This window comes from Eleutherodactylus coqui, chromosome 2, assembly GCF_035609145.1.
Source record: "Eleutherodactylus coqui strain aEleCoq1 chromosome 2, aEleCoq1.hap1, whole genome shotgun sequence".
Taxonomy (NCBI): Eukaryota; Metazoa; Chordata; class Amphibia; order Anura; family Eleutherodactylidae; genus Eleutherodactylus; species Eleutherodactylus coqui.
The window spans coordinates 200836702-200980355 of record NC_089838.1 but is presented as its reverse complement, the minus strand read 5'-3'; the positions used below and the strand labels follow the sequence as shown (position 1 = coordinate 200980355).

Genomic DNA, 143654 nt, shown 5'->3' with positions numbered 1-143654 from the left:
AACATGTTATTTATTGCAGAAATGCAGCAGATTTTTACTGCAGAATTTTATTGTAATGAGTAAATTCTGCTGTAAGAATCTCCGCCAAAGTCTGCAGATTTGCGCAATGCGTGATCATGCCCTTTCTTGTAAAAGCCCTTTAACATGGTGAAGGTCCAACAGTCCATTGCCCCAGGACATGGTGATGGGAAGTTGGGCATGCTGGCAATTAACATTAGATTCTCTCACATGCTCCTTACTATCCAGGTTTTACAATGTAGTGAGTCCTATTAATCTGACGCTAGCTCAGTGTGTTTCTTCATAGGAAAGTACCAATGTACTGCTGGGGAAGCGCCCCCTAGCCGTGACATCTTGCAGCACACACACAAGCAGAGCCTGCAGGACCAGGGTGGGTCTCGCTATGGGTACTCCACAGGATGCTCGGTGTTGAGTGGGCTGCAGAGGGGCGCAGACACAAATCATGGAGCAACCCGAAAGCCCGAGAGGAGGCCGCCTGCCCTGGGAATGTTTCTCGGCCTGGCTGGATGGGGTGTGCGTGGTTACCTTCGATCTGGAGCTCGGGCAGGCCATGGAGGTAACATCGGGTGGGATCAGGGCAGCGGGCGTAATCTGTATTGTGCTTCTCTTGCACGGGCAGTGTTAGTGATTAGCACGATCAGCGGCTCCAGGCCGGCAGCAGGTAGGTGGCCGTAGCGGCCGGGCCTGTTCTGCACAGCAGCACATAATATATGAGATAGAGAAAGACACTGACTTGGGGGTCAGTATCCTTATAAGTAGTCTATAGATGTGAGATCCCTCACCAGCAGCTGCTGTGGAACTACATGTACAAGCAAGCCTGGCCAGCATATGGAGAGTCTGCTAATTGCTCACCTTGTGACATCATTTCTCTCTAATTTTCAGCTGGTGTATCCCCACAACAGCCGGATAACAGAAAAAGAGGTAATCTGTGCAAATAGTCACGGTCAGACATAGAGTACAAAGTCACAAGTATATATGGAAATGTTGGCAAAGGCTGCCTTAAAATCGAAGTATCCCACATAAAATAGTAGTCATTGGGCAGATGCTCACAAGACTTCCCATCAGTAAGGGCTCCCACACACTTGCGTTTTTTTTAATGCAAATGTCAATAGTACTTTCTGTTAAAAACGCATCGCAAGTTTGTGCTTTGCGATTTTTGTGCGATGCGTTTTTAACATTAGAAAGTTCCATTGACATTTGCGTTAAAAAAAAAACTGCAGTGTTAAAAAAACAAGTGTGTGGGAGCCCTAAGACCGCTTTCAGACAGGCTACAAAATCGAATGCCTTTCCCATGATGCTACAGCGCGAGAAATCGCATGTTTATGAAACTCATGCCTTCAAATAGGTATCTTCACTTTAGCGATGTTTTCACTGATGTGATGCTGTGGGGGGAAAAATTGCGTCTTGCTCTATATTTGAGCGCTTTTTTTTTTTTTTGTGTAGCCCGTGATTCCCTATGGAGCCTCCTTGTTTATCGCATCGCATGAACAAGCGATTTTCATTAGAGATGAGCGAACGTACTCGGTAAGGGCGATTTCGCAATCGAGCACCGAGATTTTCGAGTACTTCACTACTCGGGTGAAAAGTACTCGGGTGCGCTGTGGGGCGGGGGGTTGCAGAGGGGAGTGGGGGGTAGCAGCGGGGAACAGGGGGGAGCCCTCTCTCTCTCCCTCTCCCCCCCACTCCCCGCTGCAACCCCCCGCTCACCCACAGCGCACCCGAGCACTTTTCACCCGAGTAGTGAAGTACTCGAAAATCGCGGTGCTCGATTGCGAAATCACCCTTACCGAGTACGTTCGCTCATCTCTAATTTTCATGCTATATATTTTTAACATTCCCTGAAAATGAGTATTAAGGCAGCAGAAATGCAGTCCTAAGCTCTTGCTCATCAAGGGTGACTCAGCCTTCCATCCATCCGAGGTCGGTAAAATGAGTACCCAGCTTGGTAAATTATGTGGAGGTGGAATTTATTAATCAGCCAATCAATGGCTCAGCCAATTCACAAATCCCGCCTCCACAACACGCTGGCTGTTGATTAGTTTTTCAACCTCTGCTCAGTCAATCAATACAGCACTGGGTGAACCAATCACAGCCATCGCATTGGTTAATTGAGCGCTGCATTGATTGGCTGAGCCATCGCTTTCTGGGGCAGGATTTATGAATCCCGCAACCAGAAAGTGGGCGAACGAGGTCAGCGGAGCTCCTGACAGCAGCAGGAGGACCCTGACCGCGCCTGCTAGGTATGTATTCCTTTTTTCTTTTTCTTTCAGGGAATGCAGCTAATTAATGCGGCTAGGGCTTATTATCGGGCTTAACCGTCTCGCAAAAAAAATCACAAGAAAATGCATCACTGTCGCTTCAAAATCGAAGGAACAATGCAGCGATATCACAGCGATTTTGTAGCGGGGATATCGCTGGCGCCTGTGTGAAAGAGGCCTAATTCCCATCAATGTCTTTTAACAGGGAACTGATTTCATTCCATTTCAATTCTATATGGGATAATGCATTATAAATTGTATGAGTATTGAATGACTCCAAGAGCATATAAAAGAACAAGGCAGCGGACCTCGTGCATTTATTCTGCTCGCAAAACATTAACTTAATTTCTAGTATTCTATCAAATTTACACTCTTTTTTTTCAAGAAGGTCTCCAGCTTCTGGTGTGTATTATGCTATAATAGCCGATCACTGTAAAATACATGCCACAGCTGCTGAAGAACCTCAAGAGGTAGCACTGCATGCGAGGCAATCAGTGTGTGGCCTAAGAGTAGAGATGAGAGAGCATACTCACTAAGGGCAATTACTCGATCGAGCATTGCCCTTAGAGAGTACCTGCTCGCTCGGAAGAAAAGGTTTGGCTGCCGGCGGCGGGGGAGAGCGGGGAGGAACGGAGGGGAGATCTCCCCCCCCCCCCCCCTCCCCTGCTCACTGCCGCAACTCACCTGTCACCCGCGCCAGCAGCCAAACCTTTTCTTCCGAGCAGGGAGATACTCGCTAAGGACAATGCTCGCTCGAGTAATTGTCCTTAGCGAGTATGCTCGCTCATCTCTACCTAAGAGGAAGAACTTACTGCAATATTGGAAAGAGATAAAGAGACTGTCTATGTAGTGCCATTCAACTCCATGAAGTCATCATGTTTTGCATGCATTGTATATACATTAGATTTAGTAGACTGTTTACAATGTAAATTAGAATGAATAGAAGCCATAAGCCCCCATAGTGGAATCTTAAACTACATAGCGCTACCTTTTCTTGTGTGTTTCAGAAAACCAGCATCTGCTATCTGTCTTTCCCAGACTCATACTCAGGTAGGAAGGCCTCTTTTTAAGGAACAGTAAACAAGAGTTTTTTTGTCACCAAAAAAGTCTGTCAAAATACTTCATTTTGCATGTCAAGAATAATAGAAAAAATCAGAAATGATACTTTTCTCCAGCATTGGCCAGTTTATTTTGATATATAACATGCCAGGTGCGGAGACTACGGTTTTAGGTATGATTGGAAGGGATTATTTATTACAATATTATTTATTATCTTTATTTTCTATTATATTTATTAATTACTGTTACACGGTGTCCATCAGAAGGTCATACAAGTCCTTTTATGATTTTTTTTATACACTACATTTCTCTGCTATAACTCGCCATGGAAGCCTCAGTTACAGGAATAAAACAGCCCAGCCATTTAGAGCTGTGGTGGGTTACTGAGACCGGTCTTGGGTGATTCCTAGGATCAATTAAGGTAGCCTTTTCTTTCATTATATACACAGCTCTTATTTCAGCTCTGTGCATATAAACACTTGAGAAAGCAGAAAAGGCAAAATTCTGGTATCAGGTATCTGACATGTGGCTAGACAGGTGTATATTTAGGCCGTGTGTTGTCTGCACCACATAAAGCACATGGCCCTTTAATAGCCCATGAGGCTACTTACATGAACATTCTTTCACATGGACCAATGGTTTTTTACACATTACATCTAGATAGTGAAACATTTTCCAATCTGCCTGATTGTGGATTTTTTTAATTGTATTTTCTGCACATGACTATGGGGGCTGCTATTTTTTCTGAGCTGTGGTTTACAGTATTTAGGCTGGTTTCACACGGGCAAGAAAATCGTGCGATTTTCGCATGATACAAGGGTGAGTGAAAACGCAGAATTCTGAAACCAATGATTTTCAATGGTTTCCTTTGCATTTGCGATGTTCTCACTCATGCGATGTTGCGAGGTAAAAATTCTGGCATGTTCTATCTTTTTGTGATATCGCCTATTTTTTCTATTGGTGTCAGCAGCAGCAGCCTGGGCCCAATAAAAGCAATGGGAGAACTCCGCGATCCTGGGGGAATCCCTTCATCAGCGGCTAGGGGAATACCTTCATCCCCGCGGGGATGAAGGAATTCCCCATAATGATGCAAGGCTTTTTTCACATGATACCTCCCCTCATCCATGGGGCTTTCACATTGTGGAAAGTGCAATATCGGGCCGTAAATCATAGCCCGATATCTCCCTCGCCCATGTGAAACTAGCCTCAGAGATGCTTTACAGCAGAACTCATTGGTCATGGGTATATGGTATACTGTTCTAGACATGCTTTGTGACCTGTGCAGAGGTCATTGCGCATAGAGAGGGAGAAGGTAAACTGTTGACATCACCTATTGTGAATGGTGGATCCTATGTTATCTATATATAGATATTAACCTTTATTGTAAACCTGCCGATAATGTAATGCTAATTATAATATAATGACTGCTGAAAAGTTTTCTTTATACAACAGAAAGTGTCAGACTATTATTAGGCTAAGGCCGCCTGCAGACGGCCGGATCAGATCCGGCAGCGAGAATTCTCGCCGCGGGACCCGATCCAAGCACCTGCAGAGAGCAGCGCGTACTCACCCGCGCCCCGCAGCTCCGGGTCTTTCATGTGCCAGCTGCTGGGTTTGTTTGCCGCGGAATGTCCGCCCATCTGCAGGCGGCCTTAGTTGTGAGTGTGAAAACTGCAGGATAAGAAAAAAGGCAGCAAGTTCTACTTTCCATTTTTTTCATTTGCTTTACAACACTAATTACAGTATATTGGAGCAGTAATCAAAAATTCTTTGAATGTTATTATACCCCATTAAAATGTGTCTGTTAACCCCATTGTGATATCTGCTGTACATGTATGTGTTGTAAGTACAAAGAACTGCAGATGATTTTATTTCTCCAAGGACTTTCAGAGAATGAGGGGACATCCCTCACGTGTGGAAGAAAGGCAATTAAGACATCAATATAGGAAAAAGTTCTTTACAGTTAGAGTAGTCATATTATGGAATGCCCTACCCCAAGAGGTAGTAATGACAGATCCTACGTCAATGTTTAAAAATATCTAGATGCTTGTCTAATAACTAATGTCATTAAGGACTATAAATAATTTAAGATTAATTATGTTTAATTCATTAAAAAAGTTGAACTTGATGGACTTGTGTCTTTTTTTTAACCTGTGTAGCTATGTAAGATGCTACACTCACTTTTTATGACATTCCTGCAGGTTGTCTGGGTGACACACAGTTTACATTTCGTATGCGCCGCTCTGCAGGACATAGAAACTCCCTTCATGATGATGAGAAATATAATCGGGAAGCTCCTGTTACTCTGCAGGTGAGCTCAGTTATTGAATGTACCTAGGCAGGAATGTTATTTGTGCTTCCTGTAAGTATATACTGTATGTTGGTAAGGCTATATTTACACTGGTGGTGATGGTCAAGAAAAACAGAACGGTAAAACGGAATGCCGATGAACCCATTACAAGTCAATGAGATCCATTAGAAAGGTTACAAAACAAATCAAAACAGATCTATCATTTCTGACATGGATCCTGGAAAAAAAAGAAGTGTGATGCCAATGGGAACAGCGTCTAAGATTATACCGCCTCTCTCGAACTTCAGTAAATACTTTGTGTTAATTGTAAATTGCATGGTGAATTCTACAGTGAATATTAATCATGAAACCTTTTATGCATTTACAAAGACTAGTGGCATTGTCTTCACTTTATCCATGTACTAATAGACATACTGATTGCTTCTGCCCTTACAGAGGGATACTGCCCATTATTATGGGTACGTATATTTTCGACAGGTGAGAGACAGTTCTGTGAAGAGAGGATACTTTCAGAAGGTAAATGGTTCTCTTTTCTGTAAAGTCATTTGACAAATAGACATTAACAATATTGATATGTAATATGAACAGATATGATACAAGTTTAACTTTGTCAAATGAAGGAATTATGAAGCGTTCTTTATAGTCAATTATATGAGTAGTTTATTCAGATTCATCCTAAAGAAGAATCTGTGCTGGTGAATGAGCTCTTTAAAATAGGGAATTTATATTTTAGTTAGCATGCCTGGCTTATTGACTTAAGGCCTCTTGCACACGGGCGTCAGCGATATCGCCGCAAGAAAATCACAGCAATATCGCATCGGTGTTCCGTGCGATATTACTGCATTTTCCCGCTGCGATATCGCAATTCTGTGTCGCTAAATAATCGCATAACTTTATAGTGCTCTTTGGTGGGATTTTCAGAGGGGCTTGAAATATAAGCCCTACCACGAAAATAAGCCCTGGCTGCATAAAAAAAACATCACCTAAGTGGCAATGTCCGGCTCTGCCGCACGTCTTCTCAGGTCCCCGGCAGACTTGCTTGTAGTTTTCCCTCAACACTTCCTGGTCAGGAGTTTGAAAAACCCCACCTCCAGGAAGCTGGCTGTGATTGGTTCTCGAGCACCGAGGCTCAGCCAATCATAACCAGTGCTCGATGAACCAATCACAGCCATTCATCGATTGGTTCATCGAGTGCTGGTTGAATAGTTGTGATTTTTTTTTTTTTGTCTCGCAATGTAGCAGGCTACAAAACATCGTTAATGTAAAGGAACCCATTAGAAAGCATGGGCTTCACATACATGCGATTCGTAGCGCTGTCGCATTTCGATTTTGTCACCTCTGTGAAACCGGCCTAGAAGAGGGATAATATAGCTGCAGTGAAGGCATATTTTTTTGTCAAGGTGCTGTGGATGTGGCCATGTGATCGCTATCAGTGCTAATCATCTTAAAATGTGTACATTTCTGGAAATTAAAAGAGCTTTTCAGGCATTTACTATTGATCTATTGATGACTTATCCTCATGGTGTACCTGCTATATTGACTGACTACATATGCTTGATTTCTTTTCAGTCTCTAGTTCTTCTTTCCAGTTTACCCTACACCAACCTGTTTCACACACTCCTGCAGCTTATAGCACCTGAATATTTTAACAAATTGGAACCCTGTCTTGAAGCTGGTAAGAATGTGAATTGGGACATATCATGATCAACGATGCAGTTTATTTATTGGTCCTGCATATATTTATGTATCCATTTTTTATAACCTACTAGCTTATCCGTCGCGCGTTGCTGCGAAGACAGACAGACATACATTCATTCGTTTTTATATATCTAGATAACAACCAATCACAGCGCAGCTTTCATGTTACCTCAGTGGTATAATATATAACAACCAATCACAGCGCAGCTTTCATGTTACCTCAGCAGTAAGAGAAATAACAACCAATCACAGCGCAACTTTTATTCTGCCTCATCAATATAAAAAATAGCAACCAATCACAGCGCAGCTTTCATGTTACCTCTGCGGTATTATATATAGCAACCAATCACAGCGCAGCTTTCATGTTACCTTAGTGGTATAATATATAACAACGAATCACAGCACAGCTTTCATGCAACCTCAGTAGTATAAGAAGTAGCCACCAATCACAGCGCAGCTTTCATGTTACCTCAGCAGTATAAGAAATAGCAACCAATCACAGCACAGCTTTCATTTTACCTCAGCATTCTCAATATCCAGCAATTGTCTTGTGAAACGTTCGGCAGATGCATCATTTTCTGGTTGAACACGCATCCCGTTGCTCGTAATGCCTTTTGCTTTCGTGCTTGAGATGGAAATCAAACGATCTTTGTCTGGGGGCATAACTGTCGATGATGCTCACACGCGCGCCACCTATAGTTGGATAGATGTACTATGCCTATAATCTTCCCAGGAGTGTACTCAGCAACTTCCCAAAGTCTCATGGCAATTGGATGAATGGTGCAGTAATGCATAAAGGACAGACAGACAGACATACATTTATATATATCAGGAAGTGAGAGAATTAGATTCCGTACGTAAAATTTGGACGCTAATTCTTTGGCGCATAGAATTGAATAATTGAGTTGGGACCCATTAACTTTTCCTATTTATTACATAATCAATGCTTGTGCCAAATTTCAAGTTTCTATGACATTGGGAAGTGAGAGAATTAGTGGCAGTGATGGAAATCGAACGATCTACGTGGGGGGGGGGCATAACTGTCGACGATGCTCACACGCGCGCCATTTATCGTAGCATAAATGTACTATGCCTATAATCTTCCCCGGAGTGTACTCAACAATTTACCAAAGTTTCATGGCGATCGGATTAATGGTGTAGTAGCGCATAAAGGACAAACACACACAGACAGACAGACACACAGACATTCAATTTTATATATATAGATTTATGGAAATATTACAACTGTTGTTAAAGTGGAAAAAAGAAAGCTCTCATTGCAGGTTTATTTTAGAAAATCTTTTTTTCATCTATGTGTTATTCCTTTAGAGATGCTAATAATCCCGCACACTCAGACAATGGTATGATCAAAAGCACTCCACATTTATTGCGACAAAGGCATAATTTTATAGCCTTCTTTATCAGTACATCCTGTACTATGTTTGCACACGGAATGTAGGACTTTATATAACATTAGAATTTCCCATATCACGTAATTCACATTTGCAAGTTTTAATTGGCATTGTGGTTAAAAGGTCAGGAATTAACAATATGTAGTTAATTAGAACTTTCAAAAGCAGGAATTTAACAAAAAAACAAAGTATTACCTTTGCTAATCATGGACCCACATCATCATCGACATAAATCTGTCAAAACATCATATCAGTACATTTTGTTTCTTCGGGCTTTATGCTATTACATCATTAGCGAATTTGCTTAGCAAAAATAATTGTTACACAATTCTGTGTATTTCTGAGAAAATACGATATTCTAAGGGTTATTCATCAGGTGTATTCTTAACCCTTTGCAATCCAATTTTGGGTTCAGGGTTTCCTAGGGGGCTCTCTCTTTTGGCCATTATACAATCTGCTGGCTAGAGCCAGTACTGTGGTATGGGACATGCTGGAGAGGCCCCCCCCCGACAACAGAGCGGCCAGTAATATACAGTAAGAATACCCTGCCGGACATCTTCCGAGATCGGAGCTCTGCAACCTTCAATCAGAATGTCTTCAAACGACAGACAGTGGATTGGAAAGGGTTAACTATGCCTGAGCTTTTCACAAGTTTTCTATTTTTAATTAAAAATAGATCACATGAGTCCAGCAAAACATCCAAGCAAGTGCTCATTAGCAACTTCTGGGAATACTAGAAGTCAAACTTACGCTTAAAGGGGTTGTCCCGCGCCGAAACGTTTTTTTTTTTCAACCCCCCCCCCCCCCCCCCGTTCGGCGCGAGACAACCCCGATGCAGGGACGTACAGAAAGCTTACCGGAGCGCTTACCTTAATCCCGGCGCTCCGGTGACTTCTGTACTTACCTGTGAAGATGGCCACCGGAATCCTCTTCCTCCGTGGACCGCAGCTCTTCTGTGCGGTCCATTGCCGATTCCAGCCTCCTGATTGGCTGGAATCGGCACGTGACGGGGCGGAGCTACACGGAGCCTGCATTCTGCACGAACGGCTCCATTGAAGAGAGCAGAAGACCAGGACTGCGCAAGCGCGGCTAATTTGGCCATCGGAGGGCGAAACTTAGTCGGCACCATGGAGACGAGGACGCCAGCAACGGAGCAGGTAAGTAAAAAACTTTTTATAACTTCTGTATGGCTCATAATTAATGCACAATGTATATTACAAAGTGCATTATTATGGCCATACAGAAGTGTATAGACCCACTTGCTGCCGCGGGACAACCCCTTTAACAATTCTACACCAGTAGTCTTAAAATACATAGTATTGATCAGAATAACATACAGTTATAGAATACAAGTATTAATAGAATCAAGAAACAAATCACTCTGACATCAGTATAATATCACTTTACTTTTTGTGCTGAAAAGATTAAAAGGGTATTCCCAGAATTAGTACTTATCACCTATTCACGGAATAAGTGATTGATTGGTGGGGGTCAGAACTAGTGGGGACCCCCACCAATCACGGGGATGGGAGTCCCATGCCCCTCATTTAAATCAAGCTGCAGTCCTGCATGTGCACTGCAGCTCCATTCATCTCTATGGGACTGACTCAAATAGCTGAGTACAGCACTCATATTTCTCCGCTACTATGTTCGTTTGTATAAGTCAGGAAAATCTTCTTATATTTATGCCAAACATAGAACACATACAACTGTTTGACTTTCATTATAAAAAAAAAGTGCAACTCCTAGTATCTTCTTTTTTGCGAGGGTGACACAAAGCACCTGAGCATATGCCAATGAGACAATTGTTTTCCTTGCATCTGGTCAATTGACAGTTACTCAGCATATGCTGAACATGGTGTAAAGAGCTAATGTTAACGTAACTATTATATTTTTAAGATCACCTCCTTGAGAAGCCCCCTCCCTTATCCACCTTATCTAGACCAGCTTTGCTGTCACTGATTTTCAGTTACAGTATATATTATATATACTAGCCATGTTCTTTGAGAAGATCGCTACCTAGAAGACTGTTTTTAAATACAATTTTGGGTGGTTGTCTCAAAGAGGTCTCACTATTATTTCAGTGATACTGTATTTTCATCTGGTGCATGTTGTAGGACTATAGTCATTATTCTCAGTAATAGTAACTGACTGGGCTGAAAATGGAAAAAAAATTTTTTTAACATTCTATTGTATTCATATAGCATAATAGCAAAAAAAATGTTGTTCTTTTGTTCTAGTTTGTAATCAGATAGATCGATGGCCATTTCCTGAGCCAGGACTTTCGCTGTCATTGCCTATCATGGGACTTGTCTTGCAGGTACTATGTCAGATCGCTACCTATAACCCAACTGGAGTCTTCCACTATGATATGATCTAAATGTTTCATCCTGGTTGCCTTTGGGAACATCTTTCTCTTTAGTGAGGCTATGGGACGCATTTACTAATAGTGTCTAAAAGTCACATACATAGTCTTAAAATGTGCCAGTTCATAAGAGCGACTCTTATGCTGGATGGTAAATCTATTAAATTTTAAGACTGTTGTGCCAAAGTATATACCACCTAGTAGTAGCTGGCTTAGTTTACACTGAAAATAGTGCAAACATTTGGTACAGTGTACTGCAGTTTGGTCAAGTTTTTGGCGTTTAATGGTAAGGAATACATTTGAACGGGTACCCTGCTCATAGAGATTTACAGCATATTGATTAACAACTATATCTCTACTTATCCAGCCCCCTGCAACATTGCAGAGATGTGGCTGTGCATGAGCACTCATTCAATCATAGTGGGACTTACCGAGTGTGATCGGTCACCATTCTTGAGATTGAAGGGATTTCTTGTAGTCCGATTCTGACAGATCAGAAATTTAGGATATATCCTATTAACGTATAAGGAGTGCATCTACAGAACATTTCTCTGTACTTGAGATGATCTTAATTAAAGTACAATCGCATATGTATTTTCATGTATATTTTCTTATAGGTCAAAATTCCTAGTCAGACTGACCTAATGGAAACTAATGTTATTACTGATCACCCCAAGGTGAGTGATACATAACCATGGGTGTGGTTGGACTTTCCTTTACCTGGGGCAAAGATTCAGTTTGGTGCCCTCCCCTTCCATCTGAAACTCGCTACGCTTAGCACCAATTAATGTAATGTGGTAGTCATAGTGGTTCCAGCCAGATCACACTGCAGGGGCCACTAATGAAATCCCTTGATACATTTTATTAATTAAATGGATTAGACAGACACATACCGTAGATCTATAGAAAGAGGTTTCTTATTTATACAATATTATAAAAGTACCACATACTGTGCCCCTGCATATGTGTTCCATATTCAGGGAACACATTAATAGTGCCATACTGTGCCAGCTGAAATAGTGTGACACACAGTGCCCTCTTAAAATAATGGTGTCCCACTCCCACGATGTGCTGCTGAATACAATGCTGCTTCCCATAATGCATCCTGAATATAATGGTGTCCCATCCCACACTAGTGAGGTCTGCTGTGATACTTACCTTGTGTGGTGGCAGTTAAGGCCCATTTACACACAAAGATTATGTCCATTAGCAGCTTATCACCTTCATTGTAAATGAGCCTCCTGGAGCTGTATGCAGAGAACTGCAGGTGGTCTGTTCTCTGCATTCAGCTCCTTTGTTCTGCTGTGGGGCTGCAAGCTGAATACAATGTAATCATTGCTCCCATGGAGAATACAGCACCATGGACAGCAAATGCAGAATGCGGCCTGTGTTATCTTCTCTCCGGCTGAATGATAAATTTTATGCTCACCTAAAAATCATCGTTCAGCTGAAGAGTGGAAGATGGAAGCATTTACACACAACGATTATCACTCAAGCGATGGCTTTTGAGCGATAATCGTTGGAAGTAAATGGCCCTTTAGCCTAGTCAGTGCAAAGATGTGGATGCTGGAGGAGTCCCTATATTTGATTCTTGGTCACTTAGGCCCTCAACACACGGGCGGGATTTCCCATAGAATTTCCACACGTGAACGTTGCCATAGGATTGCATTAGAAAACGCAATCCTAGGCAGACGGACGCGATTTGTCTGTGTGAAATCACACGTGGAAAAGAAATCGCGGCATGTCCTATTTCTGTACGGGTCTCTCAGAGGCCCGCATAGAAATGTCACTCCCGATAGAGCAGAATCGGTTGGTAAAGTTTAAAAGTTTATTGTTATAACTGTTTAATTTAGTAACTCAAGAAATACAGTAACAAGATTGCATAGGTTTAACTATAATGGAATAAGTATATATGAACAAGGATGTAACTAACTTAAGTCTTCTTCTTCATTCTGTATTTTACAATGCTTTTTTCAAAATAAAACGAATTTTAAGAAATGTCACTCCCAGGCCGCCGGCTCTGCTCTGCACATGCCCCGGCTGGTAGGCAGCTAGCACATCTGAGAGCTGAAGCAGCAGGAGGAGGTGAGCGCCGCACTGGTCCCTGCAGGGGCGTGGGTCGCATCATCTTCTATTGTGAACGGTGTGAAAGCAACCTATTAATGACACCATAATAGTTCGTCAGGCTGCTCTGCACCTCAAAAAGTTGTTTTATTTTATATTTTCCTTTCTGTGATACATTTATGTTTAATCTCTTTTTATTAAGTTTTCAGAATATTTTACAAACATTAGGAATTATCAGTAAGAAAAAGAAAAGAAAAACAATAAAAAGGAAAATGGAAATAGGCCTCGCAGGGCCTATGGTTCATATTGTACAACAATTGGGCACATCTTCTTGTAAACAACAAATAAAACAGTCAATTCGTCTAGCCCATAGATGATCCTGTGATACATTTATATCAGTGTAGGGACTCACAAGAAGCAAGGAGCCTTGACGATCGGCTTGTAAGCTAAAGTTTTTGGCCAAAATCCAACTAATACCTCGCACTTACTACGTATCATTTACATGCAGTGCGGCTTTCAACGCCGGGGGAGCTTAGGGTGGCAGTACCAGCGTGGTCCACTTTTTGAGGTGCAGAGCAGCCCGCCGAACTATTATGGCGGCATTAATAAGTTGCTAGTCTGCATGGTGCACTACATGTATCAGAAGGTCTGGCACTTTGTATCTACTCTGTGTGGGAGTATACACCAAGCAGCCACAGCCCTCTATATTAAGAGGCGGTGTGAGTGGCTGTTTCATCGGTGTCCTACACAGGTGTAATTGGCTCCCTCATTTGGCAGTTTGCTACCTGCATGTTGAGGGGATGCAGCTGTCTGCCCTCTTGTATCAGTAAGGCCCAATGTCTATGGGCAAAATAGAATTTATTAATCCGCGTGGGTGTCTCACACGTGTGATCCACACCCATAGGGAATCATTGGTCACCCGCAGATAATGAAATACCTGCAGATGTCATTTTTCCCTGGTGCACGAATCGCACGTGCGGGAAAGGGCCCGCAGCATGCTCCATTTTGTGCGGGTCCCCCGCGGCTTCCATTGAAGCCTATGGAAGCCGTCCGGTCCTATGGCACACCCGCAGCTGTATTTGTGCAGTGACGCAGGAAAGCAGGAATTCAAAAGCGCAAAAAAAATGTGCACGGCGCATGTGCGTGGCAAGCTGACAGTGTGCCGAGCACATCCGCTGGGCCAAAGAAAGAAGATTCGGCTGCGATGGAGGGCAGATTCGCAGCGTCCAGACGGGTGAGTATTTCTGATTTTTTTTGGCCTCATGTCTGCGGGTCAGGGAGGGACCTGCTGCAGGATTCTGCATGGGGAACCCGTGCGGGCCCGAATTTCCCTGTAGTCATGAGGCCTAAGTATCTGGCCGATTTTGTTTTATTTACATTATGAAGCTATTCAAGCTGTTTAAATAGTTTAATACCCCCCCCCATCTTTATTCACCTTCCATACCATGTGCACTAGGTAACACTATTACATTGCTTTTCAGTTTTTTTATTTGTTCTTTTTTTTTCAATTCGATTTTTTTTTTTTTTTTTTTTTAAATTTATTTATTTATTTTTATTAACATATATATTGCGAAATACAGAATATAAATGAAAAGGAGAAACTTTGTTGAATACAGGGTATACATATGCATAGTTCGTTATAGGTAAATCAGTGCTATCTTATTACCGTATTTCTTGAATTACTTAAACAGTTTCAACAATAAACTTTTAACTTTTTTTATAAAACAATTCTGTTCTGTCTTATTCTGATTCCAGTAGAGATAAAGTGCAAGACTGTAGGCGCTTTTCATTAAGGGGGGAGAGTGAGAAAAAGAGAAGAAGGGGGGGGGGGGGAGAGATGGGGAGGATTGTGGTTGGTTGGGGGATGGTGGGGAAAGGTATACGAAGTGGGCCTCGAGGCTCATGCCATTGATAGGGTGGAGTGGGCGTCCAACCAGATCCCCCATATTTTGTGAAACTTGGCCGGGCAGCCTCGGTTCTGGTAGATAATTTTCTCAGAGGAGGTAACGGTGTTTACCAGCTGGATCCAGTGCGGGACTGAGGGGGCTTCTGTAGCCATCCATTTCATGGCTATTACCTTACGGGCTAGGAATAATGCTTTCTCAAGAAAGACACAGGTGTGGTGTGGCCACACCTCCTCCTCCAGCAGGCCAAACAGCGCCACCTTAGGGTCTAAGTCAATGGCTAATGGGGACGGGAGTAGTGAGTTTATGAGATCGGTTATATTTGACCAGTAATCGTTAACTGAAGGGCATTCCCATATTAGATGCCTAAAGTTCGCCTCTGGTTGGCGACATCTATGACAGGAGTTTGAGGATGTGTTGCCCATTTTGTGTAGACGACTGGGGGTGAGATAGGCTTGATGAGTTATGTATAACTGGATTAGTTTGTTGTTTATAGCCGGGGAAACTGACAGGTGGGATTCAGAGATGTCTTGCCACTCCTCGGGTGTGAGAGATGGGATGGCTTGTTTCCATTTGTCATATACTGGAGGTGGGTTGGGGTCTATTTTAGCCGTGAAAAGGTGCGTATATAGGGCAGAGATTAGCCCTTTAGGTCCCTGAGACTTGAAGATGCCGATTGTGGGGAACTTGGATATTCGGGTTGAGGTGGGCGGAAATTGGGAGTTCATTTTATTTGTTATTTTGTTTCTATTATATAATTGAGAGGGGGTTTTTCATGCCCAGTGTCCACCCTCGGTTTGCCATTAAGACAGCGCAGCATCTCTGCTTACTTATTATGCCTATTACAATCTTCTCCTAAAGTTTAAAAGGCTTGAACAGTCCATTCAAACGCAGTTTACTTTGGCGCGAGGCCCTCAAATTACATGCTTATATATTTTTTGCTCAAGAAACACATTTTTTAAAGGATAAATACCCTAATTGAATTCAATGAGAGCCGTGCCTGCAGTTACAATTGCTGGCCGCTACATAGGAGGTCGGCGCAGGGGCTTCCGCTCCAACCTTTGTGTATTTGGAGTGGAAGTCTCCACGCCAACCTCCCATGTAGTGGTTGGCACTGGTAACTGCAGGCATGGCTCTCATTGATTTCAATGAGTGGGGTTCCACTACTCAGGACCCCAACTGATTAGCTGTTCGCTAGGCCATTCTGCTTGTACACCGAGTTGATTTCTCAGGAAGTAAACAACTCCATTCCTACTATAGTGGCCAGGTGTGGTATTGCAAGTCATTCACTTCAAAGAGAACTTTGCCTGTAATACCAAGACTGACCCCCTGCAGTGGGAATGGAGCTTCCTGCTTAAATCAGCTCAGTGCACAAAGCACAGTGGCCCAGAAAGCAGATGATCGGTAGGGTTACTGGGTGGCAGACGCCTACGGATTTAGTATTGATGGCCTATCCTGTGGATAAGCCATCAATAGTTTTGCAATGGGATAACCCCTATAAGGCACGATAATATGCCTCATTGAGAACCACATATGGGAAACCCCTGTCTTTGAATTTAAAAAGGAGGTTAAGGAGCTACCAGAAAGGTTCACTCTATGAAGAGCAGTTTCTTTATATACTTAAATAACAGTCCTTTGGTATGCCCTTCTTCAAAATTAATGGTTGGCAACTATTCCTTTATAATAAACTACACTAAGGCCGGCTTCACACGAGCGTGACGGGCTCCGCTGCGAAGTATTCCGCAGTGAAGCCCGTCACGGCGCCCCCCAGAGACCCCATACTTACCAGCGGAAGATAGCGTGAAGACGCTTCCCCGCCCACCGCCGTCGCGTCATGTGACACGCCCACTGCGTCACATGAAGCGGCCGGCCGTGTCACGTGACGCGCCAGCCGCGTCATATGACGCGCGGCGGTAGGCGGGGAAGCGTTTTTTCACGCTATCTTCCGCTGGTTGCAGCGGGAGATAGCGTGAACGGACGGCTTCCATTGACTGCAATGGAAGCCGTCAGCGCGTACACCCGCGGCAAATAGAGCATGCCGCGGGTGAGAACGGGAGATTTCACGGTGCGTAATTCCGCGGTGAAATTACGCATCGTGAGCATTGTGCTATTAGGTTCAATAGAACCTAATAGCAGCGGGCAACGCAGCGGATTTTTGCCGCGAATTTACGCGGCGTAAATCCGTTCGTGGGAAGGAGGCCTAACTGTGTTTTTTTTCTGAAAACAGTTATTAATAGCTGACCATCATCCACTTCCAATATTTGCAAATCCAAAAATGCCATATGCCTTGTGCTAAATCCACTGTTGAAATGTAATCCTAAACTTTTGCAGTTTAAGGCCTCAAGAAAGGAGTTAAATTCAGTAAGTGAGGAAGTCCAAATGATCAAAATATCATCAAAACCACAGTGACATCGATGTAGTCCGTCAATGAAAACAGAAGCATTTTTCTGTAATATTGCAAAGTGTCTTATGTTCGCTTGTACTACTGATTTATGGAAAGTTGATTAAATTGGACGTAGACATTAAGATACAGTTCTAACATTTAGAGTTAAAATATGCTTGGGACCTGTTCTCTCTTCCACAAAAGTAGCTACATCTATCATGACATGAAATGCCTTTTTCCAACAATAGAGGAGGTGGACTAAACCTGAATTAGTAGCTTTATAAAGGTATGATCTTGTCTGATCTCATTGCATTGTATATGCTTGAAGTGTTGTAACTACATCTCTGCATAATACACAGGACCGACTTGACCCTCCATACCATGTCTCCAGCATCCATGACTTGGATCTCTTCAGGTGAGCTATGCAATTAATACATACAGTATGTAAGAAATATAGCAATTTCCTCTACAGTTAAAGCCTTACATTAGGGCTCACTCACGTATGTTTGCTTCATATTATAGACCTATCTTTTTTACGCGTGTAATATGCTGTACACGGTAAATGCAAATGTAACATGCATACTTATTGCATATTTTAAACACCCATAGCCTATAATCAGCTTATTGCTTACCAAAATGAGATCGGCAGCATTTTGGGTTTTTTTTTACTCGCGTGAGAAAAATGCAGGTCTGAATGGCCCGGTGTAACTAAATGGACTTTTAGCACTATGTATTATGCGCATACAAGATATGCATGTAATATGCAGCAAACATACACCTATGTGAGTGAGCCCTTACATGTTTTTCTAGTATCTGTGTGTATAAGTTCTGCTATTTTATTTCACTATGTAACACCGCCTATTCTCTGCATTTACCTAGGTCCCTGCAGTCTGTTCTGATGAACCTCCAGTTGCTTTGGGAGCTGGTTTTACTAGGAGAGCCATTAGTTGTTATGGCGCCTTCACCCACCATTTCATCTGAAATTGTTCTTGCACTGACTGGGTAATGATCATTTCAAATGCACTAGAGAATCACAAGTGTTTTCCATTGATTTCAATGGGACACATCACATCGCACAGCATGCAAGTGCCACGCAATGTCTTTTTTTAGTCCCATTGAAAACAATGGTTGATTCGTTCCGAGGGAACACCAAAAGATAGGATATGCATTTCTTTGAGGGGGGTGGGGGGGAATTGCTCATGCGAATAACTGATTCAAAAGATTACAGTTCATATTCGCAGCTTGCCACGCGTAAAACTCTCGCGAGATTCTTACTTGTAGCCTTACGGTGCCTTCACACTTGCGAGAAAATCACATGATTTTTGAGCGATGCGAAAGTGAGTAAAAAAAGAAGAATTATGAAACCGATGATTTTTAATAGTTTCACTCCCATTTGCAATGTTTTCACTCATGGTGTGAAAAAAAAATCACAGAATATCCTAACTTTCTGCGTTTTGCTTTTTTTATCTCCCATGTTTCCCTATGAAGCCTCCTTTTTATCGCTTTGCAACGCACAAACTGGCAATTTTCGTGCGATGCAATGCGCTTTTAACATTAGAAGCTCCTATTGGCTTTCGCACAATAAAATTGCTGGTGGCAGTGATGCGAGATTATTCTGAGGAAAAAGCATCGCTGACGCTCAAAAATTGTGTGAACATAGACGTGATTCTGCCGTGATTTTTACGCGGCGATATGGCAGTCGCCAGTGTGAAGGAGCCCTTACTCTGCACAGGGAGAAATCTGGCAGTCCGTATTAAATTAAATTGAGTTGTACTAAATAACAACATCATCATACGTAACTCACACACTATTCAAAACATGCCTGTCACTAATGCATGCTGCTCTCAGAAGGGGCAGCATGAAATTGCTGACAGGTTCCCTTTTAGAGATTGGCATCTTCCCTTGCTATAACCTGCTTGTGTTTGTATTTACAGATGCATTTCTCCTTTAAAGTTTTGCTCTGATTTCCGCCCATATTTCAGTATTCATGACAGTGAATTCAAAGAGTATACAACAAAAACACAAGCCCCGTGAGTAAATACTTATTCTACTATTCTAATTATTTTGAGTCTCAAGGAAATTCGTAAAAATCATATATTTGTTTAAATGAGCACTGCATAAGAATAATAAAATATAAGTAAGGTTTCATTAGTTCTGTTTCCCTCTGTTTCTGCAGCCCTAGCTTGTTACTTGGCGTTACCAATCCTTTCTTCATCAAGACTTTGCAGCACTGGCCTCATATTCTTCGTGTTGGGGAACCACGAGTGTCTGGTAAGAAAACACTAGTGATGGTGGAGCTTGTGTATTGTGGTAGTCAAGGGGTCTTCCAGGACTAGACAAAGGGTCTACTGTTTTTTCCAGAAAGAGTGCCTCATCTGTCCATGGGCTATTCCAGTTCAGCTCAATTCATTTGAACAGGGATGAGATGCAGTTCCAGATATAGCCCATGGAAAAATGTGGCACTGTTTCTGGAAAAATTGCAGACCGTTTTCTAGCCTTGGACAAACATCTTTAAAATATAACCATATCACACTGAATAAAGCTGAATGGTGTGCACTTGTTCTCCAACATGACACACATTTGTAAGGACCCATTCAGACAAATGTTTTTCTTGTCCGTATACTGTCTGTATTTCATGGACAGCATGTAAACCCATTATAGCCCATTAGGCTATTCACATGAGCGCTGCATGTCCTATTCTGGTCCGTATTATGGAAGAAAGTGGGACATGCAATGTCCACTGCCCCCACAATTCGAACAGCACATGTACAGATTTTGCATTGGGGCCTAGAAACTTCAATGTATGCCTCGGACTAGCAGGTAACAGGACTGAGTACTGTGTGACTTCTTTTCACTTGCAGGTGATTTGCCGAAACAAGTAAAGTTAAAGAAGATAACAAAGTTGAAGACGCTGGACACAAAAATGGGTAAGATTGAATACTTCAGATGACTAATATAACCTTATATCTGCAAATAATCTCATAAGTAGCTCTCAGTAAATTATACCCAGCTAAACTGCAGCAAATTTTGATGACATGGTAAGCCACACTACCTAAAAATTGAAACTATTACAGGAGTCTGTAAGTACAGTACATATAAGTCTTAGCAGGTGTTTTGTTGGTGTTCATCGAGCAATGCTCAGCCAATCAATGCAGTGCTCGAGAAACAGATCACAGCTGCTGCATTGTGGAGGCGGGATTTATGAATTGGCTGAGCCGCGGCATTGATTGGCCAATTCATAAGTCCCGCCTCCACAACGCGATGGCTGTGATTGGCTGAGCAGTGGTCAAAGAACCAATCAATACAACGCTAGATGAACCAATCACAGCCATCACATTGGTTCATAGAGCATTGCATTGATTGGTTCTTGAGCACTGCTCAGCCAATCAGAGCCATTGCTTCCTGGAGGTGGGATTTATGAATCCCGTAACCAGGAAGTAATCTTCTGTGGGCGAACTAGGACTGCAGGACACTTGGCCGAGCTCCAGAGAACATCTAGAGAACCCAAACCGAAACTGCTAGGTAAGTAAAATAAGACGTCCCCCGAAAAGAAGACCGAGTGCCTCTTTTAGTGCAAAAATTAATAAGACAGGGTCTTATTTTCAGGGAAACACCGTATATCTGCATGTAGACAGAAATGAATAGCAGTAAACTGTAAATATGTTTACGCAACTGAAAATATTTGTTTTTGCCTCTATTTTATTGTCTGTAGGGTTGTACACTTCCTACAAGCCATTTCTTCACAAAGACAAGGCCCTTGTTAAACAGTTAATAAAGGTAACTGCTGAGAGAAGAGGGGTTCTAAAAATGTACAGAAATTGGTTCAGTGTAAACTTACGCTAGACTTATAATTATACCTGCAATTATTGTGTTAGGCCTTTGCAGCCCTCAGCAAACACACCAGTGTTCACATATATTGTTACTGCCAGGTTTTCATTGCCCATGACAGCCAGAATAGTGAAGCATGAAAACTGTTCGTTTCAGTATAGAAAACTGACACCAAACAGAAACTTTATGGATTCACTATGTCAATTGAGACCTCCAGGATCTGTTGCAAAATGGATACATCTAAAAAGAAAAAAACATAACTATGCTAGCTATTTAATATTTTCTCACTATTTCACAATTCAGTCTAGAATAATATTGATGGAGAAATATCTTAGCATGAACAACAGTAAGAATAGCACATATAGTTTAAATATATGGACACTCTACATTTAATTTCTTGTTAATTGTATTCTTATGTCTAAAATTGAAAGGTTTGAAGGGCCAGACATGCATGTCAACTCTTTAACCTGTGGCTTACATAACTGGCAGTAGTGGGGTGTGAGGGAGCTGCAACACTATTTTACCTAAAAACCACTGCCAATAATGAGTGCACGCTGTTTTGCCGCACTCAGCAATAGATTGTTTTCTCTTGTGTAAAAGTTCTCAGAAAAGTTCTAAACACTTTTTAAAGGCAGGATAATGGGGGACAAAACAAAGATGAATGAAAGAAGGTAAGAAAGTAGATAGCAGCTCAACTGAATACACTCTGTTTTAATAAAAAAGAGGGTTACAAACTGCATTTAATAGGCTTATCCCTGGTAGAAAGAAGTCACACCATATTTTCCCAGACAGCAGATTCTGTCATAAGGTCCCATTAAATTCAACAACTTATCACACCACTGCTTAAGGCTGGCTTCAGCTGAGTGTAAGACAAAAATTCACACGCTAGCGCGACTTTTTGTGCAATGAAGGCCGCACTATTATGCGCGTATCTGCTCTATTTTTTTTTTGCATGTACAAATACACTCGTCTGAAGCCTCTGTGACAATTGATGATTTGCCTGGGATCTGATGGCTTTATCCATCAGTAGAACCTGTTGTGTCTTTTTGCAGTATCCCAGTGGAATCCTGGGACTAGATACTGGACCTTCAATCTTCCGTCTAAAGCCCTTTTCCACCAAGTGTATTGATAAAGATTTCACCCAATATTTATTCCCAACTTGAATTTGTTTTCCTCTTTTATTGGTTTATCCATAGCTTGTTGATTTTTGCTTATTCTTTTTTTTTTTTTAACAAAACAAACTTGGTCAGGGTCTTGGGGAGATACATCTTTCTCAAGGAAAGTAAATACTTTTCCTAATGTCAGCTTTTGCAAGAGGACTTGTCACATCCTTTCACAAGAAACTGGCTGTAGACTCTTACCGATGACTCCTCACAGATTCTAGCACTGCTTTTTTTTTCTCTTCTAGCCCCCGCCCCCACCCCACCCCCACCACCACAATTCACATTCGCCCACAATCAGTACTGTTAGATTTTGAGCCCAATACTTAAAAATTGCCATCTATGCATACCACAACATGTAGTCTCAATGAAATGTCACCCCAGCCAATTTACTAGTATTGGGCTCTGAAAATAACTGTGTGCAGATGGGAGAGGGGTATGTTGTAGCTAGAAGTAAAAAAACAAGGACACGCTTGAGTTAGTGAAGCCAGCTATAAAGCCATGCAACTGGTTTCACTTGTGAGAGAACAACATAGATCCACTTTAAAAGGGGTTGTCTCATTAGTACAACCTTGACCCATATGCCCTATTAATGCATATGGATGTCATAGCGAAAGGTATGCCAGTAGTAACCCCCCACCCATTACAACCTGTTTAATGTATGCTCCTAGTCCTCAATACTAAGCGGTGTAACAACCTGACTTTTATTAACACACCTGTATCAGGCTATTGGTTATAGTCAGTATGTAGGCATGTATATAGAAATGTAAAACCACTGATCTTCTCTTTTTCAGGGTCTGCAGAAGAAACTCCCTTCTTCCGCACTCAGCATACTACTACGGAAACATATGTTTGATTTAACCCAGAGCTTTATTCTTCCTCTGGTAAGAAACATCCTAATTTCGGATGCTGTTTTGAGGTTTTGCTCTGATGCTTACAACTCTGTATGTTTTAGGAGCGTTACATGGGAAGCCTAATGCCACATCATAGTGCCATTACTCCCTGGAAGGTAGGTCACTACACTATTTACTACTTACTGTACTAACCTAGAGAATATTTGACTTGTTTTCAGTCTGGCAACCACTTGAGAATTAAACATATTTTGATGTCATGATGATTATGGACTTCAAATGTATAAGCAGTAGGCTTGTAGTACCCAGCAGTAAAAACAGCCCAAACGTTAAATGTATTGGAGTAATCAAAACAATCATTTAAAAAGCATTTAAAACATACCTTTTTTTAAGGCGTTGCATCAATGAAAAAAAAATTGTATCGCCGTCCAATTTATTAAAATATTACATTATTCTTCCTCAACAAAAACAAATTAATTCCAGAATTGCATTTTTTTGAACACCCCATTTCCAAGAAAAAATTGAAAAGAGTGATCAAAAAGTAGTATGTACTCCATAATGTTACCAATAAAAACAACAGAAGCTCTCAAATTAGCCCATCAGTGGAAATATAAATAATGCGTTATATTTTATGTTATATGGTACCATTGAAAAACACAACCTATTCCACAAAAAACAAGCTCATATGATGCTATATCACTGGAAAAATAAAAAAGTTATGATTTGTTGAAAGTGAGGATAGAAATCTGAGAGCAATAAACAAAAAAAAGTTGCCGCGGGAAGGGGTGAAGGAAAAATTAAATATGTACAAGGTTAGCGAAATTAAACTTCTCCAACTCGGAGGCCTCTGGAGGGTGTTCTGCTGCTCCAAATGAGATGAAATGGGAACAATGACTACTTCAGACTATGCGCTTTTGTGATTTATTGAAAACAAAAAGGTTAGCAAAAAAGTTGCCAATAGGTGGTGCTGCAGTTATGCAAATCCCGCTATAAATGTTCAATAAGTTCCTTCTTGGTTTTCAACAACGCTCTTCATTTGCAAAACCATATTTTTTTACCACTGAATGCAGTGTGTCAGCATTAATTGCTACAAGATGTTGACAAATGCTATCCTTCAGAAATGGCAAGCGCATTGTCTGAAGTGGCTGTTGTATGGATTTCATTTCATTTGGGAGTCAAAGAATGCCCTCCAGAGGCCTCTGAGTTCAGGAAGTTTCATTTCACTAACCCTGGATATAGGCCCTTTTTAATCATCTTGATTGTTTTGTTTTTTTCCTTTTGCATCCTATACTCACTGTTTTACCAATGTGACTTTTGGTGCAATTTTTATTTATTTATTTTAAACATATCCAAAGCGCCCCATGTGAATACAGCCTAGGGCCGAATGCACACGGCCGGGTCGGATCCCGCAGTGGAATCCAACCCAATGCCTAGCCAATGACCCTGCAGACCCCCGCGTACCTGTCCGCAGTGTTCTTTACCTGTAATGTGGATGTGCCGGCCTGCGCACATGCGCAGTACAGAAGACGTGGCGCTGTCGCTAGGCAATGACCCAGATTCCACAGCCTGTCCGCAATGACTGCTTCCATTGATGGCTTCCATAGAACATGCTGCGATTTTTATTCCCCCCCCCCCCCTCAAGTGGAAAATCGCAACTGATTTCCGCTCGTGGACATGGAAAAGCTCCAGATTCCGCAGTGCACATATGCACGTGTGCACTGGGCCTTAGAATGCTTTCTTTCTAGGAAATTAAGGATGCATTTTCAGATTTTCAGCAGATCTCCTCAAATGGGGATGGTCTACCAATGATCAGCAGATATATATTGCATGTATTTGACCAGCTTTTTGAATTTCCAGGCTTATGTTGCATGCTTTTGAAGCATATGAGGTTGTATTATCCTAGTCAGAAACTGTCTTACATGTGAAAATGTGTCTCTCTATGCACAGAATCCACCGCAAGTATGGCCATTTCAGCAAGAAGAGCTAATGAAGATGTTAGAGCATACAGGTCCGCAGTATAGCTCTTCAATAAAGGGTGACTGGATTGGATTGTACAGGTGAGCCAGGCAGATCCTAGGATACAACAGATACAACAAGGAATTTAGTTATTTATCGTAGTGAACAATATGGTGATCAAAAGCAGCTCTACATCTTCTTAGAGCATTGAGTGTCTATGGAACCAGTTCCTTTTGTCTGGTCCAGTCTACAAACCAAACTAGTTTACTGGGCATCATCATTGCGACCTCCCATAGCAAATGAAGGCCACATAGATTAATATTATGCAGTGTTATAACAGTGTCCAGAACCAAATGCATTGCTTTTAAAATACATTTTTGACTTCTCTGACTGGTGGGACTGGTTGCTGAAACCTTTTCCACTAGACCAGGGGTCCCCAACTCCAGTCCTCAGGGAACACCAACAGGTCATGTTTTCAGGAAATCCTATGGTTAGAACACCTGTGGCAATGTCTGAGGACTGACAATAATTACATCACCTGTACAACACTGAGGAAAAACATGACCTGTTGGCGGTCCCTGAGGACTGGAGTTGGGGAACACTGCACTAGACGATGGACCTGTGTTTTGAGCATTCCTCATAGAGCTAAGTGCGGGCCATAGCCAGTGCCCATACTTGCCTCTTAAGGGAAGCCCAAAGAGAGTACTCAACAGAGAGTTGCAGCCTTTTTGTCCCATAGAAGAAGTGCAAAGATATATGGTAATTCTCATGAAATGATCCATGGAGGAAATTGTTCATATCATGAGGAGATGTCACTATTTGTATGCACCTTTTTCATAGCCTATCAGGCACTGCTCTTTCAAGCCAGTCATGTTGTCTTACTGTGTGTAGTATTGATTGAATACTTTTATTTCATAGAAAAGTAAAAATAATCAATATAAATGTAAAATTACAGTGGAAAATAACTATTAATAGTCACATCTTCTGACTAAGGTAAGATGACATGTAGCCGGTCTCTGATGTATGCATGTCCAAACTGCACACTTAGGCCTTAGTCAGCCGGGCGTTTTTTCGCGTGATTTGCGCATGCGTCCGGCGATTTTTTTTTTTTTTTTTTTTTTTTTTTTTTTTTTAAATTTATTTTTTTATTTATTTATTTTTTTTTATTTTTTTTTACATTTTTTTTTTTTTTTTTAAACCATTGCTTTGCAATGGTATCGGACACATGAGTGCCTTTTATGCACTCGTCCGATAAATTATAGAACAGAAATCGCAGATCGCACCTATCTGCGATTCCTGTTCTCTTCTCTATATGCGCTCAATGGGGCCGGCGGCAGCAGCGCCGACCCCATTGAGAACATATAGAAGACAAATCATTCTTCTCTGCCACAGCTGTAACAGCTGTGACAGAAAAGAACGATGTTTGCCCATTGAATTCAATGGAGCCGGCAATACAGCCGGCTCCATTGAAAGCAATGGCTGCCGGTGAGCGCAGGATGAATTGTCGGGAAGGGCTTAAATATATAAGCCCTTCCCTGCAATTCATTCAGAAATGTGTAAAAATAAAAAATATATATATATACTCACCTTGTCCCGGCAGACGGAGTTCAGCGCTGAGCCAATCAGGGGCAGGTCTGACTCACACCCCCTTCACACCCACTGCAGGCTGGCCGCGCTGAACTCCGTCTGCCGGGACAAGGTGAGGATATATATATTTTTTATTTTTACACATTTCTGGATGAATTGCAGGGAAGGGCTTATATATTTAAGCCCTTCCCGACAATTCATCCCGCGCTCGCCCACAGCGCATTGCTTTCAATGGAGCCGGCTGTATTGCCGGCTCCATTGAATTCAATGCGCTGGACAGCTCCGGCCCGTTTCTAATGGAACGCGTCTAGGAGCAGATTTTTCGGGCGGTTTTTTTTGGCCCCGATCATGCGTTTTGCGGATGCGCATCCGTCATGCGATCCGCAAATCGCGCGAAAAAACGCCCGTGTGACTAAGGCCTTAAACTTTAGTTACCATGTGGCTGTTAATAGGCATACAATATATTCGGAAAGTCTTCAGCCTCTCTAATTGTTTTGTATTTTATGTTGTGGCCTTGTGTACATTAAAAAAATTCAAGTTTTTCCCCGTCATTATAAAGTGAAAACAGGATGTTAAAAATCTTTGTAAATTTTTAACAAAACATTTTGCCATTGACATAAGTATTCAGACCCTGTACTCAGTACCTTTGTCAGCAATTACATCGTCAAGTCTTTGTGAGTGTGATGTGTGACAATCATGTAGGTGTAGCGTAGTTGTAGAGGGAAGGTATATCACCCCTAGGTTTCTCTCCTATATGAGGTAAGGGGGAGAATATCACCTGCTGGGTAATTAACTCACAGGCTGAGTATTTAAGACCAGCCGGAAGAACACGAGTCTGTTGTGCCTGGGGATACAGAAACTATAAGGGATGCTGTTGCACCCGGGCCCATAAGGCCACTTTTCTCCATATAGGGAGCCCAATAATATGAATAAGGCATTATATTTGGGGGCCCTGTTACAGTTTTTGCATGGGGGCCCAGAAGCTTCAAGTTAAGCTTCTGGAGAGGGATAAATCTGTATAGCTAGTGCCGGACAGCCAATGGTTTAATTTGGTTCCTGTATCGTTTTACTTGCAACCTTACTAATAAAGCTACTTCTTGTCGCTTGGCTTTGTGTTGGATGAAAGTGATACGCATCCTTTGACCTCAGCAAAGGCGATCTCAAGTTCAAATCTTACAGAAGCCTTATGGTTTGCACACCTGTGTTTGGGGATTTTCTGCCATTCTTCTCTGCAGATCCTTAAGTTCTGTTAGATTGGATGAGGATCTTCTGGGAACAGCCATTTTCACGTATGTCCAGAGAGGTTTGCTTGGGTTCAAGTCAGGGCTCTAGCTAGGTCACTAAAAGACATCCACAGAGTTGTTCCTGTGTTGTCTTAGCTGTGTGTTGAGAGTCTTTATCTTGGTGGAAGGTGAACCTTCTCACCAGTCTGAAGTCTCTTGTACTCTGGATCAGGTTTTCATTAATATCTTCGTACTGTGTTCCCTTCAGCTTTCCATCAACCTTGACCAGTCTCCCTTTACCAGCTGCTAAAAAACACCCCACAGCATGATGCTGCCATCAACATGTTTCACTGTACGGATGGTATTGGGCAGGTGATGAGCTGTGCCTGGTTTCGTCCAGAGATAACGATTACAATTGAGGCCAAAAAGTTCATTATTGGTTTCATTAGACCAGAGATATTTGTCAGTAAGTGTTTTTTGTGCTTTCTGGCAAACTCCAGGCGGTCTTTCTTGTGTCTTTTACTGAAGAGGTCCTTCTTTATGGTCTTTCTGCCATAAAGTCAAGATTAGTGAAGTGCTGCAGTGATGGTTGACCTTCTGAATGTTTCTCCTATCTGCACACAGAATCTTTGGAGCTCAGCCAAAGTGATCAATGGGTTCTTGGTCACCTCTCTTAAAAATGCCCTTCTCACTTGATTACTTATTTTTGTGGTTCAGCCAGCTCTAGGAAGAGTTCTGGTTGTTTCAAACTTCTTCCATTTAAGAATTATGGAGCCCACTGTGTTCTTGGGAAGTTTCAGTGGAGCAGAATTTTTTTGTAACTTTCTCCAGATCTGTGCCTCCACACAATCCTGTCTCTGAGCTCTACAAGCAGTTTTTTACTTTTTATGGCTTGGTTTTGGCCCCAATATGCATTGTGATCTGTGAGACCTTTTATAGACAGAGGTGTGTCTTTTAAAATTATGTCCAAGTAACTGAATTTTCCACAGGTGGACTCTAATCTCTAAGTGTAGAAACATCTCAAAGATGATCAAGAGAAATCAAAGGCCCTCAGAACTAAATTTCAAGTGTCATGCTAAATGTCTGAATACTTATATCAATGCAAAATGTTAGTTTTTCTTTAAAAATAAAAAAAAATTACAAGTGCAGAATGATGAGGAAAAACTCGAAATTATTTTTTCATTTGCAAGAGGCCACACAACATGACTAAATGTAAAAAAGAAAGGGTCTGAAGACTTTCCAAATGCATTGTAGGTGGGTAATGCATTTTAGTATGATCCCATTCTGTTTGATTACATAACTCTGTCTGACCCCATGATCATTTTAGACGGTTCTTGAAGTCTCCCCATTTTGATGGCTGGTACCGGCATAAACAGAAAGAGATGAGAGAAAGACTTGAAACCGCACATCTCAAAGTCATCTGTGAAGCAGTGAGTGTTGCTAAAAATAAGTGTATGTGTTTGAGCTTGAGAGCCACAAAAATTGTCATTAAAGGGGTTGTCTCGCGAAATCAAGTGGGGTTATACACTTCTATATGGCCATATTAATGCACTTTGTAATATACATCGTGCATTAAATATGAGCCATACAGAAGTTATTCACTTACCTGCTCCGTTGCTAGCGTCCTCGTCTCCATGGTTCCGTCTAATTTCGCTGGCTTCTTGCTTTTTTAGACGCGCTTGCGCAGTCCGCTCTTCTGCTCTGAGCACGAGCCGCTTCAGTGTGCTCGCCGCTACAGCTCTTCTGTGCATGCGCAGATGAGCTGTATCCTCACGGGAGCGCGCTGGAGCGGCCATTCTGCTACCATCCTCTCTTAGAGAAAGGTGCAGAGCCGCCCACCCGCCCAGCCCAGCCGCCCAGGTAAGTGATGGGTGACGGACTGACGGGGGTGACGCGTGACGGCCTGCCGCTGTGGCCCCGGGGCGTAGCGCTGGGGCGCCGGGGCGTAGCGCTGGGGAGCCGGGGCGTAGCACTGGGGAGCCGGGGCCTAGCGCCGGTTACCTGCTGCCTGGCGGTGGGTGACTGGTCGGCCGCGTTCAATCCCGGGGTCCGGTCGGCGGCTGCGGGGCGTCTGGTTGTCAGGGAGACACAGCTGGTAGCGTCTCGGGAGCGCGCACGTCGGGCTACAGCAAGCGACGGGAAAAGAGCCGGCGGCCATCTTGGGGAAACTTTTTATAAGTTGCTGAAACGCTGGAACTGTAAGTACAAACCAGCTAGAAAAGTAATTTACAGGGGGGCTTAGTAATGTATGCTTAATTAGGGGGACTGGGCAAAAAAAAAATTTCACTGCTTCCTCGAGACAACCCCTTTAACATAATGTGGGAAGAAAAAAGTCTGACCAATCATTATGTACAAATGAGCCATGGCAATACATTTGAAGCAGTTAAGATTCCTCTAAATATCTTTGTTCTAATCATTAACCCCCATTCACATGGGAAGATTTTTGTTAGATAAGTTGATATCTTACAGTAACTCATACCTTCCAAATGCAGCTTTTGACACCAATTATACGTTTCAGATAACATATAGGTACAGAGATAATGTTAAAGCATACCTCTAGTGAAAAATAAAGTCAGTGTTTTTAAATCCTATATCAAGCCTTTCTGTTTAAAACTCTGCTGTTTGAACAGCAGATCAGCTGCTTCTGAATAAGGATTGCAGCACAGATTCCACACCACAAGACTGCAGTAGACTACATTACAATATTGTGTGAAATCAATGGAGCATTATGCTGCTGTAATCGTGGTAATAAGTGCTTGTGTGAGAGTGGCCTTAACACATGCATTTGCAGGTCTTGGTCTTTGAGGCCCAGAAGATATTTTCTGTGTCCTAGAACCAGACAGTATCTTGTCCAAGTATACCCAATTTTACCACCAGGAGAATCCGGAGATCGTTAAAGGGGTTTTCTGTGGAAATGCTATTGATGACCTACCCTCAGGATAGGCCATCAATAGTTGTTCGGCCAGGGTCCACAGCTCGGGACCCTGACCAATCAGCTGTGCGGGCATATGCGGAATACTAGGAGAGAACAACAGAAAGTTCACCATTGTAGGCGTTTACTATAGGCGCCTGGACAAGCAGAAGATATGGATGAACTCTTTCTACATCAGATGGCCAAGCTCTTATAAAAGCATGACATAGTGATCATGGGAGATTATAACTATCCAGGTATTTGTTGGGAATCTCTCTCAGGCAAAAATAATGGGTTCAATACCTTACCAATTCTTACCCACTCTTGCTTAAAATTTTTTTTTTACAAAAGGTAGAAGAGAAAACAAGGGGATCTTGGAAATGGTTGAGGAAGTAAGGGTGGCTGGGACCTTAGGAGGCAGTAATCATGCTATAATTAAATTTTGGATAACAATTGAAGGAAGACCGGAGAAGACTCAGACCTCGAGTTTGGATTTCAGAAAGGCAGATTTTATTGGACTCAGAAAGAGGATAAGAAGGATCCAGTGGCTGGATGTTCTTAGGCCTCCTGCACACGGGCGAAAATTCCGCGGCGGGATTTCCCGCAGAATTTCCACCCGTGGAAGCAGCCATAGGATTGTGTTAGCGAACGCAATCCTAGGCAGACGGCCGCGATTTGTCCGTGCGAAATCACGCGCGGCAAGCTCTATTTCTCTGCGGGGTTCTGCGAGACCCGCACAGAAATCTCACTCCCCGGCCGCCGGCTCCGGTCTGCGCATGCACCGGCAGCTGGCACATCAAACAGCCGGAGCCGCGGAAGCAGCTGAGTACGCACTGGTCCCTGAAGCGCTGCGGGACGGGTCCTGCTGCGAGAATTCTCGCAGCCGGATCCGACCCGGCCATTTGCAGGCGGCCTTAAGGACAGAAATGTCCAAGAAGGTTGGAAATATTGTGAAATGAGATTCTCAAAGCACAATCATTAACAATTCCTTAAAAGAAGGAAGAATAACAAGCATTGAAGGAGACCAGGATGGATGAACACAGAACTTAAATACATGCTAAAAAGGAAGAAAATATGTTTATCAAATGGAAAGAGGGGGGCATATCAAAAGAAGAATATAATGCGGTTTGCATGAACTGTAGGGCAAGTATGAGAAAAGCTAATAATGAATTGAGACTTGCAACAGGGGCTAAAAACAATTTAAAAGGATTTTGGGCGTATGTCAAAAGCAAAAGAAAAGTCAAAGATGCTATAGAATGTTTTCAGGATGAAAATGGTGAATTAGTTAAAAATATGTTGAGAAGGCTGAACTTTTAAATTCCTATTTTTAATCTGTTTTCTCTCAGAAAGTAGATGTAACATCAACTGATCTATTAATAACCGTGCTATTGGGGGAATAAAAGAATGGAGGCTATCTATAAACCTAGAGATGGTGAGGGAACACTTAGCTAACTTAAATGTATTCAAGCCTCCAGGTCCAGGTGAATTACATCCTAGGGTACTGAAGGAAATTACAAAGGTAATTGTTGAACCACTCGCCATAATCTTTGAAAATTCCTGGAGAACAGGAGATATCCCAGAAGATTGGAAAAGGGCAAATGTTGTCCCTATTTTCAAAAGAGGGAAGAATCTAGAAAACTACAGACCTGTGAACCTGACTTGTATACTGGGAAAGATCTTTTATTAAACAGCATGTATGCAAGTACTTAGATGAGAATGAAGAAATTAACCAGAGCCAGCATGGGTTTTTTTTTACAAACAAGTCATGGCAGACAAGTCCAATTTCCTTCTATGACAGAATCACCGACTGGGTTGATCAAATATGGGATTGACTAGGCAACTATTAGGTGGATTCACAACTGGCTGAGTGATCGTACTCAGAGAGTGGTCATAAATGGCTGCATATCCAATTGGAAGAATGTGGCAAGTGGGGTACCACAAGGCTCTGTCCTGGGCACAGTGTTGTTTAACATTTTTATAAATGATCTGGAGGAGGGAGTCGAGGGGAAACGTATCAAATTTGCCGACGACACAAAGCTAGGATGGATAGCTAACACTAGGGAAAAGAGAGAGAGTATTCAAAAAGATCTAGAAAAGCTTGAACAGTGGGTGGTGACTAACAGAATGGTATTTAACAAGGAGAAATGCAAAGTCCTACATCTGGACAAGAAAAATGAAAAAGCACATACAAAATGGGATTGGTCTAAGCAGCAGCACATGTGAAAAAGTCTTGGGTATACTAATAGATCACAGACTGAACATGAGTTAACAATGTGATGCAGCAGTAAAAAAAAGCGAACACAAATCTAGGATGTATTAAGAGAAGCATAGAGTCTAGATCACGTGAGGTAATTATCTCCCTCTACTCTTTCTTAGTCAGACCTCACCTGGAATATTATGTCCAGTTCTGGTCACCACAATTTAAAAAAAAGACAAACTGGAGCAAGTTTAGCGAAGAGCTACCAGGATATCCTATGAAGAAAGGTTAATGGATCTGGGAATATTGAGCTTGCAAAAAAGAATACTGAGAGGAGACTTAATAGCTGTCTACAATTGGAAAGTCCTCTTCCCAATCTATTTATTTATTTTTTAAACTTTATAAAAATTCAGAACTTGACTTGTAGTAATGTTGCCATCCAATAGGTGGTGCTGCATCTCCTTCCATGTGCAGGTTGAAGGAGACATAAGACATAGAGATGAGCGAGCGTACTCTGAGCTTGATGCTCGTTCGAGTATTAGGGTGCTCGAGATGCTTGTTACTCGAGACGAGCACCACACGGTACTCGTCTCGATTAAACGAGCACTGACCATTGAATTCAATGGAGCCGGCAATACAGCCGGCTCCATTGAAAGCAATGGGCTGCCGGCGAGCGTGGGATGAATTGTCGGGAAGGGCTTAAATATATAAGCCCTTCCCTGCAATTCATCCAGAAATGTGTAAAAATAAAAAAATATATATATACTCACCTGGTCCCGGCAGACGGAGTTCAGCGCGGCCGGCGGCAGTCCTCCTGAACTGCTCTGAACAGCTGTGAGTAGTATTCAGCAGCCGGGGATTTAAAATCCCCGCCTGCTGAGTGAGCTGCCTCTAATTCATGAATGGGTGAGTGACTGCTGCCTCTCATTGGCTCAGCGCAGGGACCAATCTGATTGGTCCCTGCGCTGAGCCAATGAGAGGCAGCAGTCACTCACCCATTCATGAATGGGTGTGTGAGTGAGATCTGCCTCTGATTGGTCAGGCTGTGACCAATTAGAGGCAGCTCATTCAGCAGGCGGGGATTTTAAATCCCCGGCTACTGAATACTACTCACAGCTGTTCAGAGCAGTTCAGGAGGACTGCCGCCGGCCACGCTGAACTCCGTCTGCCGGGACCAGGTGAGTGTATATATATATTTTTTTATTTTTACACATTTCTGGATGTATATTTAAGCCCTTCCCGACAATTCATCCCGCGATCGTCGGCAGCCCATTGCTTTCAATGGAGCCGGCTGTATTGCCGGCTCCATTGAACTCAATGGGCTAACATCGTTCTTCTCTGCCACAGCTGTTACAGCTGTGGCAGAGGAGAACGATCTTTATGCGGGGGGGGGGGGGGGGGGGTCTCACTCTTGCCACTATTGTGACTTAATAGTGGGACCTGGGAACTTGAGATGCAGACCAACATGTAGCCCCTCGCCTGCCCTATCCTTTTCTGTGTCGTTCCCATCACTTTCTTGAATTTCCCAGGTTTTCACAAATAAAAAAATTTAGCGAGCATCGGCGATATACAAAAATGCTCGAGTCGCCCATTGACTTCAATGGGGTTCATTACTCGAAACGAACTCTCGAGCATCACTGAAAGTTCGACTAGAGTAACGAGCACCCGAGCATTTTGGTGCTCGCTCATCTCTAATAAGACACATCATAAAACTGTCACATTCCTGAGCTCAGTGGACTGATTCAGCTCAGTTTGTCTGTTTTGAGTGCAAAACAGTCTAAATTTCTGTGTGTGGACAATTGTATTTCAATTAAGAGGGGTGTCCACTCTGCATTTGTATATTCTATATGTGCCCCATCCAAACCAGTTCCATTCTAGCCTGATGAAAGATCAATAGAAGACCCGAAAGCTTACTGTAACATCATGTAGATATGATACCTTTTAATGGCTAACAAAAATACAAGATTACTTGGTTTCTCTCACTGAGAATAATCACATGTCGCTCTGCTGGCTAATACGGTACCAAACCTTTTTTTGTTTATACCTTTAGAAACATTTCCTATCAACATGTACATGGTTGGAGTCTTGCAATCTAGTCTCAAAGACCTACACTTCCCACTTTATGTGGAACCTTTTTTTTTTTTTTTGTTTACTTGCAAAATAAGTTATCTCAATGGAAGAGAATGTTGTAATAATTATCCCCCATCTCGGTCTGTGGATATCTCATCTAGATTTTATAGTCAGGATTAAACATAAATCAAAAATAATAAGAACTCATAACAAAGAGGTGAGACAGAGAGGGCATCTAGAACTACAGGTGGGCTCCCACTGCATTGTCAGGACACCCCCTTACACACAACTGATATCAGCAAACATGGACTTGGAAGGGAAAACTGTTAAATAATATACAGTATCCTTATAATTACCGTATATACCGGCGTATAAGACGACTTTTGAACCCCGAAAAATCTGCTCTGAAGTCGGGGGTCGTCTTATACGCCGGTAATACAAAAAAAAAAGTGTCAAAAAAAAAAAATCAGTACTCCCCTCCCCCGGGCGTTCTGTCGCGCTCCGACAGGCTATCGCTCCCATCTGGTCCCCGGCAGAACATTGCTTCCCCGCCTCCAGAAAGCTAATACACACGCCGTCAGCCAGTTACAGCCATTCAATGACATCATTGAATGGCTGTGATTGGCTGAAGGCGCACGTGTGTTAGCAATCACACCCATTCAATGATGTCATTGAATAGTGTGATTGGCTGAAGCCACGTGTGTTTTAGCCAATCACAGCCATTCAATGATGTCATTGAATGGCTGTAACTGGCTGACGGCGTGTGTATTAGCTTTCTGGAGGCGGGGATTTCAAGCCCCGCATTCAGAAAGCAATGTTCTGCCGGGGACCAGATGGGAGCGATAGCCTGCCGGAGCGCGACAGAACGCCGGGGGAGGTGAGTACTGATTTTTTTTCTCCACTGTATTACCGGCGTATAAGGTGAAAGTTGGGGGGTCGTCTTATACGCCCCGTCGCCTTATACGCCGATATATACGGTAACATCAAACATTTATGGAAATTGTCCTTACAAGCTAGCAAGTTCCTCCAAGAAAAAGTCTGTAATTCCTCGTCTGGGTAAGAAATTCAAGTTATGTTAGCCGTCTGCTCCCATAGTTGACAGTAAAGAAGTAAAAGGCTGCGGTAATTCAGGTCTCCTCCTACTTTGCCTCATATTAAAATGAAGCTAATAAACACAGAACAATCAATTTTTTTTAAATTGATTGGAAATTGGAATTTACACACGTTTCCTGTTCGGTATTATAAGTGGATCATTGGAGATATGCTTAATACAAACAATAAATAGTAGATGTATAATAATACTGCTGAATATATAAAAACTTAACATATATGTTGTATAAGCAACTGATTGATTAGTTTTCTATGTTTACTACAGAATATAACAGCATGGATAAAGAATAAATCCGAGGTGGAGATTGTGGATCTGGTACTGAAACTGAAAGACAAACTGGTAGTGTATCTAAATTATATAACTCCATTAAAGGAGATGTCCCGCGCCGAAACGGGTTTTTTTTTTTTTTTTAAACCCCCCCCCCCGTTCGGCGCGAGACAACCCCGATGCAGGGGTTAAAAAACCCACCCGCACAGCGCTTACCTGAATCCCGGCGGTCCGGCGTCTTCATACTCACCTGCTGAAGATGGCCGCCGGGATCCTCTGTCTTCATGGACCGCAGGGCTTCTGTGCGGTCCATTGCCGATTCCAGCCTCCTGATTGGCTGGAATCGGCACGTGACGGGGCGGAGCTACACGGAGCCCCATAGAGAAGAGGAGAAGTCCCGGACTGCGCAAGCGCGGCTAATTTGGCCATCGGAGGGCGAAAATTAGTCGGCACCATGGAGACGAGGACGCCAGCAACGGAGCAGGTAAGTATAAAACTTTTTATAACTTCTGTATGGCTCATAATTAATGCACAATGTACATTACAAAGTGCATTATTATGGCCATGCAGAAGTGTATAGACCCACTTGCTGCCTCGGGACAACCCCTTTAACTCTTTAAGGACCAAACTTAGTAAATTTATGGCGCCTGGTCTTGGGCTATAATCGCAGCCGATAGCAGAAGTACAGCACAAAATGAAAGCCTCTGCTCCTGCAGTCAAACAGGAGCAAGTCGGGTTCTCGGCTGTTAGTCACAGCCTAGGCCCCAGAGAAGGTAGAAGCGGTTTTTAACCACTTCTGCCTTCTCCTTTACAGGCTACATAGCATTCTATGAGCACTATGTACTAAATAGAGAAAGCAGAAGTGTTACTTGCACTATTTGACCCAGTGATCACGTGACCGCCGGGTATCCTTGGCTTGCCAAAGCTGCAGGGACCTAGCAGACCCTGATCAGCTCTCACAGTGACTAGTGTGACTACAGGGGAATGTTTTCCCCTTTAATTGGGGCTCCTATTGATGCCCCAGTTACAGTGGAGAAGTGTAAAATTGAAAAGAAAAAAAAGACAATAGTGAACGACCTCCCCCAGAGGTCTTATATGACATCATGGGGAACATAGATATTTAAAAAAAAAAATTAAAATATACTTAAAGAAGAAAATGACCTGATGCCAACCAAAACAGTCACCCCATGCGCCCTGTAGTCTAAAACTGTACAAATTATATATCAAAATGTCCAAAACAAAAATGAAGAATCTATGCCCGTATTTTATTGCATTGTAAATATACTAAAATTTTTTTTAGGTTTTTACGCCCAATAAAATTAAAATAGCCCTATATGTCAGTCACTGAAAAAAAAATATGCAGCAAAAATCATTTCAGTATCTGAGGGAAAAAAAGAGGGCAGTAAAACCACCACTTGGGTAAAATTCCTAAAGCGTGTCTGGTCCTTAAGGGGTTAATGTAATATTTTTCCATAGCAAATCTTACTATTCTCCTCTAATTCGACCGAAAAGTAAAAAAGTTATGTTTTATTTTTAAAGTGGGAAAGAAAAAACATAGATGAAAGATAAAAATCTCTGGTCCTGAATGGGTTAAACGGCTCCACAAGTGCTACATAGGCAGTGTGTACAGGATCTGACTCTGACTCCAAAGAAACAATAAGGGTTATCTTTCGACCCTATTCCTGCTCCTATTTGGCACTTTGGAGGCTGTTTAGTGACTTTACTTACACCCACTATTAAGGCATCATACTAGTGTCCTTATTTTAATATAGTAAGCAAAAGTCCAATACGCTGCCAGGACTGAGCAGAGTTAATTAGCTTCACAAAGGCATGGTTTTTGACGTACTGTTTTTAAGATCCAGCATGGATTCTGTCCTGGTTGCAATCCTCCATGCAGAAAACCGCATGGTGTTGGAAACTAGGAGGGAGCCATAGGCCTAAATAGGAATGACTGAGACCTCTTTGGTCTCCATTTCACTAGGTTTCTGTTCTTGTCAGTTTGTTTATTTTTTAAGCTGGATAGAGAATTGCTGACCTAAACGTTTTTTGGTTTTTTTTATATCCAGGTAGAAAAAAAAATATGACAGGGTTAGAAACTTAGTGAATGTATCACAATAAAGTTTGTTGTATAACGCCCAACGTCCATGGGCAAATTTGAATTGCGGAGATTCTCAATTCAAGCCTCCCATAAGGAGACATGGGCGTCCGCAGCTGACTTAAAGCATGCAGATTTGTTTTGCGGACCTTTTGGTCCAGAAAACAAATTGCAGCATGCTCTTATTGTTGCAGTTCCAGCACAGCCTGCTTCCATTGAAGTCAATGGAAGCCATCCGATCTGCGGCACGTCCACAATTCAATTGTGGACAGGCCACGGGTTCTACAGGATGTACTGCAGATTTTTTTAAATCTCCTGAAGACTTGGAAAGGTAAGCACGGTCCTCAGCCGCGGGCAGGATTGGATTCCACTGCGGGCTCCCGTATGCGGAATCCGACTCACCCGTGCACATGAGGCCTTTTACATGTCAACATTGTATGACAGGCTAGGAGCTTTCAAGTTTCAACCTTTCAGTAACTGTGTGACTTGAATTCATGGTTTCTGTTTCTAGGTTCGGGCTCACAGACAACACCTTCCTGTCAGCCCTGCTTCACTGATCAGACTGAAACTTCATATTGATGAAGTTATTGGCTCCCTTCCTGAAGACCTGCAGAGTATTTTACACCCCCACTGAAAGAATGTTGTAGCGTCCCTTGATAAATCAGTCATCATTGTACACCTTGTATCATCACAGTGATATCACTGTACATCTATCTATTCTGCTCCACTACTATTAAGAGACAACTATTGGTTAAGCCTACATCAGTACTGAATCTAGAAAGGTTATGTGTCTTCTACCCTCTTTTAAGTTTAAGAAGTCTGCACAGTCTACCAGTATGAGAGCAAAAGTTTAAAATTGCTTGAAATAGTACAACATAGCACAAAATATATTGCTGAGAATGATATGGGATTTTCATGGAAACAACAAGCACAAGCAAAACTGATGTTTGGAATACCTGCTAATATGTATCTGTAGAATCTTGCCCATGGAGTGGTATCTTCATGGAAGAATCAGCACAACAACCTACAAAAGTCTGAATAATCCATGCGCCACATTTTTTCTTTGAATCTTTAATATTATTACAGCATCATAATAAGGGTCACGCATCCAAGTGTTCTGGGATTTTTAAGGACCTCAAGTGACTGTGTGTCATCAACTTTGACCAAAAAGAAGCTACGTAAGATAGTACTCAATGCATATTGGTCATACGATCTGGTAACGAAAATCAGAGCTTTCTAATCCCACCCCAAAAATTGCACCTTTTTAAAAAAATAAACTTGTAATGTTCATAATATGGAAGGTGGCACAGAAATAAAAAAAAATAATGCAAGATGTTTCTCTGCAGGGTAACCTGTTCTTGTTACGATGAAATTATTACCATATATACTCGAGTATAAGCCTAGTTTTTCAGCACATTTTTTTCTTGCTGAAAAAGCCTCCTCGGCTTATACTCAAGTCAGGGAAGGGTTAAAAAAACAACAACTTTATACTCACCTCCCAGCCGGCGTCTGTGTTCCCGGCGGTGGTGCGGCAAGCTGCTTGAATTCCTGTGTTTCCGGCGGCGTTGTGGAAAGCTGCTTGAATTCTTCCCGCTGTCATTTCCCAGCGTCCTCTCTGCTCGGCTCTGTCATCCCCTGCCGTCAACACTGTGATTGGATTGAGCGCCAGCCAATCACAGCCTGCGCTAAATCATTCACAGCCAATCAATGAATGACATTCACTGATTGGCTGTGAATGATCAAGGCCGGCTGTGATTGGCTGGCGCTCGATCCAATCACAGCGCTTACTTACACAGCAGTGTCGGCGGTGGATTTAAAAGTTGAGCAGGGAGATGACAGCGGGGAGAATTCAAGCAGCTTGCCACACAGACGCCGGGTGGGAGGGGAGTATGGAGGCTTTTTTTTTACCCAGTATATACTCGAGTTTAGCTCTGCTTATACTCGAGTCAATAAGTTTTCCCAGTTTTTTGTGGTAAAACTTGTTGGCTCGGCTTATACTCGAGTATATACGGCATTTGTAGCCTCATACAGTATCATGCATTGCATTTCATTGCTTAAAGGGGTTCTGTCATTTAAAAAAAAAAATCAATACTTACCTATTCCTTACAAGGCAATCTTCTTACTGCATCTTCTCCTCGCCGATCTTCTCCGGTCCTCCGGGTCACCTCACCTCCAGCCGTCCGGATCCTCCTCTTCTTGTTATGATCAGTCCATTCTCGGCATTCTTCTTGCGGCAGGTCAGCGTAGATTATGTCACTAGTGACGTAACGTTCACTGCCTAGGAAAGAATGCTGATATATTGCCGAGACTGCACATGCATGCTGTCTTGCTGCAAGTGTAAATATACTATTGCAGAAAGACAGCGAGCATTCGCAGTCTTGGCAATAGCTTGGCACTCCCTGCTAGGCTATGAACAATACATCACTATTGCCGTAGCGTACATTGGCCTGCAGGAAGGAGAATGCAGACAATGGATGTTTTGTCACTGGAAGAACAACAATGAGCCGGCTGGAAGTGAGGTGACATGGGGGACTGCAGGAGACAGGAGAAGATCCGGTATGAAGGCTGCCCCTTTAAAAAGATTCTGCCACCAGGTTCATGACGTCACGGAGGCGGGCTATGCCAGCTTCTTCCCACTTGCATCATGTAGACTTACAGCGCTCTCCCCTTTTATGTATAGGGAGAGGTCTGTCCGTTTGCAGCGAGAGACTGACTCGGCCCACATCTGTGACTTGGAACTCAGCTCAGAGTCAAACTTTATGAACCTGGTGACAGAAGCTCTTTAAGTTGTTCACTAGGACAGGAAAAATACTCTGCAACAGCATACTTAAAATTTGCATTGCATGTTCTCTGTAGATGTGTATATATTTACATACGCATGTTCATATAAAATGAGTATATGGGTTTTATGTTTATACACCATGCCCATACACTCACTGTGTAGATGTGTGTCTAAACATAAAACCCATATACTCAATGGGTTAGAATGACAAACATGCCTACTAACAAAATTCTTCACCTGTCGTATACATTTGAATGTATGTTGGAATGTAAAAGTCCTTGCAGGAACAACCCCATTCAGATGCATGGAATGGAAATGTTTTCAATGTGTGAACAGTGAATTAACCTGACTCTCATCCTGGAGAATCCTTAGAAAATTGTGATGCTTTGTTACATAAATTAATTTAGCAGGATTTGCACACTAAATATTCATAACGGCTCTTTACAGAGAAAGTACATCAGAAAATCACTTTTTCATACAATTTAATTTTATTCAATTGTTTGTTTAATTTTTATGCAAATAGCCACATATAAATTATCCTGATGTATTCCAATTTATGCACTGCCCACTGGAGCACACACAGTAATAGGTTGACATTTCCTGTTCTCTGTAACTCACTGGTCAGCTTTGCTCGATACGACTGTCGAATGCATAAGCGCCTGACAGCCATACCAACAACTACTGCTCCTGTGTAAAATAAAAGAGCGATAGTCTGTCAATTGAATGGAAGCGGAGTCGGCCGGCTATCATTACAGCCTGCTCGTTTCCACAGTAAACAGGCAGTTGATCATGAATTGGGCACCTCCTGTTTACACTGAGCGAGGAGCCACTTAGTAGTCATTTCGTTTCAGTGAAATGAAATGGAATGACTGTTGCCCTATCGCTAGCCGTATGTTCACGGGCTGACAGTTGCCCCCAAATCGCTCATTTCAGCAACTATCGTCGCACGCAAAAGCTACCTTAACCTGGAACAGGATGAACAGTCATCTCAGTTACAACACATTTTTTGAAAAGCCACCGATACCCCAAATGGTGCAAATACCTTAGTTCAAAACTTCATGCATCTATTAATGCAGCAAAATTCTTGGAATAGTCTTTATTTCTTCCACACCTGTAAACACCGCTCATTTTTTATTCTCTGCTAGGTTTACCCTCCAGTAAAGCATAAAAATTTTCATGGCAACATGCGCTACCTGTGCTAACCTGTCCATCGGCATCATAAAAATTACATTTACTGATTTGTGTGTCTAAACAGTAGATACCTTTTCATGCATTAAAATTTCATCTTTAGTTGCTTAGGGCTTCATAAAGGTAAAAGCTTTCCAAAACGTCACTTCCCATTGAAATGTTCTGCTGTTGGTAGTACTGCTATGTGCTGTGTAGACCTGCATATTCCATTGTATGCATGCTTTGAAAATGTTGATTCAGTTGTTTTAAAATAAAATAAACTTGTTCCAAATAATTCACAATACTTGCAGAATTAATTTTTGTGATCACTTCAAAAACCAATAAACATGTTAACATCTAATATTTAATGGTTTTAAATGGAAGTGGAAAGGGTTAGAGCACAACAGACTTATCACTCATCACCGCTCAGACTCCACCGATCCCAAGAACGGAGGTCCTGTGTCACTCTCTTCTTCTCACTGTGGGTTCGCTGCACCTCTCTTTATCTACAGTGAGGAGGAGATTTGAGGGAACGGTGGTCGCACATGCACAGTGCCACTCCATTGATCTTTAACCCCTTGAGTGGCGGGTGTCTTACCACCCTGTCAGACCCACCAGGGCACGTTTTTTAAATGGTCTCATCCTTTAATTTCAACTAATTTTGCAGTCGTGTTCCAAGAGCCATAACTTTCATTTTTCCATTGACAGCCATATGAAGGCTTGTTTTTTGCAGGACAAGTTGTACTTTTTGATGGCATCATTTTTGGGTATATATAATGTACTGCATAGCTTTTGTAAAAAAATTTGTAGGAAGATTGGGGGGGGAAAAAAAAAATTCTTCCATTTGTTTTTTTATTTCATTTTTACGGCGTGCAGAATAAATAATGTGATAACATTATTCTCTTAGTCACACGATGCCGGCGATACCAAGTTTATACAGTTTTTTTTAATGTTTGCCTATTTTTGTACATTTAAAACGTTTTTTTTTTCTTAAAGGTATGCTTTTTGTCACCACATTCCAAGAGTTGTATACATTTTTTTTCCATTGCCAGAGCTCTAGAAGGCCTTGTTTTTTTGCAGGATGAACTCCAGTCCTTCATTTATCTAATTTTTAGGAACATGTAAAATTTTGATCGCTTTTTATTCCATTTTTTCTAGTGGCAAGATTAACAAAATCTGTAATTCTGGCATGTTTTTTTTTTATTCTCTGAGCAGTATAAATAATATATTAAAGTAATTCTACAGGCCTGTGCAATTATGCCAATACCAAATTGTAAGAGTTTTTGTTTTTCGCGACTTTTTCACAGTTTAAAAAAAAAAAAAAAGTAACAAAAATTTGTCACCCTCCTTTTGCTGAATCTATAATAAAAAAATCTACCCTATTTTTCGGTCTATAAGACGCACTTTTTTCCCCTCCAAAGCGGGGAAAAAAGTTGCGTCTTATAGAGCGAATGTGCCCCAAAAAAAAAAAAAAAAGAAAAAATCGCCCTTTTTAGTGCGATAGCGAATTTAATGCGCGACCGCGATTTAGTGAGCGCGATCGCGCGTTAAACTCTCGGTCGCACGAACAAATGTGCGATCAGTAAGAAGTTCTCTCCTCCCCACTGCCGCCTCTACGTACCACTGATTGGTGGTAAGCTGCTGCTCCTCCCCGTCTCCACCAAATGGCTTCTTCCCTTCCTCCTGCAATCGCTGCTGTGACATGGAGAGCTGTTTTTCCTGGCCCCTGCTGCTTCTTCTGCCCAGTCGCCCAGCACTAACCCAGCGCTGTCCTGGGTGAGTTTGAAATATTTTGTACCTATTTTCCCGCTCTAAAATGGGGGTGCGTCCTAATAGTCCGGTGCGTCTTATAGAACACAAAATACGATAAATCATAATAGAAAAATACATATTTGGGATCACAGAGTCTGTAAAAGTCCAATCTATCAAAGTAGTGCATTATTTACCCTGCACGGTGAACGTAGTCCAAAAAAAATAAGGAATGCCACAAATGCACTTTTTCAGTCACCCTGTCTCCCAGAAAAATGCAATAAAAAGCGATCAAAAAGTCGTGTGTATTCAGGATTGGTACTAGCATAAACTATAGGACATCTCGCCAAAAATGAGCTCTTGCTCAAGTATGTTGACGGAAAAATAAAGTTACTGTGCGCAGAAAATGCAGCAGAAAACTTTAAAAAATTAAATGTCTTTGAAAAAAAATACATGCAAAGAAAAACTATACACATTTGGTATCGAAGTAATCGTACTGACCCATAGAATAAAGTTATCGTGTAGTTTTTGTTGCAGTTTGTGCGACGTAGAAACAAAACGCACTCCACTTAGAATTTTGTAGAACTTTTTCAGTACATTATGTGGTACTTTAAATAGCACCATTGAGAAATCCAACTCGTCCCGCAAAAAACAAGCCCTCATACAGCGACGTCAATGCATAAATAAAGGAGAGGAGTTATGATTTTTTAAACGGGGGCAGGAAAAAAAGAAAAAGGGGGAAAAAAAGGGTCAGTGTCATTAAGGGGTTAAATAATGTCCTAACTTCCTTCTGTGTCATTATGACACAGGGATACCACATGTGTAATATTATTTTTAATTTTTTTTTACAAAGTAAAGGAAGACAAGTGATTTTATTTTTAATTTAATTTCTTTTATTTTTGTCCCTTTTAGGGGACTTCCACAGAGACCCATCAGGACCCCCTGATCACATTCCAGGGGTCCGATGGTGACAGCCCTTTACATGCTGCAGTCGCATAAACTACAGCATTTAAAGGGGTTGTCCCGCGGCAGCAAGTGGGTCTATACACTTCTGTATGGCCATATTAATGCACTTTGTAATGTACATTGTGCATTAATTATGAGCCATACAGAAGTTATCAAAAAGTTATTCACTTACCTGTTCCGTTGCTGGCGTCCTCGTCTCCATGGTTGCCGTCTAATTTTCGCCGTCTAATGGCCAAATTAGACGCGCTTGCGCAGTCCGGGTCTTCTGCTTTTTTCAATGGGGCTCCGTGTAGCTCCGCCCCGTCACGTGCCGATTCCAGCCAATCAGGAGGCTGGAATCGGCAATGGACCGCACAGAAGCCCTGCAGTCCACCGAGGGAGAAGATGCCGGCGGCCATCTTCAGCAGGTAAGTAAGAAGTCACCGGAGCGCGGGGATTCAGGTAAGCGCTGTCCGGTGATCTTTTTTAACCCCTGCATCAGGGTTGTCTCGCGCCGAATGGGGGGGGGGGGGGTTGAAAAAAAAACAAACGTTTCGGCGCGGGACAACCCCTTTAAAGGGTTAACACAGCAGAGATCGGAGTTTTCTCCGATCTCTGCTGTAAGAGCTGGTGCCTGGCTGTCCTCTGACAGGCAAGCACCAGCCGTTACCATGCCGCAGAAACCATCGGCTGGCTTAAGCCAATGGTCTCTATGGCAACTTGTAAACAAAGCAGTGCAGGACTTTGAAAATTAAAGCTGGAGATTGCCAGCAGATCGGCAATATCTTCCTGCTTCTGTTTTTTTTTTTCTGTGTGGGTCTGTGCAGGCAGAGCACAATGCCGCAGCTTGTGGCATTGTGCTCTGCAGCTCCCATAGTAAAACATAGCCCGGAATCTTCCGGGCTATATCACTATGGGCAGTGGAGCTCGTCCTGGACTTCTGGAGATAGCAGAGCTTTGTGCAAAATTTTGCAACTTTTTTTTTCTTACGCCACATACTGGTACAAAATGTTTTATGAATGTCTCCTAATGTATGTATTCAATGTGCCAAGCACTCAGAGCAGATTTTTCAAATTCCTTAGCGCCAAAGTTTTTTATTCTGATGCAGCAATGTAAAAAGACTTGTGCATCAGAACAAAGCCCATTAGTGACTGCTGCAAGTAAGTCGTCTGGGTGGTCACTAAGGGGTTATAAAGTGCCCAGACAAAAGTTGATGCAAATCAACGATTTCAACCAAGATCAGTCAGTCATCTGAGGTGAAGTTTAGTAACGATCAATAATTTTAGCGAACCAATGACAGACTGTGATCATCTGGAAGACGTCTATCATGTTTGAAATTTTCGCCCAATAGTCAGATGAACCAGCTTTCCTTAAAAGAACGTTCCCAAAAAGATAATTTGTCAGTCACTGGTTTCACTAGACATGTATGGCCAATGTGAACAACTAACAGCCCATAAGGACTAAGAGGTGTATGGATGTCTGAAATGATCATTCGAGTTGTTGAACCATCAACCTACTTCTATCTAATGTATATGGCCCCCTTCATACTGGTCTATAAAGAAACAAACAAATTGTGCATTAAAATCATATAACCTTTTATTATATTTACAGATACTGCTGAAGGGCTCATGGGCTGTAGTATCCAAGTTTTACCTGGCCGCAGAATATTTTTACAGATACAATTTTTTTACATTAAACTATAATAAAAATAATTTTTAACAAGTAAAAGTATCACAAAGAAATACTTAGGCCATGTAGCTATACTGTGTTTCCATGATAAAACTTGAGTTGTGCATGGTCATGTCACAATGATTTTGGTTGTGTGGTTTTAGGTTGCCGTCAAATGTGACTTGGTTGCATCTAAATTATTAGAGGGGGTTTTCCAGGCATCGCCAGCTGTCAATGCCGAGCTACACCAGGTTTGAGCAGAAGCCACTGCTCCAACTCCTGTGTAGTGGCCGGCACTCATAATTGTAAGCTGTGCCTACAATTACAAGCGCCGGCCACTACAGAGGGGTCGGAGGAGCTCTTCCACTCTGCCCCTGGTGTAGCCTGCCACTGACACTTAGCACTTCTATCTAATGTATATGGCCCCCTTCATCCTCATCTACAGCACTTGTCTATAAAGAAACAAACAATTGTGCATTAAAATGAGATAACCTCTTTCTTTATTATAACCTGAAAAACCCTTAAGTTTCACAAATTGTGTTACTCGGTGCTTTACTATGAAAGCTCAGAGTTGTGTGACCAGTCGCCATGTAGCACTATCCTAATGCAATAGAACTTAAGAAAAGGTTGTGCAACAGATTGTTTCCCCCATTCAACTCTGCTAAATTTGCATCAAAGCAGCACTTTTGTATACTTTGTTGCAGAAGCACAAACAATTGTGAATGTCAATGTCGCACAATTCTTAAATTCATGCAGCAGTTGTCCGATTAAAGACCCTAGAGAAGCGGGGTGGTAACTTTACACGGTCCTGCTTTTGCCATTAATAGATTGGGGTTATCCCAAAGTTATCTCCATAATGGGCCTGAGAAATGCATGACAGATAATATTTTAGGGTGGGTTCACACCAGCGTTCAGGGCTCCATTTGGGTTTCTGTTCTCAAGCCTTCAATATGAGAGCAGGAGAACAGAGTCTGTTCTAGAACAGATCAATTCTATGCCAGAACCAAAATGGACCTCATTGACTATACTGGGGTCGTTCTAGCTTTCGTTATGCTGCCCAGCTTTTTACCGGATGAAATAGCGCAGCGTGCTACATGTGTGAATAAAGCCTTAGGGAAGCAAATGTTCACTCTATTTAAAAACGCACTGAAGAGTTTGCACAGCTTCAGGTAAAATAATGCACTGTAATTGGGCTGTGGTGTAGAATACTGATAGTAGATGTGCCCATACAGCATGCAAACCTAGAACACCATTTATACAACCAGTTGTAGAATGTAGCTTTTCACAGTTAATGGAGTTAAAAAACAAATGGGTGTTTTCCACTTTTATTCCGTTATTACAGAGCATTTCCCTAATAACCATTACAGTCAGCTTATAATAATGGTCCCAAGATAAAATACCGCATAGTTCAGATAATGTCAAAAATGCCGTCACTGCCAATAATGTTTTAAAGACTCCTGCTCTAGTAGGAGACTTTACATCACCTCTTAGTACCTGCAAACCACTTACTACCATCCTGTGCTCTGAGGGCTGCATTTCTTTCCTCTGGGGAGAAATGCAAGACAGTCAGAAGTGCGCTTAACGTATGCTGCCTACCAAGTGGATCTGGAAGAGTCAAGAACCCCAATAAAACATTTTTTAGATATTCCATGTTTGCCCCCTCCCTGCTTCGGTCTCGTATAGCCTTATCAACCTGCTCCCGTAACGTATGAGTCTCCTCATTTTTCTCAGCTAACCGTTCCTGCATGCCTTGCAATTCTGCCTCTAGTTCGTGCTTTTTGCGCCGCAGGGTCCCAATTTCTGCTTCTTTCCTAGATATTTGATCTACATAGACAAGGAAAGCAGAGGAGTTATTCTGAGGAAGTTCTAAACCATTGCCTAAAGGGTCTGGCGAAGGGGGACAAATGCTAAGTGGAATCTTGGTTTCTCTCATTCTTTCCAGTTCTTGCTCCTTCTCATTTAGCACAGCCAAAACACGTTCTCGGTGTTGTCTTAACTCTTCCTCCATTCGTGCCATATTCTCACGACTTTCTTTCCGCACTTGCTCCAGTTCCTGTCTGTGAGTCTGAGCCAAGAGTACAAGTTCCTTGCGTGCAGACTCCATTTCAGCTTTGTGTTGATCATCGACTTCTTCAGAAGCCAATCTCAGGTTGAGGTACTTTTCTTTTAGCTCTGCCAACTTCTGCTTGCCTGCTTCCAGCTCTCCTTCACGGGCCCCTTTGGTCCTCAGCACTCCCTGGGCTCGAGCTTTGTAGCGCTCAAACTCTTCTTTTACCTGCTGAAGCTCCTGCTGGTAAAACACAGCTAATCCACGTTGCTCTGGACTATCCTCAATGTCCTCACCCACTGGAGATTTCATGGAGAGGCTCTCAGGTGGAGAATGCATTGAGGTGGCCATAGCAATAGTTTTATTCTCAGTTTCAAGTTGCAGAAGACGCTCTCGCAATTTATGAATAGTAACTTGGTCCCTCTGTTTAGATGTCTCCGCTGCTCCCAAGAGCTCAGATAGTTCAGATACTTGGGACTCAAGACAGCGAATCCTTTCCTCTTCTTGTAGGAATCTCTGCTGATTATGCTGATCCTCCTCCAGCATCTGAAAAAAAAAAGTTCATGCTACATATAAAAAGGGATGTAATAAATGCTTTTAGAGCTCCAAAGTACATGTTATCACATGAAGAGAACCCATCTACAGGCAACACAAGCTTGCACTCACAACAGAGACCAAAGAGAAGTCTGCCACTCTCCCCACATCCATTTGTGAACAGATTAAATTCTATACAAGGTCTCGGAAAAACTCGTAGAGGATGGAGCATTTAGGCACTCTGCCCAAATCTTTTCAAAATTCTACGGGAATTTACGATTTATATAGAGAACCTCGTAAAAGTAATGTAGGAGTAGTAAGCCACTGGTCAAGAGACAGAGGGTCATGGGACTTTCAGGACAGGATTATAATTTTCTCTTCCCTCTTTTTTTTTTGCCTAGAAGAAAACAGTTTTTATAGGTGCCTAAGGCAACAGAATCAAGTATCCCCAAGTAAACAAACCTTAGGAGACAGGCCACTAAAACAAACAAAAAATAAAAAATAAAGTGGGAATTCAAATATAGGAGGAGAACAGATCTGACCAGAAGTGAGAAACCTTATTGTATAACCATTGGAAAACATTAATTTCCATTTTCCTTCACATCAGAGGAAAAGGGATCAAATCTCTTGCTTCGCTATTAAAGGCTATGAAATTGCATAGGAGATACGATGATTGACTCATAACAAGAGATGAGCGAGCGTACTTGCTAAGGCAAACTACTCGAGCGAGTAGTGCCTTATGTGAGTACCTGCCCGCTCGTCTCTAAAGATTCGGGTGCCGGCAGGGGAGAGCAGCAAGTTGCGGGAGAGAGAGATCTCCCCCCTGTTCCCCCCCCCGCCGGCACCCGAATCTTTTGAGACGAGCGGGCAGGTACTCGCATAAGGCACTATGCGAGTAGTTTGCCTTAGCGAGTACGCTTGCTCATCTCTACTCATAACCCAACGGCATCCATGTTTATGGCTCTCCTTCAAGCAGTTGTAGCTAGATATTTAATTTAAAAAAACTAAAAACATAAATTTGTTTCTTCCAGAAACATGACCAGTTTTAAGTGTATGAGCTTAAAGGGGTTTTCCAGAGAAATACTATGGATGACCTATCATCCGGATAGGTCATCAATAGTTGATCGTCTGGGGTCCGTTGCTCAGGACCGTAACCGATCAGCTGAGCGGGAGCATGCTGTCAGCACCGCAAATACATAGAGGTCAGTGCAGAAGCCTCCGCGCAAACCTCTGTGTAGTGGCCAGAGCTTGTAACTGCAGGCACGGCTTGGCTCTCATTGATTTCATAGGTCATCAATAGTATTTCACTGGAAAACCCGTTTAAGTTGAATACCAGAACACTTCCTTATAATCTCTTTAAGCGATCTACAGTGGTGCAGGAAAGTTTGTGAACTCTTCAGAATTTTCCATGTTTCTGCTTATGTTTTACCTAACATTACATCATATTTTTATGCAAGTCCTAAAAAGGATAAAAGAGAACCACTTTAAATAAATACGTCAAAAATACTAGATTTGATTATTTCTTTGAGGTAAATGATCCAATATTACATCAGTGACTGGTAAAAGTATGTGAACCTTTGCCTTCAGTATCTGATGTGACCCCATTGTGCAGCAATAACAACATCTAAACGTTTCCAATAATTGTTGATTAGTTCTACACATTGACTAGGTGGAATTTTAGTCCATTACTCCTTACAAAAAAACTTAAATTTTGTTATTTTGGTGGTTTCCTCCCATGAACTTCTTGCTTCAGGTCCTTCCACAACATTTCTATAGGATTAAGGTCAGGACTAGAGATGAGCGAGCACGCTCGGTTAAGGCAGTTACTCAAGCGAGCATCACTCTTTTCGAGTAACTACATACTGTCCTGAGCAGATTCGGGGGGGGGCGGCGGTGATGGCTTGTCCAGGTGATCTTTAAACTGTAAATAAGCAGCATTGTTTTTTTCTTTTTGCTGTAGAGCAGCAGTTTTCTAGTTTGCAATCCTGTCATGCACACCATTGTTGTTTAGAGTCCTCCTGATGGTGGACTCATGAACATTAATATTAGCTTATGTGAATACGACCATTAGTTGCTTAGTGGTTCCCTTGGGTTCCCTTGTGGTGTTCTATTTGTAGGCTAACCACTCATCGGGACGGCAATAATGGTCTTCAACGTCTTCCATTTGTACACGATCTGTCTGACTAGATTGGTGAAGTCCAAACTCTTCAGCGATGGTTTTGAAACCTTTTGCACCTTGATGATTATTAATAACTCTACCACTGTGGATATACTTCCACAAATGTGGTGTGGGAAATTATACTTTTATTTAATGGATGGGGATCTCTCAAACAGGCCACCCACTCGCATCCAATTGTCATCCCATTGATTGTAAACACCTGACTGTAATTTCACCTTATCTGCTAATCCTAAAGGGTCACATACTTTTGCCATTCACGGCCATATGATGCAGGATCATTTTTCTTAATTTATTCAAAATATTAATGTAATATTTTGACTCATTTGTTTGATTTGGTTCTCCATCTACTTTTAGGACTTATGTGAAAATCTGATGTAGTTTTAAGCCAAATAAAAGCAGAAATATGGAACATTCTGAAGGTTTCACAAACTTTCAAGCACAATTTTCAGATAAACACTTTTTCCCCTAGTTTGTTAAAGTCCTGTGTGAAAAATATATCTACATTAATCGTTTTACACCCGGGAGAATAAGGATAACTTAATGGAGTACTGCACCCAGGGATGTATTGAGTTGGCCCAAGAACAGAGCCTGTTCTATACCAAGCAGATATCAGCTGCGTTAAACATCTGATAACCACTGGCAACTGCCATGATCGGATCCGGCACCAACTGTGGCCATTTAACCCCTTAGATGCTGCATACAATGTTGAACACAGCATCTAAGCCACTAGATGGAAGGGGAATGCTATTTTTTTTTTAATTTTTAAAAGGGTATTTTTTAAAGCATACTGACCCATAGAATAACGTTAATCATGAAGAAAAATAGTACAATAGCATTTTTTCCCCTTAATTTTTCCCCAATTTACCCTGCTTAATTTTTTTAGCATAATAATATATGGTATAGTTAATGGTATCATTATAGAATACAACTAGTCACACACACAAAAAAATATCAAGCCCTCATGTTATAAGGCTTGGAGGGCAGGGACAATAAAATAAAAACATGCAAAATGGCTTGAAGAAACGGGGTTAGAACAGTTATCATTTGAAAGCAAAGACTGCAAGTTCCATCCCTTATATTGTAGCTGTGAAAATCTCTAAAAATGACTATGCAGTCAAGAAGCTCAAAAATAACATACAAATCAGTGCCTACAGGGGATGCTTGGCTGCCATTCATCTAAAGGGGTATTCAGGAAGATTTATACTGGTTCCCTAGCCTTAAGGAAGATCATCAGATCAGTAGGGGATCCGAAAACCAACACCACAACTGATCAACAGTTTGCAGGAGCATGATGTACAACTACTACAGCTCCATACATTGCAAAGCAGCTGTAAACAGTACTGCAACAGTGGGACTGAGCTTGCACTACTATTCTAGGCCACTGCACAATGTACCAGTTCCAGTGCACCATGGTCCCTGCAAACAGCTGATCAGTGGGGGGGTCAAACCCTTAGGCTTCCCTCGCACACAGCGTTTACTGAAAACGCAGCCAAGGAAGCTGAAAATAAAAAATCAATACACATCTAGCTGGCGCCGTCCGTGTCTCTGCCACTGTTCTCCAGAGCTCCGGGCAGGCTTGCAGGCACTTGTCAGCGCCGACAATGCATCTTTTGCTAGTGACGGGTTTTGAAGAATGGATGGCTGTGATTGGTGCATCCAGTGCTGGCTCCGACTGGCTCAGCCCGCAGCTCAGCCAATCAGAGCAATCTCTCGCTGGAGGCAGGGATTTCAATCCCCGTCCCTAGCAATAGATGCTGTCAAGTGCCCAGCAGCCAGCCTGGAGCTCTAGAGAACAGCGGGAGGGACCCGGATGGCACCTGCTAGGTGAATATTACCTTTTGTAGGTAGTGCAGCTAGCGCTACCAAAAACATGGTACCAAGTTGTGCCCTGTTTTCAGCAGCGCTGAAACCGCTGCCCATTTATTTTAATATCGGCCAAAGATAGAGCATGCATCGCTGTCACAGCGCAGCGTTGAAGACGCTGCATTTTGATGCTTATGTGAGCAGCACCATTGAAATGAATGGGAGCCTTGTACAGCGTTTAGCGCAGCGCTGAAAAGGCAGTGCTAAACGCAGTACAAAAACGTCTGTGTTAGGAAGGCCTTACTGATCCGACATGGACAACATATCCTTAACATGAAGGTCTCACAATACTCCTTTAACATTTTGATCTAACCATTGTGAATGAAACACTGAGGTTGTGTAGGTGTATGGTGTATATAAACCACAAATTTGATCTGAGTGAAGTCTACTCTAGACCGCACTCTATATGCAGACAAAGTCATTGTGGATTTAGAAGTTATGCAACTTTCTCGTATACTCTGTGATATCAGTACTTTTTGCATCACTGAAAACAGAAAACTAAACAATAAAATGTAACCTTTAATATATCTTTTCAAAGGCAACTATTGTCACAAGTGTAAACACTGTAAATGCCACATACAACATACGCCAACCGTAAAAAAGGCAATGACCTAGGAAAATAAACGGTGATTATTCAATATAACTTGCCCTAAGATGGCCCTATATAATAAGACCCTGCTGCCAGCAATACAGGCCAGGGTTAAATACCGCCAGCCTTGATCATAACCATAGAGGGGTATCTTATAAACAAAAGAACTGTTCACAATTAGAGGTGAGTGAGCGTACTCGCTAAGGCAAATTACTTGAGCGAGTATTGCCATTTTCGAGTACAAGCCCGCTCGTGCCAAAAGATCTCTCTCCCAAGCCCCCCCCCCCCCCCTCCCCGCTCACTCCCGCAACTCACCCCTGCCGGCCTCCGAATCTTTTGGCACGAGCGGGCAGGTACTCGAAAATGGCAATACTCGCTCGAGTAATTTGCCTTAGCGAGTACGCTCGCTCATCTCTATTCACAATACATAAAAAATGTCAGTATATCCTGAATCGGCAGTTTTCAGAAATATCCCACATGTGGCCCTAGTGGAGTGCAGAGTCTGCCTTTTATGGGGACATTTTTCAGGCACCATTTCAGCTCCGTTCACACGGCAGAATTTGACACACAATTTTTTTTGCATGGATTCACCTCTAAACCACAGTAGAAATCTGTGGCTCGGGGCTTATTTACACGGACATATGCGTAAAACGCTGTGGGACTGCTCGCATTTTACACATTTAGCAGCTGTACACTCCGCCCAGAGAGACTGCGTATGACTGCGAGTGCACTGCAAAAGGCTGTGTATCACACACAGGGATATGCATAGTGTGATTTTACATTTATTTATTTTTTTCTATTTCCTGCTCTGGTCAGAGCGGGGATGCATATGAAAACGCTGCCCATACGCAATGTATTGCATATGGACAGTGCATCATACGCAATCCATACAAGGGTGTAGGGCTTATGCTGCGTATGAATGCAGAGAAATAGAGCATGCTGCAATTTATTTCTCTTGCGTTTCGATACGCAGTGTCCCCACACCGCTGTGCATGGATCAATGAAAGTCCATTGACTTTCACTGACTCCATTCACCGCGCAATACACGGTGACAATACGCCTATGTGAACGAGCCCTAAGGCGCATATTTCTGCCGCAGCTTCGCACACGTATTTAGCCCTGTCAATGGGTAAAATTCAAATGTGATTTTAATTTACAATGACACTTTACGGCGATCGCTGTGACTTGCTGTCCCTGCCATCACATGCCCAGAGATCACACTGATGAGCCTCTGTGGGTCTTTGGGCAAAGCTGTGTGACTTCAGCTGTCTTGGATCAGCTGGTCACAGAGCTGCATGCAGGGACGCTGTCAGAAGAGCTGCTAAACTTCCAAGATGGAGGGCATAGAAGCGTCTTCTCACTGTGATGGCCGTCACAGCGATCACACGGCTGGAGACCATGTTGTTTGGGGTAATTCTCAACAGGGACGTTTTAAAACGCCCCTGCAGAGATAGATAAGGACTGCCTGGTCGTTTATAGTGTACGGGCAGTCCTGAAGTGGTTAATCAAAAACGCAAATGCGATAAAAATAAGTTCATAGTGCAATCAAAGTACCAAATGTAATAAACTGATAACACAATCCCATCTAATGTATCTCCCCAGCATTAGCTACTTCATCCAGGGCCTTACAACACACTTAAATATGGATGGACCAACAAGCAAAACTGCAGATGTAAAAATCATGTACTGCGCTTAGCAGTAAAGCACAAGGGAATATAAATGGTACAAATGAAAGGCACGTAGCAGAGATGCTTACAGAATAAGTTCCCCAAAGAAGGAAGATATTCCTTAGCCAATCGCAGCGACCATGTGAGACACCGACCGAGGAATATCTGCCTTCCTTGTTCTTTTTTATATAGGGTCATCTTTGGGAGAGTTATTTTGATTAATCAGCTTTTTCTCTTGGTCACTGCCTTCTTTACGATTGGGTTGTTGGTTTCACTTGGTAACAGTAGTTGCCTTTTAAAAGATATATTAATAAAAAAGGTAACATTTATTGTTTAATTCCTGTTTGCTAGTGATATGTTTAGTCACACGGATCTTTGTATGGTTATTTAGGGATACTATGATATTGGTTCTGCCCACAGCAACTAATCTAATCTCTTCTTTCCTGTTCAACCAGTGTGGACACCCTTGCTCCGTAGAGTATACCTTTCGCCTCTCCTCTTGCAGTTGTGCTTCCAGATCTTTCTTCACTGCACAAAGCTCTTCATGCAGCTGCTGAACCATGGGGTCCGGCTCTGCTCTCTGCCTCATTGCGTCAAGAAGGTCTTTCTTTAACTCTTTAATTTCCTTGCGGAACTTTTTGCTTTGTTCTTCTGCTGACTCAGCTCTAACTGCAAGTTCGGATCTACCCGCCAGTTCTTGCTTAGCCTCCTCCAGATGCAGCTCCACCTCTTGCCTCTGGTCTCGCTCTCCTTGCAGCAGACGCTGCAGCTCCTTCAGCATGACTGCATGGTCTGCCTGCTCTTGTGCGCGGTCGTGCTGCTGACCAATTAGTTTGGACCTGTTCTCTACTAACTGAGCTTGTAGGCTCTGAATTTCCGCTCGTAAGTTATTATGTTCTTCCTCCATTCTTTGTGCCATTTCCTCCATCTCCTGTTTTGCCTTTCTTTTGTCTGCTTGGTAGGAGGCTTCCATGCGAGACTTCTCTTGTGTGACTGTGGCCAAAGCACTGAGGAGGAGAACAATTACAAATGTTAGACCTGATATTACAACCAAGAAGTTCTTATATATAATGAAAAGAAAGCCATATTTGTGTTCAACAGAAAATGAGATTTACAGAATTTATGTGCAAAAAAAAAAACAAAACTGCATTTATTAAAAATAAAAATAGGTAAAAAGAATAGTTTGTTCTATACTGTACATGGTTAGCCGCTGCCAAGCATCTTTGAACTGTGAAGATAATGTAAAACAATAAATAAGAAAAGGTTTCATTATATTATTTATCTATCGAATCTCAAATGTGTTCTGGCGATGACTCGCTTAAAAAAGATTATTGTTCAGTTCGATTAAATTATGGGAGTCTCACAGCTGGGGACTGAAGGTCTAAATCAGTTTCTGTATGCTGACTGCAATAATTTTGGAATCTGAAGAGTGGTGTTCTTAATTTTGCTGTTTTGTGCATATTACTGAATTTACTTATCTGAAGAAGGTTCATGTTGTGGAAAGACAGCGAAAGTTACAATTTGCTGCCACAGTCTTAGCAGATCAGTAGTGAAGAGTACAGTCAGTATCCAGTTGGGTATAGGATGGGTTTTATAAGGTAGAGCTGAAAAGCACACGATATTGGTGGCACATAGTAAAGCCTGGTTTAGACACAACGGTTATTGCTCAAAAGATGCCTTTTGAGTGATAATCGTTGTGTGCCTTTACGTTGAGCGATCACCTAGCGATCCGAGCAGGGTATACAGAAGACAAGCAGCCTTCTGCATTCAGCTGTTCTCTGCTCGGAGCGCCCGGATGTTATACAGCTGTGCGCTCCATGCGGGGTATGCAGAACACAGCTGGACTGCTGTGTTCTTCATACCCTGGCTGTGTTCAGAGAGTGCTCAGCTGGTATACAGCTGTGTGCTCCGTGTAGGATATGGAGAACACAGCTGGACCGCTGTGTTCAGGGAGTGGGATACAGCTGAAACAATCAGGAGGCTGGAATCGGCACACGTGACGGGCGGAGCTACGCGATGACGCGTAGAAGGGGGCGGAGCCAGAACGCCGCTGCTGCCGGACCGAGCCGAAGGCAGAAGACCCTTCTGCGCAAGCGCATCTAATCGGGCGATTAGACGCTGAAGTTAGACGGAGCCATGGAGACGGGGACGCCAGCGCAGGGAAGGTAAGTGAATAACTTCTGTATGGCTCATATTTAATGCACGATGTATATTACAAAGTGCATTAATATGGCCATACAGAAGTGCTTAACCCCACTTGCTTTCGCGAGACAACCCCTTTAACATATGTAAGTTTGTCTCGCAGGACCGCTATTTATATGGAAGTTATGAAAACAGCAGAACAATTTCTTTCTGCTTTTAACTTCTAAACCAGAACTAACATTTTTAATAGAAAAGTTGGAAAATGTAAGTAAGAGAGGGAAAGGGGAAAAAAAGAAAAAAAAAATGAAAAGGAGAGGTGGAGGGAAAGGATATCACTTCAGGAAAACCTGTCTCTACTCAGTGCCCCTACTTTCTCTATCACCCCTTGTAGGGAGTTTTAACCGGCCCAGGGACCCCTCTGAGTCCTCCCTGAGATACCTCGATGTGTATTGAAAAAGAAGACACAATATTTGCTATATCTGAATCTGTGAAGTGGGAGATCAAGAAAGGGTTCCATTTCCTGAAAACTTTTTTCGCTCCTTCTTCTTTATGTCTTTCCGCCTCTATGCGATCAAATCCCATCAAACCTTTGAGATGTGTAATAATTTACCCCATTACCGGGGTTGTATCTTTTATCCAGTGTGATAATAGTGCCCGTTTTGCTATACATAGCACTGTGTATAAAATGGCGATATGTTGTTTGTATTTTGGGGAACCGGAGCCTCTGTAGGAGTGTAATGGAATATCAGTCTGGATGCTCCTCTGGAGTTCCACCTTCCAGTGTGTTCTGATATACTGTAAAATAATAATAATCAACTTTATTTGTATAGCGCCAACATATTCCGCAGCGCCCGTGTGCAAGATCTGTTGCTGGGGTCTTACACTTTGGGCAATGCGTGATACGTTCTAGGAAGGCACTTGCGGCCGGCAGGTTAAAACTGTAGATTGCACTATGCATTATCTTGAAAAAAAGATTCCCTCAAAGTCTCCCCACTATACATTTCTTAACCATTAACAACCCTTGTAAAATGTTTTGCCTTATTTCCTGATCTTGTGTTATTTTTTCCCAGCGCTGAAAGATCTAATGAGCTTTTATTTTCAAAAATATCTCCCCCCCCCCCAACTTTTTCCTGTATGTGAGACAGCGAAGGTCTCCCCATAAGGGGGTTTCAGCCATATATCAAAATCTGTGCTTGTCGCTTCTTTTTGAGGGTTAACTACCCTACACCTACCTGCCTTGTCTGCAGAAAATGTGAATCTGGTAAATTAAATTTGGGTATCAATTCATGAGATTTAAGCCATCTATTCTCGCTTTCATGCATCAGGTGTTTGGCGGTACTCAGGCCCCTTTCCTTCCAATTAAAAAAAATCCTGTCATCAACCCCCCCCAGGGAACTCTGGGTGGCCTATCAACGGCATGTACTTAGATATCAAAAAGGGAAGGAATGAGATTTTATGTATCGCCTTCCAGGCCATTACTGTGTCCCGTACTAGTATCGAGCCTTTGATCTGTGGCGGCAGACAAGAGAAGAGTACATGTAAAATAGCAACTAAAGCCCATGAGGGCGTGCAAGGTTAGATTTAACTGTACGGCAAGGAAATGGTCTGCTCCCTTTAACCAATCAACTACATGGCGCATTAAACAAGCTACATTGTAGCTCCTGATATTGGGGAAATTTATCCCGCCTTCTAATCTGTTCAACATCCATTTTTGTAGCAAAATTCATGGCTTTTTATTTGCCCAAATGAATTTTGTGACTGCTGAGTTTAATTGGTTTATATCCTTGTGTTTGGGTAGCATTGGGATAGTTTGCATGGGATATAACAATTTAGAGAAGCTCATCATCTTCAATAAGTGGCAGCGACCCATCAAGGACAATAGCAGGTGAACCCTTTGACTAAGTTCTGCTGTCATTTTTTCAAAGAGGGGGGGTAGTTTAAAGGCCAATATACACAGGACAAATGTCAGGCAAACGATGCTCGACACTCATCCCTGTGTTTCCTCACTTCCTTGCTCTTGCACGGGAGCTAGCAGAGCCGGCTGGTCCACGGAGCGGCCAGCAGGGGGGCACGGGCAGTACTGGAGATTTCTTGCTCCTCGCCCCCCTCTATTCACATAACACAGCGGCTGTTCACTACTGAACGGCGGCTGTTTAAACTGTACGATGAGCTTCATCGCTGATCTTTTATGAAGCGTGTGTCTGAGTTTCTCAGACCAATATCTTACTTACAGGCAAGCCTAGGGGCTCCTTCACACGGGCGAGAAAATTGTGCGATGCGAGAGCAAGTTAAAACGCATGATTATGAAACCAATGAATTTCAATGGTTTCATCCTCATTTGTGATGTTTTCACTCCCGCGATGCAGTGTGAAAAAAATAAATAGAAAGTCGCAGCATGCTCTTTCTTTTTTGTGATATTGCCCCATTGAAAGTGATAGGAGAACATTGCAATCTCCTGCCGTGGCTGTGACAGCTACGCCGGGTGATTCCTTCAGCCTTGCAAGGATGCAAATCCGTTGCATTCAGGGGTTTCCACATGTTCCAAATCGGGCCGAAGGGAGCAGTGCCAGTCCCATTGAAAACAATGAGAGAACAAAGCAATCACAGCCGCGGTGAGGATGAAGGGAACCCCCTGCAGGGATGCGAAGCGGTTTTCATGTTAAAACACCTCTGATCCATGGGTGTTTAGAAGCATTACAATGGTAATATCAGGCAGTGATTCACGGCCCGATATCGCCCTCGCCACTGTGAAGGAGCCCTAAAGCAGCACTTTGCCAAATAGTATATGGCTAGACTACAGAAAGCTTTCACAAGTGGATTTGGCCTTAGGTCGGGCTCACTCAGCCATATGCTCATCGTGTATTACCTGTGGAGTTTTTATGCAAGTAATACGCAGAAGCAATCTTCCATGCACTTTCATTGCGCCACTCACACGAGCCACACGGCATGCTTTATCTTGGCACATATTAAGCGTGCCTACATGCCAAGATAGTGTATGGCAATTTGCAGCATGTCCGCATTGTCATAGAGTGCTGGCTGCGTGCTCGCGGCACGCCAGAAATACCGTTGTGTGAGCCTAGTCTTAACATACAAATCATTCCAAAATCATCTTTCAAATTAAAAAAAAAGTGTTGAGGACTATTTTAAACAACTTCCACAAGATGGTAAACAACACATTTTTGAATGCCTTCAAATGTTATTAAACATACTTGCAAGTATTTATAAGCACAGTGATTGTGAGGATGCCATTACCTGGTTAGAGTGGCAAGCTGGTTTTTTAACTGTACTATTCTTCTATCTGTATCTGCTGTAGTAGAAGGACCACCATCTCCGCTGGCTGTGCTGACCCCACTTTCTGAACCACTTGCTTCTTCTAAACCCCCGATGTGCTGAGCCGGTTCCTGTCTTTCATCCTCGCTGGTCTCCCCCCCTCTCGCACTGGGTAGACTTCCGGCGGTGTCTACACTATCCTCACTATGGGTGGAATGCTGGTCGTCATGTGGCTCCTCGGCATCTATACAAAGTGTGCCAGGCTCCTGGGAAGTGGACAGCACATGAAGACTGGCCTCCAAAGCCTCTTTTTCCTTCAAGAGACTCTTGTATGCCCGCACAACATCTTTTAGTCGCGTCTGATACTGAAGCAGCTGCTTCTTCTGAGTTTCCACCAACTCTTGCAGTTCTTTCTTACTGGGGCCACCTCCAAAATTCATTCCCAGCTTCTCCATGGTAGCTAGTCAACTCCTCACCCTGCATGAAAATAAGGCAAATAACAGTAAGATCAAAGACACACGTCCCAGTCACAGGTTGAGATTTGACAAGCATGTATTTTTTTGCTTATTTACAACTTGGGTTGAGACAAAAAGAAAGTTTTATAGTTATCTTGTCTACTAGATCCAATCCTGGTTTTGCAAAAATTCCCCAAAATTCCCACACGTCTACTAGCAGTATGTGACTACAGCAGCATACAATTAAAGGGGTTGTATCAGAATTACATGTTATCCTGCCAATAGGGGATGAATTGCTGATTGGTGGGGATCTCACTTCAGTCTCGCACCAATCCTGAGAATGGGGGACCTATGTCCCCCATAACCCTCACTGCGCGGTTACTGCATACCCCAGGTGAGTAGGAGAATGAGTGGACACTTGTCATGCAAGCGCTCTACAGATCCATTCATTTTCAATGGGACTATGGAGATAGTCAAGTGGTCGGGCACTTCTGTCAGCCCATTGAAATGAATAGAGCGTTGACAGCACATGCTCCACTAGTACTCCATTTAATGTGACATCACCGCGGGTGGGAAAAGCATTCCAGTAGTGACGAGAAGAGGATATAAGACCCCTGTTCTCAGGATTGGTGGGGGTTCAGCAGCAAGCTCTCCACTGATCAGCAAGTTATCCCCTAACCCATGGATAGAGGTAAAAGATATGTTGGCTGCATAATATATGCAGTACTGAAACCTCATTGATTTACATTGGGCCAACCATACAGGTGTGTAACACATGTGAAAAAAATAACAGCATGTCCTGTTTTGCCACATAAGAGACACCATAATAGTTTATGTATGAAATACACGTTACATCTATATTTGCTGCATATTGCGTAATACGCAGCCAAAACACGCTTGTGTGAGTGAGCCCTAACGTGTAATTCTGGTACAACCAGTTTAAATGCCACTTGACAGAGAATACATTACATGTAGAATAAGGCTGGCTTCAGTCGCATCTTTACACGCGCAATACGCAGAGAACAGAACCCATAAGATTTCAATGGGTTTATTCACATTTCCATATTTATCCCACACATTTCGGTCATGCACAAAAAGATGATAAAATAGGACATGCTCTATTCTTCTGCATACTTGCGCACCAAAGGTCCCCATAGAAGTTAATGAGGGGTGTGAAAAATGTGTGTGCAATGCGTAAGAAAATACGTGAAACACTGCGTAATTCTGCTGGAAAAAAAAAAAACACATCTAGGACTAATTAGCTATTTCAATCTGTGCGTCTGTTTGCCCCATGCAAATATACATGCCCAGCGGTCAGAAGAAGTGCAGTAAAATATGCCAATATGCCTGCAAAAAAAGCCTCATTCAGTGCTGAAATATGTTGCGCTGAGGTGCGCGCAATTGTGCTAACAGCCATGCGGAGCCGGCCTAACAGACGAAAACAGGGTTTAAAGAGGGAACCTGTCAGCAGTCCTGACTTCCCTGAATCATGGCTATAGTGGGGCTACAGACACGTTTCTGTGCCATATGTGCCAGCATGAAGGGTCCTGCAATCTACTGTGCAAACCCCTCCATTTATAGGCTTCAGTGACATCTTTGTGGGGCACGTCAGACATAAATAAAGCCAAAGTGGAAGGGGTTAACCGGACAGCCTGCGGTCACATGTAGCATATTGGATGTGGCTTTGCTGCAATAGGAACTGCACTCAGTTTTCCATAAAGTATCATCCACATATACAACCACAGCAGAGAGTGAGAACAGGGGCTTATCAGGCTGCAGCAGCCCGGATGCCAAGAGCTGTCACTGCCAACCTCCAGGGTGCAGAAGAGCTCCATCCATTCTCATCAGCTCCCCTGCCCATGCATGCCGTGCAGAAGTGCTTCCTACTTGTCCCCCTCCTACGTGTAATCCTACAGACAGCACTCTAATGTAGAAGAGCGTGCACTGATACTTACCTCCCAGGCCCCCGTAGGACGGTAAGTACCCGGGAGGTGCGACTGACGTGTCTGTTCCCAGGCCAACCGTGCCTACCCGGATCAAGCTCCGGTACAGAATACTTCCGGTTACTTCACTTCAGGGTGTACCAATATGGCGGCGCGCCGACTTCCTGTACTCTCACAGCGGAGTGGCTGATGAGACGAACAAGTCCCCGTCCATCACGATGGGATAATGTTATCTGGTCAGCACCAGTTATTAATGTTTGACAGTGAGGGTCCTGCCCGAGATTGTCATCACCTCTATAATTACAAGAGGTGCAGATGCTCTATAGTTCATCATATAACATGTATGATTTATCATTAGCACGCCTGTGAGCGAATATGCAGTTCTGCATTACAGTATAACATTTTGCACTATGAAGGAGTTTTTTTGTGTGTTTTACTATACTTTTTGCACTCGCAGGGTATGTGTTTTTGTGCACAGGACACAATTATATGTAATGGGTGTATTTACATCAGTGATTTTTTTTCCTTCTGTGAGATGGAAAAATCGCAGCATGTTCTATTTTTGTGCAAGTCTTGCACGAGAATAGAACATGCAGATGTGCGGTCTCCTGCACATCGCACAACACATGGACGGGGTATCCGTGTGATGTGAGTTCCGCCAGAGAATGTCGACCATGTAAATGCACCCTAACGGGGTTGTCCTCAGGATTTAGAAGTCTCACCTACTTTCCTGACCCATTCATTTATGGAACACGGAATGTACAATTATGGCATTTGCCGGACTCACATATGTTTCTATTTATCCATAGCAGAGGGGTCCATTCACACGGGATTGGTTGGTTGCGGTAAAAACTGCATTGCCAAAACCATGTGTTTTTACCATATTTCCTTTAACCCCTTAAGGACGTGGCCCTTTTTTTTCCATTTTCGTTTTTTCCTCCTCCCTTTTAAAAAATCGTAACTCCTTTATTTATCCATCGACGTCGCTGTATGACGGCTTGTTTTTTGCGGGACGAGTTGTATTTTTCAATGATCCTATATAATGTACTGAAAAACATTCAAAAAATTCTAAGTGGAGAGAAATGGAAAAAAAAACCCTATATTCTGCCATCTTTCGGTGTGTCGCTTCTACGGCGCACAAACCACAACAAAAATGACATGATAACTTTATTCTATGGGTCAGTGCGATTACTACGATACCAAACTTATATGTTTTTTTTTTTGCTGTACTACTTGTTTTTTAAGAGATTTTATTTTTTAAAAATTATTTTCTGTCTCCATCTTCTGTGCACAATAACTTTTTAATTTTTCCATTGACATAGTTCAACGATGGCTCATTTTGTGCGGTACGTCCTGTTTCCATTGGTACCAGTTTTGAATACATACGACCTTTTGATTGCTTTTTGTTACATTTTTTCTTGCGCTTTTCTGGCTTTCTTTTTTTTTTTTTGGACAATGTTTACCATGAGCGGTAAATAATGCATTTTTTTGATAGATTGGACTTTTACGGACGCAGCGATACCAAATTTAAATTTTAGTTTTATTATTTAGATTCTTTTATTGCAAATATATTCCTATTTTTTCATTTTCTTTTAGTCCTCCTAGGGGACCACAGCTAGTGATGTTTTGATTGCTCCTGCAGTATGATGTAATGCCATAGCATTACATCATACTACAATCTGACAGGCAGTCTATCGAGCATACTGCCAAGACAGCCCTTGGGCCTTTCAGAAGGCCCCCGGTTGCCATGATACCTGCACAGCTCTCTGCAATCTCATTGCAGGGTGGGGGCGTACGGGACGGGGGATTTAAATTCCACTATCAGAATTAACGGCGGCAATTAAAGGGTTAACAGCCCCAATCGGCCGCGCGGCTTGTCGGGGCTGTTGCCCATGGGTGTTAGCTGTAAGCAACAGCTGACACCTGTGATGTATGGAAGGAGGTCGCAGCGTGTTCTTCCTCCATACACGTCCTGCAGCTGCAGGATGTAAAAACTCTGTGGGGCCCTCACTAAGGGGCTAATACATTCCAGAATTGTGTTAGCCTTTATTGCTACTGCATCACACTGTTAACTCATGCTCAGTCTGTGATCTATAAGTATACTGAAGTCCTTTACACATGTGCTGTTGTTCTCCTCAATCCCTCCCATTCTGTATATCTTATTTTTTTTTTCATTTTTCTTGCGATCCGCACACCAGGTAAAAATGACATCCGCGGGTATTTTAATTACCTGCGGGTGCCCTATGATTCCCTATGGGTGCGGATCCCCGGATCACTTGGCCAAACCTCATCCTGGAACAAGATTGCAAAAACTAGACCCCATGTCTATTTTAAGAATTTTGCTCGCTCTTAATTTTCCTTTTTTTATCTTCCTTAGGGCTAATGCCCACGGCTGGATTACTAATGCGTTTCCCGCGGTGCGATTCCGCAGCTATTAGGTTCTATTGAACCTAATAGTTTTTCTGCCAGCCAATGCCAACACGTGGAATTTTACAGCGGATTTCCGCAGCGGGAAATAAATCGCGGCATGTTCTATTTTCCGTGGATTTACACTGTGGGAAGTCTCCATTAATATAGCATTAATGGAGACTGCAGAAAAAGGCGCGTTTTTCCTGCGATCACCAGAAGGGGTGTGTTGTGTTTACCAACGCGGTACTCCCTCGGCGTAAATCCATGAGCATATCTCGCAACGGTCGTGGGCATGGGGCCTAAAGCTCTCAGTTGATGCTTTTGAAAGTTTATTTTGCAAAAAGAGAGATATATTTATATACTAATAATAATCATTTCTGAGATTCTTGTGTGTTTTAGTTATGTTTGTCCAAAACAATTTATTTATTCCATTACAATCCAGCATTGTGTTAAAGGGCTCATGCCCATGGCTGTGACGGACTCCGCCAATGAAATATCGCAGCAGAGTCCGCCACGACGCCCCCCAAAACCCTGATACTTACCACTCCTTACCACATACATGTCCCGAATGGAGGGTCGGCGCGCATGCGCAGTACAACACGTGACGCGCTGGCAGTGTCAGATGACGCGGCCGGCGGTGCTGTGTATTCACGCGATACTTCTGCTGTACTACAGCAGAAGTATAGTGATGGCCAGCTTCCATTGACTACATTTAGAACAGGCCGCGCTTTATTTCACACTGTGGATTTCCCCGGTGAAATTATAGCTGAGGGGCAACCCCGCGGACTTCCGCCGCGTGCATTAGCGCTTACACTATAGGCCGAAGGAATAAAAAAAATGTTTTGGATAAACATAACTAAAAACACAAGAATCTCAATACTCAGTCTAAAAAATATTTCAGATTTTAAAATGCATTGAAGTTTTGTTTTCAACCAGCCTCTAATGGTTGGGGATTTTTTATAATAAAAAAAAAATTATTTAACCTGAAATAGCTTGACTTAGCAGGGTGTGTCTCTTATTAATTTTGTATTGTTGTTGTTGTTAGCTGTTTAGTCAGTCACGACTCTAAAAGCTCCCTCCCTCCATGTTTTGCACTGCTTCTTTCAGTTGTGTGTTATCCATGCCAGTATCAGCTCTGACACTATCAGCCATCGTGTTCTTTGGCAGCCAGGTCTTTTACCACTGATCTGTCCAAGCATTATAGATTTTTCCAGCGACTCTGCTCGCATTACATGGCCAAAATATGGGAGTCTAAGTCTGCTCATCTTCCTCTCCCGTGAGCACCACAGCTCAAATGCATCAATCCTCCTCCTATCAGCTTTTTTCGCAGTCCAGCTTTTACATCCATACATGGCTATGGGGAAAACGATGGTTTGCACTATCCTGCATTTAGTTGTTATACCAATATTCGTACTTTTCCAGATTTTGTCCATGTGTACCATCGCTCTTCACCCCAATACTATCCTACATTTTATCTTTGGCATAGATTCTACAGTCTGGTCAATTTTTGAGCCAAGGAAGATGAAGTCTCGCACGCATTCTATGACCTCATTTTAATTTTAATTTGGCAATTTTTTGCAATTGTCATAATTTTATTCTTCTTTAAATTCAGGTAAAGCTAGAGATGAGCAAGCACGCTCGGATAAGCCAGTTACTCGAGTGAGCCTCACTCTTCTCGATTAACTGAAAGCTGAAAGTGAAAAAATGGGCCTCTACTAGGGATGAGCGAGCACGCTCGGATAAGCCAGTTACTCGAGCGAGCCTCGCTCTTCTCAAGTAACTGCATTCTTGTTCGAGCGTGCTCGGGGGGGGGGGGGGGGGGGGAGGCGGTCGGTACAGGCGGGAGGGGGATATCTCTCACTCTCTCCCCCGCTAACCCCCGCCGCCCCCCCTGAGCACGCTCGGACAAGAATGCAGTTACTCGAGAAGAGCGAGGCTAACCTTTTTATTTTTCCATGGACGGAGCTCTGTGAGGGCTTATTTTTTGCGAGGCCAGCTGTAGTTTTTATTGGTACCATTTTGGGTACACACGGCTTTTTAAATCACTTTATTGGGTTTTTTTTTTAGGTAAAATGCTAAAAATTAGCATTTTGCCTCAGTTTTTAGTGTGTTTTTTTAAAAGTCACTGATAGCCGGCCTCCCGCTGCAACAGCAAGGGTGCATCGGAGATGCGACCCCCGCTGTTAACCCCTTCCCTGCCACAATCTATGTAGATCACGGCATGTAAAGGCTTCACAGAGGGAGCGCACTCTGTCTGTGATGTCATCGGGCTCTTGCGATGTAATCGGAGAGAGCCTGGCTAGTTGCCATGGTAACAGGACGCCACCTACAGGAGTCCTGTATTTTCACTGCCTATGATCGCTATAACAAACGATAAGGCATTACAGGGAAGAAATCCTGCAATGCCTTATCATAGCTATCATCGGTGCTTTGATGTAAGTCCCCCAGAGGGACACAAATGGTGTAAAATGGTGCTTTTTCTCATATTAGCATAAAAAAAGTTTAAAAAAATTAAATCCAACATATTTGGTATCGTCACGACGCGTACAATAAGTTGAACATGCTTTTTATCCTGCTTTTTTATCCTTAAAAAAACACGCTAAAAACTGAGGCAAAATGCTAATTTTTAGCATTTTACCTAAAAAAAACGCAATAAAGTGATTAAAAAAGCCGTGTGTACCCAAAATGGTACCAATAAAAACTACAGCTGGTCTCGCAAAAAATAAGCCCTCACAGAGCTCCGTCCATGGAAAAATAAAAAAGTTAAAGGACTTTGAATGCAGTGATTCATAAAAAAAAAATTTTCCCCCAAAAAAGTTTTTATTGCAGAAAAGTGGAAAAACCTAAAAAATATAAGAATTTTGGTATCGTTGTAATTGTACCGGCCCGCAGAAAAAATGTATGGTGTCATTTATGCTGCATGATTAACTCTGTAAAAAAAACCCAAAAAGCTATGGCAGAATTGATGCATTTTCTCTCCCTGCAATCATAAAAAAAAAAATTAAAGTTTTACAATATAGTCTATGTACCCAAAAATGCCACCAATAAAATTTACAGTTTGCCACGCAAAAAACAAGCCCTTATACGGCCGCATCGACAGAAAAATAAAATCAAATCACAGAGGTGAGGGGAAAAAAAAACAAAGACATTATTCACAGAAAAAGCCAAAAATACAATACCTGAAGGTCTGCAAAGCAGACACGGTCACCATAGGCACGATCGCCATAAGGCAGGCACAATCGCCATCGGCACAATCGCCGTAGGGCAGGCGCAATGGCCATAAGCCCTGGAAAAATAAAAAAGTTATGGCTTTTGAAAAAAAGGAGATGAAAATCTGCCAAAAATCGTTGCGTCCTTAAGCCCAAAATAGGCCATGTCCTTAAGGGGTTAATCTTACATATCAGATGCTTCAGACCTGCTTCTGTTTCTGGAAGCAGAGTTGTCTCATCCGCATATATAAAACAATTTAAAAAAAAAACAATAAACCAAGATTTTGTCATGGAAAAGTCATGGAAAAATGTTTTTACAAACCCGTATGAACCCTGTAAAGTCCATCATATTATACCCCTCCTGGGTGTTAAGCTAGGGGCCGTCTACCCGTCAGGTTCCCGACTTTCTTAGCCAACATCAAGCGTTTAGCAGTGGCCCTCTTAGGATCCTCTTCCAGGGACACAGTGTCCCAGAATTGACACTGAGCTCAAAAAATCATTAATTTTTCTGTGCTACAGCCACATCCACCCAGTTGTTGGCTAATTAAGGCCTCCAGTCTATGGGCGATATTTCACTGTGTTACCCCCAGCGATAATCCGCACACGGGTAACGCATTGACCACTTTCCATAGGATATCTATGGAAAGCACAGCCCAGTGTACACAAGCGGAAAATCGCGGTAAGATAATGCTTCCCTGCGGCGGTATATCGCACCGCCTGTAGACAACTGGCCTAATTAGGGGAAAAAAATTGAGATTTCCTCTCAAGACCCCTAGAGGCCATGTCTGGTACAGCATTCCTACAAGATAAAGATTCATATTATTATCATTTACTGGCCTAGAATATGTTTTCGTTCCACTCTAAGCTATACTTCTGGCTTGTTCATTCCATGTGTATCAGGCACAGGAAATTTATTGGCTATCTATTTATATTGAATCTGTATTAATTCCACTACAGACTCTACATATAGTGTATATAAAAAGTTTACACACCTGTTAAAATGACAGGTTTTCTCATGTTAAAAAACTGACAAAGATGAATCATGTCAGAATTATTTCAACCTTATGGCCACCTGCAGACGCCCGGGTCGGATCCTGCTGTGAGAATTCTCGCAGCGGGATGCGGAACCGGGCTCCTGCAGAGACCTACGGCTCACCCGCTCCCGGTGTCTCCAAAGCTCTGTGATGTGCCAGCTGCCGCCCAGCCGGCGCATGCGCAGAGCGGAGCCGGCGGCTCTTCACTGACATTTCTGTGCGGGCCTATTGGCTTGAGAAAGGTGCTATCATTTGGGCACCGAAACGCGTTGTCTTTTGTATTAAAGTACTGAAATTTATTTCCGTGGATTTGAGCGTACTTTCATTGGAAAAAATTTGGAGTCATCACTTCAAGGAGGTGGATTCTGGACACCATCCCCCCCTCCCACTAAGTAAGTGTCTGTTTACTGTTGATCCTGCATCCACTAAACAGATTGCTTTTCATTTCCTACATCACAATATCTGGTAGTGCAGGACTCTTTTTCTGACAGCATTTTGTTTCTTCTCTTGGGGGGCTCTCTATGCAAGAGAAACCCTCTGTACATCCTGCAGCTCTCCCTAATCCCAACGGATCGGATATTGATGGTCAAGAGTTTGAAAACGGACCTTGTGGCGCATCTCCTATTATCTATCTACTTCTGTTACTGGGGATACTGTGGGTGGTCATTACTTTAGCTAGGGATACTGTGGGGGGGTCACTATTATTGCTGGGGATACTGTGGGGGGTCACTATTATTGCTGGGGATACTGTGGGGGGTCACTATTATTGCTGGGGATACTGTGGGGGTCACTATTATTGCTGGGGATACTGTGGGGGTCACTATTATTGCTGGGGATACTGTGGGGTCACTATTATTGCTGGGGATACTGTGGGGGTCACTATTATTGCTGGGGATACTGTGGGGGTCACTAGTATTGCTGGGGATACTGTGGGAGTCACTATTATTGCTGGGGATACTGTGGGGGTCACTATTATTGCTGGGGATACTGTGGGGGTCACTATTATTGCTGGGGATACTGTGGGGGTCACTATTATTGCTGGGGATACTGTGAGGGTCACTAGTATTGCTGGGGATACTGTAGGAGGTCTCTACTTTTGCTGGGGATAATGTGGAGGATCACTATCATTGCTGGGGATACTGTGGGGGTCACTACTATTGCTGGGGCTACTATGGGGAGTCACTATTATTGCTGGGGCTACTATGGGGTGTCGCTATTATTGCTGGGGCTACTGTTGGGGGTCACTATTGCTGGAGCTACTGTGAAGGTCACTATTATTGCTGGGACTGGTATAGGAGACACTATTACTACTGCGGCCACTCCGCACGTAGTAGCATACCTCAAGCTGACTTATGATATGTTTACACATGGCAGAAATGCTGCGGAATGTCCACAGCGTAAATTTCCGCAGCAAATTCCATCTAAAAAAACTTCAAATCTGTACCATTGGTGCAGACTTTGACTAGAAATCAGCTGCAGATATGCATGGCACATCTTGACTTTGCAATCTTTGCCCACTCCTCCTTGCAAAAGCAACCAAATCTGTCAGATTGTGAGGGTATCTCGTGTGTAGCGCCCACTTCGGGTTAACCCACATCTTCAATGAGACTCAAGTCTAGGCTCTGGCTGGACCATTCCAAAACTTTGATCTGCTTATGGCAAAGTCATTCGTTTGTTGATTTGGTGTTATGCTTTAGGTCGTTGTTGTGCTGAAAGGTGACATTTCTCTACAGCTTCTTAGCAGAGGCCTGAAGGTTTGTGCCAAAATAGCCTGATATTCGGAACTGTTCCCCCCCACCTCAACTAAAGCCCCAGTTCCAGCAGCAGAAAAACAGCCCCAAAGCATAATGCTGCCTCCACCATCTTGACTGCGGGTATGGTGTTCTTTTGGTGATGTGCAGTGTTGGCTTTGTACCAAATATATCTTTGGAAATTATGGGGAAAAAAATCCACCGAGTTCTCATCCGACCATAACACATCCCCCCACATACTTCTGGTGGACTTGATGTAGGTTTTGGCAAAATATAGCCGAGCTTGGATGTTTTTCTTTTGTTAGAAAAGGCTTCCATCTTGCCCCCCTCCCCCACAGCCCAGATATATGAAGAATACGGGAGATGGTTGTCACATGCACTACACAACCAGTACTTGCCAGAAATTCCTGCAGCTCCTTTACTGTTGCTGTAGGCCTCTTGGTAGCCCCTCCGGCCAATTTTCTTCTGGTCTTTTAATTTTTGAGGGACCTCCAGTTCTTGCTAATGTCTCTGCTGTGCCAAATTGAATCCACTTCTTGATAACGGTCTTCACTGTGTTCCCTGGTAAATGTAATGTCTTGGAGATTTTTGGTTCCTTCTTCTGACTGATACCTTATAACAATCAGATCCCTTTGATGTATTGTTTTACGGACCACAACTTTTGCTGAAAAATTCAACTAAGAAAATGTCAGGAAAATCCTCCTAGAAGAGCTGAACTTTATATGGGGGAGATCAGAATCCCTGTAAATAATGGCAGCAGAGTGCCGACTACTACCCTGTTTCCCTGAAAATAAGACATACCCGGAAAATAAGACATATCATGATTTTCCAGAATTTTTGAGGATGCAAAATGATTTTTCAGGCTTTTTGAGGATGCTTGAAATATAAGCCCTACTCCAAAATTAAGCCCTGCTAACAGTTAATTTAAAAAGTCAATTTAAATAGTGTCCAGGCAGCTATACATGTAAAAAAGTTAAAACTTTTTGAACAAAAATTAATATAAGACACTGTCTTATTTTCGGGGAAACACGGTAGTTATCATGAGAATAAATATAATTGGTACATCCCCAAATATAAGAGGGTCTTCACACTTTGTGCGTTCGTAATTGTCTATGTCTGTCTTTATTGGTTAGTGGGGGGATATGTCTGTTTGTGTGTATGTATATATATATAATGTCTTGTTAGCATTTACTGCATGCTTGACAAAGATCCAGGACGGATTGAAACGTTGCAGTCTGTATGTTGCACTGAGGAATAAAGATGCTTTTTCCACTTTGAAGACAACCCATCTATTTCCTATGGTCTTATTCTCTGGGACACATGGTAAAGTGGAATATGTATTGATTACACTTTAAGCTGTACACATAGCCGGTTCATTCCTCATATATCTTGTTTTTTCTGTGTAGATCAGACACAAGAAAAGTATTGGGCACCTTGTTATGTGGATTATGTGCTCATTTGAATTAAACTGTACGGCCTCATGCACACGGATTTCCGCCGCAGATGTCCTTTGAGTCATTGCGTAAGTCAATTTTAAATGCTTGCTGGAGATCGCGGCTTCAATGGTTTTTCTGCGCGAATGCAGAAAAAAACGGATCATCTGCACGGAAAAAAAAACGCAGGCCCAATGGGGTCTTCCACCAACTCCCTGCCTGGTCTCTAAGCAACCTGAGAAGTATCCGCCTACAAATTTGCAATGCATCCGCAATGTGATTGTGAATGCAGTGCGGATCGCTTCCTTCCATGGAGATCAATGGAGCCTGTCAACGTGGAGTCTGCGCTAAAATGCAGCATGCTGCAATTTATTTTCCGCTTGCGAGAACCGCAAATCAAATCCGCATGTGTGCGTGGAGCTGAGGATGCGCCATACTTTTCTATGGGCGACTAGTACAGCAGATCTCCTGCCCGTGTGCATGAGGCCTACATCTATCCTGTTCATTCTACGTCTGGAAATGAATTAGGCATGTACTTGTGTGGAATACGTTCATTCCACATCTATCTTGCACAGGATACAGTCTGAGGAACCTACTTATGTGGAGTCTGTATTCATTCCACTGTACATATGTGTTCATTCCACTGTACATATATTGTGTTCATTCCACTGTACATATGTGTTCATTCCTTGTCTATGAGAGGAATGTTATTAGGCATCTGCTTATGTGGAAAATGGATATTCTTCCCCTGTACACTGTGCATTGTGTTCATTCCACAGGAAAATTAGACATCTGCTTATTAGGAATATCTGTTCATTCCACCATAACCCACACGTCCAGCCCGCAGAGGAATATGCTCATTCATTCTGTGGTTACACTACTTGGTAACATGATTCATTCCTTTAATCGTTTTGGTCTGTCCCCAAATCCCCCCCTCTTATAAGGAGATATGACGGCGCCGCTGCGCCTGCTGACATTGACTAGCGGTCCAGTAACAATAGGGAGGCTCCTCCAGGAACTATGAAACTATAGCGGATCCTCCCTGAATCTCCCGCCAGACCAGAGCGCGCTCTTCCCCACCCTCCAGCATCCATCAGTGCGCGCTCTCGTGTGGACGTGGCGCCCTCCAACCAATCAGTAAGCGCACCCAGCCCTGCTCGAGCCATCCACCAATCAGCAAGCGCCAATCGAGGCAACGTTGGCGCAGGAAGCCACACCCACAGATGAAAGCAGCTGCTTCCGGTGTCGGCGTGTTCTGGTAGGACGGGCGGAGCCGTGGAGTGCTGAGAGGTAACGGGACGGGAGATGCTCGCGGTCAGGGCTTGTTAGCGGGATGGAGAGCGGCACTTATGTGAACGTGCGTGGCATTGTAGTGCTCTCTGTTATCTGCCCCTAACCGTGAGGCTTATATGGGCTCTAGTATGGCTGTGGCTTCCCCTATATGGTTGTAGATGGTGGCTGTGTGCGGGTACCTGGCTTATAAGTCAGGGTTGGGTCCTCCAAGGCAGCAATCGACTCAGTGCTGTTCAATGGTATAAAGTGTGGCTCTGCGCTTGTAAAACTTCCAATGATCCGACCGTACAGCGCTGGGCAGGCGTTGGTGTGAGCGATCTGCCGTATACTTGGTAGCACAGCCCATGGATGCGTAAGGGGGTGCACTGCTGACAAGGGGGAATCACCTGACCATTGGGGATCTGAGCAGTGGGTCCCCTACAGTCCTCTATTAACCCTTGCGTAGTACTTTGGGGCTATTTGTCCCCAGCCTTGTCCATTGCAGGCCCGCACTTTGAAACTGCTACCACACAAGGGTTAAAGAAACAAGTCCCAAAATGTCCCTTTAATTGTAGGATCATTCGTGATGTGATCAACAACAAACAAGTGTAGGAGGACTTCAAACTTGCTATGTCCTATGAGTACCATAGCTGAGTAGGACAGGGCCGTGGAGCCTGGGGTTCTTTCTATACTTACCCGCCTCCCCGTTTTTGTGAATAGCCCCGGAGATCGACGCTCTAGGGGCAGATTTACTAGTTGAAATGCAACAGTTTTCTGGATAATACTGGTGGTCCAAGCTTAGACCTGACAGATGTCTTAAGCAGCAGAGCTGTGGTTAGATTAGTGACCAAGTCAGTGTTAACTATAGTGCAAAGTAGAATAAAGAAAAGTATAGTGTTCAATCACGGGAGGCAAATCATTACAAAGTCTAAGGCTGACTTCACATGGGTGAGTGCAGTATCCCCGTGGATGCAAGGTGGTTCACTACTGCCTTTGCGTCACGTCAGGTAAGTAGCCATCCGCTGCAGCAGAGGATCGCGGAGTTTCTTGCATTGTTTTCAATGGGGAAGCCTCGCACCTCGTGCTCCTAGCAGGTGGGGCGATGCAAGGGCACGGTCAAAGATGGGACATCGTGCCATGCGGGGAAAAATCGTGTAAGATTTGTTGCGTCTGAACGCTGAAGAATCTGGGGTTTTTAAAAAAAAATTTTTGGCCGTGTGAAAACGGCCTAACACTGACGAATGAGTACATCCTATATGATCTACTTAGAAGAGTAGGCTATGCCATACAATGACTGAACATGGTCTCAGGAAACGCTCCCGGCCCCACTACAGACACTGCACTCTTACAAGCTTCAGACTAAGCTATATATTAACCCTTGAATAACAAGTGTAGAGCTGCTTTTAAAGGGAATGCTTATCGTTCAAACGAGCGAAAGTGAATGAGAATCATTTGCATAAAAATCATCATTGGCTCATTTACATATTGGTTTAAACAGCGCTTTTTAAGTCCCTCTGATTCGCTTATACAGCAAATGTGAAAGACTGAATGATTCTCATTAGAACGAGCCAACGCTATATCTGCCTGCATAAACGGGCTGCACGTGATGACGTCGCTCATTCAAACGATAATCGGATTGTCTAAAAGGACCCTAACACAGAAATAATCTTAATGCTTTCACATTATCAATAATCGGTAGGGGTTTGCCATTAGGGACCCCGCTTGATCAGCTGTTCCCTTGGCACGGTTAGTAAGTAGGGAGCAGAGTGCTCCGTACATATTATAGAGGCCCGAGTTGGTAATGCAGGCTCTGTTCCCAACCAACCTGGGCGATGCAATGCATACGGAGTGCTCTGCATCCTGTTCCGTATACACAGGAAGCCACCAAGAGCACATCTGAACAGCAGCAGACCCCCGCCATTCAGCTATAGATGACCTATCCTGGGGATGGGTCATCCATAGTGGAGAGGTATACAACTGCTTTAACAATACTTTGGCTTGTCATTATTTGTCAGGTACTGGGGGAGACAAGCCAGTATTTCTTGTACACAGGGTATTTAAGTATTGGGCTGGGACACCAAAATGAATCTTTGACTTTGTTTAAAGGCAACCTGTCACTACTTATGAGCATCATAAACAAAGGGCCTTCTTACTTGGGACAACAGTCCCAGCAATGGTCATTCCTTTGTAAAAGCACACCAACCATCATGTCTCAGTGACTAGGGATGGAGCCGGCTGGGGATCATTCCATCCCACCCACCTCTATTCCCAGTACACAGGCAGTTGTCCATAGATGAATGACTATGTACATGGTCCGATCGGTCAGTTTTTATGCATGCATAAACTGAACGATGGAATGAAGTATCATTCATAATTCAGTCGGTACATGCATTTACACTGAATAATAATTGGTCAGATTCTCGCTGGATTGTGGGAATATGAATGATTTTCAGTCTGTGTAAAATGGCCTTAATCATGGTGCTCATAGGCCAAGTTCTAAGGAGTCTGGGGGTGTTCTTTTTTTGTACCCACCGAGCTTTCTGTTCCTGCACTGTCACCTATGGAAATTGGCACCAGGGGACTTCTCTGTAGACTGCATGCGGGCACTCGCTGCTCTCTAGGGGAGTGCCTGCATAGCTGCGGAGGTGAGTCTGTTGGTGCAGACTGCCATGGGTGACGGCATGGGAACAGAGTTGGGGGATGTAGTTTTTATACTTGCCCACCTCCTTGGAACATGTCCTATAACTTAGTTTATTGTCCTCATAGGTGGTGACATGCTCCCTTTGAGGGCATTCTAGTTGTGCTTCTGCTTCCAGGTTTGACATAAGTTTATGACTGTTTCCAGGCTGCGTCCTGTACCTTGTGTCTGAATAGGGCCCTGGAGGCGTTTTAGAGTGTCACCTACTTGTGACTCTACAGATAGTATCAGAATGAGAGATCACCATTATGGTCTAATAGAAAGATGTCAGGCATCCTATGAAAGTTGAGCCTGCATTTTGTTTTCCTCAGGTCAGTGAGTTTACTGACCACCTCCACCCTTAGATGAAGCTATGAGAGCCCTATTGTGTTATACTAACAGATCTTCCGACAATTGCCGCTTCCTTTGTCTAATATAAACATGTTGATCATCACTTTCCTTGTTTGTTTCCTAGGTTACGTCGGCAAACAATGGCAAAGGTTTACCTCTTCTTGTGCCTTGGCCTTTGGACGTCTTATGCCCTTTCCAAACCTACCGAAAAGAAAGAACGTGTTCATCATGACCCTCAACTGAGTGATAAGTTGCATGATGACGCACAGAACTTTGACTATGACCATGATGCTTTTTTGGGAGCAGAGGAAGCTAAAACATTTGACCAGCTGACACCAGAGGAGAGCAAAGAGAGGCTGGGGTATGACAGTGGATTTCAGAGCTGTGTCCTAGTTATGTGTTATGTAGTTTAACAATTTCTTATACCTGGTATTAAATCATACATTTTTCTGTCTGGATGGGTTTGATTAGTGGAAGACTTATTACTATCTGCCCTCAAATTGTGTTAAGTTCATATTAAGTATTTAAAATCTCAAAACATCTTTGAAGTGTATCTTATGATTTCCAAAACTTCTTGCAATCTTTATACATGTTTTATCTTCTTACAAGCTTGTCCTATTTACAATTCTTTCTGGTGACTCGCGCTATTTTCATGCATGTGCTCCATTCAACAATTGTACCTGTGAATATATGACGGAGGTCCGGTACCCACTATCAAAATGTGTATATAGTTTATTTTGTATGGCTCCCTGTATAAGTTTGTTTTCTTAATTCTTTAAATCCACTGCTGTTGTATTACAAAGCCCTTCATCGAGCTGAACCTGTCCACTGTTTTGCTCTATGGAACAGGTTAAAGGATTAATACTTTGATGCACATGTAACTGGAAGAAAGGGTTTCCTTAAAAATAAGACCTATCCTGAAAATATGCTATAGCCTGATTTTTGGGGATTTATGCAAAGGCTTGAAATGTAAGCTCTATGCCAAAAATAAGCCCTAGTTACACTACATTAAAAAAAAAAATACTTCGTAGGCTCGGTCCAGGTCCCTCCCACTGCTCTCCGGAGAGACAACGCCGTTTCTGCAGTCTTTGGCCACTCATACAACATCACTTCTTGGTTACAGGATTCCTAAATCCCGCCTCCAGGAAGCGATGGCTGTGATTGGCTGAGCAGCAGTCAAAGAACCAATCAATGCGGCGCTCGATTAACCAATCACAGCCATCGCATTGGTTCATCGAGCGCTGCATTGATTGGCTCAGTAGTGCCCATAGAACCTATCACATCCATTGTGTTGTGGAAGTGGGATTTATGAATTGGCTGGGCCGAGTTAAGATGTTAGCCATTAGTGGCTGCAGCGGTTGTGTGCCGTTCTCTTGGCATCACTGCTCAAATGTTGGGAGCCTTGATGCCAAGACAGGAGAATGGCACGTGACCGCTGTGGTCTCTGGCTATAGTGAATCGGTGGTAGCTAGAGTTGAGCGAACATGCTCGTTCGAGTATTAGCATACTTGATGGTGCTCGTTACTCAAGCGAGTACCATGCCGAGTTCGACCCCCCCCCCCCCCCCCCCCCCCCACCGCATTACCACTTCCTGAGAGAGAGACTGACTATTTTTTGGACAGCCCTTTTAAAATAACCCAGACTTGCCTAATGCTTCTAAAACTGAATATAATATGTTGGCTGATATGCATTAAGGAAATGCCTGTAATTATCCGGCTACTGATGTAGTTTATACTTCTGACTAATCTAATTTGGCTTCTTATTAATACTCTATGAAGCAGTGTTAACATCTGTCTTGTACTTTAGTAACAGACTATTTACGTATTCTGTTTAGACTCAGTGCTCTAAACTGTATGTGTGATGATATGAATATAAATGGATCAAAGCTAAACTGACCTTTGTTTTATATTGTCACTTACATGCAGGTCACTGGCTTAGTTCCATATTGTTCTAACTCCCAATCTCCCAATTTGCAAAGTTTGTAATGGCGACACCTTGAATGTTTGAACGCTTGTACAGTCAAATGTAGTTGCTTAATCTGGCAATTTAAAATATACACCTCGACCAAAAAAAAAATTTTTTAATTGCCTTTTACAACACTATAGGCTTACATTGTAGGGAGTTATTTCCGATGCTCCCATAGTAATTCACTTAGAGATTTTTTTTTTATTAGACATGTTGGAATTCCAAACCGTATTGTACATTAGAAAAGGGCATATTTTTTTGTATAGACTGTTTGACCTGTGTATACCGAAGTTTTTGGCAGGATGCCAATTGGGTCACTGTTTTTGTAATTGTAAGTCATGAGACTTCAGCTGAATGATAACATATTTCCGTTTAGCAGGAGCATTGATGGTAATTCTGTATACAGTAAGTGGGCTACGTATTTCAAAATTTGACTTTAATGCTCTGTCCATGTTGTTGTTGCTAGCATTCACCTCCTGTACTTTTTCTGTGCCTGGATTCTTGGAACTTCTCTTCACCTTATGGGTCATGATCTCAATCTTTGGACAAGAGCTCTAGTATTAGCATTGACATTGATGAATTTCAGTTCTGTGGAGCGCAAGCATCTGACCATTGAATGATTTTTATTATTTTTTCTAGATTGGGCCGCCTTTTCTGAGAAGTTAAAACACTATGGCTCAGGCAATACGGTATCCTGGGGGGTCAGAGCGAAGGGGAATGTTCAGTATGTCTCGTAGACATACAGTCTGAGCTTAGGCAATACTGCCTATGTGTAAACGATGGGAGTTAGAACAAAGATGTCTATTTAACAGAAAATTGGCCAAAAGTGGAGTTAGAACAGTATGGAACTAAGGCAGCGAGTTGTCTTCCTTACTGTTGTTCATTCTACTTACTGCTTTCTAACATTTTATTTCTTTTCTCATTGGGTGCTCCCATGGCACCACAGAAAGATTGTGGGTAAGATAGATGCAGACAAGGATGGTCTTGTAACAGTCGAGGAACTAAGGGATTGGATAAAATATGCACAGAAGAGGTGGATTTATGAGGACGTAGAGCGACAATGGAAGGGTCATGATCTCAATGGTGACAACCTGGTGTCATGGGAAGAATATAAAAATGCCACCTATGGTTACATATTCGGTAGGTGCTTGTCTTTGTTGTCTCACCTTTTATTCGTGCTGTTTTGTCTTTTTAGACTCATTGTAAGTAAAATAGACTTGGATAATGATGGGTTTGTGACGGAGGGGGAGCTCACAGAATGGATCAAGAAAGCTCAAAGGAGATATGTGTACGACAACGTGGAGCGGCAATGGCAGGAGTTTGACATGAACCACGATGGGCTCATATCGTGGGAGGAGTACAGAAATGTCACCTATGGCACTTACCTGGGTAAGGGAGAAAGGAAGTGAAATTTAGATATTGGGTGGGTACAGTGCCTGGGCTGACCAAAAGAATCCACATGTAAAGCAGCTATGTTTTAGATGAAACAGTTGACATTTAATAGCCATGATACATGCATACTATTAAGGACCCAATAGTTGTCTAAAATGCTTAAATGGCCCAATTTTTTTTTTGTAGGCCATTGGAGGGTTTAAATACGAATGAATAACGGTTAATATGTTGCTGATTTCTGTCTGGATACTGGATGCAATGTTTTTTTAAGGGGTTGTCAGGGCTTTGGACGGTTTTTTTATTAACTATCCTCAGGATTTCCTGAGTACTGCTGTCAGGAAACGGACTGCACTGTCTGTAGTGCAGCAGTGCGGGTTGTTATTGCAGGCACAGCTCCCATTGTATTCAATGGGAGCTGTGCCTTCAGTATCAAACTGGGCTGCTGCAAAGTTGTCAGCACTATCTGCTTCCAGTGCTGACCACATTGACAGTGGCCTCAAGGATCCGGAGCTGCGGACCTCTATCAGTCCTCTATTGTTGACCTATCCTGAGGATGGGTAATCGGTAGGAAAAAATTCATGGGCAGCCCCTTAAACTTTACATGAATACTATAATATTTCTAAAGTTTGGGGAGCTGTTAAAATGATGAAAATTCTACATGTAATTATCTACTGACAGTGAAAAAAGACCAGACCTCTCGGAGTGCAGTCTGTCACCCTGCTTCTGGCTTTATAATGCAAACTTATTTTGCAATTACTATTAGCAGAATATATTAACTGTTTGGTTTTGGTCATTTTCCTCTTCCTTTCCCAGATGATCCAGATCCTGACAACAGTTTTAATTATAAACAGATGATGGTTCGCGATGAGCGGCGCTTTAAAATGGCTGATAAGGATGGCGATCTTATTGCTACTAAAGACGAATTCACAGCATTCTTACACCCTGAAGAGTATGACTACATGAAAGATATTGTTGTGCTGGTCAGTACTAGCATGCATTTATAGACGTACATTACTTTTATTGCATATATGGGAGTAAGTAAACTTAAAGCATACCTAACCTTTCAGAATAAGCCATCATGTGTTTGCACGTGTGAAATAGTAGTATTTGACTGCATTTTTTAGTAGTTTTTTTTTTCCTTCACCAATCTAGATCTAATTCTTAGTATTCCCTGAGCTGGTAGGTGGAAACTAGCTTATGTCTTCTGTACACTGCACACACAGAAAAGGAGATCCTGCTCCCCTTTCTCTATCTCACACACAGGCAGCAGCAGCATGTAGAACATTAACCTGCATAACTGAGCAGTCTAGCTGTGAATTAAGCTGTGAGGTAAAACTTACTAGAAGTTGGAACCATATCTGTGTGAGTCCCTCTACTTTTATCTCCCTCCAGCAGCTCACCCTCTCCTCTCTATAGGTTTCTATGGACAGCAACAAGCAAAGACCCCACACACTCTCCTTGAATATCTTTCTGGTGTCATTGCTGTTAAAGAGGGATTTCACATGACAACAGGCAGTGGATAGCAAGTTAGAAAGTAGTGAGACACTTAATGGCCAGCAAGTCAGAATTTTTTTTCTCTATTGGTACAAAATCATCATCTTAGGTAAATTTTGTGTGCTTTTGCTACATATCACATGGGCTTTCACATAAGCACAAGTTTGTTGAAAAGTTAAGGGCCAGTTAAAGGGGTTGTTTTACCCCCTTAGCACTGAAGCCTATATGTGCCTTAATGACCAACCAATCTTTCAGTTTTTTCCATCGTTGCATTCCTAGAGCTGTAACTTATTTTTTTTCCGTTGACCTAGTCATGAAGGCTTGTTGTTGCTTGTATTTTCAATGGCATCATCTTTGGGTACATATAATGTATTGCATAACTGTTATAAATTTTTTTTTGGGGGGGGGGGGGGAATTCTGTCACTAGTTTTTTGGATTTCAATTCTACGGTGTTCAGCATGCAGAATAATTAATGAGATAACATTCTTTAGGTCAACACGATTTCAGCAATAAGTTTTATACAGGTTTTTTTAATGGTTTCCTATTTCTGTACACTAAAAACACACAAAAAATTGCTTTTGTGTTGCTGCATTCCAAGAGCCATTGCATTTTTATTTTTATATAATATAAAACAATGCTGTCCAGGAACCAATCCAGCAAGGCAGTAGAGAAAAAGGCATCCCCACAGGTATTGCTACATGAAAAACATAATATTTACTCAGTTATATAGTGTGCCAAAAAGAAGGTAACCATCCTCACCAGTGTCCTAGTGAGGATGGGAGCGTATGAGAGGGAGGCCTGGCATGCAATATGCAAACGGGGATAATGAAAGCCATTGCATACAGCTAGGGAAGAGCGAGTATACTCGCTAAGACACTACTCGCTCGAGGAATGTGCTTTAGCCGAGTATCTCCCTGCTCGTCCCTGAAGATTCGGGGGCCGGCGCGGGGAGCTGCGGGGGAGGAACGGAAGGGAGATCTCTCTCTCCCGCCCGCTCTCCCCTGCTCCCCGCCGCGACTCACCTGTCAGCCGCAGCGGCTCCCGAATCTTCAGGGACGAGCAGGGAGATACTCGTCTAAAGCACATTCCTCGAGCGAGTAGTGCCTTAGTGAGTATACTCGCTCATCTCTACATACAGCAAGTAAAGATGTCTAATGCATGTGCAAAGCAGGGAAATGGGGGCTTAATACTTTATAGTTGCATTGTTTCTTGTTCCTATTGAATCTGGCATAAAATGTTTTGTGAATTTCCCCCAGTGTGCCTCTTTTCCATGATCATTCTTCATTTTAATACCCTACAGGAAACAATGGAAGATATTGACAAAAATGGAGATGGTGTCATTGACTTGAACGAATACATAGGTGAGCAGTCTACACAGAAATGCATAATGTGATATTCAACAAAAGTTTACCTTTTTTTTTCTTTTTGTAGACTCAACTCCCAAGGTTTTGGAAGTGTAATTTCTAATTTTCTATGCAAAACCTGCCTAACATAATACTATTTTGAAGAGATTGTTCGCTTTCTGTAAATTTCAGGTGATATGTACAGCCATGATGGTGATACTGACGAGCCAGAGTGGGTGAAAACCGAGAGAGAGCAGTTTGTTGAGTTCAGAGACAAGAACCGCGATGGCAAAATGGATAAGGAGGAAACTAAAGACTGGATCCTACCATCTGACTACGACCACGCTGAGGCTGAAGCTCGCCACCTTGTATATGAATCGGATCAAAACAAGGTAATAATTGAAGGGGGCTCAACTTATTGGTGCACTTAGGGAGTTAATACACATCTGAAAACTCATTTTATTTTCTAAATTTATTCCAATAGAATTAGGGGTTCAAGTATATTCATATACATTTCATAAGTGGAATTAACGTGTCATCAACTGCAGGTAGAGCAAAAACGGACAATAATAAAAGCTTGACTACCCCCTAGTTATGTAGATAGCTTTTCAAAGTGCAAACCCCCACCCAAAAGGTATGAAATTGGCCTAAAAACTCCTATTAGGACAGTTTATTGCCGGATTGTTGCAGTTTTTGTATAAAGCTATTGAAATCGGAATATAGATTCCATGTAATAGATGTGCAACTGCAGGAACATGCTAGAGTCGAGATGCTGTAAAGGGTGGTGGAAAATATGCCTATATTTTTGTGTTAGTTATTTTAATGGAAAATAGATGCTGTTTCTCATAGAGTTCAGTTTAATATTATATACTGTTCACTGACTCTTAAAAGGCGTTGTCCTATGGATACAAGTTTTTCGTTATCCACAGGATAAGAGAAAACCTTTAGATTGGTCAGGTTCCAACTGCTGGGAGTGATGAAATAAGTGAGAACAGGCTGGTTTATAATTTTCAAAAAGTCAGTAGGCTTATCCAAGAAGTCTTACTCCCCTTAACACAAACCGATTTAAAAGGGTTTATCAAAACCTTACTGAGTAAAATAACAGAATACATACTCGCTCTTCCCTGCACCCCCTTCGCTGATGATTGGCCAGCGTCTGGTTACCTCAGGTCTTCACTTCCGGGGACAGGGAATCAACTATGGTGTCCCCAACAAAAGGACCATGTTACTACTGCAGCCAATCAATAGCTTCCTTCAGCTGTAGCACCCACATGACCTAGTGTCATGTCATCACTCCCCTCCTGTAAATGAAGATCAGCGGGTGCTGACGAAATGGCAGGGAAGGGAAAATACGTATTGCGCCATTTTACTATTGCGGGCTCAGCAAGGTTCTGATAAAAATGTTTCACCAGATAACCCCTTTAACTTTTGTGATTGATATAAGGAATCCTAAACAAAATATATGCTTTACTTAAAAAGTACAAAAGCTTGGAGTTTGGTATTTGGCTACTTACAGACATTTACTTTACAGGATGGAAAACTGACGCGAGAAGAGATTGTGGATAAATATGACTTATTCGTGGGTAGCCAGGCGACAGATTTCGGCGAGGCACTGGTCAGACATGATGAATTCTAAAGATGCAGGTGACTCGTATCCATCTCTCCAGCGAGCGGGCGAACCTTGCCCTTCTTGTAGGGCTTCAGGAGGTGGAGAAAAAACAACTCGGAACAAAAGTAATTTATTATAAACGGACTCTCGGAAACACAAGAGAGAAGAGGAGACGTGAAAGCGAAACGGAGTCTTTAGAGACCATGTGGACGTTACTCTATAGGTTATGCCTCATAATGATGACAACACTATTTTATTTTTTTAATCCCCGGGATTAATATGCATTTTTTAAGGCCATACATTTTCAGTGTTGCTGGCTATAGCTGCTCCATGTTATCATCTAGATTTATGGAACTGTTTTTATGTAAACCTATTGTGTCCTTCTTGGTATGGCACTTATGTTTTGTTTTTTTTGTTAGTTTTTTTTTTTATAAATGTGCAAAAAAATGTAAGAACAAATTTATGTGGGATTATTCTAGTTGTCAGGGACCAGAACCTGCATATTGAGTCTCTATTACAGCCCAAACCAAACCTAGAGCCTTATTTGTGAATTCGTATCATATGCTTACTCAGAGTATTATGTGAGTTTTTAATCCTTTTCATAGGTCACTTTGCTGCCTATTTTCTCTTTATTTGTTACTGAATGGCCTATAGGTTTACAACTCCCGAACTAGCTCAGTATTGGCCCCTGGCTCATTTCATAGGTATATTGTTTTGTTTTTTTTATCCGTGCACAGAGCACTAGGTTATTGTAGTTAGACTATTAAACATTGCGTCTTTATGCAGATTTTATGCAGATTTTTTTATAAATCCTCTTATACAAAAATAGATTGTTAATCCCAATGATGCCAGTGTTATTTTCATGGGCTATTAATGTACCTTTTACTGTCAAATATTCTAATTATGTATCGATTGCATAAACTAAATACGATGAAAAACAGGACATCAAAATGTTTCTAACACTTTGCAATCATAAATTCAATTGGCCACAAATAAATGTGAGGTTTTTTTCACTTAGTAGCCGTGTCTTGGTTTACCGGTAGTTTTTTTTGTTTTGTTTTTAAACTTGTCCATAATGCATATTTTCTTCACAAAATACTTGTATGCTGAATGAAAAAATCTGTTTTTGTTGATTACCTCTTAGGATTGCTGCCTACTTGATAAGGCTGATATCGTACATGCAGTTTTTGCTGCAGAGTTTTGAGCTAGAAGAGGATCCAACAGGAAGAAAACCTATTTCCTTTTATACTTTTTCTTTTGGTCCACTCCTAGCTTTTGCTCCAAAACTGCATCAAAAACTACGTGTGTGATTCCAGACTTTAGTTAATTTGGAACAGTTTCCATGTTTGCCTACATTAAATCTGGATGTTTCCAGCAGTCGCTTACTTTGATTGTTCATTGTCACTGCTAAACACCTTAACACCGATATTTGTAAAGCTGCACTATTTTCATGGGTGCTAAAATCATCTAACACATTGAGCTCTACACATGACTTGCAATTAAAAGAAATTTGAAATAGTTGGTCTTGTCGTTTTATAATTCAGATGTTCAATCAGACTAGGACTACACAGAAAATTTTATAGTGTTACTGATTAATTTTAAATAGAGATGAGCGAACGTACTTCTTAGGGCCACATCTAACCGTGTGCAGTACTGTGGAGGCTGCTTTTTGCAGTGTTGCACTTTTTTTTTGTATATCGGCCGTGCAGAGCATTGCGCCCTGCAGTAATTATACATTGTCCAGGGCCAGTAGTGGTGAGGCAGGGACAGAAGACATATATTTATTGAATATAGGCAGTGGGCCTTTTCAAAAACATTTGGGAAAAAAAATCTATTTGGGCTGCCTGTGACTGTCCTCAGTGTACTGGGTCTGTGCTGGGTGTAGTTGTCCTAATTCATACGCAGCCAGCTAAGTGTTACAGCAGGCTTGCACAAAATTATTTCCTGGCTCTGTGTTGGCTGTTACATCACCGCTGTATTCCAGTCCACAGTGCAACAGTCTGCAGTTATTTTACATACTCCAGGGCCAGTAGTGGTGAGGCAGGGACAGAAGACACCCACACCCTCACCTCCACTGTCCTCGGCCCCATCCAGCAATGTCTCTCAGCGCAGCGTCCAGACGTCGCTAGTGCCACTGTTTGAGCGCAAGTACACTGCCACGCACCTGCACGCTCAAGCGTTAAACGTGCACATTGCCAAATTGATCAGCCTGGAGATGCTGCCGTATAGGCTTGTGGAAACGGAGGCTTTCAAAAGCATGATGGCGGCAGCCCCGCGCTACTCTGTTCCCAGTTGCCACTACTTTTCCCGATGTGCCGTCCCAGCCCTGCACGACCACGTCTCCCGCAACATTGTACGCGCCCTCACCAACGCGGTTACTGCCAAGGTCCACTTAACAACGGACACGTGGACAAGCACAGGCGGGCAGGGCCACTATATCTCCCTGACGGCACATTGGGTGAATTTAGTGGAGGCTGGGACAGAGTCAGAGCCTGGGACCGCTCACGTCCTACCCACCCCCAGAATTGCGGGCCCCAGCTCGGTGCTGGTATCTGCGGCGGTGTATGCTTCCTCCACTAAACCACCCTCCTCCTCCTCCTCCTACGCAACCTCTGTCTCGCAATCAAGATGTGTCAGCAGCAGCAGCACGTCACCAGCAGTCGGTGTCGCGCGGCGTGGCAGCACAGCGGTGGGCAAGCGTCAGCAGGCCGTGCTGAAACTACTCCGCTTAGGAGAGAAGAGGCACACGGCCCACGAACTGCTGCAGGGTCTGACAGAGCAGACCGACCGCTGGCTTGTGCCGCTGAGCCTCCAACCGGGCATGGTCGTGTGTGACAACGGCCGTAACCTGGTGGCAGCTCGGCAGCCTCACGCACGTGCCATGCCTGGCCCATGTCTTTAATTTGGTGGTTCAGCGCTTTCTGAAAAGCTACCCACACTTGTCATACCTGCTCGGAAAGGTGCGCCGGGTCAGCGCACATTTCCGCAACTCCAAGACGGACGCTGCCACCCTGCGGACCCTGCAACATCGGTTTAATCTGCCAGTGCACCGACTGCTGTGCGACGTGCCCACACGGTGGAACTCTACGCTCCACATGTTGGCCAGGCTCTATGAGCAGCGTAGAGCTATAGTGGAATACCAACTCCCACATGGGCGGCGTAGTGGGAGTCAGCCTCCTCAATTCTTTACAGAAGAGTGGGCCTGGTTGGCAGACATCTGCCAGGTCCTTGGAAACTTTGAGGAGCCTACCCAGATGGTGAGCGGCGATGCTGCAATCATTAGCGTCACCATTCCTCTGCTATGCCTCTTGAGAAGTTCCCTGCAAAGCATAAAGGCAGACGCTTTGCACTCGGAAACGGAGGCGTGGGAAGACAGTATGTCGCTGGATAGTCAGAGCACCCTCGTGTCTATATCTCAGCGCGTTGAGGAGGGTGAGGAGCATGAGGAGGAGGGGGAAGAGACAGCTTGGCCCACTGCTGAGAGTACCCATGCTGCTTGCCTGTCATCCTTTCAGCGTGTATGGCCGAAGGAGGAGGAGGATCCTGAAAGTGATCTTCCTAGTGAGGACAGCCAGGTGTTGCGTACAGGTACCCTGGCACACATGGCTGACTTCATGTTAGGATGCCTTTCTCGTGACCCTCGCGTTACACGCATTCTGGCCACTACGGATTACTGGGTGTACACACTGCTCGACCCACGGTATAAGGAGAACCTTTCCACTCTCATTCCCGAAGATGAAAGGGGTTCGAGGGTGATGCTATACCACAGGACCCTGGCGGACAAACTGATGGTAAGCTTCCCATCCGACAGCGCTAGTGGCAGAAGGCGCAGTACCGAGGGCCAGGTAGCAGGGGAGGTGCAGAGATCAGGCAGCATATACAGCGCAGGCAGGGGAACATTCTCCAAGGCCTTTGCCAGCTTTCTGGCTCCCCAGCAAGACTGTGTCACCGCTCCTCAGTCAAGGCTGAGTTGGCGGGAGCACTGTAAAAGGATGGTGAGGGAGTACGTAGCCGATCGCACGACCGTCCTCGGTGACGCCTCTGCCCCCTGCAACTACTGGGTGTCGAAGCTGGACACGTGGCCTGAACTTGCGCTGTATGCCCTGGAGGTGCTTCTTGTCCTGCGGCTAGCATCTTGTCAGAGAGGGTGTTTAGTGCGGCTGGGGGAATCATCACGGATAAGCGTACCCGCCTGTCAACCGACAGTGCCGACAGGCTTACACTCATCAAGATGAACAAAGCCTGGATTTCCCCAGCGGACAGCAGCAATACCTAAGCAATACGTAGGCTGCACCCGCGGATGGAAGCATCGTTCTCTATCACCATCAAAAACGGGGACATTTTTGCTTCATCAATCTGTGTATAATATTCCTCCTGCTCCTCCTGAAACCTCACATAATCACGCCGAACGGGCAATTTTTCTTAGGCCCACAAGGCTCAGTCATATAATTTTTCTAAACAATTTTTATACGTTTCAATGCTCATTAAAGCGTTGAAACTTGCACCTGAACCAATTTTTATTTTAACTGGGCTGCCTCCAGACCTAGTTACCAATTAAGCCACATTAACCAAAACGATTAATCGGGTCACCTGCCCTCTTGGTTGGGCATGGGCAATTTTTCTGAGGTACATTAGTACTGTTGGTACACCAATTTTTTGGGGCCCTCGCCTACAGTGTAATCCAATTAATTTTTTGCCCACCTGCATTACAGCTGACGTTACATCAGCTGTGTTGGGCACTGCAATGGGATATATTTATGTACCGCCGGTGGATTCCAGGGAGCCACCCATGCTGTGGGTCCACACGGAGTTGTAACTACATGTGTCCACTTCTAAAGAGCCCCAGTCTGACTGGGGCATGCAGTGTGGGCTGAAGCCCACTTGCATTAAACATGACATTGCCTCAGCTGTGATGGCCAATGCAATGGGATATATTTATGTACCGCCGGTGGCTTCCTGGCACCCACCCATGCTGTCGGTCCACACGGAGTTGTAACTACATGTGTCCACTTCTAAAGAACCCCAGTCTGACTGGGGCATGCAGTGTGGGCCGAAGCCCACCTGCATTTAATCTGACGTTAGCTCTGCTGTCCAGGGCACTGCAATGGGATACATTTATGTACAGCCGGTGGGTTCCAGGGAGCCACCCATGCTGTGGGTGCACACGGAATTCCCATTGCGGAGTTGTACCTGCCTGTGACTATTTATAAAAAACCGCGGTCTGACTGGGGCATGCAGACACCTTGACAGAATGAATAGTGTGTGGCACATAGGTTCCCCATTGCTATGCCCACGTGTGCAGCTCCTGATGGCGGTGGCACAGGATTATATTTCTCATTGCTTCTGTACAGCATTGTGGGCTATCGCCCCGCCCCTTTTAAGGAGGGTCGCTGCCTAGCCGTGCCAACCCTCTGCAGTGTGTGCCTGCGGTTCCTCTGGCAGACGCACTTATAAATAGACATGAGGGTGGTGTGGCATGAGTGCAGCTGAAGGCTGCGCAGGGACACTTTGGTGTGCGCTGTGGACACTGCGTCGTGCGGGGGGGGGGGGGGGGGGGGTTGGGCAGCATGTAACCCAGGAGAAGTGGCAGCGGAGTGTCATGCAGGCAGTGAAGTAAAAATTGTTGGGAGGGGGGGGGGCCCACTCTTGCCGCTATTGTGGCTTAATAGTGGGACCTGGGAACTTGATATGCAGCCCAACATGTAGCCCCTCGCCTGCCCTATCCGTTGCTGTGTCGTTCCCATCACTTTCTTGAATTGCCCCGATTTTCACAAATGGAAACCTTAGCGAGCATCGGCGATATACAAAAATGCTCGAGTCGCCCATTGACTTCAATGGGGTTCGTTACTCGAAACGAACCCTCGAGCATCGCGATAATTTCGTCCCGAGTAACGAGCACCCGAGCATTTTGGTGCTCGCTCATGTCTAATTTTAAACTATCGAACAATGCGGAATGCCACAAGATTACATATGCAGAATGTATTCTTCTGGACTGGAACTGTAGCTCAATAATTAAAGGTTAGTTCTAATTTTATAAAGTGATGGCCTACCCTGGCGATAAGCCATCACTTTATGATCAGTGAGGGTCCGACCTCCGGAACCCCCACAGATCCTGAGAATAAAGCTCTACGGAGCAAATGTAGCACTGCTGATCAGAGGACAAGTCACAGAGGATTTGTTAGCTTTAGGGCGCGGTCACACGAGCATAGGCGTATTTACGTTCGCACGTGCGTAGCGTTTAATCGCCGGAAAGAACATTTTTCGGTGATCATGACCAGAGCTAGAAAGCGTATTATCGTTTGTTCCTACTTTGCAAACTATGTTTTTGGCCATCGAATATGCGTTGGCGCGTATTTCGGTCGCATATGTTCCGGGGTTTTTTCGGGTTGCCGTTTTTACGCGCCGTAAAATCGCCCGTGCGAACGAATACATTGGAAACCAATGCCTCAGATGGTCACGTTTATACGATTGGGCGCAAAAACGCGCCGTTTATGCGCTCGTGTGAACGCACCCTAAGGCAGGCTTCACACGAGAAAATGTGTGAGATTTGTGCGTTTCGAGATGGGGGGTCATGCATATGAGTGATGTTTTCCTGCATAGCACCGCAAAGCGATGCTATGTGGGAAACAAATCATGGCATGTTCGATCTAGCTGTGAGAACTCTCATTGCAGCTCCATTGTTTTCAATTATTAGAATTTTGACTATATCAAATTTTATATAGTTTTTTTTTTTTTACCCTTCCCTAAAAGCTTTTATGTTGTATTTATAAATTATTGCTAATTGGATCCTTATGTAAAAAAATGTAGGTTGGTTAGAAAAGATTAAGAATGATTTAACCAAAGATAGTTTGGATCTGGCCTTGTATTTTGTAAAAAAAAAATAAAAATCAAGCATCTAAAAGTTGTCGTTTTGCTGCAAAACTCGACATGTGGTTACATCTTGGGCCGGTCTCACACGACCGGATTTGGATTGCGGAATCCGCAATGGTCACCTGTGCAAACAATCCGTGGTAGTGGTATTCCGCATCAATAAACAATAGAGCATTCACATGTTCGTTCACATGAGCGGACAGCGATTTGTGGTTTACGCTTGTGGAAATAAAATCGCGGTATGCTCTATTCTTGTGATTCCGCACGGACTGCTTCCATTGAAGTCTAGGGAAGCCGTCCAACCCGCGGCCCATCCACAATTGACATTGTGCATTGGCTCTTGGTACCTGTGACGACATGAGAAAAAAAAATGTGAACAAATCTGTACTACACGTTATATGGCAGATCGCAGCAGCCATCCACCATACATATAAATACAGGTACAGCGTGATGGTGGCCTGGGATAGGGTTGGATTCTGCTGCGTGCTCCCGCATGGAGAATCTGACCCGTTCGTCTGAGACAGATATGTAAATGATTAGAGTTGTGATGTGATCAAATGAACAGTTTTTGCCACCTGAGGCCCTAAAAGTGGTTCCACTCTTGGCCTATAAAAAGGCTCTCAGAAGCTACGTGTGTGTGTAGTGGACCTCTTTTTCTTCTTCTGTAGAGCTTGTTGACCACTAGATGCCTCTACAATGCAATCAAAGAGATTTCACCCAATTAAGTTTGAGAGGGGGAGCATTATTTGAATGAGAAGCTGGATGGTCATATCCACAAATTGCTGCCACCTCGGCTGTTTTGACCAGTCTGGGGTGATGGGACGAGTGGATGTATGAGGGAGCACACACAAGGTGACCTGGCTCAAGATGCCATCAACATACCACCAGTAGACGAACAAGCACAAGCATCTCCAACTTTTTTTGTCTGCCATCCAGAGACAATGGCACCATCGTTACAGGACCCTGTGTCTGTCAGAACCATTTCCAGGCGCTTGGCTGAAGGAATTTGATCTCTAGTATTACCTTTGATGCCCACCTAGTCGCCTCTGCCGTGGTATCATGAACAACAAAACTGGTCTGCTGCAGAGTTAACTGGGTTGTCTTCAACGATGAATCCAAATTTAGTTTGGGCACTGACTGACGTTTTCATACCCCTCCCTGCAGCACCACCTATTGGATTTCAAATTGATTCCTTCAAATCAATGTATGACTTTTTAACAAGTCTGTAAAACAATGATTGGGAATGGGAAACCAAGCCTGAAAACTATACGCAGACTGCTGTTTCGGGGGTAGGGAGGGGGGGGGGGTTCTGGCTTGGTTTCCTATTCCCAATCGGAGGTATTGTTCCATCTTCCTTATTTTCATAAAACGCAACAAGAAATGAACAAACCAATGATTTTTATGTCTGCTAAAACTGAGCGACGAACAAAAAATGACCAATTCTCATTCATTGGCTCATGTTTAAACTGAATAAGTATCGTTCACTTTAACAATTTTTTTTAACAATCATTATGACTAAATGCACCTTTATTCCATAAGGGGAAAAAAATGATCGCATGGATTGAAACCCAACTGTCAGTATGCTCGTATATACATTGGATTGTTTGCCATCTTGAATGAGGCCGTCTGCAGGATCCAGCACAATTGAAAGATGGGAAAAACAGTGAAGGTCATGCAGTTCTAAAGCAGAGCTGTGGGGATACCAGAAATTGAACCCCAATGTTCATAAAGTAAATGCATATCCTAGTGATATACTATCCCTTTCTAACATGGGAAGAGCCCTTTAACTATCCCTTCTAAATTCTATGGATAAATTGCGTGAATGTAAAATGACAGCAGAACAATTTATTTTAAAGTTGAAACTGTAATTTGACAATATTATGTCATTTTCTTTGTTAATGTGCAGTTGTAGAATATAAATATTGATGTTAAAAATGCCCAGTGAGGTAGATACATTGGGCAATAAAAAAGAATATTTGTACAATGCATTTTACAACAATTTCAACTGAAGCTCCACTTGAAGAGTGATCAGTTTGTGATCGGTGAACTGTAGACATGCCCCGGTCTTGAGTATTTAGGTAATATATTGGACATTAACTTCCAGATGGGCTGACCTGGCTGTGAGATACTGTAGACACCTCAGTTTTTTGGCTGGAAGTTGAGACTGAAGAATCATCAGTCATAGGTCTCCCACATACGGTCGCCATGATGCATCCTCGAAACTGAAAGAAATACTTTTTTAGAGTCTGTGTGGCATTTGTCTACAAACATAAAGCTGTACTAAGCAGTAGGAGAGTCTACATACCATAATGGCTAAATATGCATAGTTCTCTCTTAAGCAACACTCCATCAGCTGAATATAAACCATAATATTTATTTCATCTCCAGAATGGACAACTCGGACTTGCACTTTCAACACAGACATTTAAAAAGGCATTTTTTAAATAAATGTGTTAAACCAGTTTCCACTAAGTGTTTTACTTTATTGATGTTATTGTTGTAGCCAATTAACAATCATACAATCTTCTGTCTCTTTTTTATTTGCCATTAATTAAGCCACCACTAGGCTGGTGTTACTTTCCACTCCCCACCCCCCCAACAGCATTACCAATTGCTCCTCATCCTATTATACTACTGTAACTGCTTTGACACATATACTGTCCATTGCTCACTGGTCAAAGCCAAGAACTATACTTGCCAAGCAGTTGGCTAGTATGCAGTGCTTAACAGGGCTGGTTATAGCTTAGATATTGTGTTGACTATGTGGAAATATCCTACTCATTACCTGTTTGTTCATGAAGGAGTATATGATGGGGTTATAGACACAAGCACTCTTGGAGAAAAATGCAGGGATGGTTACAAGACGCAAGTCCATCCCATGGTTTCGGTTAGTCACCATGTACATGGCCATAGCCGCATAAGGTACATAGCACAGACAGAAGGATCCAATCATGACTATAACCATGCGAGAGACCTCTTTTTCAGCCTTCTGGGTGCTGGCAGACTCCTGCTGTTGTGCAGCAACCTAGAGGGAAAGAACAACAAAAGTATTATAGAAGCAAACAACACCCAATAGTACTAGGATATACAAGAGTGAAGATTTATCAAGAAGTCATAAGTAACATACTCATACGGGGTTCTGAAAACTATATAGGGAGCTTTAAAAAAAACAAAAAACTGTAATACAGCTGATGTGCACCTAGAAATTTTTCTCAGATCTTCATAGACCAATACAGATTACCATTTTCTAACAACAGCCCCACATTCATCAGAGTTAGCCTGTGTTCACACCACATTTCAGTGTGTGCCCAGTCATTCCATTCCTGGGATCCATCTACATCCCTGAAAACAGCATTCAGATGGAACCCTGGAAGAAACCATAGACTTACAAAAACTTAATAAACTTACTAAAGGCCCATTTAGACACAACGATTATCACTCAAAATTCGCTCAAAAGCCATCTTTTTAGAGATAGTCGTTGGGTGTAAATGTGCCCATCTTTCACTGTTCTGCCGAACGATGAATTTCAGTTCTGCCTGAAATCCATCATTCGGCAGAACAGCTGATAAGCAGGACCGCACGCTGTGCTCTGCCCGGGGAGCACTGAAAACATCTGATTACATTGTCTCGTTCAGAATCGTGTTGAATCATGGGAATCCAAACAATAATTGTTCTGTGTAAAAGCACCCTTAACCTGCACAATCTAATTTAACTTGTTCACTTTAATATTAGGGCACAGACAACATTTAGTGTGAAATAGATGCAGGATTTGTCCACTTGAACTATGTTACACATTAGCTAATTGTGGCATGTGAGTAATGTAATATAACAGTCTGTGCAAAGGTTGTCCATTACAATGTCAAAATGCTACATATGGCAAAACCCCCCCACAAAAATACAAATAATTTCAAAATGTAATGTTTAAATAGGTTTTCCGTCATCTTATAAGTTTTTGCCAGCAGTTTACAATGCAATAAAATAACAAAAGGATTAACACCTTAACAGTCTTCTGCCACTCCAGTGCCAATGGTTTCCTGGTACCCCACCAGTATCTATTTACCAGGCTCCAGCAATGACTCGGACCTGTTGACATGTCGACCAGTCAACACCATTGCGGTAACTGCTACAGTTAGTGATTTGCAGCAAGTCACATGTTGTGTCAATGTGTCATTACTAGAGCCAGGTAAATAAAAAGAAAAGGGGGAACCCTGGAAAATGTCGGCACAGAATTGGCAAAGTATTACTTCTTGTGTTATTTTATAGCATTGTAAGCCACTTGCACAAATAAAAAATGCATGGGGTGGACAAAACCCTTTAACCCAGTAGAGAAAGTACACAAAAAACACAATAAATTGTACAAAAGTAGGGCTCGTCCGGGATTTGAACCCGGGACCTCTCGCACCCTAAGCGAGAATCATACCCCTAGACCAACGAGCCATATAGTAGTAGGACTTTCTATGACTTTCATAGCGTACAATAATAACATCTGGATGCCACATCAGCATTTCAAGCACTATGCTTTTCTTTTTTTCCTTTCCAGAGGAGGTGGATACTTTGTACACTCTCAGACATAACCCCTTCCAGTCTGTACAAATGTAACTAAAAGCTCTAGTATGGGTATTATATAGTCTCAGCTTAACAAAGCTAGAACAACTGAGAGGTCCAATGTATTTTTAATCTTTATTTATATACGGCTGACATATTATGCCGTGCTGCTCTACAACCACTGCTCAGGTCCTTAGCTTTTTCCATTAGTATAGTGGTCAATTCTACTCCAAAGACCTTAAGCATATAGCTTTTTTTTTAATCATTAAGGCACTTTTACACAGTTATGATATCAAGAACTAATCTATTTGGGATAAAAATACAGATTTAGCATAGTAAAATAACATTAATGCTATCTTCATAGAATCTACCTGTCGATAAGGTGGTACTTTACCACAAATTGCCTTATCCTACATTTCTTTGATAAAGGGGCTGTCCAGTTACAAACTATTAATGGGCCTATCCACAGGATAGTTCATCAATAGTAGATCACCGGGAGTCTGCCATCCAGAATCTCTGCTGATCAGCTGTTTTCCAGACTAGTTTGATTGTGCACTTAGCTGATTTCTGGTTTGGAATTGCAGACCACCTTGCCATTGAAATGAACAGGAACTTTGCCTGTAATGCCAAGCCTGCTTCCTGCAGAAATTAGCTCAGTCCACAAGCACACTGGCCCAGTAAACAGCTAATTGGGGTGGGGTCCTGGGCAGCAGAACCTCACTGATCTACTATTGATGGCCTGTCAATAGTTTGCAAATGAACAACTCCTTTAAATCCATCTGACGTTAAAGATTTTAGCATTAGTGGAATTATCCTTCATGTATGGTAGGAATGCCCAAAAATGAGACTCTTTTGGCAACATTTCTGTTCTGTAAGCCATCTCAACCTTTGGAGGTACTACCCAACAATACCATTTCCAATGTTTCCAACCTTTGGAGCTACTACCCAATAAAACTATTTCCTATGTTCCAAAATAGATTTGTGTCTTATGTTTTGAGTGCCAGAAGCACATGAAGCACTCTACTGTAAACCAGATTTTTTCAATCAATAAGAATATGATGTCAGGAACCTAACAACTATTAGGCTGCCTGTCCACTGGCGAGGCGGAATATCACTAGCGATATTCCACTGCGGGGGAACAGGGAGAGCCTTTGTGAGAGATCGGCTCACCATGGAGAATCGCCGCAAATCACAGCATGCCGCGATTTGAATTTGCAAGCAGACAATCGCTATGATTCTCTGCTTATGGACGTCGAGCTGCGCTTTTCATAGTTAAGTCTATGTAAAGCGTTCACTGCGTTACCCGCGGCTGGATTATCGCCGCAGATAACACAGTGACATATCGCCTGTGGACAGGAACCCCTACTGTAGCAACCACTAGTGATTGGGCACATAATATCCCAAACAGGAGGTGGCAATGCAATAACAGAGTTGAAGTTTTGTTATGTCGTTATTGTGATATTTGAACAAATTGTAATCATTGTCAAATATTTCACATCAATTTGTGAAGGGGCCTTAACAGTTACAGAAAAGGCATGCCAAGCAAAAGGGTCTATAAATTAGGCAGTGTAAGGCAAAGAATACTTGAGCATCTTAGGCCACCTGCAGACGGGCGGAAATTCCGCCGCTGGAAGCCTGCATAGGATTGCGTTAACAAACACAATCCTATGCAGACGGCCACGGTTTGGCCGCGCAAAATCTCGCGTGGCAAACAAACCGCGGCATGTTCTATTTCTGTGCGGGGCTCGCGAAACGTCACTCACCCGCTGCCGGCTCCGGTCTGCGCATGCGCCGGCTGCCCGGCAGCCAGCACATGAAAGATCCGGAGCTGTGGGGCGCGGGTGAGTACGCGCTGCTCTCTGCAGGCACTCGGATCCGGTCCCGCAGCGAGAATTCTCGCTGCCGGATCCGACCCGGCCGTCTGCAGGCAGCCTTTGTCATTGTCAGCTATATTTTCCTGTGTTTTGGGCTGGTCAAAGGAGCTTTCACAGTATACTTCATCACAGTTATAATAGATCAGTATGTTTGAAATGTTTCAATGGAAAAAGTTTGGTACCATGTTAGCCAGTTTTAAAAAATCCTACTATTTTGTATCTGCAACTTTTATGCTTGCTGACCGCAGCATGTCCATTTTTTTTTCTGCTGCACCAGCTGCAGTGGAAGAGCGAGTGGCCGGGCTGCTTCAAAGCCACCGCGGGTTTTGAAGAAGCGGTTCTTTTGGCGGAAATCTCGCGGTTTTTTGCTGCGGCCAGACCGCGAGATTTCCGCCAAAAATCCGCCCTGTGAGAACCCAGCCTTAGTGTATATTAGTGCAGCTAGTTTTGTCTCTAGGAACAACAGTACCTCTCATGTTATTACGTTTATTGAATAGATGTAACTTGCCTTCTAACAAGTGCTACATTCCCACACCAAAGTAAGTACCTTCATCTCCACCATAACGTGTACCTGACTTTTCAGATCTTTCAGAAAAAGTTGCCATGTGTGCTTATGTAGGAAACAACACTAAATCTGGTCATTATCCGGCCAATTGTATCTGACGGTTATTGCAATTTTTCCCTTCTGCAGGCTGTATAGCTAATTTTCAGTTCTCTCTGAGCTTGTGGGAGGGTAATGCTGTTATGCTGTGTTCTATACACTTCATATAGAGAAAATGGCAGATTCTGCCCTATAACTATATGTAACACACGCACATAAATATAGTCAGCATGGATAACACTACAAAAGTATTGAGCAGTGTAGATGTGATTTCAGTAGCTGTTATAGAGTAACTAACTCATCAGTGGCAGCAGCTATAGGTATATGAGTCTCCCTCCCTTATCTCCATAGACCCTTAGGCCTGATGTCCACTTGTAAATTGTTATTTTAAATCTGCAGCGTTTTTCCTGCATGTGGATCCGCGCCCCATAGGGATGCATTAGACACCCGCAGGTAGTTAAATACCTGCAGATGTCATTTTTCCCTGCAGACGTGGATACACGTGCAGGAAAAAATCCGGACATGCTCCATTTGGTGCGGGTCTCCCGCGCGCACGGCTCCCACAGGCTTCTATTGAAGCCTATGGAAGCCGTCCAATCCGCGGGACACCTAAAATCAGAATATACTAATCTGCTGCGGGCCGTGCCTGTCTTCCCTTCTTCCCGGCCGGATCTTCTTGCTGTGGCCCGGCGGATGTGCCCGGCACACAGCCGGCGTGCCGAGCACATCCGCCGGGTCGAAGAAAGAAGATCCGGCTGGGAAGAAGGGAAGACACGCACGGCCCGCAGCAGGTGAGTATATTCTATTTTCAGTGCTCATGTCCGCGGGGCAGGAGGGACCCACTACGGATTCTCCATGGAGAATCCGCAGCGGGCCTGATTTTCCCCGTGGACATGAGGCCTTATGGGCAGCATGAGTCATTACCATACTCCACTTCCTGTTCTCAGTCCTGTTATCTTTGTTTCTAGAAACGGACATCACTTGACAACAGGCAGTGGACAGCAAGTTAGGAAGAATGTAAACTGCTAGTGGCTAGCATCTTAAAGGGATTTTCCAGCAAAAAAAAAAAATACATATTTAAAGTAAATCAAGTTGTTAGGACTTTTGCTAGTTATCACATTGGCTATTGCATGAGTAAAAGTTGTTTTCTAACTCAGTGACCATTTAATCCTCCTCAGACTAGCCCTATATATCATCAGGTCAAACTGTCTTCATAGGTTATTAACTTTGTTTTGCTACTTCCACTTAATTCTGCATTTCAGGCTGGCATGACTACAAAGCCAACACATCTAGTTAGAAAATTCTACAACTACATTAATAATTGAGCCTTCTGCATTACAGTTCTATCAGTAATAAACTTACTGCCCGCAGTGCTCCCAGCAGCTGTGCATATGAGAAGCAGATGAGGGTTAGTGGAACGACGAAACAGAAGATGAATATAAACCAGGTGTAATATTCACTGCGATACTTAGTGCCAACTGTGTACCAGTCTGGACCACATGAACACTGTAAGCCTTCGGGCAGAAACCTGGGTGGGAAAGAAATGGAAGATGGTCAAACAGAGATAGTACTATTAAAATTAAAATAATGAAAAAAGGGAACAATGTCAAATAGCTAACATCTCATGCATGGTCTAAAACGTAAGCTCTAATTGTAAGAAAGGACTCCTTTCAGAAAATATTAACAACTGTGTATGTCCACCTCCATAAACCAATTAAGATATATATATATATATATATATATATATATGTATACTCTGATCAGTCATAAGATTACAACCCCCTTGTCTTATATGTAGTCTCACCTTGTGCTACCAAAACAGCTCTGACCGATTGAGGCAAGGACCCCAGAAGAATTCTGAAAGCGTATCTGGCAACAATACATTAACAGTAGGTCCTTCAAATCCTACAAGTTGTAAGGTGGTGGAGAAGCTCTCTGTCAAAGAACAGCTGCTCTAATGGCTGGAGGCAGGCTGCACCCTCTCCATGATTTAGGTGGTAACAAGTTTAGTGCTTAACCCCTTAGTGACCAAGCTTTTTTCCGTTTTTCGATTTTGGTTTTTTTCCTCCCCCTTTTTAAAAAATTGTAACTCCTTTATTTATCCATCGACGTCGCTGTATGAGGGCTTGTTTTTTGCAGGACAAGTTATATTTTTCAATGGTGCTATTTAATGTACCATATAATGTACTGAGTGGAGAGAAATGGTAAAAAATGAAATTACGCCATCTTTCGGTGCGTCTTGTTTCTACGGCACACAAACTGCAATCAAAAATATTCTATGGGTCAGTACAATTACTACGATACCAAACTTATATACCGTATATACCGGCGTATAAGGCGACGGGGCGTATAAGACGACCCCCCAACTTTCACCTTATACGCCGGTATACAGTGGAGAAAAAAAAAAATTTCATTACTCACCTCCCCCGGTGTTCTGTCGCGCTCCGGCAGGATGTCGCTCGCTCCTCGTCCCCAGCGCAGCATTGCTTTCTGAATGCGGGACTTGAAATCCCCGCTTCCAGAAAGCTAATACACACGCCGGCAGCCATGACATCATTGAATGCCTGTGATTGGCTAAAACGCACGTGGCTTCAGCCAATCACACTATTCAATGACATCATTGAATGGGTGTGATTGCTAACACGTGCGCCTTCAGCCAATCACAGCCATTCAATGCTGTCATGGCTGCCGGCGTGTGTATTAGCTTTCTGGAAGCGGGGATTTCAAGCCCCGCATTCAGAAAGCAATGCTGCGCCAGGGACGAGGAGCGAGCGACATCCTGCCGGAGCGCGACAGAACACCGGGGGAGGTGAGTAATGAAATTTTTTTTTTTTACACTTTTTTTTTTTTGTATTACCGGTGCATAAGACGACCCCCGACTTCAGAGCAGATTTTTCGGGGTTCAAAAGTCGTCTTATACGCCGGTATATACGGTAGTTTTTTTTTTTTTGCTGTAGTACTTGTATTTTTTTCAAAGATATTTAATTTTTAAAAATTATTTTCTGCCTCCCTCTTCTACGCGCAGTAGCTTTTTTATTTTTCCATCAGCATAGTTGTGCGAGGGCTCATTTTTTGTGGGTCGTCCTGTAGTTTGTGTTCGTACCATTTTAGAATACATACAACTTTTTGATCACTTTTTATTGCATTTTTTCTTGGAGACAGGGTGAACAAAAAGCAAATTTCTGGCATTCTTTTTTTTTTCTGACGACGTTCATTGTGTTGGGTAAATAATGCGTTACTTTGATGGATCGCACATTTACGGAAGCAGCTATATCAAATATGTTATTTAGATTATTTTATTACAAATATTGCAAAAGGTTTTTTTTTCTACTTTTCTTTTAAGTCCCTGGAGGGGACAATAACTTGCGATACTTTGATCGCTCCTGCAGTTTAATGTAATGCCACAGCCTTACATTATACTGCTCTTGGGCAGGCAGTCTATCAAGCCACCCCACGGGAAGGGCTTGATAGGCATTCTGCCGTGACAGCCATGGGACCTTTCAGAAGGGCCCCGGCTGCCATGACACCCACATAGCTCCCATTATTATTTAGAATTGACAGCGGTATTTATAAGGTTAATAGCTCAGATGAGCGGTGCAGCTCATCGGTGCTGTTGCCGCTGGGTGTCGGCTGCAAGAAACAGACGGCACCCATGATGTATGAAGAGAGATGGCCATGTGATCTCTCTTAATACATACACTGCCGATACAGGCCGTCAAAAGGTGTATTGGCGGTCACTAAGGTATTAACTATCCTGAAGATCTGGCGGCAATATCACCAGTGACAGAACCAGTAGGCGGGAGTACTATTAACGCACTGGGATGGGCAGCTAGTTGTGGTGCAGTATAAAAATCAGACAAGTGGTGGAGGCCACTGAAATAAAGTGTGGAGTGGAAAGCATAGAAGTCTGCTTACCTTACTAGGGGCCTCAGAGAGTGAACGAGAAAAGGGTCGGACTAAAGGCCGGCTATGGCTGCCTCCACAGCAGGGGAAATGTAAAGACCCAGCAGAGAGGGGCAGCAGAGTTGGACCAGTGAAGGACCTGATTTTCGCCCCATCTGACTAAGCCGGTGATCACTCAACAAACAAGAAAACGCTTGTCTATTGGCTCACTGGATTGTTGGGGACATAAAAGTCCTTACTCATCTGCTCCACAGCCAACTCACCAGAGGCAGGCAGACACAGTTTACTGGCATGGTCAGTACCAGTAGGCCTTGGAGTCATGGCGGCAACCATTGCAGGGCCAGTACAGCAGCAGGCGGTCTCCTCATGTTAAGGAGCTGCCCAGAAGGAGAGAACAGAAAAGGCCCCATAGTCCAGGTGGGCTGAAGTTGGGCGACAGGCTGAATTCCTGGGATGAAGTACCCCACAGCTTGCGGCAGAAGAGACTCCCTCCTTGCATTGCTGGACATTTCATCGGCGGTGAAGAATATTCACCATGAACGATGCAACAGGGGAGCAAGGCAGCAAAAAGTTTTTGTTTAGCAAAAGAGGGATTCGACTCTCGGTACCATATGAGATAAAATCCCTGGCCAGAGAGAAGGTAAACTTGTGTTAGTGTAAAGGGTTAATATGGTGCCAGTAACTTTGAGCAAGGCCTTGCAGGAGTTATTTAAAGTGTTAATGCTGATGAAAAATGTACCTGATGTGATATAATAGAGTGTAATGTATGTGACTTGTCTATGACACAGATTGTAAACGTGATGACTATTAGGCAGAAAAGTGCCATGGAATCTGAGCCTTTAACCCCTTAAAGGGGTTGTCCCGCGAAACAAAGTGGGTCTATACACTTCTGTATGGCCATATTAATGCACTTTGTAATGTACATTGTGCATTAATTATGAGCCATACAGAAGTTATAAGAAATTTTTCACATACCTGTTCCGTTGCTAGCGTCCTCGTTTCCATGGAGCCGTCTAATTTTCAGCGTCTAATCGCCAAATTAGACGCGCTTGCGCAGTCCGGGTCTTCTTCTTTTCTCAATGGGGCTCCGTGTAGCTCCGTGTAGCTCCGCCCCGTCACGTGCCGATTCCAGCCAATCAGGAGGCTGGAATCGGCAATGGACCGCATAGAAGCCCTGCGGTCCACCGAGGGAGAAGATCCCGGCGGCCATCTTCAGCAGGTAAGTAAGAAGTCACCGGAGCGCGGGGATTCAGGTAAGCGCTGTCCGGTGTTCTTGTTTAACCCCTGCATCGGGGTTGTCTCGCGCCGAACGGGGGGGCTGTTGAAAAAAAAAAAAAAACCCGTTTCGGCGCGGGACAACCCTTTTAATGACATGGCCTATTTTGGCATTGAGGACCAAGCGATTTTTTGGTATTTTTCCATCTCCATTTTTCAAAAGCCATAACTTTTTTATTTTTCCGTCGACGTGGCCATATAAGGACTTGTTTTTTGCGTGACGAGCTGTAGTTTTTATCGGTGCCACTTTTGGGTACATAGATCATATCGTAAATGTTTTTAATTTTTTTTTATGATAACAGGGAGAGAAAACGCATCAATTCTGCCATAGATTTCTTTTTTTTTTTTACAGCGTTAATCACGCAGCATAAATGACACACAAAATTTTTTCTGCGGGTCGGTACGGTAACAATGATACCAAAATTGTTATATTTTTTTAGGGTTTTTACACTTTTTTGCAATAAAACCCCCTTTTTTTGGAAATCTTTTTTTTTCTCTATAGCTGCATTGAAAGTCCTGTAACCTTTGTATTTTTCTATGTACGGAGCTCTATGAGGGCTTATTTTTTGCGAGACCAGCTGTAGCTTTTATTGGTACCATTCTGGGGAATGTACGGCTTTTTTGATCACTTTTATTGCATATTTTGGGAGGCAAAATGCTAAAAATTAGCATTTTGCCTCTGTTTTTTTAGCGTTTTTTTTACGCTTTTTGTCGTACAAAATAAAAAGCGTGTTCAACTTTTTGTACACGTTGTTACGGACGTGTTATTAACCAATATGTGGGATTTTAATTTTTTCCCCCTTTTTTATGCTAATATTAGAAAAAGCATAAAAAGGGGGTTTTTGAACCTTTTTTTTTTACATTTTTCTTTTTTTTACACTTTTCTTTTCTTTTATTTACACAATTTGAGTCCCTCTGAGGGACTTGCAGCACTGTGCCTATGATCGCTGTTATAAGGCATGGCAGAGCTACTGCTCTGCCATGCCTTATCGCTTGTACAGCGATTAGGCACAGGCAATACAGGACGCCAGTGTCTGGCGTCCTGTTTCCATGGTGACAGGCCGGGCTCTCGCGATGACATCACGAAAGCCGGCCGGAGACACAGAGCGAGTGCGATCCCTCTGTGAACTCTTTCCCTGCCGCGATCTACTTAGATCGCGGCAGGGAAGGGGTTAACAGCAGGGGGCGCATCTCCGATGCCCCCCCGCTGTTGCAGCGGGACGCCGACTCCCGCTGCGGGATAGCGCGGGATCTTATGTGATCTCGCGCTATCCCCAGGACATACCGGTACGTCCTGTTGTGGGAAGTACCAATACGTCCTGGAGCGGGAAGGGGTTAATGGTAAGTATAATATATATACCATAATATATATACCCTCAGTTATATATACCCTCAGTTATGAGGGTTAAGCATCTGACCTTGTGCTTGAGTTCATTTCAGGGTCACATGAGATCATCCTTAGAAGATCGTATATGCCGTATTACCGTATATACTTGAGTATAAGCCGACCCAAGTATAAGCCGAGTTAATAAGTTTTACCACAAAAAAAATGGTAAAACTTATTGAATCAAGTATAAGCCGAGCTATACTCGAGTATGTACTAGGTTAAAAAAAATGCAATACTCACCCCTCAACCGGCATCTGTGTCCCCGACACGATGGTCTCCCTGGCGGTACGGCAGGTTGCTTGAGAACTCTCCCCACTGTCATCTCCCTGCTCGGCTTTGAATTCCCCCACCGTCAGCGCTGTGTAAGTAAGAGCTGTGATTGGATCGAGCGCCAGCCAATCACAGCATATACCTACACAGCGCTGATGGCGGGGGAATTCAAAGCTGAGCAGGGAGATGACAGTGGGGAGAGTTCTCAAGCCAGGGACACAGACGTAGGCTGGGAGGTGAGTATTACGTTTTCTTTGTTGTTGTTGTTGTTTTTTTTTTTTTAACTTACTTGAGTATAAGCCGAGGGGGGGGGCTTTTTCAGCATAAAAAGAAGTTCTGAAAATCTAGGCTTATACTCGAGCATATATGATATTTGCCCTGGTAACAGCTGGCCTGACAACAGCATCCGAATGGCCAGCGCATAAATGGAAGGAAAAAGAGGAGCAGAATTGCTGGCCCAATAAGAAGGACTGATTGGCTAGCTGTAAAACAGGGGGAGGGAGCTGTTCTTTAAGAACCCTAAAGATCAGTGATACAGCAGCAGTTAAAAAATCAAAGTTAAAGCTCTTCCGCCCTCCCCTTTGATTAAGAGTGTGGTTTTGGTGGTATTAATTGATTGGTTGGGATGGGAACTTGAGTTGGTAGGACTCATTTAAGTTATTACAAAGTTGATGGTGATATGGTGGCTGGAGTTGGTAGGACGAGGCCCTCATAAATTATATGGTTACTTCTGTCATGGTGACCAAGTATTAGTTTGAATTATTACATAGTGATTCACTATATTGATTTATTGGAGGGAAAACTCCCCAACTGAACACTTTAATAAAATACCACTGACTTCTATCTCCAAAAATGGTATCTTGTGTTTTTTATTCAATGAAGCTGATTTAATTAGATGTCAATAATGCATAAGATCATATGTTATGGCACAATAGGGAACGTGTGACCCTATCTAACAGCTACTGATCTATGATCAGAGCCTGGGATTCAATCAATATTCTAATTAATATCCCTGATCCCACTTTTCATTTCTTATTAGTCTAAAGGCAGTATATACAAAGGATATATCATCTCCTCTATACCTTTATTCTATACTCTACATTAGAGCCTTTCTATACTATCACACCAACAATAGCTGACAGAGGCTTCCTAATTTCTTTGTGCCTCAGATCACTACTGTGGCACTTTTTTGAGGCGCTTTTTTGAGGCGTGGCAAAACATTTCTGCTGATGCTGTCAACTCTAACTGACTAACTCATTTAACCGCTCCTGATGAACTACTGCTTATACTAGTAGGGAAACGCGTTGAGCGTTAACTAAGTCACTAGAGAAAATTACTCACTTTCTCGAGTGTACATGAGTGTGTGATATTCCCGAGCAAATTGAGGAAACATCACTGTCTCCCCAATTATATGGGTTTTGAGTTTTTCAATATCTCTATTAAACTCCAAGATCTTCATCTACTTTGAGCGTTACTACTATCATTCAGAAACTGGAGAGGGTCGCCACATAGATATATGAGATTTTGTGATATTTCTTCATATACTGGAGTTCAGCAGTGTTGACTATCCAACCTAACCAACTTCTGCGGTCATCCAAAGCAACTTAAACACCACGCTTTTTCATGGTAATTTTACCTGAGTGGTGACTGGCTCATGTATCGATACTTGTTATTGTATCCAGCCATATTATCACAAACTGAGAGTCTCTAATTATCTCGCATTACATCAGCGACTCCTTAGTCTCAAGTATATACAAGTCTAGTCTGGGTGCTATTACCTCTTATCTACCCACTTTGACTACTGTGTTCTCTGTCTACATGTATGTCTTGTTTGTCTTAGCCCAAGTCATTTTAGAATATTTCTAAATAAAAGTTACATTTTAGTTTGTCTCTCGCTGTGAAAGGAATAGGGAACGTGTGACAAAGCAGTATGTAATATGGATTTGAGTAAAGTCATGTAACGTTGTATTGAATAGCCAGTATAAAATGTGATGATTTCCATGACGTGTATATGCGTTTTGTAGGTAAAGATGCTGCTCCTACGGGACACTTGAAGTTGAGTCCTATGGCCATAGTAATGATGATGTATATATTCAGTGGTTATACTGCAGTAATGAGAAGTTACTAAAAGAGGAATTTGACTCCCTAGTAATCCGGTTTCCTGGAATTCTCCATGACAGCACCACCTGAGATTGCCTCCTCCTGATAGGACAGGAAAACAGAGAGGTTTATAGCAGCCATCCCCCTTCCCAATGATTGTTAATAAATAGACATGGGTAGGAACTACATTTACAATATATACATGTTTGTATGGGAGGAAATATATGGGTGCTGTCATGAAGACTTTCAGGAAACCGGATTACCAGTCAATGCAATTCCTCTTTTCCCCAGTTGTCTCCACGACAACACCAACTAAGAAGTACCAACGAAACCAATTTAGGGGGGAGTACTGCAGAAAGGACTTTACGTCCAAATACCAGGTCTTCATTTGAACAAACATTTAGCCTGTAATGTTTGGTCAAGGTATATAATTTCTTCCACACAGCCGTTTTATATATCTGATCAACAGAAGTTAAGGCCTGTTCTGGTAGAGTGAGCCTCAAGACCTTTAGGGATTGGTTCATTAAGGGCATATAAAGCATTCAATGACAGCCAGATAGATCCATCTCGAAATACGGCTTTTAGCCACTTTTTTCCAATGTTGCAACCCAAGAATTGAATAAATACATTTTTGTCATGCCTCCACTGGCTTGTGGGTTCAATGTACTGGAGAACTGTTCTTCTAACATCAAGGCAGTGGAATGTAGGTTCGTCACTTTTCAGGTTATGACAGAAGGAGGGATTTATGATATCCTGAGATCTATGGAAAGATGATGCTACCTTGGGTAAAAACGAGTGGTCTACTTTGAATACAACTTTATTCTCAGTGACCCCTACAAAATGGCTCCTGAATTGACAAAGCCTGAAGCTCGCTTATTCTTCATGCTATGCTTATGACAACTAGAAAAATCGTTTTTAGTGTTAGAGCTCAGTGATAGAATCTACAGGTTCAAAGGGAGCCAAAGTGAAGGCTTTAAGGATCCAGTTGAAATCCCAAGATGGAAATGGATTCTCAATTCTAGGTTTTAATCTGTCTGCCGCTTTATGAAATCGAGACATCCATGTGACCTCTGAGACTGTAGTATTGTAAAAACCACTGAGTGCTGCTATCTGGATCCTTAATCTATGAGGGAAAAGGCCTATGTCCAGTCTGTCTTGAAGAGAGTCAAGAATTAGAGATATGTTTGGAGTTGAGGGTTGGAACCTTCTTTTGCCACAGCATGACGCAAAATTTTTCCATACTTTAAGGTAAATCTTGTTGGTAGTATCTTTTCTACTAGGCAGCAAAGTTTGGATCACGCTTTCTGACAGGCCCTTCCCTATGAATACTGATTTTTCAGTATCCATGCTGAAAGATGAAGGCTTGATATATTTTGATAGGTTAATGGACCCTGGGTCAATAAATCTGGAAGGGTTGGAAGATGCACTGGTTCCTGGATGTACAAGTTCTTCAGAAGGGAGAACCTGGGCCAAAACAGGACTACGATAATCAAAGGAAATTTTTCATGAAGAGATTTCTGGAGGGACTCTCCATTTGTTTATTAGGCCTTGAAAGACTTCATCAGGCAGAGACAATTACCCTGGATCCAGTATTTGGCGACTGAGGAAAAACGCCTTTGTATTAGAGTTCCTTGCTGATATTGACAGAACATGTTGCTTCGCCCAATTGCATATGTTTTACATAAGGCTCTTTAAAGAAGTATGTCTTATTCCTCCTTGGTGGTAAACAAAAGCTACAGACATGATATTGTCTGAGAATATTCTCAGGTGCCGATTCCTGGTTATGTCTACTGACTGCTGAAGGGTTTTCCATATTGCAGAAAGTTCTCTGAAATGTGAAGAATGAAGCTTGATGCTCTGAGACCAAGTTCCTTCATTAAAAAAGTCTTCCATCTGAGCCGTCCAACCAAAAGAGCAGGCATCCGTTGTGCTTTGAATCATGGAACCGTGAAACCAACTGATCCCCCTTGTCAGATTGTTATTCGATAGCCACCAGCATAGTATTTACTGTATTCCCTTTCACCATCTTTTTTTTTTTGTATCATTGCTTTTTTTTATTGAAAATGTGTTGAAATACAATCATTGTAGACATCAAAGTACATCTTTCACCATCTTTTTGTCTGCTTATTGTCCCATAGAGAAAGAATTGCATGCTGGAGTGGAGACTTCTTGTATAAAACTGGGCCCGTGCTACTGCTGGCATGCAGGAGGTTAGTTTCCTTAAAAGATATATAGCTGATCGGATAGAACAAATCCTCAGTTTCAGAAAAGTTTTGATCTGAAGCTGAAGGTTTTGTATTTTGTTTGCAGTTAAAAAAAAGAACAGAATTATGCAGAGAAAAGTCTTTCTCTGACTGGGAGTCGTTTCCTATTTTTCCCAATTCATTATCCAGCCTAGAGAATGAAGAAGCTGGATGGCTATCAGTAGATGGGAATTTAAAAGCTCCTCGGCCTTGGCTATAATCAGGATGTCGTCCAAACGTAGAATTATTATAATTCATTTTTTCTTAGGATTACAACTAGTTCCACCATTATCTTCATAAAGATATGGGGAGCGCTGAAAGGTAGCCATTTAAACTAAAAAAGATGTATTTCTTTTCCCAAAGATATTGTAAAGCTGCGGACTTGCTGGGATTTGGAATGGATTATGATATTTAAAGTCCAGGCATTTTCACAGAGCCAAGCCCATTTCTCCGAAAAACCTGTAACCTTGCCCCATACTGGAATGGCATCATTGTTTGGTCTCTGATCATCCCTTTGAAGAGAAAGTCTCTTCCTCTACCTTTTGAATAACTCCAGCATCCTGTTTTGCCTTTACCTCTGCTAGCTTCTTGAGTTTGCCCTGAGGTACGAAGAAAAGCTTTCTTTCTTTGTGGTCTTTCTTCAGGAAGACCTCTTTTCCTAACTGAAGCCTTTTTGAAGAATTTATCTAATGCTGGTCTCACTTGAATGGTTTTCAATTGCGGATTCCGCGATTCCCATTCGCGCGTATGATACTCCGTAATACACAGGCATTCAAATGCATCGACTTTTGCAGTTTCGCTCACACTTGCAGGTCGGAATTGCAGATTCCGCAAGCAGAAGAAAAATCACAGTATGCTCTATTTCACCCCGGATTCCATGTGCATGAGCTCCATTGATCTCTATGGATGCTTTCAAAACGCAGTGCATGCGCAATTACATTCAGGTTCGTATGCATGTTGCTAGGAGACCAGATAAAAAATTGTTTAACCCCTTAAGGACATGGCCTATTTTGGCGTTGAGGACGCAACGATTTTTGGGGGATTTTCATCTCCAATTTTCAAAAGCCAAAACTTTTTTATTTTTCTGTCAACAGGGCTGTATGAGGGCTTCTATTTTGCGTGGCGAACTGTAGTTTTTATTGGTGCCATTTTTTGGGTGCATATAATGTATTGTAAAACTTTTATTGATTTTTTTTTCATGATAGCAGGGAGAGAAAACAGATCATTTCTGCCATTATTTTTTTTATTTTTTTTTTTACAGTGTTAATCATGCAGCATAAATGACACCATACATTATTTCTGCTGGTCGGTACGATTACAATGATACCAAAATTCTTTTTTTTTTAGTTTTTTCCACAATAAAAACCTTTTTTTTTGTAAATTATGTTTTTTTATAAATCGCTGCATTCAAAGTCCTATAACTTCTTTAATTTTTTTTCATGGATGGAGCTCTGTGAGAGCTTGTTTTTTGCGTAATAAGCTGTAGTTTTTATGGGTACCTTTTTGGGGTACATACGGCTTTTTTGATCAGTTTTATTGCTTTTTGGGGGAGGGAAAATGAAAATAAATAAGCATTTTGCCTCAGTCTTTTAGTTTTTTTTACGCTTTTTGCTGTGCAGGATAAAAAGCGTGTTCAATTTGTTTCGCGAGTCATTACGGATACGACCATACCAAATATGTGGGATTTTAATTTAAAAAAATTTTTGCGTACTAATAGTGGAAAAAGCACAACAATTTGGGGTTTTTAAACTTTTTTTAACGTTTTTTTACATTTTTACACTGTTTTGATCTTTTTTTTACACTATTTGTGTCCGTGTGGGGGACTTGTACCATAGCAGCTATGATCTCTATGATAAAGCATTGCAGGACTTCTGTTGCAGCGGGAGGCCAGCTATCAGTAACAGTCAGCTCCCGCTGCCAGATAGCGCGGGATCTCTTCTGATCTTGCGTTATCCCCAGGATGTAACTGTACGTCCTGTTGCCTGCCTGTTGTTAACTACCCTGCCAGGACAAACAGTTAAGCCCTGTGGTGTTAAGGGGTTAAAGAAAGCAGGAACTTGTGGGCAGACAATGCAGGACAGAGTCTGGGGAGTAATACACCCATCCAGACTGCTGTCTGCAAGCCCAGAGAGCAGTATCCCGTTCTGAAGGCATGGTTCTCAGAACAACTCTCAGCACAACAAAAGCAAAGGAGAATGTCACCTCAGTGGTCGCCTGAGTGTTAGGCCGCCTGCAGATGGGTGGGTCGGATCGGTGAGGATTCTCGCCGCGGGACCCGACCCAAGCGCCTGCAGGGACCAGCGCGTACTCACCAGCGCCCGCGGCTCCGGCTGTTTGATGTGCCGGCTTGCCCCGCACAGAAATAGAGCATGCCGCGATTTGTTTGCGGCGCGAGATTTTGCACGGCCAAATCGCGGCCGTCTGCATAGGATTGCAAGCGGCTTAGAAGAGTGTTTCCTGGAAGTTGGGCAACTTTCTGATGCCATCCCCTGCTTGCAATCATTCTTATGCGTGGACAATATGCTGTACATCCGCTGTACATCCGCGTGCAAAACCATACGCATACACAACCATATGCAATTTACTTCAGCGGTCATATGCAGGTCTTCCGCTGAGGATATACGCTCGCAGAATCCTACCCGTTCACTGCAGAATCACTGCAACGCTCAATAAACCAATCACAACCATTCAGTGCGATAGCTGTGATTGGTTCATTGAGCGCTGCAGTGATTGGCTGAGCCACAGCGCTCGAGAACGAATCAGAGACAGCACTTCTGAGACGGGGTATTTAAACCTCCAATCCAGGAAGTGCTGCCTGAAGACTTTAAACAAGTGCCTAGGACCTGCGAGGAGAAGTGCGTCGGAGCGGACAGCATCTGTTAGGTGATGTATTGTGTTTTTTTTTTTTGTGAAGCAGCCAGGGCTTATTTTCAGGGTAGGGCTTATATTTCAAGACCCCCAAAAATCCCAGCAAAAGAGCGCTACAAGGTGGCGGGACTTTGTGGTGCCACGTGCAACATTGTAGCGACACAAAATCACGATACAATGCAGCAACATCACACAGACCACAGATGTGATATCGCTGCGATTTTCTCGCAGCAATATCACTGTCATCTGTGTGAAAGAGGCCACATTTGGTATATGCTGGAGGTTATTTTTGTCATACATGATGCACATTCTTTGGCCTGGTTTTAGCAGACCCAGCCAAATTCTTGCTATTCTTGAACTTATAAAAAAAAGAATAGCAGTGGAAAGAATCAATGCATATACTTAAAGACATAGTTTGCATGATGCACCCAACGGCCTACTTACAATATCCGGGTTTGTAGACATTTCTGGGTTGCCAGATACTGGAAAGCATTGCAGGCAAACTGTCCTATCCAATTGGGAGGGGGCAATCTCAGGTGATGCTTCTATTGAGATGAGTGGGGAAAGATGCTTATAGTTATATGAAGAAGTGATGAAATGCCATGTGCCTTACTGCTGTCAGGAGGAAGTAGTGAAGGAACCAATGTAAATGTTGGCAAAAGTGATGAAAATGTGTAGCTCTAAGACAACTATTGCTTTAAGTAAGAGAGTTTATGCTACCCGTTTATTACGCTCCTATGGAGCATAACCTGTATATTATACAGCTGTTTAGTAAAGTTATTTTTATAATAAGTAGAATGTGCCGCCTTTGCCTCCATTTGTCATCACTGTATATTCCTGAACCTGTGTCCCACCACCACGCGAGACCGGTTACATGGGAACAAACTATAGTATAAACAATCCTTTGTCTCTATACTACCAATGTGAACGACAAAAGTTACTCAGTAAGTGCTTCATTGCACCGGCAATCGCGATTTTGCCGCAAAAAAATCGCGGCAAAATTGCACTTTTGCTCATGAGATGTCTGAGCATCAGCGATGTTAGTTCTTGCAAAAACATCACGGCCACTTGCGGTTTTCTCGCTATGGACAATAGGAGTTTCTAACATTAAAATTGCATTGCATGAAAATCGCAAATTCGTGCTTTGCAATGCGATAAAAAGGAGGCTCCATAGGGAAACATGGGAGATTAAAAAAAGAAAGTGCACATCACAGAAAGATAGGGCATGACGTGATTATTCCCCCCCACAATATTCCACAATGAAAACATCGCAAATGTGAAGGAAACCATTGAAAATCATGGGTTTCATAATTCTGCATTTTCACTCACTCTCTCATCACTCAAAAAATGTGCGATTTTCTCACAATGAACAATAATTTGTTCGCTTATTATTCATTTCATTCAAGCATGAAAATCATTGTTGGCTCATTCGCTAACCCTTCGGTTTAAATACCTATCATTCAGTCATTCTCATACACTGGTACAGAGAATGTCAACGACTAAACAATTTATGAGCGAACGAGCAAACAATTTATCTGCCTGTATGAACAGGCTGCATGCACAAACTCTGACATTGTTCTCTCGCGTGAATGATAAATCACTCATGCGGGAGCCCGCAGCAGAATCTAACCCTGACAGCGGCCAGGGGCCGCGCGGAAATGTTTAAATCTGCATTGCAGATTGTCTGTACGGCTCGCTGTCAAACATGTGCAGTAGTGTTTTGTTTTTTTTAAATACAAATTTCTGTGCCAGCGCTAGGTGATGACGTGGGTACCCAAAACCTATCCACAATGTCAATTGCGGATGGGCCGCAGGCTGAACGGCTTCCACTGACTTCATTGGAAGCAGTCCGTGCAGAATCCACACAAAAATAGAGCATGCTGCGGTTTTATTTCCACGAGTGGAAATTGGAATTGCTGTCTGCTCATGTGAGCGGACATACTAATGCTCTATTCTTGTTAATGGATGCGGAATACCGCAGATTGGCTGCACGGGTGATGATCGCGGATTCCACAGTCAAAATCCGATCGTGTGAAACCAGCCTTAAAGCACCTTAACTTTTAATTTTGGTAAATCCCTTTCAATAGAAATTAATCATTAGAAGACTCTTAGTGATATTCATGCATAAAGTTTAGCAAATATAAAAATGTAAGCTGTAACAAGAACATTACTTCTGGTTGCAATAAAACCACTTTCTGCTTTCTTTATACATTTCTTTACTGATTTCTTTATACATCAAAAATTCTGATAGAATTATAATTAGTTCATGTGTAGCGAATCTCCAGCACAATAGAAGCCTGAGGAACAGAGTATAAAAGAGCAGGCACTGCTGAGATTCGAACTCAGGATCTCCTGTTTACTAGACAGGCGCTTTAACCAACTAAGCCACAGCGCCACACAGTCCGTACCAGCGTCTCTTCCTACTTACTCGCACACATGACGAACGTTCTATAAATAGGTACTTGTTGTTCTGCAGGCTTCTGCGCGGTCATTGTGACGTCATCTGTAGTCATGACGACCTCTGTATGACGGAAGGTTCTGTTATCACGTACATGAAATAAACGGTTACCTGCTCCAACCAAAGAACGGAGGGACAGACACTCCAATGCCAATGAGCCAGGTGCACAGGACGACCGCCATGGCGTGTTTCGAGCTGAAGCAGAAGTTCCCCATGGGTTTACAGATAACAATGTATCTTTCGAAAGCCAGAAATGCGAGAGACCAGCCGGTGACCAGACCTGAGGGAGAGAGGAGCAAGGAGTGAGCCTCACCTGTAGCGCTGCACTAAGTATGGGGCTTTTACTCTGAAATGACGCTGAAAGAGCCTTCAACTGTGCGAGAGTCCTGCTGTGTGATCCCGGGTCACTTGTCATCAGTTTATTTATAGTAGATCTTTCTTGAAAAACCACCAAAACGTCTCAAAAAATTATGACCACCAAATATATCACCCCACACGTAAACATCCCCCCAAACTGTGATGGTGCCCTGTGAAGCCGTTGCTCTGGGCACACGATACTCGGGGCAAAATCATTGTGACTAGAGATGAGCGAACCTACTCGTTTCGAGTAATTACTCGATCGAGCACCGCGATTTTCGAGTACTTCCGTACTCGGGTGAAAAGATTCGGGGGGCGCCGGGAGGCGTGGCGGAGCGGGGGGTAGCAGCGGGGAACAGGGGGGAGCCCTCTCCCCCCCCCACTCCCCGCTGCAACCCCCCACTCACCCACGGCGCCCCCCCGAATCTTTTCGCCCAACTACGGATGTACTCGAAAATCGCGGCGCTTGGGCGAAAAAGGGGGCGCGGCCGAGTAGGTTCGCTCATCTCTAATTGTGACCATTGTCACAGCTAGGTTTGGGTTAATGAGTATCTGCACTTTTTAAAACGTTGACATGTGAGAACGACATTATGTGGGGGTATGGGTGCTGAGACGCCGCTGATGGTGCAAATGAAGGGGTTGCTGCACCTATCCAAGCATTACACCCTTTCAGCTGCCTTCACTGCCTGTCAGCTCCTCTCGATAGCAGAAGACGGATGCGTAGAAGTCTATAGAAGATGTCTATAGAAGTCTATGCGTTTTGTCTTCAGCTGCTGAAAGGAGCCAACTGGCAACGAAGACGGCCAGAGTAGCATACCGGTCAGGTGGGAGCAGCAGCCCCTTCATTTCAGCTATCTGTGGGGGGTCTTAGCACCCACTAATCAAAACTTTTGACATGTCAAAAGTTTTTTTTAAAACGGCAGTTAGTGTCTAAGAGTGTATTCACACAAATGATTTTCCCGCCCGAGTTCTGTCTGATTGCAATATGAATGGAAATGTCACGGGAAATTAATCCATTGATTTCAATGGGTTAATTTACATGCGCAATGTTTTTTTTTTTGCTTGCACCAATAGTTCAAGATTAAAAATCGCACTTGCAAGTAAATGCAAGTTTCAGGCGCGTGCAATGCGATTTTCTACAATTAAAAATACGTGCAATTTTCATGCTTGTGAAAAATGCATGAAAATTGGAAGCGCAGCGATGCAATGCATCTCTTTCGCAAAATGCATCACAGGCAAAAATTGCTGGTTTACAAGTGTGATATCGGACCGACTTTCTCAGACCAATATCATACTCGCCTGTGTGAACACACCTGAGGCTGGAATCACACATGTAGTGTTTGATGTAGTTCTTCAGCCAAACACAGCAGCGGATACAAGAAAGGGCTAATGTCCACGGGCATTTTTTCACCGCGTTTTCCACACGCATGATACATGGTGAATGGAGGCAATAAAAGTCAATGGACTTTCAATCTTCCATGCACACCAGCATGTGGCACACCATGTACATACGCAAGAGAAATAAATCGCAGCATGCACTATTTCTCTGTGAATGATACAGAGCCCTTCTTTGGGCTCCGTATCGATACGCTGCCCGTGTTGTCAAATTCCCAGACATTCGCAGTGCATAGCCAGCCCATACACGGTCTCTGCCAGCAGAGTGAAAGGGCTGTGTATGTGTAAAACGCAGCAGGAGACCCGCACAATTTTATGCATACACCTGTCGAAATAAGCCCAAAAGAGGAAAACTATCAGCCTCTTGCATTTTTTTAGTTCTGCCCCTAGCTTTGTCACTAAGAACTGCAACACAAACTGCATGTGTGCTTCCAGCCTTGTGATGGTTGAGGAATGGATGAGTGGAGATTGTGGGTTCTCAATTAGTTTTCAGGTCTTGGGGGTTCTGCTATGGGTTGTGTTCTATTTAATGGCCTTCATACACATCCAGTAGCTTTCGGCTAAGTATTCTTTTAGCTGACAGCTATTTCTCTTGGCTCCCCTGAACACACATAGGCTCAGTTTGGCCGAACATTCATGAGTGTTGTGGAGAAGACCAGTCATCTTTGCTGGGGAGGGGGTGAGGCGAGGGGGGAAAAATGATTGGGTATTGAAACTCAACATTCCCAATTCTTCTCTACCCCAACATCATCTGTCAGGAGAAAGATGAGAGGCCCCAATATGCATTCAACAGTCATCGGTCAGGACCCGATGACCAAAGTCTAATATGTAGTGGAGCCTTAAAGATCAGAGTTGTGTAGACCTCTACCCCATCGTTTTGTCTTTTCCACTTCCTGCTATCATATGATCTCAGATCAAGCGGCTTCACCTTTCACCTGTTTTTTTTTCAACTGTTCATTCTGCTGTTTCTGCAGACCAGGCCTTATTAAAACTAAACTATAGCATCATGACATTATTCATGTTGCAGCCAATACCCAACAAATTCTGGCTCATGTTTTTTTATAAGGTTATATTCATATGCTGCAATAGAAAATAAGTTCCCTTCATCTGAATAGGGTTGTTTTAGTGGAAAGCACAAGGATTTCCATAGGGTCCATTCAGATGAATAAGATAGTCAGAATTTTTTGCGACAAATCTGTGGCATATGAATCTATCTTTAGGGTTCAGGGTGGTGGAGACATACGTCTTTGGCCATATGGGAATGTTAGAAGATCTGTTTTTCTAGGACAGTAACAGCCAACCTGTAGATAGATCTCCAGCAGTTGGAAAACTACTAGGGAGCCACCGATTGAATACCCATGCCCTAGGATGTCCCAGGCTGAACAATGTGAAGCAACGGTATGGCTAAAGCATTGAATGCTGCTACAGTGAGGCTTCAGTAAGTAGTCCTAGGTGTACATCTCTTCAAGATCACTAACTACTTTGGCCTTGTTTGGTACCAATAGTGCCACCACCATGACCTATATCTGCGATCCACAAACTGTGTCACTCTACTTCACCTTGCCTCTGCAAAAGAGTATCAGGTGAAAGAAACTGAAACACAGAGACTTCATTATGTATATGAAGAATTGTATCAAGGTCTACTAAAGCCGAATGCAGAGTCTTACCTGAGAGCGTGCCAACAAATGCCTCAATACCACAGGCGATCTTGCCAAAGACAAAATATCCCTGGCAGCTGGAAACAAAAACAGTAAAAATAGAGAAGATACAGATGACCAGCCCGGCCACCGAGATGTTCACTAGGATGTAGTTGAGTGGTTGCCGCAGTTTCTTGTATTTTACTGTCACCAACAGCACAACAGAGTTTAAGGGTGTACCGATGATGAACACCGCACCCATAAAAATGGCTTGTAGGGTGAATGCCCATTTTGGTGCAATATGGTATTGAGGGCCATCCCAGGGACTTATATCAGATATATTCTTAAAGAGGTAGAAATCTTCGTCTCCCAACATCCCACCCTTTCTATGTATACGTGATTATCCTCGAGTTGCCCCGTTGCACTGTTTTATAGGGACTATTCTCTGTACAATCCTTTTAAGTACTCATCAGGATCAGCCAATAATCCTACTCGCCCTGAAGGATTTATGGATGTTGTGTTCTTAGCTAGATGTAAAATTACAATTAATTCCTGCTGGAGGGCAGATTAGGATCGGGAGCCATTAATGGGAGTAAAGTGTTTACCAGCCATTTGTACTCCAGTTTTTGGGATACAGAGAGAATTGCAATATTGTATAAACCATTTTAATACGCAGTGTATATAGGATCAGGCATAAGGCTGACTTCACATCTGCGTTGGAACCGTTCCAGAGGTTCCGTCAGAGATCCAGCACAAAATAACGGAAGAGATAGTTCTGCATGCAGCGCTTTTACTTTCGGTAAATTGCCGGGCACTTGCAAACCAAACGGACCCTATTATAGTCAACGGTGTCTGCTAGCCGCTGTTTGGTCCCATCATAAGATGGACCCATTCGGCCAGGGGACTCCCCTTTCCTGCTCCCTGAACGGAGCAGGAAAATGGAATTCCCAGCGCAGATATGAAAGCAACTTAAGTTTTTAACATACAATAATCAATACATGTATTGATACCCATTTTTGGGGGTGTATTGTGAGACCTCATACTCTCATTGAAGCCAGTGGGATCGCAATGAGACTCACAGGTTGCTACGACTGCGACCCACAGATTTATTATATGTATTTGTATTTCTAATGAGTTGATGACACTTTTATCAATACATATATTACATTCTATGTTTGTATCGGTAAATGGGGGTGCAATTTCACATCTGCGCCAGATCCAGCGCTAGATCCGGCTTGAAATGCCAGACAGAAAAGTCCTACATGCAGGACTTTTTCATCCGGTAAATTGTGCAGAAGACAGGAACCAAATTGACCCCATTATAATCAGTCTGTTTGGCAACATTTGGTTCTGTCATAAAACAAATTCATAATGGAGCAGGAAAACGGATTCCCCAAATGTAAACAGGCTCTTTGTTCACAAGTGTTCAGACATCCCATGTTCTTGGTCACCCATAAAAAAATGGAATCCTATTTGGGCGCAGATCCATCAAATCATTGGCACCCAAGGGACCCCATTGACTGTAATGGGGTTTGCTGGGTTTTCACCATGCTGCCTAACATTTTCCAAGACAAAATAGCCTATCATGCTTTTGTCTGGGATTGTGTGTGATCTTAACGCAAGTTGCAGATACATAGCTGAGGAAAGAAAGGAAAGAACTGCAACAGGATGGCATAATTCAGCTAGACTGAGATCCTAGAAGTTGGTATAAGTGGCTCGTTGGTCTAGGGGTATGATTCTCGCTTTGGGTGCGAGAGGTCCCGGGTTCAAATCCCGGACGAGCCCTGTTTTTCTATGCGAAACAGATGTAATGCATCATTTTACATGGTTTCACTTTAGTTTACGAAATCATTTACTAAAAATCTGAACAAGGATAACAACAAAAAAAACAGGGCTCGTCCGGGATTTGAACCCGGGACCTCTCGCACCCAAAGCGAGAATCATACCCCTAGACCAACGAGCCGCCTCTACAGAATATCAGTGGAGGAGGAACCTCTTGCAGATAAAGTATATATGAGTAGTGCCACGTCTTTCCAGGATTTAACACACTGCAGTAATTCAGTATACGATGCAGTGTGATGGTAGATATTTGGATCTGACTGAGTGATTTAGACACAGAAATCCAACAATATAGAATTATATACAAATGTGTATGGCTATAAATCAGGATTGCACAACCTCCGACACAGATGTGAACGCATGCTTGTGGGTAAAAGTGGATCGTAATTAAGGCGATGGTCACACAAGACATAAATACTGCAGAATTTGCTAAGGAAAACCCACAACATTCGGTACAAGCCACATGGACAAAATTTAAACAACACTCGTTTGCATGCTGCGGAAATATTTAGCATGATATCCGCAGCAGAAATGTAGATTTTAATTCTGCAGCATGTAAATTTATGCTGCATATTTTAAGCAAAATTTCCATTTCTTCAGATAAGAGAGTGAAATCCTCCCCAAAGTGTAGCATTTCTGACCCATTTACCTTAAGGGCGGCTTTACGTATTTGCGCACATAAAATATATGTTTTTACATTCGTGTTAAAAAATAGAATATGCCCTATTTTCCTGCATATTTTAGCACCAAAGGGCTCATACGAGTCTATGGCGGTTGCAATACGCACGCAAAAGCGCAATACACTGCATAATTCTATGAAAAAAAAGAACATATCCGAGCCTCATTAGGCTAAATAGCCTTTTAAATCACAGTTGGGGGTGTCCTGTGCCCATGTGAACACGCGCTGTGAGCGCAAAAAAGCAGTGAAAGTACAGATTCGCATGCAAAAATGCTTTGTTGACTGTGCAAATACATTGCGCTGAAACTTGTGTATTTGCACATATGCTTGTTTAAAATAGCCGTAAGGGCTCCTGGAGACAAGCGTAGGCGTAGATACACTCGTGACAGCGCTGTGAAGGGAGCGCTATTGCAGGCTATCATGTGTGTATTGGCACATTTTACTGTACTTTTTTTATGCTGCCGGGACCGTTCACATCGGGGCGGGACACATCTGCACTGTGATTTAACAGGCTGCGCAGCCTAATTCGTCCCCTGTGAAATCGCACAGTTCAGTGTGCGATTTTGTGCGGATTAGGTGCGCACCCCTCCTATGGTAGCTCTGGTGTACAAATGTGCACAAAAATAGAGCATGCTGCATATATATTATCACGCAAGCAAAATTTGTACGAAAAAACGCATGATGTGAGGGAACCCATTGAAATCAATGGGTTTTGTTCTCTGTATATTGCACAAGTGAATTTGTGCATACAAAAACGTGCGCAAGTACAACCCCTAAGCGTAACAAAACTTGTGGCTGAGACTCTGCCCAGCCATAGCTTCCAATAGCTGCACGATTGTGCCGACCCTATTGGCAAGATTATGCTTTAATGGCAGCAGTGGTTGGACAGAGTCTCAGCCACAAGTGGTTTCTGTTACGTGTGAACGCAGCCTAATCAGTGCTGCTTCTCAAAATTGTATTCTCAGGTTGAAGGGCCATTTACATGGGAAGATTATCGCTCAAAACTCGTTTCAATGAACTAAATTGAGCAATAATCATCCGGTGTAAATGCAAAAAAATCATTTACTGCTCGTTCACTTCTTGTCATCACTGACTGTCAGTCAGCATAAAAAACAGCGCTGGATCGCAGGATTCTCGTTGCGTGTAAATGCTCCCTCCTCAGTGCTTGATATAGAAAGTGAAACAACCTTAGTAGTGACATCAGCACTCATGCAGTCATTTAGACAACGGCCATGCCGTCTAAATGGAACATTACTTGTTGGTGAAGATGTAATTTTAACTTTTCAACACTACAGGGCGTACCGCTACATCCTATAGCTTCAGAGTATGTATGAAGGGAGATCGCAGGTCAATCCTGCTCCATACAACGCGGGTGCCGGATGTTTCTTACAGCTGACACCCGCCTGTTACAGCTCGGATAAGCTGCGCCGCTCATCGGAGCTGTTAATCCTTTAAATGCACCATCAATTCTGACCGCAGCATTTAAATGCCCCTGTCCTGTACGGCCCCCTGCGATGAGACCGTGGGGAGCTGTGCGGTTTTCATGTCAACCGGGGGCCTTCTTAGAGCCACAGGCATGGCTTGATAGATTGCCTGTCAGATTGCAGTATGATGTAACGCTATGGCATTACATCACACTGAGGGAGCGATCAAAGCATCACAAGTTCTTGCCTCCTCCTCCGGAGGGTGTAAAAATAAATGTAACCCCTTAGTGACGGAGCTCTCTAGTTTATTTCTATTTTCGTTTTTTACTTCCTTCCTTTATTTATCCATCGACGTACATGTATGAGGGCTTGATGACATTGTAACTTTATTCTATGGGTCAGTACTAGTACTACGATACCAAAATTATATCGTTTTTTTTTTTGCTGTTCTATTTGTTTTTCCAAAGATATTTAGTTTTTTAAAATTATTTTCTGCCGCAATCTTCTGCGCACAATAGCTTTTTTTATTTTTACGTTGACATACTTGGGTGAGAACTCATTTCTTGTGGGGTGTCCTGTAGTTTGTGTTAGTACCATTTTGGAATACATACGCCTTTTTGACCGCTTTTTGTTGCATTTTTTTTTGGAGACAGGGTGACCAATAAAGTGCATTTCTGGCGTTCTTTATTTTGTTTTCTGACTATGTTCATCGTGCGGGCTAAATAATGCATGTTACATGTATTTTTGTTTTATGATTTAGAATCTTTTATTATAAATATGGCAAAAGGAGAGTGATTGATAGGCATTCCAAAAGGCCCCCAGCTGCCATGACACCCGCACGGCTCCCTGCGAGCAGGGTGGGCCATACGCGACCCCCGAACATCAGTCGGGGGATTTCAATGGCACTGTTAGAATTGACAGTGGCATTCAAAGGGTTAACATCCCCAATGAGCTATGCGGCTCATCTCAGTAAGAAACAGCCGACACCCGGGATGTATGAAGGGAGATCACCCTGCGATCGCCCTTAACACACGTTCTGCATCTGCAGGACATAAAAACATTATAGGCCTGTCACTAAGGGGTTAAAAAAGTTTTACTAATTATTTAAAAAAATAAAACGTAATAAAAATACCTTTTGCCATATTTATAATAAAATAATCTAAATAATAAAACAAAAATACATATTTGATATCACTGCATCCGTAAAAGTCTGATCTATCAAAGTAAAGCATTGTTTACCCCGCACAGTGAACGTCGTAAGAAAAAAAGGTAGCGAACGCCAGAATTGCTCTTTTTTGGTCACCCTATCTCCAAGAAAAAATGTATTAAAAAGCGATTAAAAGTTCATATGTATTCTAAAATAGTACGTCAACAGGACGTCTCGCGGAAAATAAACCTTCACACAACTATGTCGACAAAAAACTAAAAGAGTTACGGCTGTCAGATGATGACAGAAAATAATAAAAAAAAAAATATATCTTTAAAAAAATAAAAATATACAGCAAATTTGGTATTGTAGTAATACAATGGCTGTGATTGGTTCATCGAGCGCCGCAGTGATTGACTGAGCTGTGGCACTCGAGAACCAATCAGAGCCAGCGCTTCCTGGAGGTGGAGTTTTTGAACCTCCAAACCAGGAAGCGCTGACTGAAAACTACAAGCAAGTGTGCTGGAGCTGCGGAGAAGAAGTGTGGCAGAGCGAACAGCGCCTATTAGATAATGTATTGTTTTTAGTTTTATTTTATTTAGCCAGGGCTTATTTTCAGGGTAGGGCTTAAATTTCAAGATTAAACCTTTCCCGTTTCAGATTAAACCTTAAAATTAAACCTTTCTCGCAGATTAAACCTTTCCTGTTTCAGGACATACATTCACATCCTGCAGGGTTGGGGTATGTATGAAGAGAGATCGCGGTGCGACCTCTATTCATACAGTGCGGGCGTCAGCTGTTTATTACAGCTGACACCAGCGGGCAATAGCTGCAATCAGCCACTATAGGGGTTAATGGGCCATTTACACGGGATGATTATTGCTCATACAAATGAATTTGAGCAATAATCATGCAGTGTAAATACACAACAATCACTCAGTTAACAGTGACGTCAGCGCTCGCGCAGCTGTTTACTCGACTGTTGGTCTGTGTAAAAGGTTCATAAGAAAGAACGGTCCTCATTTTCTGTTATTGTTAACTGGCACAACCAATGGCAGCGAGGAGACACGTCAGACTCATGCGAGGACAAATTGTCTCATTTATTCTAATGTGTAATTTTATGACAACCGAGCAAACAATCCTGCTCTAAATGAGCCGGCTCAGAGCTGCTGTACGGCATTACAAGAGCCTGATATACATAGTTGTTAGACTAATACGTTTATTGCAGCCAGCCCAGTCTGATTTTTGGCCTGTAAGATACTTAAGAGAGTCTTTGTGTTAATTAATCCTGCCATGCAAAGCTGGATAATCCCGCAGTTGCTTGTTATCTTGTTATCTATCATTACATATGTATGTACGCCACTACTGGAACCATTCACAGGTACAACCTAGGTTCCTTTTTTGTGTAAGAAACCGTTATTCTTATAAGGCCGGTGGCAAACGAACGGGTTTGCATTGCAGCAAAGACCGTTCGGAACATGCTATGGAAAATTGCTTTTTCCTACACACTCGCGGATTCCAATTGCGACTTCCGCAAGCGGAGGAAAGATCGCAGCAGGTTTTATTTTTGTGTGGATTCTGCACGGACGACTTCCATTGAAGTCAATGGAAGCTGCCCGACCCTCGGCCCATCCGCAGTTGGCATTGGCAGTACCTAGTGTGTGCATGCAGCAATACCCTTGGGCTGGTGGTAGCTTTAGAATCCAGTGATGTTCTATGTTTATCTGTAAACTTGCATCCATTTAGGGCTCATGTCCACGGGAAAAATATGGCCCGTGCGGATTTCTGCTGTGGATTTCCGCTGCGGATGCACTTTTAATTGCCGTTTTTTTTGCATGTGGGATATGAATTGAGATAGAGGACAATTGAGCCCATCCGCATGTGACCCGTGTTAAAATGGAGCATGCTGCGTTTTAATTCCCGCGTACGCCATCCGCAAATCGCTTAGAAATACCATCCGCAGCTATTAAATTAATCGCGGGTGGTCAATGATATCCTATGGGAAATGTGATATTTGGATCATGCATGCGGTAGACCCGCACGGATTTAATAAATCTATTTTCCCTGTGGACATTGGGCCGTACATCTATGTAACGTCTACTGCAGATGCATAATGCAATGTCTAAACCTTGCAGTATTCTAACACGATCAGATTTTTTTCTTGGTGCAAAATACTCAGCAGTATTGTAGTTACTTGAAAGCTACCTTAAGTTTTTCCATGTTTTTTTCTAAAACACCAAAGAAGCTTTTATGAATAAACTTTTTACCATTTTTCTTTCACAAAAAAAGGAAATGTACTACAGTATTTATGTTTTTTTTTATTGCTCACCTCATTTTGCCTTTTTTTTCTCCACATCATGTGCCATTTTGCTTCCCCTACTTTAGGGTGGTTTCACATGAGCGCACCCCTGTACTCGCCAAAACATACGTGTATGAAGGTCCGTGCATTGCCTTCAATGGAGTTGCGTTGCTGCTGGCGGCTCCATTGAAGGCAATAGTCTGCCAGAACCCCTGAAGTGATTTTTCAGGGAAGAGCTTTATGTATAAGCTCTTCCCTGAAAAACATCCCTTTTAGGGTAAAAAAAAAAAGAATATATATACACACTCACCTTTCCGCCGCTGCCGTGTAAATATTCCCGACAGGAGTCCCCTTGTCATTGAACACGATGACAGCACTGTCACAGTGATCAGTGCCAAGGGGACTCCCCGGGGTGAGTAAAGAATTTCCTGCCACAGCTGTCACGCAATGTTCCCCCATCGCTTTCAATGGGACCGGCACTTCTGCAGTCCCATTGAAAGCAATGGGCTGCTGCAAGCCCTACAGGGATTTTCAAGGAAGGGCTTTAAATATAAGCCCTTCCCTGAAAAATCATCCCTAGAATGTGTTAAAAATAAAAAATATATATACTCACCTCTCCTCAGCTGTCGGGGCTTAGGCGTGTCCAGCTGTTAGGGCACATGGCAGGGCTCAGAAGGAAAGGAGCGCTCTTTGGCTTTTGGAATGCACATTATACAAATGAAACCCCCAAGAAGTGACTCCATTTTGGAAACTAGACCCCTCAGGGAATTCATCGCAGGGTGTAGTGAGTGTTTTAACCCAACAGGTGATTTTTGAATTTTTTTTAACATTTTGATTTAAAAGTGAAAAATTCAAATTTTTTCCAGTAATACGTAGGTTTAGCCCCAAATTTTTCATTTTTGTCAGGGGCAATATGAGAAAAAGCACCCCATGCTATGTTACCCAATTGCCCCCGAGCACGAAAATGCCCCATTGGTGGACGCATATTGCCATGTATCAGATGAATCGGAGTCCTCTGAAATGGCAGTCCTTGGATGCCTTCTCGGGAGTACAGGGGGTTCAGACTCACTTGATGATAAAGAAGATAATGCTAGAAAAATTGGGTCATCTTCACTAGCTGAGTCTGTTTCAGATGCAATTATTGCATAAACCTTCTCCGCAATAAACCTCCTGTGGGCCATACTATAGATATAGAAATTTATTATGCACCCAAAAAAGCGCAAAAGGTTTTTTATTGGGTGACCACATGCAACTGGGCAGATCAAAGTGACAGGGTGACCATGGGATGGGGTCAGGAACTTTTGGATTTAGTGTTTTGTTTTTGTAACGTACCGCAGCGTCCAAGACACATGGCCCACGCTTAGGAGCTAGCGGGGTAGAGATGGCACTTGTCACGGAGGGATGCATGTAACCTCGGCCAAGGCACTACTAGGCCTCTTCCAGGCAATGCTGGGACAGCAATTACTTGTATAGGGTTGTGTAGTGAACCGCAGAAGTTGTCACTCGTGACGCCACCATTCCTTCACACTATTGATTCTCCGGCAGTTGAAGTATTTTAGCACAACAGTGTGTGGGCTCTCTTATTTCAAACACTGTAAACGGGCAGTGACTGGAACTTTACTTTTTGTGGTATAAATATCACACGCCAGTGCAGAAATTACAGTTAGGCAAGGTCAGGGAGGAGAACACAGGATGACATCGGACCTTCGGGCTAAGTTATCTGTAAGATTCTGCTGCTGGAAAGGGAATACTGCAGAGGAGGACGGGGGAAGGGAACACTGCACTGACACTCACTTGTACTCTGTAGCGTGAACACTGCATGGCAGACTCCTTGCTTCTCTCTCACGTTCACTCCTCAAGGTACCCCCATGTGGCCGGCGCTCTCACTCCTTTCTCAACTGTTGAAGATGACAAAAGAACACATCTAGCTCTCAATCACTCATATTTATAATAATACCACACCATGTGACTAGACAAACATGTTACTTTTTCCAGACATATCCCAGCCACTATCAGACATTAATCTCTTACATGCTGCAGCTCCTGCTACATAACAGCAGACAAGACACTTTGCACAGTGCATCCACACCAAAGACATGACATGTATGACAATTATGGAGGGGCCAGATATATAGACTTCAGTCCACTAAATTTTTTTCTTCTTTACTGATAGGGTAAGACACTACACTGACTACACTAACACTACACTGAATGACACACTGATCACACTCTACTAACTACACTAATATACTGACAGGACGTCTACACTACACTAACACTGATCGCTGGTAATTTTGATTATTTTCCATACAATAATCCCCTCACACCCAACCGCTGATAACACACTGCAGTGGTTGGAGAGAGAGCGATCGTACTGTAAACAGCGCAAACTCTCGCTGTTGCACTCATATTGGTCAGTCAGCACTTAGGTCACTCTCACATCTGCGCTTTTTAACGCAGCGTTTTGAACACTGCAGTAATCACAGTATAACGCTTTCATTGATTTCAATGGGGCTTCGCAGACACGCGTTCGATCATATTGCTGGATGAGCGCTGTCTGCTCTATTTTTTAGCACCTCATCACTCATCACAATGATGGCGTGTGCTAAAACAGACGTCCGAAAACAAAAGTAAAATCGTGGTGTTTTACCAAGCGCCTGTGTGAGAGTTGCTCAACTGACCAATGATATTGATTGCTAGGGCAGAACCGCTGTGATTGGTCATTCAGCAGCAGGTAATGATTGGCTGCTAATTATGTTAGCAGCTATCACAACAGCGTTGCCGCAATTTCCACTGTGGTGACACTTTAAACACAGGATGTAAGTTTACGGTTTAAGTACCATGCACCCATAACATAAACTTACGTTCTGTGGCATTAAGGTGTCAAAGGGGGATTATGGTGGTATCAAGTTATTACCTAAGAGAAAGGAGCTGCCTTTGTTGCTGAAACTCTGACCGATCCATTCACAATACTCAACACAGTTGATGATAGTTTTAGAAAGGCGTTACTGGCTTTTCTTCCTGTTGAAGTTACCTGTTAATAAAACTATGTTGAGCAAGTAAATACCGGTATGTGTTCTGTCCGGGATTATGTACTGAAAAGTTATATGGTGCCGGGACAGGCCTGCAACCAAACATTTTTCAGGCATTTCCCAGTGGTGCATCAAAAAGTTGGGCTGATCACAGTCTTTACCATGTTAAATCTAGGGTCTCTCCTGACAGAATTCCCAGAAGTCGTTTTACAAGTGATATGTAATTATTTATAAAGATGGAACAACCTTATTTATACCTACAAATCTATTTCAAGGGAGTTCTAACAGATTTAAGGCCCATTTACATGCAAAGATAATCTTCCAAAGGACTGAAAGATTGAGCGACCTATTTGCATAAAGTGTTAATGGCCATTAGCACTTTAGCATCTCCATGTGCATGTAAAAGGGCCCCCGGGAGCTGTTTGCAGAGCCCAGTTTGTGATTACTCACATGCCAAGCTGTGCACACAGCAGCTGCATTGTTCTGCTCATAGTTGTCCGCAGATTACAATGTTATTACAATGAAAGTGCACGATGCCCACGTTTACATGTAACGATTATCGCTCATTTTCAGTCGTTTGAACAAATTTTGAGCGATAATCATATGTAAATGGGCCTTAATTCTCTGGAGGTGGCCAAATAATTTCAGTTAAATTACACAATGCCCCCCCCCCATTTTATTTCCTTAAGATTACATACAATACAGTATGCATCCCTAATACATTAACAATCTAGGACAAACTGCCTTTCAAGGTTAGAAGATCTATTTAAAGCAAGTAAACATGACAATCATAATACAAAAAGAAGCTTAGAGATTAAGCTATTAGGGAAACTCAAGCTTTAAGATCAGTATACAGACCACAACTTCCTGGAGTTTACTGTATGTGCCTAAGACTATACGGAGTAATGCGCTGAATTCATGAAAACTCGTTCACTTATTCAAATACGTTTTAATGATTTAATTTAAGAAAAAACTGCAACATTCTGCATATGTACCGTACCTTTTAGAAGTGTAACTTTTTTAGTTGTTATTTCTATTAATATGTATTTATAGACATTTAGAACAATTTGTTACCCCCTTCATTACGATATACTCACTATTCAAATCCTATGGGCACAAACTGTGTCAATCTACTGTATGTCTTTCAGTTTATTGGCAAATTGCACTATATAGTGAGCTGCCCTTACACAAATCATGCTGAGGCCATTAAATGGTCACTGCTTTTTTTCAAACAACTTGTACTTATATGATAACATCGCTTGATAACAAGCAAAAGAGCTATTTATTTTATTTCTATAAAATGCCATTTTTGTTTTATGCTGGAAGGATTTTTTATCTATTGCCCTCCCAGAATTCCTCTGTATTCAGATCAAGGTTAATACTTATTTGATTGCTTGCATTGAACTGATTGCTGTTCTGTATTATTTGCGTACAGAGGAATGCGGAAAGAATGTAGAGCATGTTATCTTTGCTATCTTAAGCAGGCACAAAAAAAATGTAGAAAAACATCCTCAAATAAAAAATAGAAATTTAAGGCTCAATGCACACGGGCGTATTTGCATTGCGGAATCTGGAGCAGATGTCTGCCTCTGGATTCCTCAGCAAATACTGCCCATAGACATGATATGGAAAGTAACTTTTCCATGTCCACGAGCAGAAATAACTGCGATTTTCCGCTTGCGGAGGAAAAATCGCAGCATGTCCTATCCCAGCACGGATTCCGAGTGGACGGCTTCCAATCGGCGGCCCTTCCACAAGGACATTGGCACATCCGCAATACAGAAAAGATGACTGCGAACAGGTACGCAGGGGTCACCGGCCAGTCACAGGGTCTGATTCCTATGCGGGATCCCACATGCAGAATCCAACTCGACCGTGTGCATTCGGCCTAAGGCCAGGATCACACAACCAGGTTGGATTCCGCATGCTGGAGGCCTGCAGCGCATTCTAGCTGTGAGCACTTTACTAAATTGCATATGACCACACAGGCTTGCAAGCGGTCCTGCATAGTAAAGTTTTCTGTTTGTTTGTATTTTCCGTGCCGTTGCTTAGCTATGACATGGGTACCCGCAGCCTATACACAATGTTGATTGCGTATGGGCTGTGGGTTGGACGCCTCCATTGATGTCAATGGAGACCGTCCATAGGGATTCCGCTGTAAAATAGAGCATGCTGTGGTTTTTCTCCCGCTTATGCAATTCGTATCCATGAGTGTGAAGGAGAATTCGAAAATGCATGCCTTTGCATGCCCACGTTTTACTGTAGAAAGTCTGTGCAGATGCTGCTTAACAATTTGAATCCGTTCGTGTGAAACCAGCCTAAGGCTAACTTTACAGGGGGGAGTCAAATATCGCACTCACCAACATGCATTTTCCCTGTGGATGCAAAACAACCTCACATCACTTCTGGGTATACACAATCCTCAATGGGAGACCTAGCATGTGGTCCGATGCTGCCACTGGCCCCATTGAAACCAATGGCAGATGTGATGCGAGAGCACGCACAAAAACCTTGCTCATGTGTATGACCCCATTCAAAAGAATTGGGTTCACATTCCTGCGAGATTTGTGTGTCTCGCAATGCACAAATCTCGCATAAATTTCTCGCTTCTTGTGAATTCGGCCTTAGGGCCCATATCCATGAGCGGGTTTGAATTGCGGATGATCTACAGTTCAAGCCACCCATAGGGAGGCATGGGCATCCGCAGCTTAATTAAAGCATGCAGATTTGTTTTGCGGACCTTCTGCTCCGGAAAGCAAATCTCAGCATGCACTACTATGCTGCGGATCCCGCAGGGACAACATCCACTGAAGTCAATGGAAGCTGTTCGATCGGCGGCACAACCGCAGCTGTCACTGCGGATCCCACAGGAAAGCAGGAGATTTAAAAAAAAAAATCTCCACTGCGCATGTGCAGCGGCGCAGTGGCTGACGAGTCCACCCACATGCCAGCAAGGCCGCCCACATCCACAGAGGAGAAGACGGAAGACCCACACAACAACGCAGAGGATCCGAAAGGGTAAGGCCCCATGTCCACTTGCACGCACGGATTCCACTGCTGAATCCTGCAGCGGAATCCAGCCGTGCCCGCAGACATGAACAGGAAAAAATAGATTATACCTACCCGATAATCGGGTTTCCAGGAGTCTCCACGACAGCACCAATTGACAGCACCAATTGAGATTGCCTCCTCCGGATAGGACAGGAACATACTGAGAGGTTAATAAAAGTTTCCCCCCTTCCCTCAGTGGATTCTAACGAATTGCCGGGGTAGGAGCTTAAATTAAATTCTTTCCCTAACTGGGATTTTTCTTTTTTTGTGGAGGTGGGGGAGGGGGAAATTATATTCTATAATTTCTTTACTATGTTCTTAGTGAGGGGGGGGGGGGGGGAGAGGTACGGGTGCTGTCGTGGAGACTCCTGGAAACCCGATTATCGGGAAGGTATAATCTATTTTTTCCCCAGTTGTCTCCACGACAGCACCAATTGAGATGTACCAACTAAAGTTTATTAGGGTGGGATTGCTGCTGAGAGGACTTTGCGGCCGAAGACCATGTCCTCGTCCTGCTGCACTTTTACCCTATAGTGTTTAATGAACGTGTGGGGTTTTTTCCAGACTGCGGCCTTGCATATCTGCTCGACCAAAGCTGAGCTATGTTCGGCCCATGAGGATGCTACTGCCCTTGTAGAATGGGCTTTAAGAGCTAAGGGGATTTCCTTCCCGAGGGCCTTATAGGACTCTATAATGGCCAGGCGGATCCACCTGGCTATGGAGTTTTTTGCCGCTTTGTTCCCTTTATTTGGGCCACTGAACTGGACGAACAGGTTGTCGTCCCGTCTCCAGTGGCTTGTCGCATCTATGTAGCCTAGGACTACTCTCCTAACGTCCAGGCAGCTTAGGGTTTTTTTCTTCCTCGTTTTTAGGTTTACTAAAGAATGAGGGAATTATTATATCTTGGGACCTATGAAAATGTGATACCACCTTTGGCATGAAGCCAGGGCCCGTTTTAAATACTAATTTGGTGTCTGAGATTTTTAGGAATGGGTGGCGAATGGACAAAGCCTGAAGCTCGCTAACCCACCTTGCGGACGGGATGGCTACTAGGAAAACGGTCTTGATCGCAAGCATTTTTATCGGTAGTGCTTCGATCGGTTCGAATGGTTCCGCTGTCATGGCCCTTAGGGCCCAATTAAGGTTCCAGTCTGGAACAAGGTTTATGGGTCTAGGTCGTAATCTAGCTGCTGCTGTCAGGAACCTGTTGACCCATCTATTGTCCGCGAACTTTGTGTCGCATATGGCGCTAAGGGCTGCGACCTGGACCTTCAGGGTACTTGGAGAGAGGCCCATCTGTAGGCCCTCCTGCAAGAATTCTAAGATCAAAGGGATGTCCGGGATAGAATCCCTGGAATCCCTTTCCTGTCTCCATGAGGAAAACCTTCTCCAAACCTTCTGGTAGATAAGGTGGGTCGTCCTTTTTCTGCTGGACATTAACGTTTCTACCACTCTCTCTGAGAATCCCTTCCCCCTTAGTGAGGATTCCTCAAGAGCCATGCTGTTAAGTGGAGTTTGTCTAAGCCTGGGTAGTTTAGTGGCCCCTGTGATAGCAGGTCTGTCCAGGTAGGAAAGGTGACTGGGTCCTGGACGCTCAACGTTGTCAGAAGACCGAACCAACTTCTCTTGGGCCAGAAGGGGGTCACCAGGATTAGCGTGCATACCTGGGTTCTGAAATGTTGTAAGACTCTGGGGATCAGTGGTATTGGAGGAAAAGCGTACGCCAGCCCCTCTCCTCAGTCCTGGCCTAGGGCGTCTATTGCTGTAGGACGATCTCCTGGCCGGAGGGAGAAGAAATTGCTTACTTTGGCGTTCTCCCTAGTTGCAAACAGGTCCAATTGTGGGATCCCCCCACCGGTTGGTCAGGGTTCTGAATGCTTCCAGGGAGAGAGACCATTCTCCTGCGTCTATTTGCCTCCTGCTGAGAAAGTCTGCTTTTTGGTTTAGCGTCCCCTTTAAGTGTGTTGCCGTGATCGAAAGGATCCGGCCCTCTGCCCAGTGGAAAATTTTCTGCGAAATGTTTTGCAGGGCAGGAGACCTTGTGCCCCCCTGGTGCCGAATATGGGCGACCGTGGTGGTATTGTCCGACAGTATCTTTATATGCTGGTTCCGTAGCGAGTTTCCTAATTGCTGTAGGACCCGCCATACGGCCTGTAGCTCTCTGTAGTTGGAGGATTGTTCTTTTACCCTTTGAGACCACAGGCCCTGAAAGAACTTGTTCCCCACATGCACTCTCCATCCCCAGGCACTTGCGTCCGTTGTGATGTGCGTGGCTGGGTTCTGTAGCCAATGAACCCCTCTCTGCAAGTTCGCTGGGGATGTCCACCAACGCAGGGATGTTTTCACTGTGTTTGGGATATACATTTTTGTCCCTAGCGAGGACTGCTTTTTGTCCCATGTGGATAGGACGGAGGCCTGTGAGCCTGGGCCCATGCTACTCCGGGAATGCATGACGTCAGGCTTCCCAGGAGAGACATGGCTTCCCGAATTGTGCATGATCGTCTCTGTAGGAAAGATTTGACCAGCCTTCGGATTTTTTGTATTTTTTCCTCGGGCAGGCAGGAGCATTGTAATTCTGAGTTGAGCATTATGCCCACAAATGTCTTCTTCCTGTCGGGGGTCTAAGCTGGACTTTTCCCAGTTTATGATCCATCCTAGAGACTGGAGGAGTTCTAGCACTATCTCTAGGTGTTTCGTTAGTAGTTTCCTGGACTCTGCTATTATCAAAATATCGTCCAGGTAGGATATTATTAGGATCGACTTTTTCCTCAGGTAGGCGGCTACCTCTGCCATAATTTTGGTAAAAATTCTGGGTGCTGAGGAGATCCCGAAAGGCAGGCATCTGAATTGGTGGTGCTCTATTCCTTTGCCCATATCCACTGCAAACCTTAGGTATCTTTGGGACCCCTCGTGGATCGGTACGTGGAAATAAGCGTCCTACAGATCGATGGATGCCACGTAGGCCCCTTTGGGAATCAACTTTATCGTTGAGGGGATGGACTCCATTTTGAATTTTCTGTACTTGACGCAGGAGTTCAGAGGTTTCAGATTCACTATCATCCGCTGTTTCCCGCAGGGTTTTCTTACTAGGAAGAGCCTGGAATAATGGCCCTGGGTTTCCTCGTTTCGCGGTACGGGGGATATTGCGTTTAGCTGTTGCAGGTCCCGAACGCTTTGCCTTAGTAAGTGTAACTGTTGCCCTGAGCCTCCCGTGATAACGAATTTCCTTCTGGGGAGGGACACCAGTTCTATCCGGTATCCCTGCTGTAAGATCTTTGGGATCCATGGGCCTTCGCAAATTGTGGCCCATTGATCCACAAAGTTCCCCAGCCTTGCCCCTACGGAGCTGGCGTCAGGGTCTCTGCTTGGGCTCCCCCTGGTGGGGGTTAAAGAGGATATTTATTCCTCTGCCCCCCTTGGGGTAACTCCAGCGGCCTGTCTTGCCCTTGCCGCGGTAGGCCTTGGGCTGTTGCACTGGGGCCCGGAAGAAGGTCTTCCCTCTCTGTGGCTTTTCTTCCGGGAATCCCCTCTTTTTGTCGGCCGCCTTCTCCAGGATCTTTTCTAGGTCTGGTCTGAACAAAAACTGACCGTAGAACGGGAGGGCGCATAGCTTATTTTTAGAGGCTAGGTCGCCTGACCACGTTTCAGCCATAACACTCTTCTGGCTGAGTTAGACCGGGCTGTAGCTTTTGCTGAGAGTTTAACCGTTTCGGCCGCGCCATCCGCTAGGAAATTTGTTGCCATACGCAGGATAGGAAGAGAATTTAGGATCTGTTCCCTTGGCGTCTTATTGGTTAGGTGTAGCTCCAGCTGTTCTAGCCATACCCCGAGAGTGCACGCCACGCAAGTGGCTGCGATCCCTGGCCTAAGTATGTTTGCCGCTGCCTCCCATGATTTTTTTAGAAGGCCTTCAGCTTTGCGATCCATAGGATCTTTTAATTGTGCGGCGTCCTCAAAGGGCAGGCTCATCCTCCTAGCTACTTTGGCCACTGGGACGTCTACCTTGGGTACCTCCTCCCAGCTTGCGCAAACTTCCTCCTCGAATGGGTACCTTCTTTTTACACCTCTAGCGGAGAAGGAACCTGCGTCTGGTTTCTTCCACTCCTTTTGGATAATTTTAATGATATTTTTGTGGACAGGGAAGGTATGTTCACGCCTCTCCCCTAGTCCCCCAAATATCTCATCTTGTAAGGTACGTGGTTCTCTGGGCTCTTCCATTTTTAGTGTAGCCCTGACTGACTTAATCAATTCCGTTAAGTCGTCCTGATTGAATAGGTATCTTTTGTAGTCCTCATCGTCTGAGGACTCCTCGGCCGCCTGTTCCTCTTGCTCCGATCCGATAGAACTCTCGGAGTCGGAAGGCTCGTCAGGAACATACGCCCTTTTCTGGCGTTTCGCTGGCGGCTCCAGCTGTGACGTTAGGGCTAATCTAACCTCCTCTTTCACCAGCTTCCTAACGTCCTCCATGAATCCCCCCGATTCCTCTTTGACTAGCCTAGCTACGCACGCCTTGCATAGAGGCCTCTGGTACGTAGCTGGCAGTCTTGTCTCGTACTCCACGCATTTTTTAAATTTTGTTCTGGGGGGGGGGGGGGAGGGGGGGAATGTCTTTTTTATCCCCCTGACAAAAAAAGGGAAAGTATTTTTTGCGGGTAAATATGCAATTTTTCCATATACAATACATTGGATTTTGCATATATATATACTAGCTTACCCGTCGCGCGTTGCTGCGAAGACAGACAGACATACATTCATTTTTATATATCTAGATAACAACCAATCACAGCGCAGCTTTCATGTTACCTCAGTGGTATAATATATAACAACCAATCACAGCGCAGCTTTCATGTTACCTTAGCAGTATAAAATATAACAACCAATCACAGCGCAGCTTTTATGTTACCTCAGCAGTAAGAGAAATAACAACCAATCACAGTGCAACTTTTATTCTGCCTCAGCAATATAAAAAATAGCAACCAATCACAGCGCAGCTTTCATGTTACCTCTGCAGTATAATATATAGCAACCAATCACAGCGCAGCTTTCATGTTACCTCAGTGGTATAATATATAACAACGAATCGCAGCACAGCTTTCATGCAACCTCAGTAGTATAAGAAGTAGCCACCAATCACAGCACAGCTTTCATGTTACCTCAGCAGTATAAGAAATAGCAACCAATCACAGCACAGCTTTCATTTTACCTCAGCATTCTCAATATCCAGCAATTGTCTTGCAAAACGTTCGACGGATGCATCATTTTCTGGTTGAACACTCATCCCGTTGCTCGTAATGCCTTTTGCTTTCGTGCTTGAGATGGAAATCAAACGATCTTTGTCTGGGGGGGCATAACTGTCGACGACGCTCGCACGCGCGCGCGCGCGCCACCTATCGTAGGATAGTTGTACTATGCCAGTAATCTTCCCAGGAGTGTACTCAACAACTTCCCATTAACTTTTCCTATTTATGACATAATCAATGCTCGTGCCAAATTTCAAGTTTCTATTACATCGGGAAGCGAGAAAATTCGATTCCGTACGTAAAATTTGGACGCCAATTGTTTTGCGCTTAAAATTGAATAATCGAGTTGGGACCCACTAACTTTTCCTATTTATGACATAATCAATGCTCGTGCCAAATTTCAAGTTTCTATGACATTGGGAAGCGAGAAAATTAGATTCCGTACGTAAAATTTGGACACCAATTCTTTTGCGCCTAGAATTAAATGATCGAGTTGGGACCCATTAGCGTTTCCTATTTATAACATATTCAATGCTCGTGCCAAATTTTGAGTTTCTATGACATTGGGAAGCGAGAAAATTAGATTCCGTACGTAAAATTTGGACGCTAATTCTTTTGCGCATAGAATTCAATAATCGAGTTGGGACCCATTAGCGTTTCCTATTTGTGACATATTCAATGCCCGTGCCAAATTTCAAGTTTGTATGTGAGAAAATTAGATTCCGTACGTAAAATTTGGACGCTAATTCTTTTGCGCATAGAATTGAATAATCGAGTTGGGACCCATTAACTTTTCCTATGTATGACATAATCAATGCTCCTGCCAAATTTCACGTTTCTATGACACCGGAAAGTGAGAAAATTACATTCCGTACGTAAAATTTGGACGCTAATTCTTTTGCGCATAGAATTGAATAATCGAGTTGGGACCCATTAGCTTTTCCTATTTATGACATAATCAATGCTTGTGCCAAATTTTGACTTTCTATGACATTGGGAAGCGAGAAAATTAGATTCCGTACGTAAAATTTGGACGCCAATTCTTTGGCGCATAAAATTGAATAATGGAGTTGGGACCCATTAGCTTTTCCTATTTATGACATAATCAATGCTCACGCCAAATTTCGAGTTTTTATGACATTGGGAAGCGAGAAAATTAGATTCCGTACGTAAAATTTGGACGCTAATTCTTTTGCGCATAGAATTGAATAATCGAGTTACCTTTTCCTATTTATGACATAGTCAATCCTCGTGCCACATTTCAGGTTTCTACGACATCGGGAAGTGAGAGAATTAGTGGCAATGATGGAAATCGAACGATCTACGTGGCTTGTACGTGTCATAATAGAGCCTTAATGACATCACAATGCAACTTTAACTGTCAGACATCAAGTGATGGAAATCAAACGATCTATGTGGGGGGGGGCGTAACATTCGACGACGCTCGCGCGCGCGCCATTTATCTTAGGATAGTTGTACTATGCCTATAATCTTCCCAGGAGTGTACTTAACTTCCCAAAGTTTCATGGCGATCGGATGAATGGTGTAGTAGCGCATAAAGGACAAACAAACAAACAAACAAACAAACAGACAGACAGACAGACAGGCACGCACGCATACAGACATACATTCAATTTTATATATATACTAGCGTACCCGTCGCGCGTTGCTGCGAAGACAGACATACATACATACATTCGTTTTTATATATCTAGATGACGGCAGCAGCGACCACTGAGGTTTTGTAGGCCGCTGCTTCCCCCTTGCAGGCTGAATAAAATAGCCGTTGTGTGGAACATCCAATTTATCCGGCTGCTGTGGCTTCTTGGGAAGATAGCCTAGTACATGTTTGCCCACTTCCAACTCCAATGGAGACTGACTGTAAATGGCTGGCGTGCTCTAGTATTTATGGTTTCAAGCTGTACGTGTCATTGCATACAGTCTATCTATCTATCTATCAGGGTTATTGCATACAGTCTATCTATCTATCTATCTATCTATCTATCTATCTATCTATCTATCTATCTGGGTTATTGCATACAGTCTATCTATCTATCTATCTATCTGGGTTATTGCATACAGTCTATCTATCTATCTATCTATCTATGACATCAGGAAATGAGAGAATTAGATTCCGTACGTAAAATTTGAACGCTAATTCTTTGGCGCTTTGAATTGAATAATCGAGTTGGGACCCATTAACTTTTCCTATTTATGACATAATCAATGCTCGAGCCAAATTTCAAGTTTCTATGACATTGGGAAATGAGAGAATTAAATTCTGTACATAAAATTTGGACGCTAATTCTTTTGCGCTTAGAATTGAATAATCGAGTTGGGATGAGACATAAGGCCTTGCCCATAAGCATTCCCCAACCTCCAAGAACTGAACCTACCTACCTGAATGAGATTTTGTAGGCCGCTGCTTCCCCGTTGCAGGCTGAATAAAATAGCCGTTGGGTGGAACATACAATTTATCCGGCTGCTGTGGCTTCTTAGGAAGATATCCTAGTACTTGTTTACCCACTTCCAACTCCAATGGTAATTGGCTGGCGTGCTCTAGTGGTTCCAAGCTGTACGTGTCATAATAGAGCCTTAATGACATCACAATGCAGCTTATGAGAACATGTTGGGGCATGTTCGCGCGTTGCTGCGAAGACAGACATACATACATACATACTACGTTTTTATATATCTAGATGACGGCAGCAGCGACCACTGAGGTTTACCGCTGGGGTATGTCACTCTTATTACTAATGGGGGGAGTGTCACTATTATTACTTCTGTGGGATGTCACTATTATCGCTGGGGTGAAGGTGTCACTATTACCGCTGGGGTATGTGTACATGTGGCAGAAATGGGCAGGGCTCTTTCAGAATAGACCGGGTGCAGATTTTGACTGCTTTTTAGATGCGGAAATGCTGCAGAATTTTCCACAGAAATCTCCGCTGAGCACATTCTGCAGTATTTCCGCGTCCAAAAAGCAGTCAGAATCTGCACCCGGTCTATTCTGAAACAGCCTTGTCCTTTTTAGAACGACGGGGGTAAAATCATACGTTGTGATAAGCCCCGCCCCCTGACGTGTTGGCACTTTGCGATACATAAGTGGGTTTTGGGTTGTAGTTTGGGCACTCGGTCCCTAAAAGGTTCGCCATCACTGGCCTAGTACATGTTTGCCCACTTCCAACTTCAATGGAGACTGACTGTAAATGGCTGGCGTGCTCTAGTATTTATGGTTTCAAGCTGTACGTGTCATTGCATACAGTCTATCTATCTATCTATCTATCTATCTATCAGGGTTATTGCATACAGTCTATCTATCTATCTATCTATCTATCTATCTATCTATGACATCAGGAAATGAGAGAATTAGATTTTGTAGGCCGCTGCTTCCCCCTTGCGGGCTGAATAAAATAGCCGTTGGGTGGAACATACAATTTATCCGGCTGCTGTGGCTTCTTAGGAAGATATCCTAGTACTTGTTTACCCACTTCCAACTCCAATGGTAATTGGCTGGCGTGCTCTAGTGGTTCCAAGCTGTACGTGTCATAATAGAGCCTTAATGACATCACAATGCAGCTTATGAGAACATGTTGGGGCATGTTCAAGGGCGTCCAATGTTGATGACATCAGTGATGACATCACAATAGCAGGTGGCTTACTTATTCGATCTACGTGGGGGGGGGGTGTAACTTTCGACGACGCTCGCGCACCATTTATCGTAGGATATTTGTACTATGCCTATAATCTTCCCAGGAGTGTACTCAACAACTTCCCAAAGTTTCATGGCGATCGGATGAATGGTGTAGTAGCGCATAAAGGACAAACACGCACGCATGCACGCACGCACGCACGCACGCACGCAGGCAGACATACATTCAATTTTATATATATACACTACCGTTCAAAAGTTTGGGGTCACATTGAAATGTCCTTATTTTTGAAGGAAAAGCACTGTACTTTTCAATGAAGATAACTTTAAACTAGTCCTAACTTTAAACAAATGCACTCTATACATTGCTAATGTGGTAAATGACTATCCTAGCTGCAAATGCCTGGTTTTTTGTGCAATATCTACAAAGGTGAATAGAGGCCCATTTCCAGCAACTATCACTCCAGTGTTCTAATGGTACAATGTGTTTGCTCATTGGCTCAGAAGGCTAATTGATGATTAGAAAACCCTTGTGCAATCATGTTCACACATCTGAAAACAGTCTAGCTCGTTACAGAAGCTACAAAACTGACCTTCCTGTGAGCAGATTGAGTTTCTGGAGCATCACATTTGTGGGGTCAATTAAACGCTCAAAATGGCCAGAAAAAGAGAACTTTCATCTGAAACTCGACAGTCTATTCTTGTTCTTAGAAATGAAGGCTATTCCATGCGAGAAATTGCTAAGAAATTGAAGATTTCCTACAACGGTGTGTACTACTCCCTTCAGAGGACAGCACAAACAGGCTCTAACCAGAGTAGAAAAAGAAGTGGGAGGCCGCGTTGCACAACTAAGCAAGAAGATAAGCACATTAGAGTCTCTAGTTTGAGAAACAGACGCCTCACAGGTACCCAACTGGCATCTTCATTAAATAGTACCCGCAAAACACCAGTGTCAACATCTACAGTGAAGAGGCGGCTGCGGGATTTTGGGCTTCAGGGCAGAATGGCAAAGAAAAAGCCATATCTGAGACTGGCCAATAAAAGAAAAAGATTAAGATGGGCAAAAGAACACAGACATTGGACAGAGGAAGACTGGAAAAAAGTGTTGTGGACGGATGAATCCAAGTTTGAGGTGTTTGGATCACAAAGAAGAACGTTTGTGAGACGCAGAACAAATGAAAAGATGCTGGAAGAATGCCTGACGCCATCTGTTAAGCATGGTGGAGGTAATGTGATGGTCTGGGGTTGCTTTGGTGCTGGTAAGGTGGGAGATTTGTACAGGGTAAAAGGGATTCTGAATAAGGAAGGCTATCACTCCATTTTGCAACGCCATGCCATACCCAGTGGACAGCGCTTGATTGGAACCAATTTCATCCTACAACAGGACAATGACCCTAAACACACCTCCAAATTGTGCAAGAACTATTTACAGCAGAAGCAGGCAGCTGGTATTCTATCGGTAATGGAGTGGCCAGCGCAGTCACCAGATCTGAACCCCATTGAGCTGTTGTGGGAGCAGCTTGACCGTATGGTACGCCAGAAGTGCCCATCCAACCAATCCAACTTGTGGGAGATGCTTCTAGAAGCGTGGGGTGCAATTTCACAAGCTTACCTCAACAAATTAACAGCTAGAATGTCAAAGGTGTGCAATGCTGTAATTGCTGCAAAAGGAGGATTCTTTGACGAAAGCAAAGTTTGATGTAAAAACAATGTTATTTCAAATACAAATCATTATTTCTAACCTTGTCAATGTCTTGACTCTATTTTCTATTCATTTCACAACGCATGGTGGTGAATAAGTGTGACTTTTCATGGAAAACACAAAATTGTTTGGGTGACCC

General features: G+C 43.1%; 4 protein-coding genes and 4 non-coding genes across 10 annotated transcripts; 3 read left to right on the top strand and 5 right to left on the bottom strand.

The window, feature by feature from the left end:
* The first annotated feature begins 383 nt into the window (after window positions 1-383).
* DENND6B (DENN domain containing 6B) lies at window positions 384-40399 on the top strand. The gene is made up of 20 exons (XM_066592204.1): window positions 384-574; window positions 901-939; window positions 3284-3326; window positions 5537-5646; window positions 6082-6162; window positions 7216-7321; window positions 10997-11076; window positions 11739-11798; window positions 17832-17887; window positions 18352-18474; window positions 19407-19502; window positions 19649-19743; window positions 20334-20399; window positions 21185-21249; window positions 23255-23344; window positions 23416-23469; window positions 25259-25368; window positions 29405-29507; window positions 36631-36705; window positions 39240-40399. Exons 1-20 carry the CDS (start codon window positions 461-463, stop codon window positions 39360-39362), a joined length of 1689 nt encoding a protein of 562 aa, XP_066448301.1. The 5' UTR covers window positions 384-460; the 3' UTR covers window positions 39363-40399.
* A 6550-nt stretch (window positions 40400-46949) lies between these two features.
* Window positions 46950-63851, bottom strand: GCC1 (GRIP and coiled-coil domain containing 1). Its single transcript, XM_066592203.1, has 4 exons — window positions 63741-63851; window positions 61313-61807; window positions 56403-56925; window positions 46950-49632 (listed from the first exon to the last, which is right to left on the bottom strand). The coding sequence occupies exons 2-4, from the start codon at window positions 61783-61785 to the stop codon at window positions 48520-48522; spliced, it is 2109 nt and encodes a 702-aa protein (XP_066448300.1). The 5' UTR covers window positions 61786-61807; window positions 63741-63851; the 3' UTR covers window positions 46950-48519.
* A 10936-nt stretch (window positions 63852-74787) lies between these two features.
* CALU (calumenin) lies at window positions 74788-87185 on the top strand. 3 transcript variants are annotated; one of them, XM_066592202.1, is made up of 7 exons: window positions 74788-74854; window positions 77989-78225; window positions 81025-81218; window positions 82035-82201; window positions 84016-84076; window positions 84251-84450; window positions 85590-87185. In XM_066592202.1, the coding sequence occupies exons 2-7, from the start codon at window positions 78005-78007 to the stop codon at window positions 85692-85694; spliced, it is 948 nt and encodes a 315-aa protein (XP_066448299.1). In that variant the 5' UTR covers window positions 74788-74854; window positions 77989-78004; the 3' UTR covers window positions 85695-87185. The 3 variants fall into 3 exon arrangements, with proteins under 3 accessions (XP_066448299.1, XP_066448297.1, XP_066448298.1); XM_066592200.1 differs by lacking the exon at window positions 81025-81218 and adding an exon at window positions 80776-80969; XM_066592201.1 differs by lacking the exons at window positions 74788-74854; window positions 81025-81218 and adding exons at window positions 74903-74921; window positions 80776-80969.
* Window positions 87186-94381: 7196 nt separating this feature from the next.
* Window positions 94382-119826, bottom strand: OPN1SW (opsin 1, short wave sensitive). Its single transcript, XM_066589930.1, has 5 exons — window positions 119481-119826; window positions 116173-116341; window positions 100920-101085; window positions 95323-95562; window positions 94382-94759 (listed from the first exon to the last, which is right to left on the bottom strand). The coding sequence occupies exons 1-5, from the start codon at window positions 119824-119826 to the stop codon at window positions 94631-94633; spliced, it is 1050 nt and encodes a 349-aa protein (XP_066446027.1). The 3' UTR covers window positions 94382-94630.
* Window positions 96903-96974, bottom strand: TRNAP-AGG (transfer RNA proline (anticodon AGG)). Its single transcript has one exon. It is a non-coding gene; the product is annotated as a tRNA-Pro (tRNA).
* On the bottom strand, window positions 115925-115998 carry TRNAT-AGU (transfer RNA threonine (anticodon AGU)). Its single transcript has one exon. It is a non-coding gene; the product is annotated as a tRNA-Thr (tRNA).
* A 1337-nt stretch (window positions 119827-121163) lies between the features above and the next one.
* TRNAP-UGG (transfer RNA proline (anticodon UGG)) lies at window positions 121164-121235 on the top strand. Its single transcript has one exon. It is a non-coding gene; the product is annotated as a tRNA-Pro (tRNA).
* Window positions 121236-121341: 106 nt separating this feature from the next.
* TRNAP-UGG (transfer RNA proline (anticodon UGG)) lies at window positions 121342-121413 on the bottom strand. The gene has a single exon. It is a non-coding gene; the product is annotated as a tRNA-Pro (tRNA).
* Window positions 121414-143654: the final 22241 nt, after the last annotated feature.

Excerpts from the sequence above, each read along its gene's own strand:
- DENND6B (XM_066592204.1), top strand. The coding sequence starts at position 461 with ATGGAGCAACCCGAAAGCCCGAGAGGAGGCCGCCTGCCCTGGGAATGT. Across the intron at positions 5,647-6,081 it reads AAGCTCCTGTTACTCTGCAG|AGGGATACTGCCCATTATTA; the intron begins GTGAGCTCAGTT and ends CTGCCCTTACAG. Across the intron at positions 21,250-23,254 it reads TTGTTAAACAGTTAATAAAG|GGTCTGCAGAAGAAACTCCC; the intron begins GTAACTGCTGAG and ends TCTCTTTTTCAG.
- GCC1 (XM_066592203.1), bottom strand. The coding sequence starts at position 61,785 with ATGGAGAAGCTGGGAATGAATTTTGGAGGTGGCCCCAGTAAGAAAGAA. Across the intron at positions 56,926-61,312 it reads CAGCTTGCCACTCTAACCAG|TGCTTTGGCCACAGTCACAC; the intron begins GTAATGGCATCC and ends TCTCCTCCTCAG. Across the intron at positions 49,633-56,402 it reads TGCAAGAGGAGAGGCGAAAG|ATGCTGGAGGAGGATCAGCA; the intron begins GTATACTCTACG and ends TTTTTTTTTCAG.
- CALU (XM_066592202.1), top strand. The coding sequence starts at position 78,005 with ATGGCAAAGGTTTACCTCTTCTTGTGCCTTGGCCTTTGGACGTCTTAT. Across the intron at positions 81,219-82,034 it reads CACCTATGGCACTTACCTGG|ATGATCCAGATCCTGACAAC; the intron begins GTAAGGGAGAAA and ends TTCCTTTCCCAG. Across the intron at positions 84,077-84,250 it reads TGACTTGAACGAATACATAG|GTGATATGTACAGCCATGAT; the intron begins GTGAGCAGTCTA and ends TGTAAATTTCAG.
- OPN1SW (XM_066589930.1), bottom strand. The coding sequence starts at position 119,826 with ATGTTGGGAGACGAAGATTTCTACCTCTTTAAGAATATATCTGATATA. Across the intron at positions 101,086-116,172 it reads CCGTTCTTTGGTTGGAGCAG|GTTTCTGCCCGAAGGCTTAC; the intron begins GTAACCGTTTAT and ends TTTCCCACCCAG. Across the intron at positions 94,760-95,322 it reads ACTCCTTCATGAACAAACAG|TTTCGAGGATGCATCATGGC; the intron begins GTAATGAGTAGG and ends TATTTCTTTCAG.